A 111,038-nucleotide genomic window follows, 5' to 3' on the forward strand; every position below is an offset into this window, starting at 1 on the left:
TACGAAGAAGCAAAAAAGTCCCCAACCAGAAAAGCAAAAAGAAAAAAGAATCCAAAAATATGAAGATAGTGTAAGGAGCCTCTGGGACAACTTCATGCGCACCAACATCTGAATTATAGGGGTGCCAGAAGAAGAGAGAGAGCAAGATATTGAAAACCTATTTGAAGAAATAATGACAGAAAGCTTCCCCTACCTGGTGAAAGAAATAGACTTACAAGTCCAGGAAGCACAGAGAACCCCAAACAAAAGGAATCCAAAGAGGACCACACCAAGGCACATCATCATTGAAATGCCAAGAGCAAAAGACAAAGAGAGAATCTTAAAAGCAGTGAGAGAAAAACAGTCACCTACAAGGGAGTACCCATACGACTGTCAGCTGATTTCTCAACAGAAACTATGCAGGCCAGAAGGGAGTGGCAAGAAATATTCAAAGTGATGAATGCAAGAGCCTACAACCAAGATTACTTTATCCAGCAAAGCTATCATTCAGAATTGAAGGTCAGATAAAGAGCTTCACAGATAAGAAAAAGCTAAAGGAGTTCATCAGCACCAAACCAGTATTATATGAAAATCAGAATTAAGAAGAGGAAGAAGAAAAAGGTAAAGATAAAAATTATGAACAGCAAATACATATCTATCAACAAGTGAATCTAAAAATCAAGTGAATAAAAAGTCTGATGAACAGGGTAAACTGGTGAATATAATAGAACCAGGGACACAGAAAGGGAGTGGACTGACAATTCTTGGGGAGAAAGGGCTGTGGGGGTGCAGGAAGAGACTGGACAAAAATCATACACCTATGGATGAGGACAGTGGGAGGGGTAAGGGCAGAGGGTGGGGTGGGAACTGGGTGGAGGAGAGCTATGGGAGGAAAAAAGAGGAACAACTGTAATTATCTGAACAATAAAGATTTAATTTTAAAAAAATAAATAAAATGTCAAAAGGTACTCTTTTAAATCAGGCTCAAGAAAAACAAGTGCCCTTGTCATCTTTAGTTATGTGAGCCTCGCGGGGTGGGGGCTGTGAGCGTGGAGCTTCAGGGGCCACAGAGGTGGAGGAGTGACGGATGCTGGGTGGTGGACATGGCCCTCATTGCAGCTAGGCCTAGGGATCCTAATCGCACACAATTTAATCATGCTCTGGGCCTCTAGTATTTTATAAGCATTTGGGTCTAACAAAGTCCAAAGTAAAGTTTGCATTCATATGCAAATGAGCACTAGCCAAAATGAATGCTGTTTAAAAGTAAATTTTAAGCTTAATAAAAAGGAGAAAATTTAAAATCTCTTCCACTACTATTTACAAAGTAAACTAAACATTATTTAAACATTACATCTCACCATTAATAAGACATCATAAGTAAAAAGAGAGTTACTTTTACTTGATATGTATGCATTGCAGTATTGGCCAGCATACCTCTCTCCTATTGGTATTTCTGAAAAGCAACCAAGTTTGTTGCTCTGTTTAAAAGAAAGAAAAATGTTTTTAAAAGGAACTCCCTAAATGTGGCCTAGAAATTACTCTGGGAGAATAAAACAGATTATCAAGGAATGCCCCCCTTGCATGTTACATCTGCCTCAAGGGCCTCTAAAATCCCAACTTAAAAAAACAAAAAGGGGGAATGGTGAAGAAATCTCCTGCAAGTAAACTACATCAAGCCTTAACTACTTCAAATTTTTTCACTTGTAATGCTGATGGAAGACACCCATGGAATTACACTGGTGTCAGAATAAGCCAAAGGAAAATGGTTTGGTTAAATGGAAAGATCCAGAGTCTGGTTTATGGAAGGGTCCTTTTATTAACCTTTGGTTGAGGATATGCTTGTGTATTTCCAGAAAAGTCCTCCAAGCCCCTGTGGATTCCTGCAAGGAACATTCAACATGGATCTGAGAGAGGAACTGACTGGACTGCTCCAACGACAGATAGCAGTGGCCCCAAGCAACACGCTGATGAGACAGAGGAGAAACAGTCCAGAGATTGGGGATGGTGAAGACGCCTTGCCATGCTGGCAGTCATCAGCTGTGTGTCGGTGCAGGCTGCCCTGGACAAAGCCAAAGAAGGTCGGACCTGCATTGCCATTGCCCACCGTTAGTCCACCATCCAGAACAGGAGTATCATTGCTGTCATGTCACAGGGTACCGCGACTGGGAAGGGGACCCATAAAGAACTGATGGCCCAGAAAGGAGCCTACTGCAAACTAATTCCTTAGATGCCTGGCAGCAAATTAAAAGGATGTGAAAGAACTCAATCCTTTTCATTGAATCTGAAAGTCTTAAAAGGACCCGAGCTCTGCAAATGGCATACACCTTTCTAAATTGATTAAGATGACAAAAAGGGGGAAATGCCGGAGGCTAAGACCAGCAAGTAGCTAGCATAATTATGCAAGAAGTCCACTGGAAGGCTAATGGACTTTGATATCCAGCAAGGGCTGAAAATCAGCATAATATTGCCCCGCTTTTGGCCAAATGGCTGAAGGCAATCCCCTAACCTGATAATCCTTTTCCTGTTTACCACACTTTACCATTGATATGCCTGCTTTCACTCCTAAAGGGCAAATGTGTATTCAAGTAAATAAAAGATGATGTGTCCGGGGTTTCAGAAAACCTCTCAGCTAGATAGTAAGGTCTCCGTCTGGCTCCCCCATGCCTTCTAAATTTATATTTCTTGTCATCTGTGCATCAGCCCCTTCTCCAGACATGGAACCCCAGCTGCAAATGGATGTGGTGTTCACGTTGCCCGCTATCCAACATGCTCCAGTCCTGCTGCTGGCTGGCTTGGCCCTGAGCTGTGCAGGGCTGAGCTGCACTGTTGAATCAGAAAGGCCTCTCGTTCAGTGGTTCTCAACCTGTGGGTCACGACCCCTGAAAATACATCCTGCATATCAGATATTTACATACTAAAAAAATTACAGTTATGAAGTAGCAACAAAAATAATTTTATGGTTGGGGGTCACCACAACATGAGGAGCTGTATTAAAGGGTCACGGCATTAGGAAGGTTGAGAACCATTGGGCTAGGTGGATCTAGGTGACCTGGGACAGAAGATTTGCTCATTAATTGGCACTTGACCCAAGAGTGTCTGAAAAGACTCTGCTGTTTTTGAATGTGAGGAGGTTGTTTCTGTTTACAATGGATTTTCTAACTCAGAGACATAAGAGGCAAGGGCAGAATCAGGATGCAGAGGTTCCCTGAGGGAAACTGTGACATGAGGAGGAAACCACACAGGAACCAGCCCCGACCTCCAACTGCACCTGCTGCTGGGATGGGCCTTGTGTTCGGGAAGAAAGCATTGACCGCAATAGGCAGCCTGAACACCCTTCCAGGGACAGCTTCTGAACTGGGACACTGGCTTTGCTGGTCCTGAGCGCGCCCTGGTGTCCTGAGCGCCCCCTGCAGCCAAGACCTGCTGTCTCCTCAGGGAGGTTAGTGTTTGGGCTCACACTGACTTCCCCTCACTGTGTCTCTTGCACAGTAATACACGGCCGTGTCCTCGGCTCTCAGGCTGCTCATTTGCAGAGACAGGGTGTTTTTGGCATTGTCTCTGGAGATGGTGAAGCGGCCCTTCACAGCGTCGGTGTAGTATGTGCTACCACCACCATTACTAATAGCAGAAACCCACTCCAGCCCCTTCCCTGGAGCCTGGCGTACCCAGCTCATGTAGTAGCTACTGAAGGTGAATCCAGAGGCAGCACAGGAGAGTCTCAGAGACCCCCCAGGCTGCACCAGGCCTCCCCCAGACTCCACCAGCTGCACCTCACACTGGACACCTGCAAACACAGAGACACAAGGTGGAATGAGAATCACATGGAAGCACCAACAGGCACAGGCACAGGTCTCAGCACTCCCCATTCCTGAGAACGACCTTGAGAAATGATCAGGAGGAAAACGCAGCTTGGCACCAAGTCCATGGTGGAGCCGCTGGGGTCCTGTCTCAGGCGCTTGGGCTCTGGGTGTCTCCCCAACATGCCGGGCCAGGGCCCCCTTTTATGAGCAGGAGGAGAGCCCCATTTGCATGGAGTCTGCATATAAGGTGCAGCTGGGACCCTGGGCTGCATGTCTGACCTTGTCATCCTAGGGGCAACCCCAGATGGGAAAGGACTCAAGATGCTGGCCACAAGGGATCCCGTCCTGACCCGCTCCCTCCCTCCTTTCCTGAGACCTGTCACCCTGACCCCATATCTTTGTGGGAAGTTTTCAGGATTGAGAGTTCTTCTTTCTGGGGTTTTGATGAGGACCCAGGGGTGCTCCCCCAGAGGCGCATGGATGGGGCTTCCTCTCTCTCTCCTTTCCCCACCATGGGCCATGTCGACTTTCTGGGATTTGGGAATAAGATTTTTCTTTGATTGATGCGTTTATTTTGAGACTGAAGGATTCTCCTGGTTATATTCCTCAATCAGATCCTTTATAAAACTCGAACCTCTACTTGTGAGAAGGCAGGGGAGGCTGGGCTGGACGCTGTGGCTGCAGCCTCCATCTCAAACCTGCTGCCACTCTCACAACCACACGGCTGCCTCCTGAAACCACTCATTTCATTCAACTTCCCTGTGTTTGTGTGCAGAAGTCCTGTTACCCATACTCTCAAAGTGGGAGAATTTCTATCATTTACACATGGAGCCATGGCTGGTGGGACTCAGTTGTTGGAGCGTCATCCCCACACCAAATGGTGTGAACTCTTTAGAAGTCACTCTGTCGAGGTAGTGATGAGGAAAATAAGACATTTGTGAAAGAATGTATGAAACCAGCAGCCTGACTCTGTACCTCGTTAATCAGTATCCCTAATGCACATTCCTGCTAGCCTATAGTCTAGTCACTGCGCCTCCTTAATTATATGGTCTTGCAAGACCTGTTTACCTAAATATTCCCATTTTACAGAGGCCTCATGAACCATACACAACACCCAGAGAGGGTTATCAGCGCTGGCACCAGGCCAGGCCTTTAGGTGTAGTCACATAATCCCCATCCCAACACACAGGGCTTTTTGGAAAGCCCGCAAAAGGTCCAGAAGTCTGATCCATATTTGGGTGACAAAGATACCAAAGGACATAAAAGTAAATATTCCTCATATTGGCTTGTTCACGATTTGGAAATAGCCGCCCCTGAGTCATCTTACCAGTACCTCTAGAAATATATGGTTTCTTCCTGTATCTCCAGGCACTCCTGTGTATTTTTCCATCACCTGGTAAATTCTGTAAGAGTAGCAGGTTTTTAATAATTGTGTGAACTTCCCTCTGCACACGGAGAAAAACACGTATGAACGTATGCTATGAATGAAGTAAACAAAATATTTTTATATGAGAAATGTCCTAACATGTATAAAATTCTACCTAATAAAGAGGGAATATGCAAATTGACCATCACACCACCACAAAGATGGCAGCGCCCACAGCGGAGGTGGTTTTTCACAACACAAGATGGCTGCGTCCACAGCAGAGGCTGAGTTCCTGTAACGAGCCTTCACGAGCAATCAGCAGGGACCTGAGGCTGCGTGGTGCTGGGCTGGAGCATGGGTCCTGATGATGCACCCCCCGCCGGGTGGGCTTGGCAGGGGACCTCAGGCTGCCATCCTGCCCCAGAACCAGGCAGGGGGCCCTCAGGCCATGCCCCCCACCTGGCGAGGCTTGAGAAGGGTGGGACCAGCAGGGTCTGGATCTCTCCCAGTGGGAGTGGGGACATCTGGTTCTGGGTCTCCTGTGATTTTGAGGTGCCTCAGATGGGCAGGGACTTGACTCTGTGTCCTGTGGTGCACCCCAGACTCTGACAAGAGGAAGATTTTCATATACATTTTACTAATTTTCTTTCAGCTCTGACACTTCTATTATAGAGAAAGGAAATATATTAAAATATTTCCCCTAAATAATCCCCTTTTAATGTGCACAAATTTTGTTTACTGGGTCACTAGTATTTTATAAGATTTTTGGAGCCAAAATGATGACAACTGTGGGGGAGCAAGGCCTCCAATGCTCCAGAGAATAACCGATTGCAGCTGCCTTTGTGCATTTGAAGTTAAGGAGGGAAGGTGAGGAATGACATGGACATGGGAGAGATCAAGGTGGGACTGGATGCCAAGATAGTGAACAGGAGGTGCTCTCTCTCTCACTCTCTCTCTTTTCTAATCTTTATTGTTGAAAGTATTGCATAGGTTCCCATTTTCTACCCATTATCATCTTCCCTCTCACTCCCATTACCATGCCAGGCCCTCACCACCCCATTGTCTGTGTCCACGGGTTAGGAATATACTACAATATGCAGACAAGTTTATTGGTTGATCTCTTCCCATCCACCCGCCCCCTGCCTTCCCTCTGAGTTTCCGTAGTCTGTTCATACTTCCATGTCTCTGGGTCTATTTTTGTGCATCAGTTTATTTGGTCCATTAGCAATGCCGACTGGGTCAGCCATTATGGAAAACAGTATGGATCTTCCTAAAAAATTAAAAATGGAACTCCTATTTGACCCAGTGATCCCACTTCTAGGAATATATCCTGAGAAACCCAAAACACACACCAGAAAGAATGCATGCACCACTGTGTTCATAGCAGTTAACTTACAACAGCTAAGCTTTGGAAACAGCCTAAGTGCCCAGCAGCAGATGATTGAATAAAAAAAAGAAAACAAGAAAACTGTGGTACATCTACCCCATGGAACACTATGCAGCTGTGAAAAAGAAAGAACTCTTACCATTTGCAAGAGCAGGGGTACGTCTGATAAGGGGTTAATCTCCAAAATGTATAGGAACTCATACAACTTAACAAAAGGAAGACAACAACACAATTGAAAAATGGGCAAAGGGCCTCATAGGTAAGTCTCCAAAGTGGACACACAGATGGCCAGGACGTGCTCTCCTGAGGGTGGTCATGCTGATGTCAAAGGTGTGCTAACCCAGATGCACAGGAACCATGGACGGGGTGCTTAAGGCAAAGATGAGCCTTTTAGTAAAGAAGTCATAGGCCTGGGGCGTGCCCACCCCCAGGACTGCCCAGGTAGGAATGAGTGATCAGAGCCTCCTGTGAGGGTCCTGTCAGTCACTGAGTTTTGTCAAATTTAAGAAAGAGCCCCCTTTTGTTCACAAATACAATCCTAAAGCTAGACCTAGGAAAGGGTTTTCTGTTAGCTCTGTGGCTGAGCTTCAGATCAAAACTATTTTAAGAAGGAGCAGGAAATGGTATCTTTGCTCAACTCTCCACCTACTTCTGGTCAGGGCCCTGTGCTAGTCCTGAGGGCCCCCTGCTGGTCATGAATGCAGCCTGAAGCCCAGCCCTGCTGTCTCCTCAGGGAGGTTAGTGTCTGGGCTCACACTGACTTCCCCTCACTGTGTGTCTTGCACAGTAATACACAGCAGTGTCCTCGGCTCTCAGGCTGCTGAGCTCCATGTAGGCTGTGCTCCTGGACGTGTCTCTGGTCATGGAGACTCTGCCTTGGAACTTTTGTGCGTAGCCCGTGTTTCCATTGTAAGGGTTAACCCAACCCATCCACTCAAGCCCCTGTCCTGGGGCCTGTCGCACCCAGTGCATGTTGTTGCTGGTGAAGGTGTATCCAGAAGCCTTGCAGGAGACCTTCACGGAGGTCCCAGGATTCCTCACCTCAGCCCCAGACTGCATCAGCTGCACCTGGGAGTGGGCACCTGTGGGGAGACAGGAGTCAGTGGAATCCCCCTTGACTCTCCCTGGACCCTCGTTCACCCAGGACAGGAGCCCCTTACCCGTCACCATGGCCACCAGGAGGAGGGTTCTCCAGCTCCAGTCCATGCTGAGGGCTGTGCTGTGAGCACTTCTGTAGGGAGGGTGTGGCTGTGGGTGATGCCCTCAGGGCACAGATTACCCATATTTAACCTGGTCTCCCTCCTCTGCTTTGCATATTCATGAGGCAGAGTATTTCATAGCTGAGGTCTTGACCCCACCTGAGAGTAGATGGGTGACACAGGGACGATGTTCAGTGGGAGTCTGAGGGTCCAAGTCCTAATTCTTTTTCTTTAAACTATGCCTTTATTGTTGAAGATATTACACATGTCCCCTTTATCCCCCATTGATACCAGCTCGGTCCGGGTGCCCAGGTTGTCACCATCCTTTTGTCTGTGTCCCTGGATGATGCACATATGCACACGAGTTTGTTGGCTGATCTCTTCCCACCCTCCCACCCTCCCACGACTTCCCTCTGAGATTCCTCAGTCTGCTCCATGCTTCCAGGTCTCTGGATCCATTCTCTTCATCAGTTTATTTTGTTCATTAGATTCCACATATGAGTGAGACCCTGTGGTACTTGTATTTCTCTGACTTGCTTATTTCACTTACATGATACTGTCCAGTCTATCCAGTTCCAGAAACGTAAGAGATCCTTTTCTGTTACTGATGCGTAGTATTTGGTGGCATAAATGTACCACAGCTTTTTTATCAATTCAGCTACTCAGGGGCATTTGGGCTGTTTCCAGTCTTAGCTATTGCAAATTGTGCTGCTATGAAGAAAGGTGTGCATATTGATTCTGATTGGTGTTTGGGGTTCCCTAGCATATATTCCTAAAAGTGGGTTCACTGGGTCAAATGGCGGTTCCACCTTTAATCTTTTGAGTAAACTCCATACTTTTTCCATAATGTCCGCACCAGTTGGTATTCCCACCATCAGGGTATGAGAGTTCCCTTTGCTCCACATCCTCGCCAGCCCTTGTCATTTGTTGATTTGTTGATGGTAGCCATCAACACACTTTGCAGACACTTTTTACAATTTTTGTGAACATTTGAATGACTTAAAAGTTAAATTACAAGGAATCTGCAAGACACTTGATGTTATGTTTGGTTACATAAAGGCTTTTGAAAGGAAACTGGAAGTCTTTAAGAGGGATGTGGATGGTGAGAGATCTAGATATTTCCCAAACCTCAAGAGGCACATCCAAGACCTCCCGAAAGATGACAGGACAGACTGTCAAAACCTTCAAAAGCTGTTTTTAAACATCATCGAGTCAACTTTTGAGCAGTTTTTCCTCAAGATTTGAGAACTTCAGAGAACTGGAAGAGACAGCAAAATTCATGAGGTTTCCAGACAGCATGAACCTGGAGGAACTAAACTTACAATGTTTTCATGGATAGACATGGCTGACTTTGAAATGCAGTTGATTGAATTTCAGAGTAGCTCAATTTGGAAGCAGAAATTTATTGACCTTAGAGTTGACTTGGAAAACATTGAAAAAAAGCGATTAGAGACAGGAGTACCAGTGAGAAGTGTCGAAAACCAACTACCGAGGACTTGGACTGCCATTCCAGAAAATTTTTTCTGTTTAAAGAACTTTGCAACAGCGTTACTCTCCATGTTTTCATCCACATACGCTTGTGAATCTTTGTTCTCAGTGATGAATTTTGTTAAGTCTCGTCATAGGAGTAGCCTGACGGATGAAAGTAGTAGCTCATGCCTATCTCTGAAGGTCACGAAATAGAAACCTGATCTAAAATCTCTGTCATCAGTGATGCAGCAGCAAAAGTCCCATTGATAATATCAAATGGAGACATAAAGTTTTCTGTCGGACTATCAGTGTACAGGTATACATTAAATATGTATTTTTCATCATCATATACTGTGTTTTTGTCGCTCAAATGAATTTTATCATTTCTTCAAAGTTCTTCACATACGTACAGTGTAAGAAATATCAAGTAGGCATAACATGTTCTCAAAAAAATTAGGGTTGGTACGCAGAAGAATTTTGAGTCAGAGATTTTGCTGGTTTTGGCACGCACTCACAAAAAGGTTGCCCACCCCTGGCCTATGTTTTTTTCTAGGATGTTTATGGTTTCCTTACTTACTTACATTGAAGTTTTTTAACCATTTTGTGTTTACTCCTGTGTGTGGTGTATGTTCGTGTATTGTTTCATTTTTTTGCATGTTTATCTGTCCAATATTCCAAATAATATTTATTGAAGAGCCTGTTTTGACTCCATTGTGTGCTCTTGCATCCTCTGTCAAATATTAATGGAGTGTAATGGCTTGGGTAGATTTCTGGGATCTCTATTCTGTCCCATTGATGTATATTCCTGTTCTTGTGCCAGTAGCAGGCTGTTTTCATTACTATGGCTTTGCAATATAATTCGATGTCTGGTATTGTGATCCCTCCACCTTTGTTCTTCTTTCTCAAGATTGCTGTCTAATTGAGGTATTTTTTGGTTCCATATAAATTTTTGGAATATTTTCTGTAGATCTGTGAAATAGGCTGTTGCTATTTTAATAGAGATTACATTGAATCTGTAAGTGCTTTGGGTAATATGGACATTTTAATTATGTTAATTCTACCAAATCCATGATCACGGTATATTTTTCCACGTGTTTATATCTTCCTCTATCTCTTTATTCAATATCCTGTATTTTTGTGAGTACAAGTGTTTTACCTGCTTGGTTAAGTTGATTTTTAGGTATTATAATTTTTTGATGCACTGGTAAATGGGATTGTTGGTTTGGTTTCCGTTTCTGAGAATTCATTATTGGTACGTAAAAGTACCATCGAATTATGGGTGTTAATTTCATATCCTGCTGCATTGCTGAATTCTTTCCTTAAATCTAGTAGTTTTTAGGTTGAGTTCTTCCGGTTTTCTGTGTACAGTATCATGTTGGTGAGGAGAGTCCCCATCGCTGCCCACATGTCCTCTGCCAGCAGCGGTGCTACCCCCTCCTCTGGGGTCTGCAGTGAGAAAGCGGGAAATTAGAGCCTCAGAGAAAGAGCAGGAGCCATCCCAGGAGGCAGCTGAGAGCTTGAGAGGAAATCCCTGAGCCCAACAGGAAGGCCCTTCCCCCCTCCACCACCCTCTCCCCTGCTCCTGGGGCTGCTCTTTGTGCTGTGGGTCCTGAGCGCCCCCTGGTGTCCTGGACGCTCCCTGCAGCCTATCCCGGCTGTCTCCTCAGGAAGGTTAGTGTCTGGGCTCACACTGACTTCCCCTCACTGTGTCTCTGGCACAGTAATACACGGCCGTGTCCTCGGCTTTCAGGCTGTTCATTTGCAGATACAGCGAGGTCTTGGCGTTGTCTCTGGAGATGGTGAAGCGGCCCTTCACTGAGGCGGCGTAGTACATGGTTCTACCATCAGTACTAATGATTGCGACCCACTCCAGGCCCTTCCCTGGAGCCTGGCGGACCCAGTGCATGTTGTAGCTACTGAAGGTGAATCCAGAGGCAGCACAGGAGAGTCTCAGAGACCCCCCAGGCTGCACCAGGCCTCCCCCAGACTCCACCAGCTGCACCTCACACTGGACACCTGCAAACACAGAGACACAAGGTGGACTGAGAATCACATGGAAGCACCAACAGGCACAGGCACAGGTCTCAGCGCTCCCCACTCCTGAGAACGACCTTGAGAAATGATCAGGAGGAAAACGCAGCTTGGCACCAAGTCCATGGTGGAGCCGCTGGGGTCTTGTCTCAGGCGCTTGGGCTCTGGGTGTCTCCCCAACATGCCGGGCAAGGGCCCTCTTTTTTTTTTATTAAATCTTTATTGTTCAGATTATTACATTTGTTCCTCTTTTTTCCCCCCATAACTCCCCTCCTCCCAGTTCCCGCCCCACCATCCGCCCTCACTCCCCACCCACTGTCCTCATCCATAGGTGCACGATTTTTGTCCAGTCTCTTCCCGCATCTCCCACACCCCTTTCCCCCCCAAGAATAGTCAGTCCATTCCCTTTCTATGTCCCTGATTCTATTATGATCACCAGATTATTTGTTCACTTGGTTCTTAGATTCACTTGTTGATAGATGCATGTTTGTTGTTCATAATTTGTATCTTTACCTTTTTCTTCTTCTTCCTCTTCTTAAAGGATACCTTTCAGCATTTCATATAATACTGGTTTGGTGGTGATGAACTCCTTTTTTTTTTTATTATTATTGCTTAAAGTATTACAAAGGGTATTACATATGTATCCATTTTATCCCCCCGCCCTAGACAGTCCCCTAGCCTCCCCTATCACCCAGTGTCTTATGTCCATTGGTTATGCTTATATGCATGCATACAAGTCCTTTAGTTGATCTCTTACCCCACTACCTCCTGCCCCCCAACCCTCCCCGGCCTTCCCGCTGCAGCTCGACAATCTGTTTGAGGCAGCTCTGCCTCTGTATCTATTATTGTTCAAAAGTTTATAATGGTCTCTATTGTCCACGAATGAGTGAGATCATGTGGTATTTTTCCTTTATTGACTGGCTTATTTCACTTAGCATAATGCTCTCCAGTTCCATCCATGACGTTGCAAATGGTAAGAGTTCCTTCCTTTTTACAGCAGCATAGTATTCCATCGTGTAGATGTACCACAGTTTTCTAATCCATTCATCTACTGATGGGCACTTAGGCTGTTTCCAGATCTTAGCTATGGTGAATTGTGCTGCTATGAACATAGGGGTGCATATATCCTTTCTGATTGGTGTTTCTGGTTTCTTGGGATATATTCCTAGAAGTGGGATCACAGGGTCAAATGGGAGTTCCATTTTCAGTTTTTTAAGGAAACTCCATACTGTCTTCCATAGTGGCTGCACCAGTCTGCATTCCCACCAGCAGTGCACAAGTGTTCCTTTTTCTCCACATCCTCTCCAGCACTTGTCCTTTGTTGATTTGTTGATGATAGCCAGTCTGACAGGTGTGAGATGGTACCTCATTGCTGTTTTGATTTGCATCTCTCGGATGATTAGTGACTTTGAGCATGTTTTCATATGTCTCTTGGCTTTCTGAATGTCCTCTTTTGAAAGGTGTCTATTTAGGTCCTTTGCCCATTTTTTGATTGGATTGTTTATCTTTCTTTTGTTAAGTTGTATGAGTTCCCTATAAATTTTGGAGATTAGGCCCTTATCAGATATGTCATTGGCAAATATGTTTTCCCACACAGTGGGTTTTCTCGTTGTTTTGTTGATGGTTTCTTTTGCTGTGCAGAAGCTTTTTATTTTGATGTAGTCCCATTTGTTCATTTTTTCTTTAGTTTCAAGTGCCCTAGGAGCTGTATCAGTGAAGAAATTGCTTCGGCATATGTCTGAGATTTTCTTGCCTTTGGATTCTTCTAGAATTTTTATGGTATCCTGTCGTACATTTAAGTCCTTTATCCATTTTGAGTTTATTTTTGTGTATGGTGTAAGTTGGTGGTCTAGTTTCATTTTCTTGCATATATCTGTCCAATTTTCCCAACACCATTTATTGAAGAGACTATCTTGGCTCCATTGTATGTTCTTGCCTCCTTTGTCAAATATTAATTGAGCATATTGGTTCGGGCCGATTTCTGGGCTCTCTATTCTATTCCATTGATCTATATGCCTATTCTTGTGCCAGTACCAGGCAGTTTTGAGAACAGTGGCTTTGTAATACAACTTGATATCTGGTATTGAGATCCCACCTACTTTGTTCTTTTTCAGGATTGCTGCAGCTATTCGGGGTCTTTTTTTATTCCAGATGAATTTTTGGAAAGTTCGTTCTAGATCTCTGAAGTATGCTGTTGGTACTTTAATGGGAAGTGCGTTGAATTTATAGATTGTTTTGGGTAGTATGGACATTTTGATGATGTTGATTCTACCAATCCATGAACACGGTATGTTCTTCCATCTGTTTATGTCTTCCTCTATGTCTTTTTTCAACGTCCTGTAGTTTTCTGAGTAGAGGTCTTTTACCTCTTTAGTTAAGTTTATTCCTAGGTAGCTTAGTTTTTTCGGTGCAATGGTAAACGGGATTGTTTTTATAATCTCTCTTTCTGAAAGTTCACTATTGGTGTATAGAAATGCCTCAGATTTCTTGGGGTTAATTTTGTATCCTGCTACATTGCCAAATTCATGTATTAAGTCTAGTAGCTTTTTGATGGAATCTCTAGGGTTTTGTATGTATAATATCATGTCGTCTGCAAATAAGGACAGTTTTACTTCCTCTTTTCCAATCTGGATGCCTTTTATTTCTTCTTCTTGCCGAATTGCAATGGCTAACACTTCCAGTACTATGTTGAACAGGAGTGGTGAGAGGGGGCATCCCTGTCTTGTTCCTGTTCTTAGGGGAAATGGTGTTAGTTTTTGTCCGTTGAGTATGATGTTGGCTGTGGGCCTGTCATATATGGCTTTTATTATGTTGAGGTATGATCCTTCTACTCCCACCTTGCTGAGAGTTTTTATCAAAAATGGGTGTTGAATTTTGTCAAATGCTTTTTCTGCATCAATTGATATGACCATGTGGTTTTTTTCTTTCAATTTGTTTATGTGATGTATCACTTTTATTGATTTGCGGATATTGTACCATCCTTGCATCCCTGGGATAAATCCTACTTGGTCATGGTGTATGATCTTTCTGATGTACTGCTGGATCCGATTTGCTAAGATTTTGTTGAGGATTTTGGCATCTATGTTCATGAGGGATATTGGCCTGTAATTCTCTTTCATTGTGTTGTCTTTACCTGGTTTTGGTATTAGGGTGATGCTGGCTTCATAGAATGAGCTTGGAAGTGTTCCTTCCTCTTGAATTTTTTGTAGTAGTCTGAGGAGGATAGGTTTTAGTTCTTCCTTGAATATTTGGTAAAACTCCCCTGTGAAGCCGTCTGGTCCTGGGCTTTTGTTTGATGGAAGCTTTTTGATGACTGCTTCAATTTCTTCCATAGTTATTGGCCTGTTGAGATTTTTAGATTCTTCCTGATTGAGTTTTGGAATGTTGTATTTTTCTAGGAATTTGTCCATTTCCTCCAGGTTGTCTAGTTTGTTGGAGTAAAGCTGTCCATAGTATTTTTTAACAATCATTTGTATTTCTGTGGGGTCTGTTGTTATTTCGCCTCTATCGTTTCTGATTTTATTTATTTGGGTCCTCTCTCTCTGCTTCTTGGTGAGTCTGGCTAGAGGTTTATCAATCTTGTTTATCCTTTCAAAGAACCAGCTCTTGGTTTCATTGATTTTCTGTATTGTTTTTTTGGTCTCTATGTCATTTATTTCTGCTCTAATCTTTATTATCTCCTTCCTTCTGCTCACTCTGGGGTTTTCTTGTTGCTCTCTTTCTAATTCTTTGAGTTGTAGAGTTAGATGATTTACTACCATTTTTTCTTGTTTTTTGAGATAGGCCTGTAGAGCTATAAACTTCCCTCTCAGGACTGCTTTCAATGTGTCCCATAGGTTTTGGATTGTTGTGTTTTCATTGTCATTAGTTTCCAGGATGTTTTTAATTTCTTCTTTGATCTCATTGGTAACCCAATCAATATTTAATAGCATGCTATTCAGCTTCCAGGTGTTTGAGTATTTTGGGTTGTTTTTATTGTAGTTTATTTCTAATATTATGCCATCGTGGTCTGCAAAGACGCTTTTGATGATTTCAATCTTCTTGAATTTGGGGATACTTTGCTTGTGACCCAATATGTGGTCTATTTTTGAATATGTCCCATGAGCACCTGAGAAGAACGTATATTCTCTGGCTTTGGGGTGAAGTGTTCTGAAGATGTCTATTAAGTCCATCTGATCTAGTGAGTCATTTAGGATTGCTGTATCTTTGCTGATTGTTTGTCTATAGGACTTATCCAGTGCTGTCAATGGTGTATTAAAGTCCCCTACTATGATTGTATTGTTGTCGATCTCTCCTTTGATATCTTCCAGGAGTTTTTTTATGAATTTGGGTGCTCCTACATTGGGTGCATATATGTTTACCAGGGTTATATCTTCTTGTTGTATTGATCCCTTTAGTATTATGAAGTGGCCTTCCTTATCTCTTGTTAAGGCCTTCACTTTGAGGTCTATTTTGTCCGATATAAGTATTGCTACCCCAGCTTTCTTTTCCTTTCCATTTGCCTGAAAGATATTTTTCCATCCTTTCACTTTCAGTCTGTGTGAGTCCCTTCTAATGAGGTGGGTTTCTTGTAGACAGCAGATGTATGGGTCATGTTTTTTTATCCATTCAGCCACTCGATGTCTTTTGGTTGGAGCATTTAGTCCGTTTACGTTTAAAGTTATTATTGAAAGGTACTTGTTTGTAGCCATTTCTTTTTGTGTGTGTGTGTGGCTGTTTTCTTTCTGAGCTTTTTATTTCTTCTTTTTATACCAGTCCCTTTAGCATTCCTTGCATTGCTGGCTTGGTGGTGACAAACTCCCTTAGTCTTTTTTTGTCTGTGAAGCTTCTTATTTCCCCTTCAAGTTTGAATGATAGCCTTGCTGGATAGAGTATTCTTGGATTCAGTCCTTTGCTTTGCATCACTTTGTAAATTTCAGTCCATTCTTTTCTGGCCTGATGTGTTTCTGTTGAGAAGTCATTTGACAATCTAATGGGAGATCCCTTGTATGTAACTTTCCGTCTCTCTCTTGCAGCCTGTAAGATTCTCTCTTTGTCCTGAACATTTGCCATGGTGATTATGATGTGTCTTGGTGTGGGTCTTTTCGGGTTCACCTTGTTTGGGACTCTCTGGGCTTGTGTGACTTTTTTCTTCCCCACCTCAGGAAAGTTTTCTGATATTATTTCTTCGAGTAGGTTTTCTAATCCTTGTTCATCTTTCTGTTGTTCTGGTACTCCTATTATTCGTATGTTGTTTCGTTTCATGTTGTCCCAAAGCTCCCTTAGGCTCTCCTCCTGTCTTTTAATTTTTTTCTCCAATTGCAGTACATTTTGGGTGTGTTTTGCTTCCTTGTCTTCTAATTCACTTATTCGGTCCTCCGCTTCTCCTAGTCTACTGTTGATACTTTCAATGGAGTTTTTCATTGCAGCTATATCACTCTTCATTTCTTCTTGGGTCTTACTTAGGTTGTTGATTTTTTCATCTGTTTCTTCTAGCTTCTTCCATATGTTATCGATTTTTTCATCTGTTTCTTCTAGCTTCTTCCATATGTTATCGATTTTTTCATCTGTTTCTTCTTGCTTCTTGCAGAGGTTGTCGATTTTTTCCTCCATCCGGTTTATGCACTCTAGGATCCTTATTCTGAATTCTTTATCTGTCATGTTGCATGCCTCTGTATTACTTAGCTGCTTTTCTGGAGAGTCCTCCTTCTCTTTCCTTTGGGGGTTTCTTTGTCTACCCATGTTTGATCTCACTGACATATCTAGACGTTGAGTTGTTCAGTGGTTGCTCCCTTGGTGGCAGTGACTCCTTGGTCTGTGGTTGCTCTTCGGGCGGTTGTGGTAGCAGCTGCTCTTCAGTTGGCAGCAGCTCCTCTGGTGGGTGCTGTTCACAGCTGTGGTGGCTCTTCCGGCTGGTGGGGCGAGGTTTCACGTACAGCTGCTGTTCCTCAGCAGAGGATGAGGTGCTCAGGAGGTTGCTGTTGCTTGGATCTGCTGCGTTGATTTAAAGGCACAAAATACAACACAACAAGGCACCACGTACCAGGCACTATACACAAATATATTCACGATATTAATAACCCCAATTAAAGGTGACCACCTGAATTAAGAGAATTAGGGGATAAGAAAGAAGGAAGAGAAAAAGATAAAAGAGAAAAAGGAAAAGAAAAGTAGGGACCAAAAAAAGGGAGTGCAAAAATGAAATTGGGAAAAAGGAAGGGGGAAAATAAAAGCGAGAAAAGAAAAGAAAAAAAAAAAAGAAAAACAAACAAACAAAAAGAGCGAAAAGAGAGAATGAAGTGGAAGAGGGAAGAGACTTTTTATATGAGGAGAATACACCTATAGAACAGCCATTAATCCCAACAAATTCCAGCAACAGCTCCCTGGATATGAATGCAAACTAGAAACAACCAATAATATAACGATGAAAATAGAATGGTGAACACTAATCCCAAAATAAAATAAAGAAAAAATAAAATGGCACTTTAAAAAATGGTAAAATGGTAGCAGTAATAATACTGTTTTAAAAAAAAGAAGGTAGTAATTAAAAGGGTAAAATCAGGTGATGGAAAAAGAAGAAAAGAAAAAAAAAAGAACAGAAAAAAAAAGAATGAAAAAAAATTGGTTTCTTAGTTAAAAAGTGAAAAAAGAAAAAAAATTGCAGTAGTGAAGGTCCTTCGTTTCTTCTATTCTTCAGTGTGGCTCGCCTTAGACCTTCCAGGTATTCAGGAGAGTGTTGAGTTTCCCTGCGATATACTGTTCCTCTGTGTTGTAAACCACAGTCCTTATTTTAAAGCATGCCGCATTTATTTCCCAGACTGCCTTATTTTGTGTTTAGCAAAGAGTCAGTTTGTGGGTCAGCCTCTGGGTGGCAGTGTTCTGGGGTTGGCCTCTGAGGCTATAGGGCCTCTCTGTCCAGTGGAAGTTCACTGCCCAGAGCTGACTGCGTAATAGATAGTTACCGGCGCTATGTTGTTGCTGGGATTGAAAATCCCCCTATAGGCCAGACCCTGTTAACTCCCAGGGACTGATCAGGTTATCTTAATCCTTGATCTCGTACAGGGTGGAATCTGGGTGTGGCTGTGCTCCTTGCCTGGGGGCTGGGGGGAGGAGACTCCCTCTCAGGAGCGGGTGGCTGCCCCAGTCCCGGGCTCTGGGGTGTCTCAGCACTCAATTCACTACCACCTCTCCCGGCTCCCCCTCTTTCCCCAGTCTCTCCCCAGATTCCACTCCCCAGCACACTCTCCCTCTCTTCAGCACAGGTGAGTGTCTGTATCCGAAATGTCCCATGAACAGGATTCAGTGAAAACAAACAAACAAATGCCGGCCGCGGAAACGGGGAAGGCTTGGTTTCTGTACGCTTCTTCTCTTACCGGGACTGCATGGTCAGGTCAGCTCTTCAGGCTGCCCCCTTTAGGCTCAGTTCTCCGTGATCACAGAACCCAGCTCTCAATTTCCCTGGCGGCGCCAGGAATCCCGCGGTTCTCCTTTCCCTCCGTCAGGGGCTGTGCCTGTCCCAAGGGACGCGGCTGTCTGCCACGCGGTCTCCGACTCTCTGGGCTCAGAGGTCTGGCAAACTTTCCTGCCCAAATCCCTGGTTTTTTTTTTACCTTACCAGGGGAGTTCTGCTCTTCCCGGCTGTAAACCCTCTCACCAGCTGAGCAATTTCGCCAATTCGGTGTGAGTGTTACTAGCTCCAGCTGCTCGTTCCATTTGCTCCGGGACACGACCTGGGACACGTCTGCCTATATCGCCGCCATCTTGGTTCTCCCCACACTGGCCACATTTCAAAGGCTCCATGGCCGCATCTGTGCAGGGATCTCTCTCTTGGACAAAGTAGAACGTGTCCGTCCTGACAGAAACTTCCATTAGTGAGCACTAATGGGGAAACTTACCCGGCTTTTCCCATCTGCAAAGATGGCTCACCATTCAAAACTTAGAAAAGAAATGCAAGGGCCCTCTTTTATGAGCAGGAGGAGAGCCCCATTTGCATGGAGTCTGCATATAAGGTGCAGCTGGGACCCTGGGCTGGATGCCTGACCTTGTCATCCTAGGGGCGACCCCAGATGGGAAAGGACTCAAGATGCTGGCCACAAGGGGTCCCGTCCTGACCCCCCTCCCTCCCTCCTTTCCTGGGGCCCGTCACCCTTACCCCATTACTTTGGGCGCAGCTTCCAGGATTGAGAGTCCCCCTTCCTCGGGGTTTTGATGAGGAACCTGGGGTGCTCCCCCAGAGGCACGTGGATGAGGCTTCCTCTCGCTCACCTTTCCCTGCCGTGTTCCATGTGGCCTTTCTGGGGTTTGGGAATAAGAATGTGCATTGGCCCTAACTGGTTTGGCTCAGTGGATAGAGCATCAGCCTATGGACTGAAAGGTCCCGGGGTCAATTCTGGACAAGGGCATGCACCTTAGTTGTGGGCACATCCCCAGTGGGGGGCATGCAGGAGGCAGCTGATTGATTTTTCTCTCTCATCACTGTTTCTAAGTCTCTATTCCTCTCCCTTCCTTTCTGTAAAAAATCAATAAAATATATTTTTAAAAAGGAATGTGCATTGGATGATGCTTTTATTTTGAGACTGAAAGATTCTCCTTGTTATTTTCCTCAATCAGATCCTCCACAAAACTCGAACCTCTACATGTGAGGAGGCAGGAGAGGCTGGGCTGGGCGCTGTGGCCGCAGCCTCCTTCTCAAACCTGCTGCCGCTCTCACATGCACACAGCTGCCTCCCAATGGCACAGATTTCCCTCAACTTCCCTGCTGCTCAGGTGGAAAGTCCTATTTCCCGCCCCTCAAAGTGGGAGAATTTCCATCATTTAAAAATGGATTCCTGTTGCGTGGTAGGGGCTGACGAACTGGAGGGGATCAATGGGCAAAAGTGGGGACATATGTGATACTTTCAACAATAAAAAATGATTAAAAAGAAACAAATAAAATAATTAAGTAATTTTTTTGAAATGGGGCCCTGGCCCTGGCCAGTTTGTCTCAGTGTATAGAGTGTTGGCCTTTGCACCAAAGGGTCTCGGGTTCGATTCTGGTCAAGGGCATGTACCTTGGTTCGAGGCTCCTCCTTGGCCTTGCCCTGGTCAGAGCTTGTGCAGGAGGCAACTAATTGATGTGTTTCGTTCACATCAATGTTTCTCTCTTCCCCTCCATCCTTTCCACTCTCTCCCTGAAAAGCAATGGAAAAATATCCTTTGGTGAAGATGAAAAAAGATAAAAAAGGAATATGTTGGCTCTTGGAAGCAAAATCCTGGGGAAAGAGTTGGCGCACCACGTTGTCCTTGGGGGCAGGTGAGCACCTCCCTTCTCAGAGGAGAGCAGCCACTTGTGTTGATCCTTCCACAGCCCCAGGTGAGGACAGACGGACGCAGGAACTTGGGACAGTGGTCACTTGTTCCTCTGGGAAAGCGGCCACCACAACTTGGAGAGTGCAGTCACGCTGAGGAGGGAGGGGCATGGGCAGGTCAAACACCAGGATGCCTTACTTTTCTCTACCTTTTCAATATTTAATCTTATTTTAAAAAATATTTTGATTGATTTCAGAGAGGAAAGGAGGGGAGAGAGAGATAGAAACATCAGTGATGAGAGAGAATCATTGTTCGGTTGCCTCCTGCAGCCCCCCACTGGGGGTCCGAGCAGTATCATAGGCAAGTGCCCTGACCAGGATTCCAACCCTGACCTCTTGGTTCATATGTCGAAGCTCAACCAGTGAGCCACACCTGGTGGGATCTGGGGAGACCTCTTACCATTTCTTTCCTTCTTTCTATTTTTAAAAAAATAAGATTCCTTTATTCAGTGAATTTTGTGAATCCTCACCCGAGAATATCTCCCACTTATTTTTAGAGAAAGTGAAGGGAGGGGAGAGGGCGAACCCATAGAGACACATCAAGTTGTTGCCTCTTGCAGGAGGGATGGAGCTTGCAATGGAGGTCCGTGCCCTTGACAGGAATCAAACCCTAGGCCCCTGAGTCCGCAGGCTGATGCTCTATCCACTGAGCAACACGGGCAGGGCCCCTCCCCCAAGTCTAGTTAACACTGTGGAGGCCCCGCACCGCATGCAGCAGCCAGGGTCCTGCCGGGCGGACCAGCAGACCTGGGGGTGTCTGTGTTGCCGGGACGAGGGGAACGAGGATGGAGAGGCCCCCAGAAGGGCAGCCCCAGGAGCCAGGACACAGGGGTGCACGGGGAGCTGGGCTGGAACCTCTCTCCAGAGACTTCAAGATGAAGAACCACCCAGACCCCCTCTCCTGCAGGCGGATGCTGGGCCTCGCTGTGGGGGACCCGCCTGAGCCAGCTGGTCAGGCCCCATGAGGCTGAGTGAAACACAAACCTAAATGAGGAAAAAGCCCGTTTTCCCAGGAGCCAGGAGGAGACAGGGACTCCCTCCCTCCCTCCCTGCAACACGCATGGAGGTTTCAGTGTCAGTAAAAGCTCACTGAGGCCTCCCCAGCTTACACCCCAGCGTGTTTTCTGGGGACCTTGGAACCCACTCTGAAGTGTGACCACTAGGGGTACCCTCTCCCCGCTTCTGTGGGAGGAAGGGGGCAGCCAGGCCTCAGGGGGCTCCTGGCTCCCAGTGCAAACCTCCTTCCTGTCCTAAAGAGGAGGGAGGGTTCCTGTTCCCTGGGATCAGATCAGGGAGCAAACACGCGTGGCCCCTCCAGGCACCAGGGGATTCAGGGTGAACTCTGGTGACCAGGGTGCTGCCAGGTCCCTCCTGAGGCTGCACCTCTGTGGACAGCTGTGTTTCTGGGGACGGTTTCCCACAGGAACTCAGTTCTGTCCCCTTATCTGCTGCTTTGCCAGCCCCGCACGGGCAGCACCACTGCAGTTATGATAAGTTATCAAATAGACCCATTTCTGTGTATTCACCCGGGATTGTGAAGTAGATTCTTCTGATTTTTCTTCATAGATGAACATGTCACCTGCAGGTAGGGACACCTTGTGTGTGGGCTCACATTTGAATGTCTCTATGCATTTTCCTGTCTTATTGCTCTTGTGAACACGTCAAGGACAATGTTGAATGGAAGTGGTAAGAGTGGGCCTTTTTGACTCTGTCCCCATCTGAGGGGAATCATTAACTTCCCAAAATCGAGTGTGACATCAGCTCCAGTAGTCCCAGTATCAGAGTGAGGAAGGGCCCTTTATCCCACGTGCCCTAAGCGTTTTATCATGAATGAAGCTGTGCTTTGTGCACACTTTTCTGTATCAATTTTAATGACCATGTGACTTCTCTTCTTTACACAGCTGACCTGTTGGGTTAAATCAGATGATTTAAACATATTGACTCATCTGAATTGTTGGGATAATTCCTGCTTGGTCATGATGGAGTATGATTTTCTTATATTGCTGGTAGGATTGGCTAATCTTCTGCTGCGGATTTTAGTAAATATGTTAACAAGAGATTTCAGTCTGTAGTTTACTCTTTCTCTGTACTGACTGCACAAGGAATGTCAGTCTCATAAGAATGCAGTGGGGAATGTGTTTATTCTCGTAATTAATTTCTGATATTGGTCATTTGTCTCTTTGCCAGTCTTCTAAGCATTGGGTTAGTTTTATTGATCTTTTCAAAGATTTAGCAGTTGGCATCATTGGTGGTTTTCTATCATTTTTCTGTGTTGATTTCATTAATCTCTGCTCATCTTTATTTTTCCTTCCTTCTGCTTGACTTTGGGTGCTTTTGATCTTCCTTTTCTCATTTCTTTTCTTAAAAAATCTTTGCTGTTGAGAGTATTACTGGTGTCCCCATTTTTTACCCCCATATCCACCTTCCACCCCTTTCATGCCCCACCCCCGCCTTCACCACCCTCTTGTCTGTGTCCATAGGTCACGCATATGTGCATATGAGTTCTTTGGTTCATCCTTTTCTACTCTCTCCTCCCTCTTCCCTCTGAGTTTCGACATTCTGTTCCACGTTTCCCTGTCTCCGGTTCTATTTTATTCATCAGTTAATTTTGTCATTAGGTATTTTGTTCATTTATTTTGGTGCTTAGATTCAATTGTTGATAGATATGTATGTATTTCCAATATTTTGTTCATATTTTCTGTTTTTTATCTTTTTACTAGAGGCACGGTGGAGGAAATTCTTGCATGGGACGGGGGTTCCCTCACCTCAGCCTGCACCCTCTCCAATCCATGATCCCTTTTGACTGCTGGCTCCTAACTGCTCATATGCTTGCCAGCCTGATCCCCCTAACTGCTCTCCCCTGATTATCTGATTCCCCTAACTGCTCTCCCCTGCCTACCTGATCACCTCTAACCATCTCTGCCTCAGACCTCCTCCCCCCACCCCCCCGCACCATCGTTTTGTCTGGAAGGACGTCCAGAAGGTCATCTGGAAGATGTTCAGTCTAATTAGCATATTGCCCTTTTATTAATATAGATGCCACCTTGTCCTAAAAATGCAGGTTGTTAGCAGGTTTTCCTATCATGGAAGGGCAGCCCACAGTAGCATCATGGGTTCTGACCAGGGCTTATGCACTCATGCTTTTTCTCAGCAGATGAGATTCCTAGAAGAAGACCCTTGGATATACCTTGAACATTTTTATCAAATTTGCCAAATCATCCTACAAAAATGTTGAACCACTTTAAACTCCCACCAGCAACCATGCATGTGACCTCTGTCCTACTTCAATGTCAATAGCATTGATTTTCACCCCTTGAAGCATCCGTCCCTTCAGCTGTTACTTGAGCCAACCTCACTGTTCAGCCCGCAACTTGATTTCCCGAGGTAGAATTATGGAGGAGGAAAACTAGTTTTGCTCTACCCTTCTGAGTTCTTAGCGGAGGCCCTTGTAATGAAAGACAGATTACCAAGAGAAAAACGAAAGGTCATTAACATGTGTACCTCGTGTATATGTGGGAGATCCCAGGGAAAAATGAATAACTCCCCAAGGTGTCTTAGAATACAGATTTAAATACCTTCTCCCTAGGGAGAGTGGACGGGAGATGTAGGCCTCTTAGGAGAGAGTAAATGAATTTTCGGAAAGATGAATGGGGGTGGGGGGAGATAGTTTGTAACAAAATTTGGGTGTGATGTCAACTTCTAGTCTCCTGTCGTGTGACAGGAGTCAGTCTTCACTGGCTGATGACACTTTTCCCATCGAGGGGACCTATGACATATAAGCTCCTCTGGGGGGTCTGATCTTAGGCAGATCAGAAGACTTCAGTGAATGCCTCTCCTTGCATTTGCTGTTTTTCAAGCATCTGCAGGTCAAGATCATGAAAATAACAACATGGCATATGTTGGGGTGGCATGTTCTCTGGCCTTCTGAATAAACCAAACAAAAGCTTGTTTCCTCTCTTAGATGATTTGCCACGGTAGTGTTATTCTCTGGAGACAGTATTCTGACCAGACCTTCCTGGTAGTGGTCATAACATACCCTGTGCTTGTAGAAAGGTGAGGGCCATATCACTAAATAAATCAGGGCCAGTTTTCTCATCTTGTGGAAAGGAAGATAAAGTTATGACAGTTTATCTCCCTTTCCACAGGTTTCCTGCAGATTTGTGTCTCTGCTGCAGCCCCAGTGGACCCAGCATTGCCGTGGAGCTTGGGGCTGCTGGGTGCCAGGCCCACCTGCAGGCTTGTGTCTCTGCACCTCTGGCCCCCACAGCAGTGGTGAAGAAGCAGACCCAGAGGCCCTCCATGGGGGGGGGGGGCGGAACGCTTGCATCATTGCCATGGAGATGACACAAGCTTCCCCGACCAGCTGCCCCCATCTTTTTCACGGAGTGACAGTCAATTTGCATATTCATCCTTATTGGCTGTGGATGTCTCCATCTTTGTCCCAGAGTTGCGTTCAATTTACTTATTCCCTCTTTATTAGTTAGGATTGATTTCAGAGTGGAAGGAAGAGAGAGAGAGAGAGAGAGAGAGAGAGAGAGAGAGAGAGAGAGACATCAATGATGACAAAGAATCATTATTCAGTCACCTTGTGCACACCCACAACATGGGCATGTGCTCCTGACTATCTTCAAACCTAGAGCCCTTCAGTCAGCAGGCCAAGGCTCTATCCACTGAGCCAAACCATGGCTATGGCTTTGTTTTCTTCTTCTTCTTCTTCTTCTTCTTCTTCTTCTTCTTCTTCTTCTTCTTCTTCTTCTTCCTCCTCCTCCTCCTCCTCCTCCACCTCCTCCTCCTCCACCTCCTCCTCCTTCCCCTCCTCCCCCTCCTTCTCCTCCTCCTCCTCCTCCTCCTCCTCCTCCTCCCCCTCCTTCTCCTCCTCCTCCTCCTCCTCCTCCTTCTTCTCCTCCTACTTCTCCTTCATTTTCCTGCTTCTCCTTCTCTTCCTTTTCCCCTTTCTGAATGTGTTGAGTTGTAATCTGGTGTGGTCTGAAGCCGTTCACCAGGTGCACTGGCTCTAGGGCAGTGATGGCGAACCTAGGACACACGTGTCAGAGGTGACATGCGAACTCATTTTTTTGGTTGATTTTTCTTTGTTAAATGGCATTTAAATACATAAAATAAATATCAAAAATATAAATCCTTTTTTTACTATGGTTGCAAATATAAAAAATTTCTATATGTGACATGGCACCAGAGTTAGGGTTTTTCAAAATGCTGACATGCCGAGCTCAAAAGGTTCGCCATAACTGCTCTAGGGCCTCTTGGGTGGTGCAAAGTCAGCCACTGCCTGGGGCCACCAAGCAGGAGCTACAGGGGGGATCTGCAGATGGCTGCTACTTGTGTTGGGCATGAAAGTGCCCAGGCGAGGACAAGTTTTGAAGCAAGGCAGGCTGGTGCTAGTGCCAGGTCCGAGTCTCTTATTGATAGGTTTGGGGCACACTGATGCCAGCTGCTGCTTGTCTGAGAGATTTTAGGAGAGTCTGAATCCTGAGCCAGGACAAGCCATTCCTATGGAAAGGCTGCTGCAAACAATTTGGGTGGGGCTGCATTTTGGATGGGGTGGGTTCTCAGGGAATCACCAGGGCAGAGCAAACTGTGTGAGCCACACTAATGGAGCCTCAGATATGGCTTGGAAACAGCTATGTGATGGGGAGGTCCCAGGACAGAACAGTGACCCCTAGGAGCAGCCCTGTCTGGGAGAAAGCCACCTCTAGTTCCTGCCCAAATGATGGACGATCCAGTTCTTCCCCATATGTCCCTGGATCCCCCAATTCCCCTGCCTGCCCCCGGAGCTCAGAGGAAGCAGGACCCTGTAAGTTCCTTATGCTGGCCCCTTAAGAGGAACAGCTTGGGTCTCCAGCTGCCTCCATGTCACTCAGAGACAATCATTTCTGGTTTTTACAACCTAAGGTTATGAGGACTTCTGTTCCCAGCTCTGGAACCTTGGGTTGGGGGTCTGGTGTGAGGCTGAGACCCTTTGCTTCTCACAGGAATCCTCCAGAGCTGAGCTATCCCTGCCAATTAAACACACGCCACATGTGGGTGTTGGACTAGCCTGCTCCCCGCCTCCACCCTTCCTACCAGTCTGGGTGTGCTTTCTCTTTACCTCCCTAGTCCGGAAGGATGATTGTTCTCTATTTTATTTGTGCATTTCATGTGGTTGTGGGAGGCAGTGTGAACATGCATTTACCTCTGCCTCCACATTGGTTCTCACACTTTTCGAATTTTTTAAAGTGGTGTCTTAGATTATTGATTTAAAGATATTTATTCTTTTCCAAGATAAGTATTGAATGCTATATATTTCCCTCAAAGCACTGCTCTAGCTTCATGTCACAACATTTGATATTTTGTAATTTCATTTTCATCCAGTTTAGAATTCTACGTTGATGACTCCTCAATGTTCCTTCAGCTCTTTGAGTTGTCACTTTATTGTCTTCTGGTTTTGGTAGTTTTTCATCTAACCGTTGATGTTTTTATTAATCTTGTTCCTTGACTCATGTGTGGTTATTTCTTTACTGCTCTTAGGCATTTTATCTCTCTCGCCAGTTTGACTTCAATGTTCCTTGATTTAATGTTGTTTATTTTCATTCTTCTTATTGTCTTTGGTGTTCTTAGATCTCTATATTGTTTACATCAAATTCTGAAAAACTATTTGCCATAATCTCTTCATACATTTTTCTTGGTGCCCCTCTCTCCTCTTTTGGGATTCCAATTCCATGTATAAACTAGAGGACCAGTGCACGGACTCATGCATGGGTGTGATCCCTCAGCCTGGCCTGCACCCTCTCACAATTCGGGACCCCTTGGGGCTTGTGGGTATCGGGCTGCACCCGGCAGTCTGACACCCCGAGGAATGTAGTAGTGCACCAAGTGGCAGTTTTCCAGAACTGAACCTGAGCCTGGGCCAGATGCCCCGCGGCTCCAGCTCATCCTGGCCCTGCAGCACCTGCCTTCGCTCAGTAGTCTGCTGCCATGGAGACAGGAGAGGATTGTGCTGCCACAGCTGTGATCAACATCGGAGAACCTGGCATCTGTCAGTCAGCTGAGTTGTGCTCATGCTGTGGGAGCGCACTGACCACCGAGGGACAGCACCTGCATTGAGTGTTTGCCCCTGGTGGTCAGTGCCCATCATAGCAACCGTTCAAATGATCATTTGGTTGTTGGTTGTTTGGGCACTTAGGCTTTTATTTACAGAGATATCTGACTGCTTTATTTTCTCTTACATTCCTGACACTTGGCTATTTTGAGAGAAATTTATTCTGTGTTCCATTTTGGAGAGTTTCCTTAGACTTCTTGAAGTTCATTTATGTTTAATCTGCAATGTTAGTCTTACTCCATGTATTATTCATTTCAGATGTTGTTATTTTCTTAGGCTCTAGAAATCCAAAATACAGCTCAGTTATACCCACTCCTTTGTGTTAGAACAAAGCCCTTGTGAGTTTCTCCAACAGAAGCTCCTGACAGAAGACTGTCCTTTGTTAGCATAGCCGAGCGTATTGGTTGCTGGGGCTGCAGTAAGGTCTATCTGGCCACTGTCGAACGACGTCCCCAATGGCCTCCTTAACCTGGCAATGTCTCCTGGAGGAGGGACCAAAGGAAACATTAAGGGCTTCTGACTGATCAATGGGACAGAGGAAGTGACTACCTCCAAGGGGTGGTGTGAAAGGAAACATAAGGCATAACGGGAAGGGGCAGTGAGTCCTGGAGGAGGGTGTTACTCCTGAAGAATAAAACCACTGACCAGGTCATCAGAGACTGAATCCCCCAAGTCCCAGCTCCTGAGCTGGTCCTCATGTCTGTGGTCCTGAGTGCCCCCTGGTGTCCTGAGCGCCCCCTGCAGCCCAACCCTGCTGTCTCCTCAGGGAGGTTTGTGTCTGGGCTCACACTGACTTCCCCTCACTGTGTGTCTTGCACAGTAATACACGGCCGTGTCCTCGGTGGTCACGGAGCTCAGCTGCAGGGAGAACTGGTTCTTGGACGTGTCTATGGAGATGGAGGTTCGGCTCTTGAGGGAGGGGCTGTAGTTAGTGTCTCCATCATGCCATATGCGCCCCATCCACTCCAGCCTCTTCCCTGGGGGATGACGGATCCAGCTCCACCAGTAACTGCTAGTGACTGAGCCCCCAGACACAGTGCAGGTGAGGGAGAGGGTTGGCGAGGGCTTCACCAGTCCTGGGCCCGACTCCTGCAGCTGCACCTTGGATAGGACACCTGGGACAGAGAGAACACAGTGAGTCCTGGGCTCAGATACAGGGTCCCCATCTCCTCACGTCTAAGCCCTGAGTCACTCACATCTGGGAGCTGACAGCAGAAAGAGGAAGAGCCACATGGGAGTCATGTCTTGCAGGTGAGGTCCTGGTCCCCCAGAAAGTATTCTCCAGGGTGAGGAGGCCCTGCATTTAAGTGGACGCCAACTGTGTGTGTGTCTGGTGGCCGTGTGGGCATTTGCATATGGGAGGTGTCTGCACATACAAAGGGCAAGAAGTGAGGGAGGTCCCGGTCTGTGGGGCTTCTCCTGGAAGGAGGTGCTGACTGTGCCCTCAGAGAACCAGGCCCTCCTTGGGATCCTGGTCACTGTGCCCAGGGACCTCTCCTTGCACACCAAGGGCTATGCTGCAGGACGTGGTAAGGAAGTAGGATGTGGGAACAATCAGTGACTCCTTAGGGATAAAATCAATGTGCCTCTACTCCTATGGCTATACATAGGCAGATAGAGATATACATATTGATTTTGATATATGTATAGATAGATATAGCTATATATATTGATTTAGATACTGTTTTAAATATATGTATAGCTTAACTATAGATGTATTTTTAGATATAGATAAAAGTATAGATATAGAGATTATATTCTTTATCCTTACTTTAGGATATTTTCATTGATTTTTAGAAAAATGGGTAGGGGAGAGAGAGAGAGAGAGTGAGAAAGAGAGGGAGAGAGAGAGAGAGACATTGATGTGAGGTAGAAATATTGAACAGCCTCAGCACGCCAGTAACTTTTGCTGGCACGCGAATCCCTCTCTTATAATCTTCCATTTACAATTGTTTTCTTAATATCGACTTCTTTATTTTTCAGATAAATTGAGTGTAGGTGCATCTTAGATAAATATATAATTTTACATAACATGTATACATTAAAAATAAATGTATTTTTCATCATTATATACTGTGTTTTTTTCCCGCTCGAATGAATTTTATTATTTCTTCAAGGCTCTTCACATACGTACACCTAAAGAGATATCAAGTAGGCGTAACATGTTCTCAAAAAATTAGGGTTGGTACTCAGAAGAATTTTGAGTCAAAGATTTTGCTGGTTTTGGCACTCACTCACCAAAAGTTTTCCCACCCCTTCTCTAGACTCTGTTGTGGATCCAGTTTCATGCCTTGGGACATAGAAGGACCTCTGTCATGACCAGGTGTGTTGAGGGGAAGATTTCAGAAATGATTTAAGAATAATTAAGTTTAGGTTATGAAAATCTTGTTATTGGAAGCCTGATGTCTGCATGTGACCCTGTGACTCCTGTCCCCACAGGATGGGGGTCAACTGGAGCCTGCACCTGACCCAGTGCCACATTGGGGCAGAGCCACCTTGGAACATAATGGGTGATGTTCTTGTTTCATTAGGTTGTCATCTCCTACTTGCGTAGCCAGTTCAAGTTTTCTTCTGTCATTTTCTTCTGAAACAGCCCACATGTTTCCTAGAGTCATGAAGACACTCTGTTGAGAGGATGCAGGGGCACAAGCCATTTGTGTGTTGGTTTTGTATCATATCTTTCCTGAATTCTAGTTCTATTAGCTCCTCATACATTTTTTAGGGTTTTCTGTGTACAAGATCCTGCCATCTGCTTACAGTAAGGAGAAATATTTTAACTCATTTATTTCTGATTTAGACATTTGGAATTTCCTTTCCTTGCCTAATTATTCTGAGAAGGACTTCTCTTTTTGACAAATAGAAGTAGTCACAGGGGAGCCCTTGTCTTGGTCCTAATGTAAGAAGAAAAGCTTTGTAATTTTCTCTGTGTAGTGTGATGTCACTTGTTGGCTTTTCAAATGTGGCCTTTAGTATATTGAGGTCCATCACTTCTACACCTAATCTGCTAAGAATTTTAATTCTGAAGCGATTTTCAATTTTAAAGGCTTTATTCTGTATCTATTTATATGACCATATACTTTATCTTTCATTCTGTGGATGAGATATAGCACAGTTACTGTTTTACTTACGTTGAACCATCCTTGCATGCTAGGACAGTTTCCCACTTAATCGTGGAAAATGACCCTTTTACTGTGCAGTTTAGTTTCTTAGCATATTTTTGAGGGTTTTTTCATGTAATTTCATGAGGAATATTGACCTGTCATTTTGTATGTTTCTACTTGACTTTGATATGAGTGTAATGGTCACCTCAAGAACTCTGTTTGGAAGTGTTGTCTCTTTCCTTAATTCTTGGAAGACTTAAGAAGAGTTGATTAGAAAGTTATCAATTCCTATTTTAAGTTCTGGTAGAATTCACCCTTGAGTCCATTTGGTCCTTGACTTTTGTTTGGAAGGTTTTCACTATTACTTCAATTATATTTTAAAATTTGTAGCAATCTACCAGAGTTTGGATTAAATTCCTAATTTTAGTTCCTACTAAGGGGACTGAGAACTGTTGATCTTCACAAGTTATGGTCAGTGTTGAAGTGATAGTTTCTTGCAGACCACATATTTATTTCATATGGCCTGCAAGAAAACAAAATCTAACCCCATTTTTTCTTTTAAAAATATTAAAAAGAAATATATCTTTATTGATTTCAGAGGGGAAGGGAGAAGGAAGGAGAGATAGAAACATCAATGATGAGAGAGAATCATTGTTTGGCTTCCTCCTGCATGTCACCCACTGGGGTATGTGCCCTTGACCGGAATGAAACACAGGACCCTTCAGTTTGCAGGCCAATGCTCTACCCACTCAGGCAAATGGGCTAGAGATAACCCCATTTTCTTATATAGAATTCATAAAGTATAGTGTATAAGGACACCAACAGTTTTGTATCACTGCTCATGTGTGAATGCATGTCTTTTCCAGAAAGGAGTGTGTAACTCTGTTTGTGTGACTGCGTGTGTAACTGTGTGTGTGTAACTGTGTGTGTGTGTGTGTGTGTGTGTGACTGTGTGACTGTGTGTGTGTGTGTGTGTGTGTGTTTGTGACTATGTGTCTGTGTGACTTTGTTTCTTGGGTAAGTAGTGAGAGGACGGTATGGACGCAGGGGGTCCCATGGACGCTCCTCGGCTTCCAACATGCTCCCGATGCACATCTCACCCAGAGTGAAGCTAGAAAACCTTGGATCCAGGGGTAAAGGTGGAGGAGGAGTTCGATGATGCACATCCCAGCCTCAAGGTCACCTGTCCCCGCTGTGGGGTTAGCACTGCTTCCTGATGGACAGCAGGGTCCCTCCTGTGGATGGATGTGGGGCTCCCTGTGTTTGGTGGACTGAGCTGACAGCTCTTCTGGGGGTCAATGTGGACCCAGAGAGGATGTGCGAGGTCCACCAGCCCTGAGTGAGCTCAGGCCTTTCAGCAGAGGGAGGGCCCTGTGATCTCCCTGGAACCAGGAGGGCGAGGGCACACACAGAGTCAGACACTGAGGAGCTGTGACCCCCGGGAGGGAGGCAGAGCTGTACACACAGCCCAATCGCAGCAACCCAGCTGCAGAGTTCACACTCATCAGTGAAACATTGAAAAGACAGTGAAAAAGTCACCTGCAAACACAATGTCCCTTCTTCACTGTTGTCTGCAGGGAGGACATAAGAAGGAAGAGACATCCCTGGAGGCAGCTGAGAGCTTGAGAGGAAATCCCTGTGCCCAACAGGAAGGCCCTTCCCTCCCACCTCCCTCTGCCCCTGCTCCTGAGGCTGCTCTCTGTGCTGTGGGTCCTGAGCGCCCCCTGGTGTCCTGGACGCTCCCTGCAGCCCAGCCCTGCTGTCTCCTCAGGGAGGTTTGTGTCTGGGCTCACACTGACTTCCCCTCACTGTGTCTTGCACAGTAATACACGGCTGTGTCCTCCGTGGTCACGGAGCTCAGCTGCAGGGAGAACTGGTTCCTGGCCCTGTCAGCAGTGATGGAGATGCGGCCCTGGAATGCTGGGTTATAACTTGTGCTTCCTGTCCACCACCCCATCCACTGCAACCCTTTCCCTGGGGGCTGGTGGATCCAGTTGCACCGGTAACTGCTGGTGACTGAGCCTCCGGACACAGTGCAGGTGAGGGAGAGGGTCTGCAAGGGCTTCACCACTCCTGGGACCGACTCCTGCAGCTGCACCTGGGACAGGGCACCTGGGACAGAGAGAACACAGTGAGTCCTGGGCTCAGATGCAGGATCCCCATCTCCTCACATCTAAGCCCTGAGTCACTAACATCTGGGAGCTGACAGCAGGAAGAGGAAGAGCCACATGGGAGTCATGTCTTGCAGGTGAGGTCCTCGTCCCCCAGAAAGTATTCTCCAGGGTGAGGAGGCCCTGCATTTAAGTGGACGCCAACTGTGTGTGTGTCTGGTGGCCATGTGGTCATTTGCATATGGGAGGTGTCTGCACATACAAAGGGCAAGAGGTGAGGGAGGTTCTGGTTTCCTGGGGATTCTTCTGGAAGGAGGTGCTGACTGTGCCCTCAGAGAACCAAGCCCTTTTTGGGGTCCTAGTCACCGTGCCCAGGGACCTCTCCTTCCACAGCAGGGGCTATGCTGCAGGAGGTGGTCAGGAAGTAGGATGTGGGCACAATTATTAACTCCTTAGGGATAACATCAATGTGCCTCTTCTCCCATGGATATAAATATAGATGATATATATATATCTATATCTATATCTATAGATATAGATATAGATATAGATATAGATATAGATATAGATATAGATATAGATATAGATATAGATATAGATATAGATATAAAGATAGAGATGTAGAGGTAGATGTAGATGTATTGGTAGATGTACATATAGGTATAGATATATATGTATTGTTTACTTTATTCTCACCTGATGATGTGTTCATTGATTGTTGAGGGTAAGGAAAGGAGAAAGAGAGGAGAGAAACAACGATGTGAGAGAGACATATTGATCAGTTCCCTCACATATGTGCCCATATTGTGAATCAAAACTGCATCAATTTTATTATTTATTTATGTATTTATTTAAATATTTTTAATTGATATCATAGAAGAAGAGAGAGGGAAAGAGAGATAGAACAATAAATGATAAGAGAGAACCATTGATTGGCTGTGTTCTGCACACACAAACAGGGGATGTTGCACAAAACCTAGGTATGTGCCCTGACTGGGAATTGAACCATGACCTCCTGGTTTTTAAGTCGATGCTCAACCTCTGAGCCATGCTGGCCAGGCTGTCCCTGCACTTTCAAGGTTCACAGAGCTCCCTGTGTACCTGGGCTCTGGTGGGCAGTACGTTGACAACATTATAGGTGACCAGGCCCCAGCCCTTCCCTGACTGCCCTCTGACCCCAGTAGCCATGGGCTTGTCCACCACGATGCTCTGCAGGTCACAGGCCCCTGGAGATGCTCTGAGCTCAGTGCTCAGCTGTGTCCCCACAGACACAGGAGGGGCCCCCATGACCTGAAATCACATGTGGGCACTGCACGGGGGCTCAGCAGGACGGCTGAGTAGCCCTGGCCCTGGCATCTCAGGGAGGACCTGGCACAGGGGATGGGCATGAGGGGATGGTGTGGGGGTGCATTTAAGGCAAAACCTACCAGGAGAGAAGGAGAGGGCAGACACATACACACGGGACGTCCTGTGCAGGCCCCATGGTGTGACAGTGTAGGTGGCAGAGGACAGAGGGTGATTATGGGATGGTGAATGTGGAGCTGCAGGCACAGCAGAGGTGGGTGGGACCATGTCTCCCTTCAGCAGGTTCTCAGGATGCAGGTGGTTCCCCAGGGGAAGCCAGTCTGGTGTTGGGACAGGTCCCCTGGGACCAGGTTCTGAGACCCACGGGGAGCAGTACCCAGCAGGGCTTCCAGGCTCCCTCTGGGGCTCAGAGAGAGGTAGGTACTTCCAGAATCTCAGAGGGGCAGTGCCACAGGGTCCGACCCCACACCTCCATGTGCAGCCATGTCAGTGAGAGGCAAGCAGCTAACTTACCCCTAAGGGTTCCTCCTGGGGCAGAGCAAGGGGCTGATCACACTCAGGTGAGGTTTGGGGCCTGGACTCCATGTTCCCCTCCTAGCACTGTTTTGAGCGTGGTGGACTTAGATCTCGGTGAGGGGACCAGAATCCCTACAATGTTTGCGTTGTCAAACCAGAGAGTGACCATCAGGGACTTGGTGACAGGAAGGACCCAGATCAGAAGTCAAGCAGATCTGACAACAGTCACTTCCTGCTTCTTTCATGCAGAGAATCTAATTAAAGACACAAAGAAGGAAGAGGAACTGGCCCAGGGACACCAGGAGGGAAGAAAGCATTGACCCCAATAGGAAGCCTGCACAACCCTCCAGTGACAGCCTCTGGCTGGGACCTGGGTTTGCTGGTCCTGAGCGCCCCCTGGTGTCCTGGACGCTCCCTGCAGCCCAGCCTGCTGTCTCCTAAGGGAGGTTTGTGTCTGGGCTCACACTGTCTTCCCCTCACTGTGTGTCCTACAGTAATACACGGCCGTGTCCTCGGCTCTCAGGCTGCTCATTTGCAGATACAGCGAGTTCTTGGCGTTGTCTCTGGAGATGGTGAAGCGGCCCTTCACGGAGTTGGCGTAGTATGTGCTACCACCACTACTAATAGCAGAAACCCACTCCAGCCCCTTCCCGGGAGCCTGGCGGACCCAGTGCATCCCATAGCTACTGAAGGTGAATCCAGAGGCTGCACAGGAGAGTCTCAGAGACCCCCCAGGCTGCACCAGGCCTCCCCCAGACTCCACTAGCTGCACCTCACACTGGACACCTGCAAACACAGAGACACAAGGTAGACTGAGAATCACATGGAAGCACCAACAGGCACAGGCACAGGTCTCAGCGCTCCCCACTCCTGAGAATGACCTTGAGAAATGATCAGGAGGAAAACGCAGCTTGGCACCCAGTCCATGGTGGAGCCGCTGGGGTCTTGTCTCAGGCGCTTGGGTTCTGGGTGTCTCCCCAACATGCCGGGCAAGGGCCCCTTTTATGAGCAGGAGGAGAGCCCCATTTGCATGGAGTCTGCATATAAGGTGCAGCTGGGACCCAGGGCTGCATGTCTGACCTTGTCATCCTAGGGGCGACCCCAGATGGGAAAGGACTCAAGGATGCTGGCCACAAGGGGTCCTGTGCTGACCCCTCTCCCTCCCTCCTTTCCTGAGACCCGTCACCCTGACCCCATTCCTTTGGGGGCAGCTGCCAAGATTGAGAGTCCTCCTTCCTTGAGGTTTTAGTGAGGACCCAGAGGTTCTCCCCCAGAGGCACGTGGATGGGGCTTCCTCTCGCTCTCCTTCACCCGCCGTGGGCCATGTTGTCTTTCTGGGGTTTGGGAATAAGAATGTGCATTGGATGATGCTGTTATTTTGAGACTGAAAGATTCTCCTTGTTATTTTCCTCAATCAGATCCTCCACAAAACTCCAACCTCTACATGTGAGGAGGCAGATAGGCTGGACTGGACGCTGTGGCCGCAGCCTCTGTCCCAAACCTGCTGCCACTCCCACAAGCTCACAGCTCCCTCCTTAACCCACACATTTCTCTTAACTTTCCTGCTGTTCATGTGCAAAAGTCCTGTTTCCCAGACTCTCAATGTGGGAGAATTTCCATCATTTACACATGGAGCCCTGTTGGGTGGTGGGGGCTGGCTGGCTACTTAGGATTTATGGGGCAGTGGGAAAGGGGACATATGTGATACTTTCAATAATAAAAAAAATTATTAAATGTAAATAAATAAATAAATAAATAAATAAATAAAGTGGAGTCCTAGCCCTGGCCGGTTTTCCTTAGTGGATAGAGCGTACCCCTGGGAACCAAAGGGTCTTGGGTTTGATTTTGGTCAAGGCCACATACCTGGGTTGTAGGCTCCTCCCTGGCCCTTGCCCTGGTCAGAGCTTGTGCAGGAGGCAACCAATTGATGTGTTTCTCTCATTTCAATGTTTCTCTCTTCCCCTCCCTCCCTTCCACTCTCTCCCTGAAAAGCAATGACAAAGTGTCCTGGGGTGAGGATGAAAAAAAGAATATGTTCGCTCTGGGAAGCAAAATCCTGGGTAGAGAGTTGAGGGACCAGTTGTCCTTGGGGGCAGGTGAGCACCTCCCATCTCAGAGGACAGCAGCCACCTGTGTCCATCCTCCCACAGCACTAGGTGAGGACAGACGGACACAGGAATCTGGGACTTTGGTCACTTGTTCCTCTGGGAAGGCCACCACCACTTGGAGAGTGCAGTCATGCTGGGGAGGGTGGGGCATGGGCAGGTCAAACACCAGGATGCCTTAATTCTCTCTTCCTTTTCACATTTTATTCTTATTTTAAAATATATTTTTTTTTATTTCAAAGAAGAAAGGCGGGGCAAGAGAGATAGAAACATCAATGATGAGAGAGAATCATCGATCAGTTGCCTCCTGCAGGCCGTCCACTGCGGTCAGGCTGTAGCACAGGCAAGTGCCCTGACCAGGATTCCAACCCTGACCTCTTGGTTCATAGGTCGAAGCTCAACCAATGAGCAACACTGGGCGGCTCTGGGGTGACCTCTTACCATTTCTTCTATTTTTTTTTTTTTTTAAAATAAGATTCCTTGATTCAGTTAGTCTTGTTCATCATCACCCGAGGATATTTCCCACTTATTTTTAGAGAAAGTGGAAGGGAAGGGAGAGGGAGAACCCATAGAGACACATTGAGTAGTTGCCTCTTGCAGGCAGGGATCGAGCTTGCAATGGAGGTCCCTGCTCTTAACAGGAATCAAACCCGAGCCCCATCAGTCCCCAGGCTGACGCTCTATCCACTGAGGCACTCGGGCAGGGCCCCCCCCCCAGGTCTAGTTAACACTGTGGAGGCCCCCACATGCAGGCAGCCAGGGTCCTGCCGGGTGGACCAGCAGACCTGGGGGTGTCTGTGTTGCCGGGACGAGGGGAACTAGGATGGAGAGGCCCCCAGAAGGGGCAGCCCCAGGTGCCAGGACACAGGGGTGCACGGGGAGCTGGGCTGGAACCTCTCTCCAGAGACTTCAAGACGAAAAACCACCCAGACCCCCTCTCCTGCAGGCGGATGTGGGGCCTCGCTGTGGGGGACCCGCCTGAGCCAGCTGGTCAGGCCCCGTGAGGCTGAGGGAAACACAAACCTAAATGGGGAAAAAATCCGTGTTCCCAGTAGCCAGGAGGAGACAGGGACTCCCTCCCTCCCTCCCTGCAACACGCATGGAGGTTTCAGTGTCAGTAAAAGCTCACTGAGGCCTCCCCAGCTTACACCCCAGCGTGTTTTCTGGGGACCTTGGAACCCACTCTGAGGTGGGACCACTAGGGGGCACCCTCTCCCCGCTTCTGTGGGGGAAGGGGGCAGCCAGGCTTCAGGGGCTCCTGGCTCCCAGTGCAAACCTCCTTCCTGTCCTGAAGAGGCGGGAGGGTTCCTGTTCCCTGGGATCAGCTCAAGGAGCAAACACGCGTGGCCCCTCCAGGCACCAGGGGATTCAGGGTGAACTCTGGTGACCAGTGGTGCTGCCAAGTCCCTCCTGAGGCTGCACCTCTGTGAACAGCTGTGTTTCTGGAGACGGTTTCCCGCAAGAACTCAGTTCTGTCCCCTTATCTGCTGCTTTGTCAGCCCCGCACGGGCAGCACCACTGCAGTTATGATAAGTCTCCAAATAGACCCATTTCTGTGTATTCACCCGGGATTGTGAAGTAGATTCTTCTGAGTTTTCTTCATAGATGGACATGTCACCTGCAAGTAGGGACACCTTGTGTGCTGGCTCACATTTGAATGTCTCTATGCATTTTCCTGTCTTATTGCTCTTGTGAACACGTCAAGGACAATGTTGAATAGAAGTGGCAAGAGTGGGCCTTTTTGACTCTGTCCCCATCTGAGGGAATCATGTAACTTCCCACAATCGCGTGTGACATCAGCTCCAGGAGTACCATGGTCAGAGTGAGGAAGGGCCCCTTTATCCCATGTGCCCTAAGCATTTAATCATGAATGGAGCTGTGCTTTGTACACACTTTTCTGTATGAATTTTAATGACAATGTGTCTTCTCTTATTTACACAGTTGATTCTTTTGGTTAAATCAGATGATTTAAAAATATTGAATCAGCTTTGAATTGTTGGGATAATTCCTGCTTTGCCATGATGTAGTATGATTTTCTTATATTGTTGGTAGGATTGGCTAATCTTCTGTTGAGGATTTTAGTAAATATGTTAACAAGGGATTTCAGTCTGTAGTTTACTCTTTCTCTGTACTGACTGCACAAGGAATGCTGGTCTCATAAGAATGCAGTGGGGAATGTGTTTATTCTCCGAATTAATTTCTGATATTGGTCATTTGTCTCTTTGCCAGTCTTGTTAGCAATGGGTTAGTTTTATTGATCTTTTCAAAGATTCAGCTGTTGGAATCATTGGTTGTTTTCTGTTTTGATTTCATGAATCTCTCTTCATCTTTATTTTACCTTCCTTTTGCTTGATTTTAGATGATTTTGATCTTCCTTTTCTAATTTCTTTTTAAAATAAATCCTTGCTATTGAGAGTATAACCCCTCGGTACCCCCATATCAACCTTCCACCCCATTCCTGCCCCACCCCTGGCTTTCACCACCCCCTATCTGTGTCCATAGTTAGTGCATATTCATATGAGTTATTTGTTCACCTCTTTCTGCTCTCCCTTCCCTCTTCTTCTGTGTTTCGTCATTCTGTTCCATGTTTCCATGCCTCTGGTTCTATTTATTCATCAGATAACTTTGTAATTATATACTTTGTTCATTTATTTTAGTTCTTAAGTTCAATTGTTGATACATATGTATTTAATGCCATTATCTTGTTCATATTTTCTATTTTTTATATTTAATTGATTTCAGAGTGGAAGGATGAGAGAGAGAGAGAGAGAGAGAGAGAGAGAGAGACATCAATGATGACAGAGAATCACTGATCAGCCATCTTCTGCATGCCCGCAATCCAGCCATGTGCACCTGACCAGAACAAACCGGGAACCCTCCAGTCAGCAGGTCAATGCTCTACCCACTGAGCCAAACAGGCTATGGCTTTGTTCATATTTTCTTCTTCTTCTCTTCCTCCCCCTCCTCATCTTCCTCCTCCTCCTCCTCCTCCTCCTCCTCCTCCTCCTCCTCCTCCTCCTCCATCTCCTCCTTCTCCTACTCCTGAATGTGTGGAATTGTAATCTGGTGTGGTCTAAAGCTGTCCAACAGCTGCTGTGGCTCTAGGCCAGGGGTGGGCAAACTTTTTGACTTGAGGGCCACAATGGGTTCTTAAACTGGACCGGAGGGCCGGTACAAAAGCATGGATGGAGTGTTTGTGTGAACTAATATAAATTCAAAGTAAACATCATTACATAAAAGGGTACGGTCTTTTTTTTCAATAGTTTTATTCATTTCAAACGGGCCGGATCCGGCCCGCGGGCTGTAGTTTGCCCACGGCTGCTCTAGCGCCTCCTGGGAGGTGCAAAGTCAGCCAAAGCCTGGGTCCACCAAGCAGGAGCTACAGGGGGATCTTCAGATGGCTGCTGCTTGTGTTGGGCATGGAAGTGCACAGGCCAGGACAAGTTGTGAAACAAGGCAGGCTGGTGCTAATGCCAGGACTTGGGTCTCCTATTGGTAGGTTTGGAGCATGCTGATGCCATCTGCTGCTTGTTTGAGAGATTTTAGAAGAGTCTGAAGCCTGAGCCAGGACAAGCCATTCATATGAAAAGGCTGCTGCAGACAGCTTGGGTGGGGCTGCAATTTGGATGGGGTGGGTTCTCAGGGAATCACCAGGAAGAGCAAACTGTGTGAGCCACACTAATGGAAACTCAGATATGGCTTCAAGGCAGCTTTGTGAGAGCTGAGGTCCCAGCACAGAAGCAATGACCTCCTAGGAGCAGCCCCGTCTGGGAGCAAGACACCTGTATTTCCTGCCTCAAATACCAGACAATCCAGTTCTTCCCTGTATGTCCCTGGATCCCCTAATCCCACCGCCTGCCCCCGGAGCTCAGAGGAAGCAGGACCCTGTAAAGTTCCTGTGCTGGCCCTTTAAGAGAAACAGCCTGGGTCTCCTTCTGCCTCCATGTCACTCAGAGACAATGGTATCTGGTTTTTAAAACCTGAAGCTCGGAAGACTTCTGTTCCCAGCTCTGGAACCCTGGGTTGGGTGTCTTGTTTGGGGTTGTTACCCTTTGCTTACCCTCCCTCACAGGAGGCCTCCAAAGCTGAGATATTCCTGCCAATTAAAATCACACCACATGTGGGTGTTGGATTGGTCTGTTCCCAGCCTCCATTCTTCCTACCAGTCTCAGTGAGCTTTCTTCTTTACCTTCCTAGTCTGAAAAGATGGCTGTTCTCAATTTTAGTTGTGCATTTCACGTGGTTGTGGGAGGAGGCAGTGAAAACATTCATTTAGCTCTGCCTCTAAATTGGTTCTCACCCTTTTCCAATCTTTTAAAGTAGAGGCTTAGATTATTGATTTAAAGATTTTTATTCTTTTCTAACATAGGCATTTAGTGCTATACATTTCCCTCCAAGCACTGCTCTAGCTGTATCTCACACAATTTGATATTTTGTAATTTTTTTCATCCAGTTTTGAAATAGATTTTCTGTCAGTTTAGAATTCTACGTTGATGTTCCTTCAGCTCTGTAGAGTCGTCACTCCATTGTCTTCTGGTTTTGGTAGTTTTTCATGTGAACTTTGATGTTTTTATTAATCTTGTTCCTTGACTCATGTGTGGTTTTTTTCTTTGCTGCCCTTGGGCATTTTATCTTTCTCACCAGTTTGACTTTATTGTGCCTCGATTTAATTTTTTTTATTTTCCTTCTTATGGGAGTACTTTGGTGTTCTTAGATGTCTTTATAGTTTCCATCAAATTCTGAAAAACTATTTGCAATAATTTCTTCAAACGTTTATCTTGGCACCTTTTCTCCTCTTTCTGGGATTCCAATGACATATATATAATGAGGCCCAGTGCACAGAGTAGTGCACCATGTGGTTCCTCAGCCTGGCCTGCACCCTCTCGCAATTCGGGACCCCTTGGGGCCTGTGGGGATCAGGCCAACACTAGCAGTTCGACATCTCCTGAGGTTTGTAGAAGTGCGCCAAGCAGAAAGTGGCCTGGGAGGAACCTCAGCCCACGCCGGGTGCCACGCCGGGTGCCAAGCCACTGTAGCTGATACCGGCCCTGCTGCAACTGATGTCACTTGGTAGCATGCTGCCGTGGAGGCGGGAAAGGCTTGTGCTGCTCCAGCTCCACTCACTAGCTGTAAGCCGAGTCTCTGTCAGTCAGCTGAGCAGCGCTCCTGCTGTGAGAGCGCACTGACCTCCAGGGTGAAGCTCCTGAGTTGAGTGTTTTCCCCTTGGTGGTCAGTGTACATCATAGCGACCGGTGAAATGGTTGTTCAGTTGTTTAGGATTTTATATATATAGACTAGAGGACCAGTGCACAAAATTCATGCACGATGGCGGGGGTCCCCTCAGCTCAGTCTGTACCCTCTCCAATCCGGGACCTTTTAGAGGATGTCTGACTGCCGGTTAAAGCCTGATCACGGGGATCAGGCTTAAATCGGCAGTAGGACATCCCTCTCACATTCTCACATTCTGGGACTGCTGGCTCCTAACTGCTCACCTGCCTGATCCCCCTAAATGACCTTCTGCTGGCCTGATCGCCCCTCACTGTCCCCCCCCTGCTGGCCTGGTCGCCTCTAAATGCCCCACTCTGCTTGCCTGGTTGCTCCCAACCCCCCCATCCCTCCCACTGGTCTGGTCGCCCTTCACTGTCTCCCTCTTCCAGTCTTGCTGCCCTTCAGTGACCCCCCCTTTCTGGCCTGGTCACTGCCAACTGCCTCCCCTGCCAGTCTGGTCACCACCAACTGCCCCCCTCCCTGCCGGTCTGGTTGCCCCTCACTGCCCCCTCTGCTGGCCTGGTCACCCCACACAGCCTACTGTTCAGTTGTTTGGTCATCTCTCACTAAGCCCCCTGCCGACCTGCTCACCCCATGCAGCCTGCTGTTCGGTCATTACTGTGAGGGTATCCCAACCAATTTACATGCTACCCTTTTATTAGTATAGACTAGAGCCCAGTGCGTGAAATTCATGCATGGGAGACTGGTATCACTCAGCCAGGCCTGTGCCCTCTCTCAATCCAGGACCCCTTGGGTAGGATCCTTTTGCCTGGCCAGTGTACAGGACCTACAGGGGCTTTTCTCTCTCTGGCTCTGGCAGCTTGCCCCCCCCACCCCACTGCCACTGCTTGCCATCTCTATGGCTCTGCCCTCCTTCCCCTGCCACTGGTCACCTCCCTCTGTGGGCAACAGGCATGGGGTGTGATTGTTTGGCTGGCCTGGGCCTCCCTCTGTGGGGTGATCGATTGTGGTGCTCCCAGATCAATCACCTCGCAGAGAGAGACCCCGCTCACCTGCCACAGAACCACCAGCGGGTGGCCTGGGCCTCTGTCTGTAGGGCGATCATGTGGTGATGGCGGAGCCCCCGCCCAATTGTTGCACCCACGCTGGTTGGCCTGGTGCCAGTGCGTGTCATTGCGTGGTCATCTGGAAGGTCGTCTGGACGGTCGTTCTGCTGTTGGGCGGTTTGGTCGATTTGCACATTATGCTTTTATTATTATGGATATTAGACTGCTTTATTGTCTCTTACATTCCCGACACTTGGTTATTTTGTAGAAAATTCATCTTGTGTTCTATTTTGGGGATTTTCCTTAGACTTCCTAAAGTTCATGTATGTTTAATCTGCAGTGTTATTCTTACTCCATGTATTATTCATTTCAGATGTTATTTTCTTAGGCTCCTCAATTCCAAAATACAGACCAGTTCTACCCTCTCCTTTCTGTGAGATTAAAGCCCATGTGTGTTTCATCCAACAGAAGCTCTTGACAGAAGACTGTCCCTTTGTTAGCACAGCTGAGCTTATTGATTTCTGGGGTTGCAGTAACGTTTCTCTGGTCACTGCCCAACGACTTCCCCAATGGCCTCCTTAACATGGCAATGTCTCCTGGAGGAGGGACCAAAGGAAACATTAAGGGCTCCTTCTGACTGATCAATGGGGCAGAGGGAGTAAGTGACTTCCTCCAAGGGGTGGTGTGAAAGGAAACATAAGGCATAAAGGGGAGAGGCAGTGAGTCCTGGAGGAGGGTGTTTACTCCGGGAGAATAAAACCGCTGACCAGGTCATCAGAGACTGTATCCCCCAGGTCCCAGCTCCTGAGCTAGTCCTCATGTAGGTGGTCCTGAGTGCCCCCTGGTGGCCTGAGTGCCCCCTTCAGCCCAGCCCTGCTGTCTCCTCAGGGAGGTTAGTGTCTGGGCTCACACTGACTTCCCCTCACTGTGTGTCTCGCACAATAATATACGGCTGTGTCCTCAATGGTCACGGAACTCAGCTGCAGGGAGAACTGGTTCTCGGATGTGTCTCTGGAGACGGAGGTTCGACTCTTGAGGGAGGGGCTGTAGTAAGTGTTTCCATCATACCTTATGCGCCCTATCCACTCCAGCCCCTTCCCCAGGGGCTGACGGATCCAGTTCCAGGCGTAACCACTGGTTGTGATGGAGAATCCAGAGACAGAGCAGGTGAGGGAGAGGGTCTGTGAGGGCTTCACCAGTCCTGGACCTGACTCCTGCAGCTGCACCTGGGACAGGACACCTGGGACAAAGAGAGCACAGTGAGTCCTGGGCTCAGATGCAGGATCCCCATCTCCTCACATCTAAGCCCTGAGTCACTCACATCTGGGAGCTGACAGCAGGAAGAGGAAGAGCCACATGGGAGTCATGTCTTGCAGGTGAGGTCCTGGTCCCCCAGAAAGTATTCTCCAGGGTGAGGAGGCCCTGCATTTAAGTGGACGCCAACTGTGTGTGTGTCTGGTGGCCGTGTGGGCATTTGCATATGGGAGGTGTCTGCACATACAAAGGGCAAGATGTGAGGGAGGTCCTGGTCTGGGGCTTCTCCTGGAAGGAGGTGCTGACTGTGCCCTCAGAGAACCAGGCCCTCCTTGGGGTCCTGGTCTCCGCGCTCAGGGACCTCTCCTTCCACACCAGGGGCTATGCTGCTGGAGGTGGTCAGGAGGTAGGATGTGGGAATAATGAGTGACTCCTTCAGGATAATATCAATGTTCCTCTTCTTCCAGAGATATATAGTTATAGATATAGATATAGATATAGATATAGATAGATATAGAGATAGAGATACAAATGTAGAGATAGAGATGTAGATGTAGATGTGTTTGTGGATGTATACATAGGTATAGGTATAGATACTTTTTTCTTTGTCCTCACCTGAGGATGTGTTCATTGTTTTTAGAGGGAAAGGAAAGGAGACAGAGAAACATTGATATGAGAGAGAAGTGTTGATCAGTTGCCTTCCACATATTCCCATACTGTGAATCAAACCAGCAACATTTTCATTTATGTCTTTATTTGTTTAAATGTTTCTTAATTGATATCACAGAGGAATAGAGAGGAAGAGAGACAGAAACATCAATGATAAGAGAGAATAATTGATTGGCTGCCTCCTGCATGGCCCACACTGAAGAAATTGTTGGCAACCTGGACTTGTGCCCCGACCAGGAATAAATGTGACCTCCTGGTTAATAGTTCGGTATTCAACCGCTGAGCCATGCTGGCTGGGCTGTTCCAGCACTTTTAGGATTCATGGAGCTCCCTGTGTATCTGGGCTCTGGTCAGCGGGATGTTGGCAACATCATAGGTGACCAGGCCCCAGTTCTTCCCTGACTGACCTCTGACCCCAGTGGCCATGGGCTTGTCCACCATGGTGCTGTGCAGCTTACAGGGCCCTGGACGTTCCCTTAGCTCAGGTGTGAGCTGTTGGAAGTGCTCTGAGCTCAGTGCTCAGCTGTGTCTCCACAGACACAGGAGGGGCCCCATTGGTCTGAGATCACTGGTGGGCTCAGCAGGATGGCTGAGTGGCCCTGTGCCTGGCATCTGAGGGAAGTCCTGGCACAGGAGATGGGCATGAGGGTGTTAACGTAAAAAAACCATTGAAACCTGTAAAGAATTTTTGTGAGTTTATTTGAGCCAAACTGTCGACATATGCTGGGAAGCAGAACCTCAACGAATTGAGATAGTGCTCTGGAGAATGGCAGGGTTACATCCGTATTTATACATGAAATTCATTTATGACACATTTAAGTAGGTGGGATTAAGCGTAGTGGGGGGAACCTCTGTGATAGGATAAAAAGTAAAATGATGGACATGTACTTAGGTGGGTGCAGGAACAATTAACATGATAAATGAAGGAATCTGCTGCATCTGTCCTGGGCCCAGCACACCTGGCTGTGCCCCAGGGGTTCCATAAAAAGAGAAGTCACAAGTTACCCAGATATTCCAAGGACATGTTATCTTAGATGCAAAAAGACAGATAGGCTCAGTTACGATAAAGTGGACCTTGTCAGTGAAGATACAGGCCTAGGGCGTAACTGCCCACCATAACTGCTTTCAGTTTCAGTTTAATTTCAGACCATCCTTTGTGGTTATTTTAGGTCTCTGAGTCTGCTAGGCTGCCATGCAGGCCTCCCCTGAGCTTGTCAGGTCAGCGTGTGGCCCCTTTCGTCCACAAGGGGATGGCATGGGGGTGCATTTAAGTCAAAACCTACCAGGGCGGGAAGGAGAGGGCAGACACCTCCACATGGGACATCCTGTGCAGGCCCCATGGGGTGAGAGTGTGGGCGGCAGAGAACAGAGGGTGAGGATGGGGTGGTGTCTGCGGAGCTAGAGGCACAGCAGAGGTGGGTGGGACCATGTCTCCCTTCAGGAGGTTCTCAGGATGCAGGCGGTTCTCCAGGGCAAGCATGAGAGGAGTTGGGACAGGGCCCCTGGGACCAGGTTCTGAGACCCAAAGGGAACAGGGCCCCGGAGGGCTGTGACAGGGCCCATCACTGGGCCTCCATCCTGCTCCATCACGGGACACTCTGGGAGCTGGGTCCATTTCCAGGCTCACAGAGGGGCAGCACCCACAGTGGTCAGACACTACACCTCAATGCACAGACATGTCAGGGAGAGGCAAGTCGGTAACTGCCCCCAAAGGGATCCTCCTGGGGCAGACGGAGGGGCTGATCACCCTCAGGTGAGGTTTGGGGCCTGGACTCCATGTTTCCCGCTCAGCACTGCGTGGAGGATGGGGGCGTCACTCTCAGTGAGGGGACAGGAATCCCTACAACGTTTTCCTTGTCAACCCAGAGAGTGACCATCAGGGACATGGTGACAGGAAGTTCACAGGTCAGAGGTCAACCAGATCTGACACACAGCCACTTCCTGCTTTTTTCCTGCAGAGAATCTAATTAAAGACACAAAGAAGGAAGAGGAACTGCCCCAGGGACACTAGGAGGGAAGAAAGCATTGACCCCAATAGGAAGCCTGCACAACCCTCCAGGGACAGCCTCTGAGCTGGGACCCTGGGTTTGCTGGTCCTTACTGCCCCCTGGTGCCCTGGACGCTCCCTGCAGCCCAGCCCTGCTGTCTCCTCAGGGAGGTTAGTGTCTGGGCTCACACTGACTTCCCCTCACTGTGTCTTGCACAGTAATACACGGCCGTGTCCTCGGCTCTCAGGCTGCTCATTTGCAGATACAGCGAGTTCTTGGCGTTGTCTCTGGAGATGGTGAAGCGGCCCTTCACGGATTTGGCGTAGTATGTGCTACCACCATTCCAACTAATAGCAGAAACCCACTCCAGCCCCTTCCCTGGAGCCTGGCGGACCCAGCTCATGCCATAATCATCAAAGGTGAATCCAGAGGCTGCACAGGAGAGTCTCAGAGACCCCCCAGGCTGCACCAGGCCTCCCCCAGACTCCACCAGCTGCACCTCACACTGGACACCTGCAAACACAGAGACACAAGGTGAACTGAGAATCACATGGAAGCACCAACAGGCACAGGCACAGGTCTCAGCGCTCCCCACTCCTGAGAATGACCTTGAGAAATGATCAGGAGGAAAACGCAGCTTGGCACCAAGTCCATGGTGGAGCCGCTGGGGTCCTGTCTCAGGCGCTTGGGTTCTGGGTGTCTCCCCAACATGCCTGGAAGGGGCCCCCTTTTATGAGCAGGAGGAGAGCCCCATTTGCATGGAGTCTGCATATAAGGTGCAGCTGGGACCCTGGGCTGCATGCCTGACTTTGTCATCCTAGGGGCAACCCCAGATGGGAAAGGACTCAAGGCTGCTGGCCGCAGGGGGTCCCGTCCTGACCCCCCTCCCTCACTCCTTTCCTGGGACCCATCATCCTGACCCCATTCCTTTGGGGGCAGCTTCCAGGATTGAGAGTCCTCCTTCCTGGGGTTTTGATGAGGACCCAGAGGCACATGGATGGGGCTTCCTCTCGCTCTCCTTTCCCAGCCCTGGGCCATGTCGACTTTCTGGGGTTTGGGAATAAGATTTTTCTTTGAATTATGCTTTTACTTTGAGACTGAAAAATTATCTTTTTTTTTTACACAATCAGATCCTCCACAGAACTTGAAGAAGGGTTTGGCTCAGGTGATAGAGTGTGTGCCTATAGACTGAAGGGTCCCAGGTTGGATTCTGGTCAAGGGCACTAGCCTTGCTTGCAAGCTCTTTCCCTAGTCGGGGCTGGTCCAGGAAGCAATCAATCCATGTGTTTCTCTCACATCAATGTTCCTCTCTGTCTCTCCTTAAAAACCAATGAAAAAATATTCTCGGGTGAGGATTAACAAAAAATTAATAATAAAAATTAAATAAATAATAACAATTAAATAATTAGAAAAATGATTAAAAATGAAATATGATGGCTCTTGGAACAAAACCCTGGGTAGAGAGTTGAAGCACCGCGTCATCCTTGGGGGCAGGTGAGCACCTCCCTCTCAGAGGAGAGTGGCCCCTGTGTCCATCCTCCCACAGCCCCAGGCAGGTGAGGACATACGGACACAGGAACCTGGGACTGTGGTCACTTCTTCCTCTGGGCAGGAGGCCCCCACCCCTTCGAAAGTGCAGTCTGGGACCAGCACTGTCTCTGCCTGATTTCTCTAAAGCTGAAACGGCAGCCAGCACCCGCTCTCTGGAGGGTGTGGGGTTGCTGTTCATCACGTGGCATCTGTGAGCTGCCGTCAGTGGGCTGCTTATCTGTGGCCTGTGACGCCATTGAAGGCCAGGAGGACTGCGTTTTGCCGAATTCTTTGAGAACCAAGCTGAGGTGACGGGGGAACATGGAAAACAATTCCTAAGGGGATGTAGGAGTAAGTCTGCCTTCCGGGATGAAGAGGCCTGAGATAGATAACTGAGTAACCACATGCAGGCTCCAGAGTTGGCCCTGGAGTTGGAGAGCCAGTTACCAAGCTCCTGCCAGACCTGAGGACCACAGCCTCTGGCCACAGGGAATATGATGATTAATGGTTCGTGGGAAAGTGCCTGGATGAACTACCTGGAATGGCAGCTTGTGCATCATGAGGAATCAGAAAAGCAGGCCCAGGAGCAGGAGACCCATTGGAAACGCCTGCTGATGGGGCAGGTGAACAGACCCAGCACGTGAAGGCAACCAGGCCAGTCTCCCCATGGCAGTGGGTCCCCAATCAGCTGCGTAAGGTCCTGATCTTCTTCACTTGACAGGAGACTGCTGTCCTTTGCTGGTGGCCGTACAAACAGGCCTGTTGCTGCATTTATAAAACAGAAAAGAAAAGTGCAATCATGCCTAGAAGTGAGGGGAGGGGCATGGACAGGTCAAACACCACCAAACCTTCCTTCTCTCTTCCTTTTTTTTTAAATTTTTTTTGTAAATTGATTTTAGAGAGAGAGGTGGGGACAGTGGTAGAGAGGTGGAAACCTCAAGAGAGACAACCGTGAATGGGTTGCCTCCTGCATGAACTGTCCTGGGGATCCAGCCCACAACCCAGTAACCCCTCCTGTGACCTTGTTGTTCCTGGGTGGATGCTCAACCCCTGAGCCACACCTGGGACACCTTCCCTCTCTGAGTAGCGTGTACTTGACTCGGGGTTTGCTCAGTTGCTGCAGGTCTCTGACTGTTTTCGAGAGTCCAACAGATGCCAGTTCTGATAGTTTTGGTGGTGTTTTTTTTTTTGATGTTTTTGTGGAGGAACAAGAGTTTGGAGCTGCCTACGCCACCATTTTGCTTCAGCCCCTTCTGCTCAGTGACCCTAGACCACAGGCTTCAGGGGCAGCCGATTAGTGGGCCCCTCCCTGTGGGGGAAGCCTGAATCTGCTTGTAATAAATGCTCCACACTTTCACTTAAATCTTCTGGTCCCTGATTTCATTCTTGGACTTACTGACACCGGATCCTGGGGACAGAAAAAGCTGCGCTTTCTGTTCTGGTGATCAAGTTTGGCTCAAATCAACTTTATTTTTTTTTCTGTCTTTCTTTACACCCCTTTGCCCCCTTTTCATCTCTTTGTCTTACTGCTTTACTTTCTAGGAAATTTCCTCAACTTTATTCGAATGTTTCTATTGAATTTTCCCCAAGGGCTACAGAGAGTCCATAACCATTGAATGATATTAATAAAGGAAATGACACATTGAAATAGTGTTACAAGCGAGTTGGTGAGATCTCTATTCTTGTCTTCTTGAGGGAAAGATTTCAATCAAGAGACAATGTGTAGACAAGCTCACAAGTGTGTGTTGGGGATAGCAAACATGCCTAGGACCGTGGAACGGGAAGGGCATCGAAGGAACAGGAGAGCGGATGCTGGATGGCCTGGCTCACCGGGAGTCAGAGAAAAAGGGCCTGGAGACAGGTTCAAGGAGTTAGCCCTGGACCCATTACCCCCCTGGCTGCAAGTCCCATGAGGTACCTTGGAGTTTAGGAGAATTGTGCCTATAGGGGAAGAAGAGGGAAGGGAATGGCACAGACGGGCCCCCTGGAGGGAGAGAGCAGCTCCAATAAACTCTCAAAAAAATTCTCCACAGGTTTGGATGTTGTTATGCAAAGTGTCCCCTTGGGAGTTCGACTGGGAGACCAGGAGTTCGATTGCTCACTATGATGTGTGCTGACCATGGGGGGGTGGTGTGGAATGAAGGAAGGCCCCAGCCGGCAGGCAGAAGGCCCCGATCAGCCCTGATCACCGGCCAGGCCTAGGGACCCTACCCAGGCATGAATTTCATGCACTGGGCCGTTAGTGAATGCATAAATAAGTGGGACAACAAATTGATATTTCCCTCTTCCTCTCTCTCAAATCAATGAATAAAAATTTAAAAAATAAAATAAAATACTTCCCTAGAAATAACAACTGTGGGATTTTGTGCTATCAGACGATCATGTCTATTGACATTTTCATTTTTTTCCAGGATTGTGTTTTAGTTATTCCTACAGTTCAACTACCTCAACGTGGTTCACTTTATGCTGTGGATTTTATGCCAATTCGACAACCAACGACAACCTGCCAAAGTGTCACAGGGGTGACGGGCACAGCAGGGGAAGCCTCGTTCCGAAGGAGGGGAACCTAATGTCCTTGACAACCGTCTGCAAACGAGTTTTATCTCCAACTCACGGAACGCTGTAGACCTCATCCTCTGGAAGGGGCAGGTTTATAATAATTGTGTGCACTTTCCCCTCCTCACGGGGAGGAGACGTGTATGGACGTATGTGGTACAACATGTTGATGTAAGAAATGTCTAAACATGTAGGGAATGTTTATAAGATTTTATTGGAGCCAAACTGACTACAACTGTGGGGGAGCAAGACCTCAAATGCTCCAGAGAATAACCGTTTGCAGCTGGGTTTGTGCATTTGAAGTTCAGGAGGGAACGTGAGGAGTGACATGGAGGTGGGAGAGAGCAAGGCGGGGACTGGGTGCCAGGATAGTGAACAGGAGGTTCTCTCTCTCTCTCTCTCTCTCTCTCTCTCTCTCTCTCTCTCTCTCTCTTTTCTAATCTTTATTGTTGATGGTATTGCATAGGTCCCCTTCATCCCCGTTATCCTCTTCCCACTCACTCCCATTACCTCCCCAGGCCCTCACCACGCCATTGTCTGTGTGCACAGGTTAGGCATATATGCAGACAAGTTCATAGGTAGATCTCGTTCCACCCACCCTCCCCTGCCTTCCCTCGGAGGTTCCATAATCCGTTCATGCTTCTGTATCTCTGGGTCTATTTTTGTTCATCAGTTTATTTGGTCCATTAGCAATGCAGACTGGTGTAGCCATTATGGAAAACAGGATGGGGTTTCCTCAAAAAATTAAAAATGGAATTTTTATTTGACCCAGTGATCCCACTTCTAGGAATACATCCTAAGAAACCAAAAACACTCATCAGAAAGAATGCCTGTACCCCTATGCTCATAGAAGTGCAATTCATAATAGCTAAGCTTTTGAAACAGCCTAAGTGCCGGTCAGCAGATGATTGGATAAAAAAACCTGTGTTACATCTACACCGTGAATACTATTCAGTTGTGAAAAAGAAAGAACTCTTACCATTTGCAACAGGAGGAGTATGCCCGATAAGGGCTTAATCTCCAAAATGCGTAGGAACTCATACAACTTAACAAAAGGAAGACAACAACACAATTGAAAAATGGGCAAAGGGACTAATAGGTAAGTCTCCAAAGTGGACACACAGATGGCCAAGGAGTGCGCTCTGAGGGTGGTCATGCTGATGTCAAAGGTGTGTTAACCCAGATGCACAGGAACCATGGATGGGGTGCTTAAGGTAAAGATGAGACTTTCAGTAAAGAAGTCATAGGCCTGGGCGTGCCCACCCCCAGGACTGCCCAGGAGGATGTCTGATCAGAGCCTCCTGTGAGTGTCCTGTCAGTCACTGAGTTTTTTCAGATTTACGACAAAGCTCCCTTTTTGTTCGCAAATAAAATCCCTAAAACTAGACCTAGGAAAGGGCTTTCTGTGATGACTGTGGCTGATCCTGGGAGCAAAACTAATTTAAGAAGGAGCAGGAAATGGTATCTTTGCTCAACTCTCCAGCTGCTCCTGGTCTGGGCCCTGTGCTGGTCTTGAGCGCCCCCTGGTCTCCAAGATGCTCCCTGCAGCCCAGCCCTACTGTCTCCCTCAGGGAGGTTTGTGTCTGGGCTCACCCTGACTTCCCCTCACTGTGTCTCTTGCACAGTAATACACGGCTGTGTCCTCGGTGGTCACGGAGCTCAGCTGCAGGGAGAACTGGTTCTTGGACGTGTCTCGGGAGATGGAGGTTCGGCTCTTGAGGGAGGGGCTGTAGTAAGTGTTTCCATTATACCATATGCACCCCATCCACTCCAGCCCCTTCCCTGGAGCCTGGCGGATCCAATGCCAGTAGGAATAAGTGCTTGTGATGGAGAATCCGGAGACAGAGCAGGTGAGGGAGAGGGCCTGTGAGGGCTTCACCACTCCTGGGCCCGACTCCTGCAGCTGCACCTGGGACAGGACACCTGGGACAGAGAGAACACAGTGAGTCCTGGGCTCAGATGCAGGGTCCCCATCTCCTCACGTCTAAGCCCTGAGTCACTCACATCTGGGAGCTGACAGCAGGAAGAGGAAGAGCCACATGGGAGTCATGTCTTGCAGGTGAGGTCCTCGTCCCCCAGAAAGTATTCTCCAGGGTGAGGAGGCCCTGCATTTAAGTGGACACCAACTGAGTGTGTGTGTGGTGGCTGTGTGGGCATTTGCATGTGGGAGGTGTCTGCACATACAAAGGGCAAGAGGTGAGGGAGGTCCTGGTCTGGGGCTTCTCCTGGAAGGAGGTGCTGACTGTGCCCTCAGAGAACCAGGCCCTCCTTGGGGTCTTGGTCACCGTGCCCAGGGACCTCTCCTTCCACACCAGGGGCTATGCTGCAGGAGGTGGTCAGGAAGTAGGATGTGGGAACAATCAGTGACTCCTTAGGAATAAAAATCAATATAGATATAGATAGAGATACAGATATAGGTATAGATATAGATATATGTACAGATAGGCATATATACAGATCTTTTTAAAATATATAACTTTCATCATATTTAAAGAGAGAAGAAGGGAGAGGGATAGAGAGAAACATTCATGAGAGAGAATCATTGATTGGCTCCCTCCTGCATGGTCCCCTCTGGGGATGAGGATTGCTTCCCCATCATGTGCCTCACAAGGAATCTAACCAGTGACTTCTTGTGTCCTGGGTTGATGCTCAACCGCTGAGCTACAGGAGCCAGGCTGGATCTTCTTAACTTTGTCCTCACCTGAGGATGTGTTCATTGATTTTTATAGGAAAAGGAAAGGAGAGAGAGAAGGACAGAGAGAAACATTGATGTGAGTGAGAAACATTGATCAGTTGCCTCCCATATAAACACACATCCATACTGCAAATCAAACCTGCAACATTTTCATTTATTTTTTTATTTGTTAAATATATATTTTTATTGATGTTAGAGAGGAAGGGAGGGGGGGGGAGAGAGAGAGAGAGAGAGAGAGAGAGAGAGAGAGAGAGAGAGAGAGAGAGAGAATCTCAATGATGAGAGAAAATCACTGATTGGCAGCCTTCTTCATGCCTCACACTGTTGATGTTGTTCACATCCTGGCCATGTGTCCTGACTGGGAATCCAACAGTAAAATTCTGCTTCATTGGTCGACGCTCAACCACTGAGCAATGCTGGTCTAGCTGTCCCTGCACTTTTAGGATTCACTGAGCTCCCTGTACACCTGGGCTCTGGTCATCAGGATGTTGTCAACATCATAGGTGACCAGGCACCAGCCCATCCCTCACTGCCCTCTGACCCCAGTGGCCACAGGCTTGTCCACCACGATGCTCTGCAGCTCACAGGTCCCTGGCAGTTCCCAGGCACAGGTGTGAGCTGTTGGAGGGGCTCTGAGCTCAGTGCTCAGCTGTGTCTCCACCTGACACAGGTGGGGCCCCCAAGGTCTGACAGCCACCTGGGCTCGGCAGGACAGCTGAAGCTGGCTTCAGGCCGCCTGGGTGTCCCTGCCCTGGTGTCTCCGAGAGGGTCTGGCACAGGAGATGGACACAAGAGGATGATGGGGGTGGAGGAGTGTGCATTTAAGGCAAAACCTACCAAGTGGGAAGAAGAAGGCAGAGCACAGCCGTACAGGATGTCCTGTGCAGGCCCCATGGGGTGAGAGTGTGGGTGGCAGAGAACAGAGGGTGAGGATGGGGTGATGTCTGCAGAGCTGGAGTCACAGCAGAGGTGGGTGGGACCATGTCTCCCTTCAGCAGGTTCTCAGGATGCAGGTGGTTCTCAGGGGAAGCAGAACTGGTTTTGGGACACGTCCCCTGGGACAAGGCTCTGAGACCAGAAGGGAACAGGGCCCCACAGGGCTTCTTGCTTACATCTGGAGCACACAGAGAGGTGGGAACTTCCAGGCTCACAAACAGGCTGCGCCTGCAGGGTCCGAACTTACACTTCCATGTGCAGCCATGTCAGTGAGAGGCAAGCGGCTATCTGCCCCCAAAGGCTCCTCCTGGGGCAGAGCGAGGGGCTGATCACCCTCAGGTGAGGTTTGGGGCCTGGATTCCGTGTCCCCTCTCAGCACTGCGTCGAGGGTGGGGGACGTCGCTCTCAGTGCGGAAACAGGAATCCCTCCAATGTTTTCCTTGTCAACCCGCAGAGCAACCATCAGGGACATGGTGACAGGAAGGTCCCAGATGAGAAGTCGACCAGATCTGACACACAGCCACTTCCTGCTGTTTTCCTGCAGAGAATCTAATTAAAGACACAAAGAAGGAAGAGGACCTGCCCCAGGGACACTAGGAGGGAAGAAAGCATTGACCCCAATAGGAAGCCTGCACAGCCCCTCCAGGGACAGCCTCTGAGCTGGGACCCTGGGTTTGCTGGTCCTGAGCGCCCCCTGGTGTCCTGAGCGCCCCCTGAAGCCCAGCCCTGCTGTCTCCTCAGGGAGGTTAGTGTCTGGGCTCACACTGACTTCCCCTCACTGTGTCTCTTGCACAGTAATACAAGGCCGTGTCCTCGGCTCTCAGGCTGCTCATTTGCAGATACTGTGAGTTCTTGGCATTGTCTCTGGAGATGGTGAAGCGGCCCTTCATGCAGTTGGCGTAGTATATGCTACTACCACCACCATTAATGTATGAGAACCACTCCAGCCCCTTCTCTGGAGCCTGGCGGACCCAGCTCATCCAGTAGCTGCTGAAGGTGAATCCGGAGGCTGCACAGGAGAGTCTCAGAGACCCCCCAGGCTGCACCAGGCCTCCCCCAGACTCCACCAGCTGCACCTCACACTGGACACCTGCAAACACAGAGACACAAGGTGGACTGAGAATCACATGGAAGCACCAACAGGCACAGGCACAGGTCTCAGCGCCCCCCACTCCTGAGAACGACCTTGAGAAATGATCAGAAGGAAAAGGCAGCTTGGCACCAACTCCATTGTGGAGCCGCTGGGGTCCTGTCTCAGGCGCTTGGGTTCTAGGTGTCTCCCCAACATGCCCTGCAAGGCCCCCCTGTTATGAGCAGGAGGAGAGCCCCATTTGCATGGAGTCTGCATATAAGGGTGCAGCTGAGACCCTGGGCTGCATGCCTGACCTAGTCATCCTAGGGGCGACCCCAGATGGGAAAGGACTCAAGGATGCTGGCCACAAGGGGTCCTGTCCTGACTCCCCTCGCTCCCTCCTTTCCCGAGACCTGCCACTCTGACCCAATTCCTTTGGGGGCAGCTTCCAGGATTGAGAGTCCTCCTTCCTTGGGGTTTTGATGAGGACCCAGGGGTGCTGCACAAAGGGCAGGTGGATGGGGCTTCCTCTCGCTCTCCTTCACCGGCCGTGGGCCATGTTGCCTTTCTAGGGTTTGGGAATAAGAATGTGCATTGGATGATGCTTCTATTTTGAAGATGAAAGTTTCTACCTGTTATTTTCCTCAATCAGATCCTCCACAAAACTGGAACCTCTACATGTGAGGAGGCAGGAGAAGCTGGGCTGGACGCTGTGGCCACAGCCTCTGTCTCAAACCTGCCGCCACACTCACAGGCACACAGCTGCTTCCTGAAAGCACACATTTCCCTTAACTTCCCTGCTGTTCCTGTGCAAAAGCCATATTTCCCAGCCTCTCAAAGGGTGAAAATTTCCATTATTTACAAATGGAACCCTGGCTGGTGAGTCTCAGTGGTTGGAGCATCATCCCACACCAAAGGTGTGAACTCTTTAGTGTCACCACCACCATCATGTGGAGGCAGCAGGTTTTTAATTATTGTGTGGACCTCTGTCTCCACACGGGGAAGAAACATGAATGAACATCTGTGGTAAATGAAGTAAAGACACATGTTGATGTAAGAAATGTCCTAACATGGAGAGAATGTTTTATAAGATTTTATTCCAGGCAAAATGTTGACAACTGTTGGGAACAAGACCTCAAATGCTCTGGAGAATAACTGTTTGCAGCTGGGTTTGTGTATTCGAAGTTAAGGAGAGAAGGTGAGGGATGACATGGAGGTGGGAGAGAGCAAGGCGGGTACTGGATGCCAGGATAGTGAACAGATTTTCTCTCTCTCTCTCTCTCTCTCTCTCTCTCTCTCTCTCTCTCTCTCCTAATCTTTATTGTTGAAAGTATTACATAGTTCCCCCCTTTCTCCCCATTATCCTCTCCCCGCTGGCTCCCATTCCTTTCTTAGGCCCTCACCACTCATTGTGTCCACAGATCAGGCGTATATGCAGACAAGTTCATTGGTTGATCTCTTCCCACCCACCCTCCCCTGCCTTCCCTCTGAGGTTCCATGGTCTGTTCATGCTTCTGTGTCTCTGGTCTATTTTTGTTCATCAGTTTATTTGGTCCATTAGCAAGGCAAACTGGTGCAGCCATTATGGAAAACAGTATAGAATTTCCACCTAAAAATTAAAAATGGAACTCCTATTTGACACCGTGATCCCACTTCCCAGCCGGAGATCAAGTCCAGGCCTGGATATATGGTCGATCCTCTCTCTCTCTCTCTCTCTCTCTCTCTCTCTCTCTCTCTCTCTCTCTGTCTCTCTCTCCCTTGACCAAGGCCCGAAGTCCCAGGTGTGGTTCAGGGAGAGGACCTGCAGCGGGTCTGCTGCGCCCTCAGCAGCGCTGGGCCTCTGGGCTCCTGGGGAGTGGGCGGAAGTCAGTCCCAGATGCACGTTTTCCTCCTGACCCTTCTCTCAGGAGGGGCCTCCTCCATCTCATCGCTGAGGTCAGACCCCGCCCTTCGCCTTCTCCAGCCTTTCCTCGGCCTCCAGGGCGGTTTCCATCTCCATCTCCGCATCCTGCGTCTGAGTGACCACTGCTCCCGCGTCCATTTCCAAAACTTCAGATGAGACTTGGGGAGGCGCTTATGATTCCTGCTCGGCTTTTGGACGGAACCATGTCCTTTGGGTTCCACACTGCGCCGCCCCCAGTGTCTCCCACATGACAAGCTCCTGGGGCCCCCAGGAAACTGCGTGCGGCCTCCAGCCCGCGCCATGCTGCGCCCCCAGCGCTTCCAGTAGCTCTGGGGACCCCAGGGACCGCCCGCAGACAACATGCTCCTGCAGCAGCCAGGTCCCCTGGGGGAAACCCACCCAAACACGGTCCCACCATCTCCAAACGCCCTCTGTGCTGAGCACAGACGCTGCCCCATCATTGCGCTCACACACCTTCCGCAGGGCGTGCGGCCTCGCAGCCACGTTCTCACAGGGTTTCTGTTCTGCTCTTTCTCCTCCATGGAGGCCCCGCGTCTGAACCCACCAGCGCTGCCCTCTGGGAGCAGTGCAACCTGGGTCATGGGATCCGCAGTCACCATGTCCTCGCAAACCTCAAAGCCTCCAAAGCACTGCGATCCTTGTGGCTCTGCCTCCTCTCCCTCACCGCCAGGCGGGTGTCCAGCAGCAGCGGCCCGAGGCGGAGGGCGCAGGGGTCCAGTAGCACCAACTGCTGCTACACCAGCTGGGCCAGCCTTGGGCATACGCACTCAGGACCTGGGCGCTGGGGGCTTGAGCTTTCCCAGCAGCTCTGCCTCCTCTTGCTCAGTCCCTTTCTGTGCTGCTGCCAAATGGGCCTCACAGTCACCTGGAGGGAGAACTGAGGTCTCTTAAAGGGCTTGGTCCTGCTTTGGCCCATGACACACTGAGGACCAAGAGGGCACAGAAGGGGCGAGCCGGTGGCTGCTGCCCAACTGGTGACAGGTCCTTGAGGAGGGGGTGGTTCACTGGACAGCTCACCTGGGCCTGGGACTGTAGGGGCCACAGGGAAAGGAGTGCCCAGGCGCAAGGGACTAGACCATAGTTTTCTTTGTAGAAATAATTGGGAGATTGAAACCACACAAGTTCCTGGAGGCAGAATTCTTCCCCCTCATCCAGCACCTCGCCAAAATAAAAGCCCTGCGCCCTCTCCTTTCCAGTTTCCATCCAAGCAGGTCTGACTTGCTGAGTGATCTTTCCTGTGCTTTTCACTGGTTTCAATCAGGTGAGAATAATAACCATAATAACCACCCCACGTCCCCTTGGTGTGTGTGTGTCATGAACATCTGTACCAGCTGCTGTGCCTCTGCTTCTGCATGGTGTCCACTCCTCTGGGTGCTGTGAGCATGAGGACAAGACCAGGACTGTCACCCTGTGGGTCCTTCTTCTACAGCTTTGGGGTCACACACATGTGGGGCCCACGGTCCAGCATTCAGGGGAGCTGCACTGTTGAGTCATTAGAGCCTCTTGTTAGATTCAGGTGACGTGGGTCAGAAGATTTGAGGATAAAACTCATTATGGCCCAAGTGTGTATGAAAGAAACTCTCTGCCTTTTGTCCACAGGAGAAAGTTCTCTCTCTTTACAACAGACTTTCTCACTCAGAGACTCAGACGTCAGCGAAGAATCAGGATCCAGAGGTTCCCTGAGGGAAACTGTGACTTGAAGAGGAAAGCACACAGGTACCAGCCCAGACCTCCAACTGCACCTGCTGCTGGGATGGTCCTTGTGTTCAGGGACCCTGCGCGCCCCCTGGTGGTCAGAGACCTTCCTGCAGGGAGGTTAGTGTCTGGGCTCACACTGACTTCCCCTCACTGTGTGTCTTGCACAGTAATACACAGCCGAGTCCTCGGTGGTCACGGAGCTCAGCTGCAGGGAGAACTGGTTCTTGGATGTGTCTCTGGAGATGGAGGTACGGCTCTTGAGGGAGGGGCTGTAGTAAGTGCTACCATCATAGCGTATGTACCCCATCCACTCCAGCCCTTTTCCCGGTGGCTGGCGGATCCAGCTCCAGTCGAAACCACTGGTGATGGAGTAACCAGAGACAGAGCAGGTGAGGGAGAGGGCCTGTGAGGGCTTCACCAGTCCTGGGCCTGACTCCTGTAGCTGCACCTGGGACAGGACACCTGGGACAGAGAGAACACAGTGAGTCCTGGGCTCAGATGCAGGGTCCCCATCTCCTCACGTCTAAGCCCTGAGTCACTCACATCTGGGAGCTGACAGCAGGAAGAGGAAGATCCACATGGGAGTCAGGTCTTTCAGGTGAGGTCCTCGTCCCCCAGAAAGTGTTCTTGGAAATAGAGATAAGAAATTTATCACGGAAAAACCAAGATGGCGGCATAGGTTAACGCCGGAGATTGCTGCCCTCGAACAACCACTTCAGAGATATAACTAAAGGACAGAACGGACATCATCCAGAACCACAGCAAGGCTGGCTGAGTGGAAATTCTACAACTAGGAGGAAAGAGAATATCATACTCAGACTCAGAGGAGGCGCAGTGCTGAAGTGAAATACTCAGGTGCGGAGTGCGCGCTTGGAGCGGGCTGGCGGCGGAGGGCGCGGTTGTTGTTTTCAATCGGGAGGGAGTTTCAGACTCTGAGCTCCAGATCTGGGCGAGTCTCTGGGGACCAAGACTCAAACGGGAGAAGCGGGACTGTCTGGCTTTGGTCGGAACTCGAAGGCAGCTTTCTCTCCGAGGTTTGCAGCCATTGCTGGGACTCTGAGAGGCAGAGCCCCTGGGGAAGGAACTGAGGGCAGCCATAACTGCTCGCTCCTGCCCGCCCTGTAGATCACCGGGGACCCGCCCCGCCCAAGCCCTGCACAGAACCATTTGCTGGATAGCCTCAGGCAAACGCTAGATTAGCACCGCCCTAGAGATCCAGCACAGAAGCGCTCCCACTGCAAACACAGCGGACTCTCATAGCCAGTTAGCCTGGAGGTCAACTCACCCCCGGTATTGCCGACATCAATCAAGGCTTAAAGGCAACAAGACTGCACACAAAGACCACTAGGGGGTGTACCAAGAAAGTATAAAAAATGCGGAGACAAAGAAACAGGACAAAACTGTCAATGGAGGATATTGAGTTCAGAACCACACTTTTAAGGTCTCTTAAGAACTGTCTAGAAGCTGCCGATAAACTTAGTAAGGCCCTTGAAAAGACTGGTGAGACCGCCGATAAATGTAGTAAGATCCTCAAGAAATCTAACGAGACCCTCGATGTTGTGATAAAGAACCAACTAGAAATTAAGCATACACTGACTGAAATAAAGAATATTATACAGACACCCAACAGCAGACCAGAGGAGCACAAGAATCAAGTCAAAGATTCGAAATGCGAAGAAGCAAAAAACACCCAACTGGAAAAGCAAAATGAAAAAAGAATCCGAAAATATGAAGATAGTGTAAGGAGCCTCTGGGACAGCTTCAAGCGTACCAACATCAGAATTATAGGGGTGCCAGAAGATGAGAGAGAGCAAGATATTGAAAACCTATTTAAAGAAATAATGACAGAAAACTTCCCCCACCTGGTGAAAGAAATAGACTTACAGGTCCAGGAAGTGCAGAGAACCCCAAACAAAAGGAATCCAAAGAGGACCACACCAACACACATCATAATTAAAATGCCAAGAGCAAAAGACAAAGAGAGAATCTTAAAAGCAGCAAGAGAAAGAAACCCAGTTACCTACAAGGGAATACCCATACGACTGTCAGCTGATTTCTCAACAGAAACTTTGCAGGCCAGAAGGGAATGGCAAGAAATATTCAAAATGATGAATACCAAGAACCTACAACCAAGATTACTTTATCCAGCAAAGCTATCATTCAGAATTGAAGGTCAGATAAAGAGCTTCACAGATAAGGAAAAGCTAAAGGAGTTCATCACCACCAAACCAGGATTATATGAAAAGCTGAAAGGTATCCTTTAAGAAGAGGAAGAAGAAAAAAAAAGGTAAAGATACAAATTATGAACAACAAATATGCATCTATCAACAAGTGAATCTAAGAATCAAGTGAACAAATAATCTGGTGATCATAATAGAATCAGGGACATAGAAAGGGAATGGACTGACTATTCTTGGGGGGGAAAGGGGTGTGGGAGATGCGGAAAGAGACTGGACAAAAATCGTGCACCTATGAATGAGGACAGTGGGTGGGGAGTGAGGGCGGAGGGTGGGGCAGGAGCTGGGAGGAGGGGAATTATGGGGGGGAAAAAAAGAGGAACAAATGTAATAATCTGAACAATAAAGATTTAAAAAAAAAAAAAAAGAAAGTGTTCTCCATGATGAGGAGGCCCTGCATTTGAGTGGACGCCAACTGTGTGTGTGTCTGGTGGCCGTGTGGGCATTTGCATATGGGAGGTGTCTGCACATACAAAGAGCAAGAGGTGAGGGAGGTCCTGGTCTCTGGGGCTTCTCCTGGAAGGAGGTGCTGATTGTGCCCCAGAGAACCAGGCCCTCCTTGGGGTCCTGGTCACCGTGTCCAGGGACCTCTCCTTCCACACCAGGGGCTATGCTGCAGGAGGGGGTCAGGAAGTAGGATGTGGGCACAATCAGTGACTCTTTAGGGATAAAATCAATGTGCCTCTGATCCCATGCCTATAGATAGATAGAAATATACATATTTATTTAGATGTAGATATAGATATTGATTTAGATATTGTTTCAGATATATGTATAGTTTAACTATAGATGTATTTTTAGATATAGATAAAAGTATAGATATCGAGATTATTTTCTTTTCCTTACTTGAGGATATTTTCATTGATTTTTAGAAAAATGGATGGGAGAGAGAGAAAGAGAGAGAGAGAGGTGAGGTAGAAATATTGAACAGAGAAAGTTGGTTAGAAAGAGGGAAACATTGATGGCAGGGAACATATTTATCATTTGCCTCCCATATCTGCAGAGATGAGAATCAAATCCACTTCATCGTTATTCATTTGTTTTTATATATATTTTATAGATTTCAGAGAGGAAGGGAGAGGGAGAGACAGAGAGAAACATCAATGATGAAAGAGAATCATTGATTGGCTGCCTCATGTTTGGTTGCTACTGGGAGTCAAGCCCACACCCAGGTATGTGCCCTGACCAGGAATAGAATCATTGGTCGATGCTCAACCACTGTGCCACACTAGCATGGCTGCATTCAGTTTTGAAGTATATTTTCAGTTAGTTTAGAATTCACCCTTGATGGCTACTCAATTTTCCTTCAGCACTTAAAGTCCTCATTTGTTTCAGGAGGTTCATGTTCAGGAGACCAGAAGTCCCATGTGGCACTGTTTCCCTTACAAAGTGATCAGAGGAAAAACTAAGACCAGAGAGTGAGCCTAGAGCCAGTGGACCAAGTGTTGGGGAGAGAAGAGCGTCTGTGCGGGTCCCTGGGCACCAGAAGCATGAACTAGAGAGACACAGACAGAGCTCCTGGGTCCTATTCCTTCAGGGCAGTTTGGTGCTGGACGTTTCACTACTGCATGACCTCCTATGTGGTGTTTATTTTCTAGACCAGGGGTGGGCAACCCCTGGCATGTGTGCCAAACATGGCATACCAGTAACTTTTGCTGGCACGTGAAACCCTCTCTTATAATCTTCCATTTATATTTTTTTCTTAATATCGACTTCTTTATTTTTCAGATAAATTCAGTGTAGGTGCATCTTAGATAAATATATAATTTTACATAACATGTATACATTAAAAATAAATGTATTTTTCATCATATACTGTGTTTTTGTCGCTCAAATGAATTTTATTATTTCTTCAAGGTTCTTCACATACGACACCTAAAGAGATATCAAGTAGGTATAACATGTTTTCAAAAAATTAGGGTTGGCCCCCAGAAGAATTTTAAGTTAGAGATTTTGCAGGTTTGGGCACACACTCACAAAAAGGTTGCCCACCCCTGAACTAGACTCTGTTGTGGATCCAGTCTCATGCCTTGGGACATAGAAGGACCTCTGTCATGACCAGATGTGTTGAGGGGCCAAATAGCCACATGTGGCTCGCGAGCTGCAGTTTGCCGACCACTGTTCTAGGGACTTTGCCTGGTTTGTCTGTGCTCCAGTGGTTGGCACAGGAAATCTTTACATCAGTTGGAAGCCTGTGTCTGCGGAGCTGCAGGCACAGCAGAGGTGGGTGGGACCATGTCTCCCTTCAGCAGGTTCTCAGGATGCAGGTGGTTCCCCAGGGGAAGCCGGTCTGGTGTTGGGACATGTCCCCTGGGACCAGGTTCTGAGACCCACGGGGAGCAGCACCCAGCAGGGTTTCCGGCCTCCCTCTGGGGAACAGGGAGAGGTAGGCACTTAGAAATCTCAGAGGGGCAGTGCCACAGGGTCCAACTCCACACCTCAATGTGCAGCCATGTCAGTGAGAGGCAAGCAGCTAACTGTCCCCAAAGGGCTCCTCCTGGGGCAGAGCGAGGGGCTGATCACCCTCAGGTGAGGTTTGGGTCCTGGACTCCATATTCCTCTCCTAGCACTGTGTCGAGGGTGGTGGACATAGGTCTCAGTGAGGGGACCAGAATCCCTACAATGTTTGCCTTGTCAAACCAGAGAGCAACCATCAGGGACTTGGTGACAGGAGGGGCACAGATGAGAAGTCAACCAGATCTGACACACAGTCACTTCCTGCTTTTTTCCTGCAGAGAATCTAATTAAAGACACAAAGAAGGAAGAGGAACTGCCCCAGGGACACCAGGAGGGAAGAAAGCATTGACCCCAATAGGAAGCCTGCACAACCCTCCAGGGACAGCCTCTGGCTGGGACCTGGGTTTGCTGGTCCTGAGCGCCCCCTGGTGTCCTGGACGCTCCCTGCAGCCCAGCCCTGCTGTCTCCTCAGGGAGGTTTGTGTCTGGGCTCACATTGACTTCCCCTCACTGTGTCTCTAGCACAGTAATACACGGCCGTGTCCTCGGCTCTCAGGCTGTTCATTTGCAGATACAGCGAGTTCTTGGCGTTGTCTCTGGAGGTGGTGAAGCGGCCCTTCACGGAGTCGGCATAGTATGTGCTACCACCACTACTACTAATAGCAGAAACCCACTCCAGCCCCTTCCCGGGAGCCTGGTGGACCCAGTGCATCCCATAGCTACTGAAGGTGAATCCAGAGGCTGCACAGGAGAGTCTCAAAGACCCTCCAGGCTTCACCAGGCCTCCCCCAGACTCCACCAGCTGTTCCTCACACTGGACACCTGCAAAAACAGAGACACAAGGTGGACTGAGAATCACATGGAAGCACCAACAGGCACAGGCACAGGTCTCAGTGCTCCCCACTCCTGAGAACGACCTTGAGAAATGATCAGGAGGAAAACGCAGCTTGGCACCAAGTCCATGGTGGAGCCGCTGGGGTCCTGTCTCAGGCGCTTGTGTTCTGGGTGTCTCCCCAACATGCCGGGCAAGGGCCCCCTTTTATGAGCAGGAGGAGAGCCCCATTTGCATGGAGTCTGCATATAAGGTGCAGCTGGGACCCTGGGCTGCATGCCTGACTTTGTCATTCTAGTGGCGACCCCAGATGGGAAAGGACTCAAGGATGCTGGCCACAAGGGGTCCCGTCCTGACCCGCTCCCTCCTTCCTTTCCTGAGACCTGTCACCCTGACCCCATTCCTTTGGGGGAAGGTTCCAGGATTGAGAGTCCTCCTTCCTGGGGTTTTGTTGAGGACCCAGGGGTGCTGCCTCAGAGGTGCATGGATGGGGCTTCCTCTCACTCTCCTTCACCCGCCGTGGGCCTTGTGGCCTTTCTGGGGTTTGGGAATAGGATTTTGCATTGGATGATGCTTTTATTTTGAGACTGAAAGATTCTCTGTTATTTTCCTCAATCAGATCCTCTGCAAAACTCGAACCTCTACATGTGAGGAGGCAGCTGAGGCTGGGCTGGATGCTGTGCCTGCAGGGTCCGTCTCAAACCTGCTGCCACTCTCACAAGCACACAGCTGCCTCCCTACACCACAGATTTTCCTCTATTTTCCTGCTGTTCGTGTGCAAAAGCCCTGTTTCCCAGCCTGTCAACGTCGGAGAATATCCATCATTTATGCATGGACCCAGGCTGGTGGGGCTCAGTGGTTGGAGCGTCATCCCCACACCAAAGGGTGGGAACACTTTAGAGCAGTGGTTCTCAACCTTCCTCATGCCGCGACCCTTTCATACAGTTCCTCATGTTGTGGTGACCCCCAACCATAACATTATTTTCGTGGCTACTGCAACATTACCAGAAGGACTGCAGAACCTTTCTCAATGTGGTGAATACCTCAAGTAATCTGATAATATCATATTTTTTTCCTGGAGGCATCCTTCCAGAACCCTGCATCTACATGTATCTATACTACAGCATGGTTAAATTCCTAGGCTTTCCTTTCCCCATCATTCTGGAAATTTTCTTCATCTGTCTCTTACGTTTCACTTTCTTTCCTGGATCCTCTGTCTTTCTCTGATGACTCCCCTGTCTTGATGAGGCACATATTCCAGTGACTTCACAAGAAAAAGTTCATGTGCAGTCGATTTTTTGAGTCCTTATCCCCAGTATTCTGAAGTTTCATGACGGTACGCCACAGCATATGTCGTACAGTCATTGTATTGGATACTTAGTCAGCACTTCAATCTGGTAAGTCGTTTTCTTCAGTTGGGGAAAAACTTATTTTATTTCTTCTTTGATTATTTCTTCCATTATTTTTTTCCCCTGTTCTCTCTCTGGGAGCTCCTAATGGATAACGGTCCTCTAATTCTCCTATCTTATCTCAATTTCTCTCCTGTTTACCCTTTTGTTTTGCATCCTGGGAGATTTATTTAAATATATCTTCTAACTACTGAATTAAAAACAATTTTACTCTAATAATTTGAATTTTTAAGAACTCATTCGTGTTCTCGGAATGTTCCTTTTTTGTTTGTTTCTAGCATCAGTGGATGTTTCATGTATACAATGCTCTGTGCACTTCTATAAGAATATTAATTATAGGGTTTGTTTTCAGGGTTCTTCTGTTCCCTGCATTTTTTCTATTTATTGTTTCTTTTTACAATGTTTGTTTTAGTCTTTTTTTTGTTAAAAATTTTCAATGTTTTATTATCTCTTCTATTTTTTATATTTATTTTTAAAATCTTTATTGTTGTATTACAGATGCCCCCCCTTTTCCCCCCATTGACCCCTCCACCAGGTTCCCACCCCTCCCCAGGCCTTCACCACCCTATTGTCTGTGTCCATAGGTAATGCATATCCTATATAATAAAAGGCTAATATGCTAATGGACCAAACGGTGGAATGACCGGTCACTATGATGTGCACTGACCACCAGGGGGCAGATGATCAACACAAGAGCTGCCCCCTGGTGGTCAGTGTGCTCCCACAGGGGGAGCGCCGCTCAGCCAGAAGCCAGGTTCATGACTGGTGAGTGCAGTGCTGGTGGCAGGAGCTTCTCCCACCTCTGCAGCAGCACTAAGGATGTCAGACTGCCGGCCTAAGTCATCAACCGGACATCCCCTGAGGGCACCCAGACTGCAAGAGGGTGCAGGCCAGGCTGAGGGACCCCCCCGCCCAAGTGCAGAATTTCATGCACTTGGCCTCTAGTGTGCATATAAGATCTTTGGTTAATCTCTTCTCGTGTCCTTTCCACCCTTCTCTCTGAGATTTGTCAGCCTGTTCCATGCTTTCATGCTTCTGATTCTGTTTTATTCATCAATTTATTGTGTTCATTAAATTTCTTGTTCATTTATTTTGATGTTTTAGATTCAATTATTGTTAGATATGTATTTATTGCATTTTTTATTGTTCATATTTTTATCTTTTTCTTCTTCTTCTTCTTCTTCTTCTTTCTTCTTCTTCTTCTTCTCTTCTTCTTCAAATACCCTTCAATATTTCATGTAATACTGGTTTGGCAGTGATGAACTCCTTTAGCTTTTTCTTCTCTGTGAAGCTCTTTATCTGACCTTCAATTCTAAATGATAGCTTTTCTGGGTAGAGTCATCTTGGTTATGTATCCTTGCTATTCATTACCTTAAATATTTCTTGCCACTCCCTTCTGGCCTGCAGTTTCTGTTGAGAAATCAGCTGACAGTCATATGGGTACTCCTTTGAAGGTACCTAATTGCTTTTCTCTTGCTGCTTTTAAGATTTTATCTTTGCCTTTCATCCTTGGCATGTTAATTATGATGTGTCTTGGTGAGGGCCTCCTTGGGTTCCCCTTTTTGGGGGATTATTTGCACTTCCTGGACTTGTAAGTCTATTTTTTCACCAGGTAGGGGAAATTTTCTGTCATTATTTCTTCCAATAGGTTTTCAATATCTTGCTATATCTCTTCTCCTTCTGGCACCCCCATAATGTGAATGTTGCTACACTAAAAGTTGTCCCAGAGGCTCCTTACACTGTCTTCATATTTTTGGATTCTTTTTCCTTTTTGCTCTTCTGACTGGGTGTTTTTTGTTTTGCTTTGTTTTTGTTTGTTTGTTTTGCTTCATCATATTCCAAATCATTTATTTGATTCTCAGAATCCTCTACTCTACTGTTGAATCCTTGTAAATTATCATTTATTTCAGTTAGAGTATGCTTAATTTCTGACTGGTCCTTTCTCATGTCTTTGAAATTCTCATTAAGGTTATTGTCTCACTATGTCCCGTGAAGGTCTCATTAAGATCCTTGAGCAACCGTATAACCATTGTTTTGAACTCTGTGTCCAGTAGTTTGCTTGATTCCATTTCTTTAATTTGTGGCCTGTTTCTTTGTCTTCACATTGTGGCTGCTTCTCTGTGTTTGTTTCTATGTATTAGGCAGAGCTGCTGTGTCTCCTGGAATTGGTAGAGTGGCCTTGTGTATCAGGTATCCTGTAGGGACCAGTGGCTCAGCCTCCCCAGTCACCTGAGCTGGGCATTCTAGGTGTGCCCCTGTGGGGGCTGTGTGCACAGTCTTGTTGTAGTTGAGCTTTGATTGCTGTTGGTGTCACTGGGAGGAATTGACCTCCAGGACAATTGGCTGTGAGAACCAACTGCAATTATAGCGGAAGAGCTGCTTTGCAGGAGACAGCCCTATGGAGCAGGACTTGCTTCAGTGGGGCTTTGGTGCTCTCCGAGTCTGCCCCTTGAGTGTGTCACTTGTGGATGTGTAGAGTTGTAATCTGGTCTGGTCTGAAGCTGTCCATTGGGTGCACTGGTTTTGGGACCTTATGGGAGGTACAAAGTCAGCCACTGCCTGGGGCCACCCAGCAGGAGCTATGGAGAGATCTGCAGAAGGCTTCTATTTGCATTGGGCTTGGAAGTTCCCAGTCAAAGCCCAGCTGTGAAGCAAGGCAGGCTAGCGCTAGTGCTGGCTTTGGGGCATGCTGACACCAGCTGCTGCTTGTTTGAGAGATTTCAGAAAAGTCTGAAGCCTGAGCTTGGAGAGGCCATTCATATGAAAAATCTGCACAAACAGCTTGAGTGGAGATGCAAATTGGATGGGGTGTGGTCTCAGGGATCATCAGGGCTCAGTGAACAGTGTGGGCCACTCTCATGGAAACTCAGATATGGCTGCCAGTCAGCTCTGTGATGCGGGAGGTCCCAGCACAGGAAAAATGATACATGTGAGCACCCCCATCTGGGAGAAAGCGCCCCTGAGTTCCTGCCATGATTCCAGACAATCCAGTTAGCTTTGAGGGACCCAGTGACATACAGAGAGGAACTGCCTGGGGCTCTAGCAGCCTCCAAGTCACTCAGCCATAATCCCTGCTGGTTTTACAGCCCAAAGTTATGGGTTCCAGCTGGGACCCCTTGCTTCTCACGGGAGGCCTCTACAACCAAGATATCCCTTCCCATTGGAAAACATGCTACCCCCCTAACCACTTTGGCTCAGTGGATAGAGCGTCAGCCTGTGGACTAAAAGGTCCCAGGTTTGATTCCAGCCAAGGGCATGTACCTGGGTTGCGGGCACATCCCTAGTAGGAGGTGTGCAGGAGGCAGCTCATTGATATTTCTCTCTCATCAATGTTTCTAACCTCTATCCCTCTCCCTTCCTCTCTGCAAAAAATCAATAAAATATATTTTTTTAAAAAGAAAAACATGCTACCATGGGTGTTGGACCAGCCTCCACCCTCCTACCAGTCTCAATGTGCTTTTTTTCTTTGCTTCTCCAGTTGTAGGACTTCCATTCAGTCAGATTTCAGACGGTTCTGAAAGATGGTTGTTCTGTAGTTTAGTTGTAATTTTGATGTGGTTGTGGGAGGTGATGAGTACCAGCAGTTACCTATGCCACCATCTTGGTTCTCTTTTATTGTCTTTATTTGTAGTTAGGAGTGAGGCAACTGAAAAGTGGTGTGTGTGTGTGTGTGTGTGTGTGTGTGTGTGTGTGTGTGTGTTGGGGCAATTATTGACTGATGGGCCTTTTATCATTGGAAGGACATGGACATTTCATTGGTAGACCCAACAAATGTCAGTATTCATTTGGTCTTTTCTCTTAGGCCATCAAATTCCCCAGAGAGGCATCTTTCAATTTCCTGCATTAAGGTGTTTATGGGAAAGCGGAAGGGAAGGACTGTTTAGCACCACCCTTCCTCTGAGCTGTGCCTGGTAACCCCACTTAAAAAGCATCATTATCAGCATTATCATCATCATAATTAACATTTATTGAGGGCTTACTTAAACAGATTTATGCACAAGTGTGTTCTTTATGCCATTGTTTAATACAGTGAAAATTGGAAGTTATTTAAATATCTAAAAAGAGATTGATTACAAAAATCATTGTGTATTGATACAATAAAATGGTAGGCAGACATGAAAATAATCTAATTAGCCCCAGTTGTTGAGGCTAGCCCCCTCCCACAAAGTTAATTAATAGGGTCTTATTTCAGCTGAACTGGCCCTGTCATTATCTCCACTCCAGCTACTAACAGAGATTTGTATTGAAAGGAAAATTGAGGGCTTTTTAGGGGAAACTGTGATAATGATGAGAGACTATCCCCATCCCCAACAACTTTCTCCTCGGTGGAAAGGCGGCAATGATACTCTGGTAAATGTTTAACAACCCCCTGGAAGTATCTTCGTCATGTAAACACTACCACCATGGCCAATTTCCAGCTACCAGTGAGAAGTCAACTGGCTAACACATTTTATGAAATTTTAACAATACATTTTTTTTAAGCTGGGATGGACTGGCTCTAGCACAGCACTGGAGGGAGACCTCAGGGAACCACAAGATTAGATATGTGTTTAGTCACAAATTCTGCTTTACAGACCAGGTGTAGTGACACTAAAAAGGGATGAAGATTTTTAGAATCCTGGAGGTGATGAAACTGCCAGAAAAAGAGAGAGGAAACACCTTCTGCTTGAACTCTGGTTCTCAAGATGTATGGTAACCATGGCTTTGGAGGAGATTGGGAGCTACAGGTTTTATAGTCCCCTCAACACACATACCACACCATGGACTGAAGAGGCATGTACATCAAAGGAAGGTAGAGATAGGCCACCAGCTGAAAAATGCAGGGCATATCACTTCAGGGTGAAGGTGGGCTGGAGTTCTCAACACTGAGCTCCTCAGCAGAATCTCAACTGCAAGCTTGCTGAGGGGAGATAGTAAGTGGTAGCCTTCTCCCTTGTGGTGAACAATTTTACTTATTTCTTTTTGGTCTTTTACCAAAACCAAAAAGGTAAACAGTACAAAGGGGTCAGGGCAAGGAGCACAGAGAGGGAATGAGGAGGAGGAGCCTTTTGTATGAAATATGAGAATAAAGTTGCAAAACAAATGGAACTAAGCCTTATGAATCAGAATGGGCCTCTTTAAATCACCAGGAATTACTACAATATTATAGATCAGATAGAGATGGCATTAGGGTACTTGCTACTTCATGGGGGAAAGAAGTAATTTTGGAAAAATTAAAACCACTGTGTGGTACTTGGTGGTAATCTGGAAGTGGTGAATGTATAGCTACTTAGAATTTTCTTTACGCTTTTGTGAGTGCATCTATTTTTGTACCACTAATATTCATACAAAAATGTTGTTTGTTGTTTTTTTTTTTTAAAAAAAAACACCTTAAGGATCCACATTATTTATAAGGATAAAGGTGATGTCAAGAACAGACATGAAGTTAACAGAAATGCATTTTCAAGTGCACTTTGAGCTTCTGGTAAGGCACGGTGCTGGAAAGAAAAATTGGCTTCAAGAAGTCTTGGGGGACATTCATGAAAAGCAAGGACCCCTTCCTAGAGAGATAATTTACCGAGGTCACAAGGAAGCAGCTCCTTAATAGCTTTGATCTATAGATGGGGGTTCCTTTCTACTCATTCCTAGAGGGCTTTAGAGAGAGTGTTTCCGATACAGTAGTAGGCCATTAAATGGGCAATTGAAAGCAGCTTGTGAAGAACAAAACCCTCATGGCCTATTGACCTTATTATATCCATGCACTGGCAACATTTAGTGTGAAAAGAATAAATTTTTCTTCTGTGATTTATACATTACCCAGAAACCCATTGACTTCTTGTAATTCTTCATAAATATTCTATTTTCTTAGCAACAATATTCAGGCATTGCTTCTAACAGATTTCTGGCCCTCAGTCCCTGAAACCAACTGGTTTTGCCCTTAACAAAGGTAATGGCATTGCCTTTGGCAATAAATCTGAAGATCAAAATAAGGTTGCACTTTCAACAGGCCCCCAGCCAGTTCCTTAAGATTACCTAAAACTATCCAACCATTTTTAATGTCTCCTTTGGCTCACCTCAATTCACTCTAAAAGCTACCAGCAGGAAAGTATTCAAATTCTCCTGTTACAGCTAAAAGTTGTTACAGTGCAGTCAACTGTAAAAGGGCCTCATAAACATCCTACATTTGCATGGGGCCATTCTGAAGCTTGAGTACCATCTGGTTGGTGAATATATTGCTGGGATTATCTATGGCAGTGGTATTCAACCTTCCTAATTCCGCGACCCTTTAATACAGTTCCTCATGTTGTGGTGACCCCCAATTTCATTGTTACAAATTGAACATAATTAAAGCATAGTGATTGATCATGAAAACAATATGTAATTATATATGTGTTTTCCGATGGTCTTAGGCGATCCCTGTGAAAGGGTCGTTTGAGTAGGTAGCAGGTTTTTAACAATTGTGTGCACCACCCTCTCCACATGGGGAAGAAATGTGTATGAACCTATGTGGTAAATGAATAAACAACACATTGGTGTAGGAATTGTCCAAACATGAAGGGAATGTTTTATAAGATTTTATTGGGGCCAAACTGTTGACAACTGTTGGGGAGAAAGACCTCAAATGCTTCAGAGAATAACCTTTTGCAGCTGCGTTTGTGCATTTGAAGTTAAGGAGGGCAGGTGAGGAGTGACATGGAGGTGGGAGAGAGCAAGGTGGAGACTTGATGCCAGGATAGTGAACAGGAGGTTCTCTCTCTCTCTCTCTCTCTCTCTCTCTCTCTCTCTCTCTCTCTCTCCTCCCTCCCTCCCTCCCTCCTAAATTTTATTGTTGAACTGCCGGGGTCCAACCCCAGCAGGTCCAGGGGTTCCCAAAGGCGTAGACGGAGTCGGCGAAGAAGGAATGACACGGAGACAGCGTTCAGTTGATCAGCAGCCTAGCCAGGATCTCTAGCCTGGATCTCCAGCCAAGTTCTGGTCTGGATCTCCAGAGAGGTTCTGCTTAGGCTCTCCAGAGGTTCTGTCCAGGTACTCCAGTCAGGTTCAGTGTCCAGGTTCCAGTCAGGTTCTCCTGCCAATCTCTGTAGTCAGGTTCAGTCCAGGATCCCTTGCCATGTTCTCCCGCTAGGCTCTGTCTCTAGGCTCTGAGGCCAGTCCCTCTCCAGGATCCTCCGGCATGCTCTCTCCAGCGAAGTTCTTCTGTCTCCAGGCTCCGTGTAGGTTCTGTCTTCTTGATTCTGTTCTAAGTTCTGAGTCTTTCTGTCTTGTTACAACTGTATTTATACCAGTTGATTTAATCCTATCAATCTCTATTACAAAGGTTAGGGCGTTTCTTATCTCCATTCCAGGGAGAAAAGATTATGTAGTTTAAGCATGATTGTTCGTAGTTAAAGGGATTAATTACCCGCCTGGCACTTAGTTGAGGGGTTTTATTCCCTCCCTAACTTCAGGGGAAAATCCCTACCTGGGGATTCAACCTTTCTCGGAGAGGTGACCTTGGTTAAAACACAGCGCCAAGAAGGTGAGCAAACATATTAAGAACCGTATGCCATATATGCCAGGTCCCTTGAAACAGCAAGGATGGACCGGCTCCCGGCATTGAACTATTGCATAGGTCCCCCGTTTTACCCATTATCCTCTTCCCTCTCACTCCCATTCCCTCCCCATGCCTTCACCACCCAATTGTCTGTGTCCACAGGTTAGGCGTATATGCAGCCAAATTCATTGGTTGATCTCTTCCCACCCACCCTCCCCTGCCTTCCCTCTGAGATTCCATAGTTTGTTCATGCTTCTATGTCTCTGGGTCTATTTTTGTCCATCAGTTTATTTGGTCCATTAGCAATGTATATTGGTGAAGCCATTATGGAAAACAGTATGGAGTTCCATCTAAAAGTTAAAAATGGAACTCCCATTTGACCCAGTGATCCCACTTCTAGGAATACATCCTAAGAAACCCAAAACACTCATTAGAAAGAATATATGCCACCCTATGTTCATAGCAGCACAATTTACAAAAGCTAAGCTTTGGAAACAGCCTAAGTGCCTGTCAGCAGATGATTGAATAAAAAAACTGCGGTACATCTACCCCATGGAATGCTATGCAGCCAGAAAAAAGACAGAACTCTTACCATGTGCAACAGCAGGGGTATGTCAGATAATGGGTTATTCTCCAAAATGCATAGGAACTCATACAACTTAACAAAACGAAGACAACAACACAATTGAAAATGGGCAAAGGGCCTCATAGGTAAGTCTCCAAAGTGGACACACAGATGGCCAAGGCGTGCTCTCCTGAGGGTGGTCATGCTGATGTCAAAGGTGTGTTAACCCAGATGCACAGGAACCATGGACGGGGTGCTTAAGGCAAAGATGGGCCTTTTAGTAAAGAAGTCATAGGCCTGGGGCGTGCCCACCCCCAGGAATGCCCAGGTAGGATGTGTGATCAGAGCCTCCTGTGAGGGTCCTGTCAGTCACTGAGTTTTGTCAGATTTAGGACAGAGCCACCTTTTTGTTCAAAAATACAATCCCTATAACTAAACCTAAGACGGGGCTTTCTGGGAGCTCTGTGGCTGAGCCTCGGCGCAAAACTAATCTAAGACAGAGCAGGAAATGGTATCTTTGCTCAACTCTCCACTTGCTCCTGGTCCTGGAATGGTCCTTGTCCTGAGCGCCCCCTGGTGTCAAGGACGCTCCCTGCAGCCAAGCCCTGCTGTCTCCTCAGAGAGGTTAGTGTCTGGGCTCTCACTGACTTCCTCTCACTGTGTGTCTTGCACAGTAATACAGGGCCGTGTCCTCGGCTCTCAGGCTGCTGAGCTCCATGTAGGCTGTGCTAGTGGATGTGTCTCCGGTTATGGAGACTCTGCCTTGGAACTTCTGTGCATAGATTGTTTTTCCATCTTCAGGGTCAACCCTCCCCACCCACTCAAGCCCCTGTCCTGGGGCCTGTCGCACCCACTGCATGTAGTAGTCGGTGAAGGTGTATCCAGAAGCCTTGCAGGAGACCTTCACGGAGGATCCAGGCTTCCTCACCTCAGCCCCAGACTGCATCAGCTGCACCTGGGAGTGGACACCTATGGGGAGGAAACAGAAGTGAGTGGAATCCCCCTTGACCCTCCCTGGGCCCTCCTTAACTCAGGACAGGAGCCCCTTACCTGTCACCATGGCCACCAGGAGGAGGGTTCTCCAGCTCCAGTCCATGCTGAGGGCTGTGCTGTGAGCACTTCTGTAGGGGAGGGTGTGGCTGTGGGTGATGCCCTCAGGGCACAGACTTACCCATATTTAACCTGGTCTACCTCCACTCTTTTGTATATTCATGAGGCAGAGTATTTCATAGCTGAGGTCTTGACCTGACCTGAGAGAAGATGGGTGACACAGGGACCATGTTCAGTGGGAGACTGAGAATCCAAGTCCTAATTCTTTTTCTTTAAATTATAACTTTATTGTTGAAGGTATCACACATGTCTCCTTCATCCCCCATCGACACCTTCTAGCTCGGCCTCGGGTGCCCAGGTCTTAACCATCCTATTGTCTGTGTCCCTGGATGATGCACATATGCATACGAGGTTGTGGGTTGACCTCTTCCCACTCTCCCACCCGACCACGACTTCACACTGAGATTCCCCAGTCTGCTCCATGCTTCCAGGTCTCTGGATCCGTTCTCTTCAAGAGTTTATTTTGTTAATTAGGTTCCAGAAATGAGTGAGATCATGTGATACTTGTCTTTCTATGACTGGCTTATTTCACTTACATGATACTGTCCAGGTCCCCCTACGCTGTCCCAGTGGGAAGAGATCCTTCTCTTTTACTGCTGCATAGTATTATGTGGCATAAATGTACCACAGCTTTTTCATTCACTCAGCTCCTCATGGGCATTTGGGCTGTTTCCTGATTTCAGCTATTGCAAATTGTGCTGCTATGAAGATAGGGGTGCATACATTGTTTCTGATTGGTGTTTGGGGTCCCTTAGCATATATTCTTACATGTGGGATTATTGGGTCAATGGCAGTTCCATCTTTAATTTTTTGAGGAGACTCCATACTACATTCCATCATGGCTGCACCAGTTGGTATTCACAGCAGTAGAGTATGAGGGCTCCCTTTTCTCCACATCCTCACCAGCATTTGTCATTGTTAATTTGTTGATGGAAGCCATTCTGACAGGTGAGAGCTTCTTGCGCACACTCCTCCTTTATGCAAGCTCATGGCCTATTGCAGAGACACCAAATAGTTACATCAGAAATAGTCATGGCTCTACATGGAGACAAGACAGGAAATAAAAGCAGTGATTGCATATGTGCACAGTATAGTATCATTCATATGTTGAAGTGATGATGGAAGGAGATTGAACAGTTTTTTTAAGTCTAGTGTCGTAAGTGATGTAGGGGGTTCAGAGGGAGGCGAGTGATGAGAATTCCACCACAGAATTTCTCACAGGAAAGGGAACTTCAACCCTGACAGGAATCCCTCCCTCCCAGCCACCTTCCCCCCTTCCCCCGGGTGGTCACTGTGGTCAGATGGTGGTGGGCTCTCCCCCATAACATACAACATCCTTAATGTGTAATACACACATTCTCCCATCAGGCACATGATTCCAAAATATAATCTCATGATAAGTTTGTCAATGAATATCCTTGATGAAATTCTTGGTGGGACAAATGTTTTACATTTATTAAATTTCAATACATCTGTATTGTCTTTATTGGCACCCGTTTGGGGTGATTTTACAAAGAAATCCCTAGAAAATTGTGAGCCTCTACTCTCCATGTGGATTGGCTGCAGCAGCTTCAGGGACTGGAGCAGGTTCTGGAACCAGATGGGAGCTGGGAAACTACCCATAATGTGGATGTGACTATGGAATTGGATGAGGGGCGAAAGCTGGACTTGATTTGAGTCACATGACAGAAATGTGCCCGATGCCCATGGACAGAGAGTTACTGGACATGTGGGTTTAAAGCCTCCTCCAGTGAAGGCCCAGAAGGAAGTGCAGGGCATGATAGAGACAGCTCATGTCATCGTAGGAAATACCTGAATAATGATGAGCAGGATTTGATTGAAGTAGAAACGTTATGGATCATGCAGGCAGGGATCAAGATCAATAAGGAACCTGTCAGTGCAAACTGGTGGGAAGGGAACCCCTGTTTCCTACATGCACATTCCCACCATGTCTCTGTTCGAGAGGTTACACCTTCCCAGGTCCAAGGTATTCCCAGTTGGACTACTTTGGGGTCATTACTCACATGGTCTCACCATGAATCACCCAAGTTGCACAACTCATTGGGGCCCCATTTATGAAATCTCTCAACACTCACTGGGAATTGTGGACATTCCTCACTGGAGGAGCCAAGGTGATGGTGTGTCTGTATGAGGAGTCTTCATTCCATTAGACCAGGGCTCCTGTCTCAGTCCATCATCTTCATTGTAATCACCACCATCATCATCACTACCCCACTTTGCTTACTTATAACCATTCTTCTCATTTTCTATGGACATGGTGGTTGTCCACACACAATGATTCTTATAAGCAAACAAATCATGTGCCTCCTCCTCAGATGCCATTGGGGATTGAGACTCCCATGGACCAACTGTAAGTTGACACATGCCTTTGAAAAGCCAATGACAGATCAGAGGTAAAGGACAGATTCCCACCAAGACATTGGACCAAGATTCCTTTCCAATTTTATCATCACCATCAATATCACCACCACCATCATCATTGTCAACATCATCATCACCATCATTTTCTTACTTATGCTTATTCTTCTCACTTTCTTTACCTGTGGTTTTTGTACAGACCTAAGAACCTTTTTCTTAATTTTTGTTCCATTTCTATATTTGTTAAACAAAATGCAACTTATTTTATTTTTTGTTGGACTTCTAACAACTGATGGCTCATTGCTGCCTCTTCTCCATCTGCCCCACAACCCAGAAATTGGATAAGAAATCATACTTTTCTCTTTGGAAGTTATTGGGAGATTGAAACCACAAAGGTCCTGGATGCAGAATTCCTCCCCCTACCCCACCACCTCAACAAAGTAAAAGCCCTGCATCCGCTCCTTTCCAGTCTCCATCCAAGTAGGTCTGACTTGCTGAGTGACCTTTCCTGTGCTTCTCAGCGGTTTCAATCAGGAGCATAATAACCACCCCACGTCCCCTTGGTGTGTGTGTGTGTCATGAACACCTGTACCAGCTGCTGTGTCTCTGATTCTGCATGGTGTCCACTCCTCTGGGTGCTGTGAGCATGAGGACAAGACAAAGACTGTCACCCGGTGGGTTCTTCCTCTGCAGCTTTGGGTTCACATACATGTGGTGCCCACGGTCCGGCATTCAGGGGAGCTGCACTGTTGAGTCATTGGAGCCTCTTGTTAGATTCAGGTGACGTGGGTCAGAAGATTTGATGATAAAACTCATTATGGCCCAAGTGTGTATGAAAGAGACTCTCTGCCTTTTGTTCACAGGAGAAAGTTGTCTCTTTACAACAGACTTTCTCACTCAGAGACTCAGACGTCAGCGAAGAATCAGGATCCAGAGGTTCCCTGAGGGAAACTGTGACATGAAGAGGAAGCCACACAGGAACAGCCCAGAACTCCAACTGCACCTGCTGCTGGGATGGTCCTTGTGTTCAGGGACCCTGCGCGCCCCCTGGTGGTCAGAGACCTTCCTGCAGGGAGGTTAGTGTCTGGGCTCACAGTGACTTCCCCTCACTGTGCCTCTTGCACAGTAATACAGGGCCGTGTCCTCGGCTCTCAGGCTGCTCATTTGTAGGTACAGCATGTTCTTGGCGTTGTCTCTGGAGATGGTGAAGCGGCCCTTCACAGCGTCGGCGTAGTATGTGCTAACAGCACCATTACTAATGAATGAGATCCACTCCAGCCCCTTCCTTGGAGCCTGGCGGACCCAGTTCATGTTGTAGCTACTGAAGGTGAATCCCGAGGCCACACAGGAGAGTCTCAGAGACCCCCCAGGCTGCACAAGACCTCCCCCAGACTCCATCAGCTGCATCTCACACTGGACACCTGCAAACACAGAGACACAAGGTGGACTGAGAATCACATGGAAGCACCAACAGGCACAGGCACAGGTCTCAGTACTCCCCACTCCTGAGAATGACCTTGAGAAATGATCAGGAGGAAAATGCAGCTTGGCACCAAGTCCATGGTGGAGCCGCTGGGGTCCTGTCTCAGGCGCTTGGGCTCTGGGTGTCTCCCCAACATGCCGGGCAAGGACCCCCTTTTATGAGCAGGAGGAGAGCCCCATTTGCATGGAGTCTGCTTATAAGGTGCAGCTGGGACCCTGGGCTGCATGTCTGACCTTGTCATCTAGGGAAACCCCAGATGGGAAAGGACTCAAGGATGCTGGCCACAAGGGGTCCTGTCCTGAGCCCCCTCCCTCCCTCCTTTCCTGAGACCTGTCGCCCTGATCCCATATCTTATGGGAAGCTTTCAGGACTGAGAGTTCTTCTTTCTGGGGTTTTGATGAGGACCCAGGGGTGCTCCCCCAGAGGCGCATGGATGGGGCTTCCTCTCTCTCTCCTTTCCCCGCCATGGGCCATGTCTACTTTCTGGGGTTTGGGAATAAGATTTTTCTTTGATTGATGCGTTTATTTTGAGACTGAAGGATTCTCCTTGTTATATTCCTCAATCAGATCCTTTATAAAACTCGAACCTCTACTTGTGAGAAGGCAGGGGATCCTGGGCTGGACGCTGTGGCTGCAGCCTCCGTCTCAAACCTGCTGCCACTCTCACAACCACATGGCTGCCTCCTGAAACCACTCATTTCATTCAACTTCCCTGTGTTTGTGTGCAGAAGTCCTGTTTCCCAGACTCTAAAAGTGGGAGAATTTCTATCATTTACACATGGAGCCATGGCTGGTGGGACTCAGTGGTTGGAGCGTCATCCCCACACCAAATGGTGGGAACTCTTTAGAAGTCACTCTGTCGAGGTAGTGATGAGGAAAATAAGACATTTGTGAAAGAATGTATGAGACCAGCAGCCTGACTCTGTACCTCGTTAATCAGTATCCCTAATGCACATTCCTGCGAGCCTGTAGTCTAGTCACTGCGCCTCCTTAATTATTTGGTTTTGCAAGATCTGTTTACCTAAGTACTCCCATTTTACAGAGGCCATAAATCATGAACCATAACAACCCCCAGAGAGGGTTATCAGCACTGGCCGTACCTTCACTATGCCTTAAGCCACGCCCACCAGCCCATCAGAGCGACTATATGCAAATTAACCCAACCAAAATGGTGGCGGGCAGCCAAGGAGCTGGAGCAAGCAGGAGGCTTGGGTTGCCCCTGGTAATGGAGGAAGCCAAGCTTCTTGCCCCGCCTTGGCCGGCTTTGAGCTCCACTCAAAGCTACAAAGTTTCAATTATAAAAGGTAAATAAATCCCAGAATAAAAAAAAAGTAAAAATGAGAGGCTGGGAGCTTCTGTTGCCCGGGGGCTTGGCCAGCCTGTAAACGGCCCTCAGCCCCTCACCCAGACTGGCCAGGCAACCCAGTGGGGACCCCCACCCTGAAGGGGGTGTGACCAGCTGCAAACAGCCATCAGTCCCTCACCTAGGCTGGCCAGGAACCCCAGCAAGACACCCACCCTAATCTGGAACACCCTTCAGGGCAAACAGCTGGCCCCCACCCATGCACCAGGCCTCTATCCTATATAGTAAAAGGGTAATATGCAAACTGACCCTAATAGCAGAAAGGCTGGGAATGACTGGTCACTATGACACACACTGACCACCAGGGGGCAGATGCTCAATGCAGGAGCTGCCCTCTGGTGGTTAGTGCACTCCCACATAGGGCAGCTCTGCTCAGCCACAAGCCAGGCTGATGGCTGCCGGTACAGCGGTGGTGGTGGGAGCCTCTCCTGCCTCCTCAGCAGCACTAAGGATGTCCTGCTGCAGCTTAGGTCTGCTCCCTGCTGGCAAGTGGACATCCCCCGAAGGCTGCTGGGCTGCTAGAGGGATGTCTGACTGCCAGCTTGGGCCCGATCCCCCAGGGAACAGGCCTAAGCGAGCAGGTGGACATACTCCGAGGGGTCCCAGACTGCAAGAGGGCATAGGCTGGGCTGAGGGAAGCCCCCCCGCCCCCACCGACCTGAGTGCACAAATTTATGTGAACCGGGCTTCTAGTGTTTTATAAGATTTTACTGGAGCCAAACTGATGACAACTGTGGGGGAGCAAGACCTCCAATGGCCTGGAGAATAACCGTTTGCAACTGTGTTTATGCATTTGAAGTTCAGGAGGGAAGGTGAGGAGTGACATGGAGTTGGGAGAGAGCAAGAGGAGGACTGGATGCCAGGATAGTGAACAGGAGGTTCTCTCTCTCTCTCTCTCTCTCTCTCTCTCTCTCTCTCTCTCTCTCTCAATATTTATGCTTGAAAGTATTGCATAGGTCCCCATTTTCTCCCCATTATCCTTTTCCCTCTCACTCCTATTCCCTCCCCAGGCCCTCACCACCCAATTGCCTGTGTCCACAGGTTAGGCATATATGCAGATAAGTCCATTGGTTGATCTCTTCCCATCCACCCTCACAACTCTTCCCTCTGAGGTTCCATGGTCTGTTCATGCTTGTATGTCTCTGGGTCTATTTTTGTTCATCAGTTTATTTGGTCCATTAGCAATGCAGACTGGTGCAGCCATTATGGAAAACAAAATGGAGTTTCCTCCAAAAATAAAAAATGGAACTCCTATTTGACCCAGTGATCCCACTTCTAGGAATACATCCTAAGAAACCCAAAACACTCATCAGAAAGAATGCATGGACCACTATGTTTACACTGACTTCCCCTCACTGTGTCTCTTGCAGAGTAATACACGGCCGTGTCCTCAGTGGTCACAGAGCTCTGCTGCAGGGAGAATTGGTTCTTGGACATGTCTCTGGAGATGGAGGTTCATCTTTTGCGGGAGGGGTTGTAGTAAGTGCTCCCACAACTACCTATGTATCCCATCTACTCCAGCCCCTCCTCGGGGGCTGGCAGATCCAGTTCCAATAGTAACCACTGGTTATGGAGTAAACAGAGACAGAGCAGGTGAGGGAGAGGGTCTGCGAGGGCTTCACCAGTCCTGGGCCAGACTCCTGCAGCTGCACCTGGGACAGGACACCTGGGACAGAGAGAACACAGTGAGTCCTGGGCTCAGATGCAGGATCCCCATCTCCTCACGTCTAATCCCTGAGTCACTCACATGTGGGAGCTGACAGCAGGAAGAGGAAGAGCCACATGGGAGTCATGTCTTGCAGGCGAGGTCCTCGTCCCCCACAAAGTATTCTCCAGGGTGAGGAGGTGCTGAATTTAAGTGGACCCCTATTGTGTGTGTGTCTGATGGCCATTTGCATATGAGAGGTGTCTGCACATACAAAGGGAAAGAGGTGAGGGAGGTCCTGGTTTCTGGGGCTTCTCCTGGAAGGAGGTGCTGACTGTCCCTCAGAGAACCAGGCCCTCCTTGGGTTCCTAGTCATCGTGCCCAGGGACCTCTCCTTCCACACCAGGGGCTATGCTGCAAGAGGTGGTCAGGAAGTAGGATGTGGGCACAATCAGTGACTCCTTTGGGGATAAAAATCAATGAGGTTCTGTTTCCATGGGTATAGATATAGATATAGGTATAGATATAGATATAGGTATAGATATAGATATAGATATACTAGATGCCCGATGCACAAAATTCGTGTAAGGGGCTTGGCCCCCCACTGCCTCTGTGTCTTCATCCAGAAAGATATCTGGTCTAATTAGCATATTATGCTTTTATTATTATAGATGATTTAGACATAGATATAGATATGGAGATAGACATAGATAGATCTTATTTTCTTTATCCTCACCTAAGAATTTGTTCATTGATTCATAGATGTAGATGTAGAGATAGATATAGAGATGAAGATGTAGATGTATTTTTAGATGTACATAAAAGTATATAGATATAGATATTGTTTTCTTTATCCTCACCCGAGGATACATTCATTCATTCTTAGAGGGAAAGTAAAGGAGAGAGAGAGAAGGAAAGAGAGAAACATTGATGTGAGAGAGAAATATTGCTCAGTCGCCTCCCATATATGACTATACTACGAAACAAATCTGCAAAATTTTAGTGTATATATTTATTTATTTATTAAAATTTTTTAAAATTGAGTTTAGAGAGGAAGGGAGAGAGAAATCGAAACATCAATGATGAGAGAGAATTATTGGTTGGCTGCCTCCTGCATGCCCCCCACGGGGATGTTTCCCAAATTCTGGACATGTGCCCTGACTGGGATATGAATGGTGACCTCCTGGTTCATAAGTCAATGCTCAACCAGTGAGCCATGCTGCTTTGGCTCCTCCTGCATTTTATGATTCACAGAGCTCCCTGTGTACCTGGGCTCTGGCAAGTGAGACGTTGGCAACATCATAGGTGACCAGACCCCAGCTCTTGCCTGACTGCCCTCTGATTCCAATGGCCACGTACTTATCCACTACGATACTTTGCAGCTCATGGCACCCCTCGAGGTTCCCTCAGCACAACTGTAAGCTGTTGGAGGTGCTGTGAGGTCAATGCTCAGTTGTGTCTCCACCTGACCCAGGTGGGGCCCTCATAGCCTGACATTATATGTGGGCACTTCACATGTACTTAGCAGGGTAGGTGAGGTCACTTCAGGCCACCTGAGTGGCCCTGACACTGGCATCTCAGGGAGGGCCTGACACAGGAGATAGGCATGAGGGGATGACGTGAGGGTGCATTTAAGGCAAAACCTACAGGGGCCCAAAGGAGAGGGCAGACACAGCCACAGGGGATGTCCTGTGCAGGCCCCATGGGGTGAGAGTGTGGGCGGCAGAGGACAGAGGGTGAGGATCAGGTGCTGTCTGCGGAGATGGAGGCACAGCAGAGGTGGGTGGGACCATGTCTCCCTTCAGCAGGTTCTCAGGATGCAGGTGGATTCCAAAGGGGAAGCAGGACAGGTTTGGGACACATCCTCCCGGGACCAGGTTCTGAGACCCATGGCGAACAGGGCCCAGCAGGATAGTGACAGGGCATGTCACTGGGTCTCCTTCCTGCTTCTTTCCTGGGACACCCTGAGATCTGGGTCCACCTTCCAGGCTCACAGAGAGGCAGCTCCTGCAGGGTCTGACCCTAAACCTCCATGTACAGCAATGTCAGTGAGAGGGAAGCAGCTAACTGCCCCCAAAGGGTTCCTCCTGGGGCAGAGCAAGGGATGATGACCCTCAGGAGAAGTTTAGGGCCTGGACTCTGTGTTCCCGCTAGGCACTGCATGGAGGGTGGGGGACGTTGTTCTCAGTGAGGGGACAGGAATCTCTACATTGTTTTCCTTGTCAACACAGATAGTGACCATCAGGGACATGTTGACTGACAGACACAAAGAAGGAAGCAGGAACTGCTCCAGGGACACTAGGAGGGAAGAAAGCATTGACCCCAATAGGAAGCCTGTACAACCCTCCAGGGACAGCCTCTGAGCTGGGACCCTGGGTTTGCTCTTCCCGAGCGCCCCCTGGTTTCCTGGAAGCTCCCTGCAGCCCAGCCCTGCTGTCTCCTCAGGGAGGTTTTTGTCTGGGTTCACACTGACTTCCCCTCACTGTGTCTCTTGCACAGTAATACATGGCCGTGTCCTCGGCTCTCAGGCTGCTGAGCTCCATGTAGGCTGTGCTCGTGGATGTGTCTCTGGTTATGGAGACTCTGCCCTGGAACTTCTGTGCGTAGTTTGTGTTTCCACTTCCAGGATAAATCCTCCCCACCCACTCAAGCCCCTGTCCTGGGGCCTGTCGCACCCAGTGCATGTAGTAGCTGGTGAAGGTGTATCCAGAAGCCTTGCAGGAGACCTTCACAGAGGCCCCAGGCTTCCGCACCTCAGCCCCAGACTGCACCCACTGCAGCTGGGAGTGGACACCTGTGGGGAGGAGACAGGAGTGAGTGGAATCCCCCTTGACTCTCCCTGGTCCCTCTTTAACCCAGGGTGGGAGCGCCTTACCTGTCACCATGGCCACCAGGAGGAGGGTTCTCCAGCTCCAGTCCATGCTGAGGGCTGTGCTGTGAGCACTTCTGTAGGGGAGGGTGTGGCTGTGGGTGATGCCCTCAGGGCACAGGCTTACCCATATTTAACCTGGTCTCCCTCCTCTCTTTTGCATATTCATGAGGCAGAATATTTCATAGCTGAGGTATTGACCCCACCTGAGAGCAGATGGGTGACACAGGGACCATGTTCAGTGGGAGTCTGAGGGTCCAAGTCCTAATTCTTTTTTTCTTTATATTTTACCTTTATTGTTGAAGGTATTACACATGTCCCCTTTATTCCCCATTGACACCTTCTAGCCCGGCCCCGGGTGTCCAGGTCTTCACCATCCTATTGTCTGTGTTCCTGAATGATGCACATATGCATAGAGTTTGTTGGTTGATCTCTCCCCACCCTCCCACCCGACCATGACTTCCCTCTGCGATTCCCCAGTCTGCTCCATGCTTCCAGGTCTCTGGATCCATTCTCTTCATCAGTTTGTTTTGTTCATTAGGTTCCACATATGAGTGAGATCCTGTGATACTTGTCTTTCTCTGACTGGCTTATTTCACTTACATGATACTCTCCATGTCCCTCCATCCTGTCCCAAAGGGTAACAGATCCTCCTCTTTTACTGCTGCATAGTATTCCATGACAGAAATGTACCACAGCTTTTTTATCCACTCAGCTACTGATGGGCATTTGGGCTGTTTCCAGTCTTAGCTATTGCAAATTGTGCTGCCATGAAGATAGGGTGCATACATTGTTTCTGATTGGTGTTTGGGGTCTCTTTGCATATATCCCTAGAAGTGGGATCACTGGGTCAAATGGCAATTCCATCTTTAATTTTTTGAGGAAACTCCATACTGTGTTCCATCATGGCTGCACCAGCCTGCATCCCCCCAGCAGAGTAGGAGGGTTCCCATTGCTTCACTTCTTCACCACTGGTCATTTGTTGATTTGTTGGTGGTAGCCATTCTGACAGGTGTGAGCTAATACTCATTGTCCTTTTAATTTGCATCTCTCTGATGGTCAGTGACTTTTTTGAGCATTTTTCATATGTCTCTTGGCCATCTGTATGTTCCCTTTGAAGAAGGGTGTATTTAGGTCCTTTGCCCATTTTTTAATTGGATTGTTTGTCTTCCTTTCGTTAAGTTGTATGGGTTTCTTATACATTTTGGATATTAACCCTTTCTCACATGTTCCCTTGCCAAATATGTCCTCCCCTACTGTGGGCCCCCTTTCATTTTGTTGATGGTTTCTTGTGCTGTGCAGACACTTTTTATTTTTATGTATTCCCATTTGTTTATTTTCTCCTTAGTTTCCTGTGACCTGGGAGATGTATCTCTAAACACATTTCTATGAGAGATGTCTGAGATTTTGCTGCCTATGCTTTCTTCTAGGACTTTTATGGTTTCCATACTTACATATAAATCTTTTAACCATTTTGAGTTTACTCCTGTGTATGGCTTATGTCCGTGTATTGTTTCGCTTTTTTTGCACGTTTATCTGTCCAATTTTCCCAACAATATTTACTGAAGAGACTGTTTTGACTCCATCAAATGCTCTTGCCTCCTTTGTCAAACATTAATTGAGCGTAATGTCTTGTGTAGATATCTGGGTTCTCTGTTCTGTTCCATTGATGTATATGCCTGTTCTTGTGCTAGTACCAGGCTGTTTTGATTACTATGGCTTTGGAGTATAATTCGATATCTGGAATTGTGATTCCTCCACCTTTCTTATTCTTTATCAAGATTTCTGTTGTTAATTGGGGTCTTTTTTGGTTCCATATAAATTTTTGGAGTATTTGTTGTAGATCTGTGAAATATGGTGCTGCAATCTTAATAGGGATTACATTGAATCTGTAGAGTACTTTGGGTAATATGGACGTTTTAATGATGTTAATTCTACCAATCCATGATCATGGTATACTTTCCACTTGTTTACATCTTCCTCTATCTCTTTATTCAACATCCTGTATTTTTCTCAGTACAAGTCTTTTACCTGCTTGGTTAAGTTTATTCTTATGTATCATAATATTTTTTGATGCAATGGTAAATGTGTTTGTTGGTTTGGTTTCCATTTCCAAGAATTCATTATTGGTGTATAAAAGTACCATTGATTTCTAGGTGTTAATTTTGTATCCTTCTACATTGCTAAATTCATTTATTAAATTTAGGTGTGTGTGTTTTTGTGGAGACTGTTGGTTTTCTATGTACAATATCATGTCTTTTATGGAAAATAAGAGTTTTACTTCCTCCTTTCCAATTTGGATGCCTTTTATTTCTTCTTCTTGTCTGATTGCTGTGGCTAGGACTTCCAGTACTATGTTGAATATGAGAGGTGAAAGCAGACATTTTCTTTTTTGTTCCATTTCTAAGGGGAAATGGTATTTGTTTTTGCTCATTGAGTATGATTCTGGCTGTAGGTCTGTCATACATGTCCTTTATTATTTTGAGATATGCCGGGAACCGGTCCATCCTTGCTGTTTCAAGGGACCTGGCATATATGGCATACGGTTCTTAATATGTTTGCTCACCTTCTTGGCGCTGTGTTTTAACCAAGGTCACCTCTCCGAGAAAGGTTGAATCCCCAGGTAGGGATTTTCCCCTGAAGTTAGGGAGGGAATAAAACCCCTCAACTAAGTGCCAGGCGGGTAATTAATCACTTTAACTATGAACAATCATGCTTAAGCTACATAATCTTTACTCCCTGGAATGGAGATAAGAAACTCCCTAACCTTTGTAATAGAGATTGATAGGATTGAATCAACTGGTATAAATACAGATGTAACAAGACAACAAGACTCAGAACTTAGAACAGAATCAAGAAGACAGAACTCAGAACACAGAACTAAGGACACAGGGCTTGGAAGACAGGACCAAGAGAGACAGAGCCTAGGCACAGAACCCACACAGAACATTCTCTAGAGACAGAAGAACTTCTCTGGAGAGAGCATGCCGGAGGATCCTGGAGAGGGACTGGCCTCGGAGCCTAGAAACAGAGCCTAGCAGGAGAACATGGCAAGGGATCCTGGACTGAACCTGACTACAGAGATTGGCAGGAGAACCTGACTAGAACCTGGTGACTGAACCTGACTGGAGAACCCGGACTGAACCTGGCTGGAGATCTGAAGCAGAACCTCTCTGGAGATCCAGACCAGAACTTGGCTGGAGATCCTGGCTGGAGATCCTGGCTAGGCTGCTGATCAACTGAACGCTGTCTCTGTGTCATTCCTTCTTCGCCGACTCCGTCTACGCCTTTGGGAACCCCTGGACCTGCTGGGGTTGGACCCCGGCAGAGATATGAGCCCTCTTCTCCCACTTTGTTGAGAGTATTCATCAAAAGTGGGTGTTGCCAGAACCGGTTTGGCTCAGTGGATAGAGCGTCGGCCTGCGGACTGAAAGGTCCCAGGTTTGATTCCGGTCAAGGGCATGTACCTGGGTTGCGGGCATATTCCCAGTAGGAGATGTGCAGGAGGCAGCTGATCGATGTTTCTCTCTCATCGATGTTTCTAACTCTCTATCTCTCTCCCTTCCTCTCTGTAAAAAAATCAATAAAATATATTTTTTTTAAAAAAAGTGGGTGTTGGGTTTTGTCGAATGCTTTTTCTGAATCTAGAGATACGGTCATGTTATTTTTGTCTTTCAGTTTGTTTATGGGCTGTATCATGTTTATTGATTTGTAAATATTGTACCAGCTTTGCATCCCTAGGATGAATCCCATTTGGTCATGGTGTATGATCTTTTAAAAATATTGCTGGATCCAATTTGCTAATATTTTGTTGAGGATTTTAGCATCTGTGTTCATCAGGGATACTGGCCTGTAGTTCTCTTTCTTAGTAGTGTCATCTGGTTTTGGAATTAGGATAATGCTGGTCTCATGAAAAGAGTTTGGAAGTGTTCCTTCATCTGGATTTTTTTTTGAATAATTTGGGGAGTATAGGTCTTAGTTCTTCTTTGGATGTTTGGTAAAACTCCCCCGTGAAGGCATCCAGACCAGGACTTTTGTTTGCTGGGAGGTTTTAGATTCCTGGTTCTATTTCCTCAGTTGTTATTGGCCTATTCAGGTTTTCTGATTCTTCCTGTTTCAGTTTTGGGGTTCTGTGTTTTTATAGGAATTTGTCCATTTCAACCACTTGTACAGCTTGTTGGCATATAGTTGTTCATAGCACTTTACTACAATCCTTTTTTTTTTTTTTTCTGGGGTGTTGGTTGTTACGTCTCCACATTCCTTTCTGACTTTATTTATTTTGGTCTCCTCTCTTTGTTTCCTGAGAGTCTGCCTAATGGTTCCTCCATCTTTTTAATCTTTTCAAAGAAGCAGCTCATGGTTTCACCAAGTCCCATTCCTGATGGTGAAAGGTTCTGTAGTCACCAGAGCCATCAATTAGGAGGGGAAAAGGGGAGACATTTAGAGGTCAGGGAGCAGTGCCTGACTTGGGGATGCCCTACAGACACAGTGGGTTCTCATGGATCTTGAAAACCCACCAAAGAAGCAAGGAGGGCAGTATGGGAGGTCTCCTCCCTCCTGAAGACATGAGCAAGGTAAAGGTTTAGTCATTCCAGCACCTATGACATGGAGGCTGGGAAAATGCTGAGATAGAGCAACAACCGCACAAGCAGCCTCTACCTGGGTTTTAATTCCATCTGAGCCCTCAAAGGACTGATCCACAGAGGATCCAACACCATCATTATGAAATGTCAAACTGTAGCCCATGATTTTAAGTAAAAAATATTGGAAAATTTTAAAGCTGTCTTGTTCACCAAGAGATTTGCCAAGTCAGCTGCTTGTTAAAATGAGATGATTTCCAATGAACCTTGTTAAATGTCCCTAAGAAACTGCACAACATGGGATACGCACACTGCTGTCATCTCACCTATGGGGATGTGACACCTATGGGGAGAGAGTTGAGGTCATTTCCTGTGGCACCAGAAACAGCAAGTCCTGGCACCTGTACAGGGGAGGTGACCAGGGAGCAGCCCTCAACGGCCCTTTCACCATTCAGATGGGTCCATCCAGCTTCCACTGTCCGCGGGATGTGCACCTGTTTTATTTACTGTGGGCCTGTCAGAAGGAAGGGCCCTATGGGGACAGGTGGTCATGTGGGTCAGACACCGAGCTCAGCACCCAGGGGCCTGGGCTGTGCTGGAGTCTCTCTTGGTGGGAAAGTTCCCAACCACAGGCCGATGAGAGCACTGAGGATGGTCTCTGTGGAGAAAGAAAAGCAGGAAATACAGACACATGGTGAGGAGAGTCCCCATCACTGCCCACATGTCATCTGCTAGCAGCAGTGCTACCCCCTCCTCTGGGGTCTGCAGTGAGAAAGCGAGAAATAAGAACCTCAGAGAAAGAGCAGGAGCCATCCCTGGAGGCAGCTGAGAGCTTGAGAGGAAATCCCTGTGCCCAACAGGAAGGCCCATCCCTCCCCACCTCCCTCTACCCCTGCTCCTGGGGCTGCTCTCTGTGCTGTGGGTCCTGAGCGCCCCCTGGTGTCCTGAACGTCCCCCTGCTGCCCAGACCTGCTGTCTCCTCAGGGAGGTTTGTGTCTGGGCTCACACTGACTTCCCCTCCCTGTGTCTTGCACAGTAATACATGGCCGTGTCCTCGGCTCTCAGGCTGTTCAGTGTTAAGTAAACTTGGCTCTTGGACGTGTCCCTGGTGATGCTGAGGCGGGATTTCAGTGTTGGGTTGTAGGCTGTACTTCCATCATACCACACAACCCCGACCCACTCCAGCCCCTTTCCTGGAGCCTGGTGGATCCAGTGTACATTGTAGCTCGTCAGAGAGAATCCAGAGACAGAGCAGGTGAGGGAGAGGGTCTGCGAGGGCTTCACCAGTCCTGGGCCCGACTCCTGCAGCTGCACCTGGGACAGGACACCTGGGGACAAGGAGCATCAGTCCTGTCAGTCACCTGCAGTCACAGCCATCCCATGACCCCTGCCTGACCCCTGAGACCCTCACCTCGGGGGGCTGTCAGCAGGCACAGGAGAAGACCCAGCAGTCTCATCTTCTTCTAGACCACAGCGCTGCCTTCCCAGACACCTCAGCCCTGAGTGAGGAGAGAGCTGTGAGCTTGCACAGCCCAGGAGATGATGTACCCTGGAGCTTGAACAGAAATTTGCATGTGGGGCAGCCTTTTCCTTATAAGTAGAGGGACTGAAGTCTGTATTCACTGTGATATGGGTAACTACTACCAAAGCACAAGAAATAGGGAGACCCTTGATTCTTTTTTTAAAAATATATTATATTGATTTTTTTACAGAGAGGAAGGGAGAGAGATAGAGAGAAACATCGATGAGAGAGGCACATTGATCAGCCACCTCCTGCACCCCCCCCCCACTGGGGATGTGCCCGCAACCAAGGTACATACCCTTGACCAGAATTGAACCTGGGATCCTTCAGTCCACAGGCCAACGCTCTATCCACTGAGCCAAACCGGTTACGGCGATCCTTGATTCTTGATGTTGGAAACCTTTTGTTGTGTTACTAGAGGCCCAGTGCACTAATATGTGCACTAGTAGGGTCCCTCAGCCTGTCCTGATGGATTGAGCCAACATTGGCAGTCCGACATCCCCCAAGGGGTTCCAGATTGTGAGAGGGTGCAGGCCAGGCCAAGAAACCCCACCAGTGCATGATCGGGGCCAGGTAGTGACGTGGGAGCTTGGCCAGCTGAGGAGGGACTGTGGGAGGGCTCCGGGGCATACATGGACCATCTCTCTCAGTCCTGTCCAGCTGGACCCCAGCAGCAAGCTAACCTACTGGTTGGAGGTCTTCTCCCTGGTGGTCATTGCACATCATAGCGAGCAGTTGAGCAGCCCTAGCATATCATTAGCATATGATGGTTTGATTTATTGACTGAACAGCTGACCAGTCGACCGGACACTTAGCATATTAAGCTTTTATTATATAGGATAATGCACTGTGAAAACTCTTCCCTTATGCCAGCCCATTGCATATTGCACAGACCCCGAGCTAATCACTTCAGAGATAATCATGTTTTAACTTGGAGAAAAGATTAGAAATGAAAGCAGTGATTATGCCTGTGCACCATGTAGAATCACTTATATTTTAAACCGGAGGCCTGGTGCAGGAAAATTCATACACTGGCAGTGGAAGGGAAGGTCTCTCAGCCCGGCTTGCTCTCTCCCACAGTCTGGGAGCACTCAGGGGGTTTCCATGTGATGCCTTAGGCCTGCTCCCCTCTCCCATCACCTCGACAAATAAAATGCCTGAGTGAGTCCACTTTCCTGTCTCAGGAACTTGGGATCTGGGTGTCTCCCCAACATGCTGGGCAAGGACCCCCTTTTATGAGCAGGAGGAGATCCCCATTTGCATGGAGTCTGCATATAAGGGTGCAGCTGGGATCCTGGGCTACATGTCTGACCTTGTCAGTCTAGGGGCGACCCCAGATGGGAAAGGACTCAAGAATGCTGGCCACAGGGGTTCCCGTCCTGACTCCCCTCCCACCCTCCTTTCCTGAGACTCATCACCCTGACCCCATTCCTTTGGGCGCAGCTTCCAGGATTGAGAGTCCCCCTTCCTCGGGGTTTTGATGAGGACCCAGGGGTTCTCCCCCAGAGGCACGTGGATGAGGCTTCCTCTCGCTCTCCTTTCCCTGCCCTGGGCCATGTGGCCTTTCTGGGGTTTGGGAATAAGAATGTGCATTGGGCCCTAACTGGTTTGGCTCAGTAGATAGAGCATCAGCCTGTGGACTGAAAGGTCCTGGGGTCAATTCTGGACAAGGGCATGCACCTTGGTTGTGGGCACATCCCCAGTGGGGGGCATGCAGGAGGCAGCTGATTGATTTTTCTCTCTCATCGCTGTTTCCAAGTCTCTATTCCTCTCCCTTCCTCTCTGTAAAAAATCAATAAAATATATTTTAAAAAAGGAATGTGCATTGGATGATGCTTTTATTTTGAGACTGAAAGATTCTCCTTGTTATTTTCCTCAATCAGATCCTCCACAAAACTCGAACCTCTACACGTGAGGAGGCAGGAGAGGCTGGGCTGGACGCTGTGGCCGCAGCCTCCTTCTCAAACCTGCTGCCGCTCTCACAAGCTCACAGCTGCCTCCCAATGGCACAGATTTCCCTCAACTTCCCTGCTGCTCAGGTGCAAAAGTCCTATTTCCCGCCCCTCAAAGTGGGAGAATTTCCATCATTTAAAAATGGATTCCTGTTGCGTGGTAGGGGCTGATGAACTGGAGGGGATCAATGGGCAAAAGTGGGGACAAATGTGATATTTTCAAAACTAAAAAATTGTTAAAAAGAAACAAATAAAATAAGTAATTTTTTTGAAATGGGGCCCTGGCCCTGGCCAGTTCGACTCAGTGTATAGAGTGTTGGCCTTTGAACCAAAGGGTCTTGGGTTCGATTCTGGTCAAGGGCATGTACCTTGGTTCTAGGCTCCTCCTTGGCCTTGCCCTGGTCAGAGCTTGTGCAGGAGGCAACTAATTGATGTGTTTCTTTCACATCAATGTATCTCTCTTACCCTAGATCCTTTCCACTCTCTCCCTGAAAAGCAATGGAAAAATATCCTTGGGTGAAGATGAAAAAAGATAAAAAAAAGGAATATGTTGGCTCTTGGAAGCAAAATCCTGGGGAAAGAGTTGAGGCACCACATCGTCCTTGGGGGCAGGTGAGCTCCGCCTTCTCAGAGGAGAGCAGCCACCTGTGTCCATCCTCCCACAGCCCCAGGTGAGGACAGACCAACACAGGAATCTGGGACTGTGGTCACTTGTTCCTCTGGGAAGGCGGCCACCACCACTTGGAGAGTGCAGTCACGCTGGAGAGGGAGGGGCATGGGCAGGTCAAACACCAGGATGCCTTACTTCTCCCTACCTTTTCAATTTTTAATCTTATTTTAAAAAAAATATTTTGATTGATTCCAGAGAGGAAAGGAGGGTAAAGAGAGATAGAAACATCAGTGATGAGAGAGAATCATTGATTGGTTGCCTCCTGCAGCCCCCCACTGGGGGTCCGAGCAGTATCCCAGGCAAGTGCCCTGACCAGGATTCCAACCTTGACCTCGTGGTTCATAGGTCGAAGCTCAACCAATGAGCCATACCTGGCGGGATCTGGGGTGACCTCTTACCATTTCTTTCCTTCTTTCTATTTTTTTTTTAAATAAGATTCCTTTATTCAGTGAATTTTGTGAATCCTCACTCGAGGATATTTCCCACTTATTTTTAGAGAAAGTGAAGGGAGGGGGAGAGGGAGAGCCCATAGAGACACATCAAGTAGTTGCCTCTTGCAGGAGGGATGGAGCTTGCAATGGAGGTCCGTCCCCTTGACAGCAATCAAATCCAAGGCCCCTGAGTCACCAGGCTGATGCTCTATCCAATGAGCCACAAGGACAGGGCCCCTCCCCCATGTCTAGTTAACACTGTGGAGGCCCCACACCCCATGCAGGCAGCCAGGGTCCTGCCAGGCGGACCAGCAGACCTGGGGGTGTCTGTGTTGTCGGGACGAGGGGAACTAGGATAGAGAGGCCCCCAGAAGGGCAGCCCCAGGTGCCAGGACACAGGGGTGCACGGGGAGCTGGGCTGGAACCTCTCTCCAGAGACTTCAAGACGAAGAACCACCCAGACCCCCTCTCCCGCAGGCGGATGCTGGGCCTCGCTGTGGGGGACCCGCCTGAGCCAGCTGGTCAGGCCCCATGAGGCTGAGGGAAACACAAACCTAAATGAGGAAAAAGCCGGTCTTCCCAGGAGCCAGGAGGAGACAGGGACTCCCTCCCTCCCTCCCTGCAACACGCATGGAGGTTTCAGTGTAAGTTGAAAAGCTCACTGAGGCCTCCCCAGCTTACACCCCAGCGTGTTTTCTGGGGACCTTGGAACCCACTCTCAAGTGTGACCACTAGGGGGCACCCTCTCCCCGCTTCTGTGGGAGGAAGGGGGCAGCCAAGCCTCAGGGGGCTCCTGGCTCCCAGTGCAAACCTCCTTCCTGTCCTACAGAGGCGGGAGGGTTCCTGTTCCCTGAGATCAGCTCAAGGAGCAAACACGCGTGGCCCCTCCAGGCACCAGGGGATACAGGGTGAACTCTGGTGACCAGTGGTGCTGCCAAGTCCCTCCTGAGGCTGCACCTCTGTGGACAGCTGTGTTTCTGGGGACGGTTTCCCACAGGAACTCAGTTCCGTCCCCTTATCTTCTACTTTTCCAGGCCCGCATGGGCAGCACCACTGCAGTTATGATAAGTCTCCAAATAGACCCATTTCTGTGTATTCACCCGGGATTTTGAAGTAGATTCTTCTGAGTTTTCTTCATAGATGAACATGTCACCTGCAAGTAGTGACACCTTGTGTGCTGGCTCACATTTGAATGTCTCTATGCATTTTTCCTGTCTTATTGCTCTTGTGAACACCTCAAGGACAATGTCGAACAGAAGTGGTAAGAGTGGGCCTTTTTGACTCTGTCCCCATCTGAGGGGAATCATGTAACTTCCCACAATCGCCTGTGACATTAGGTCCAGGAGTCCCATGGTCAGAGTGAGGAAGGGCCCCTTTATCCCACCTGCCCTAAGCGTTTCATCATGAATGAAGCTGTGCTTTGTACACACTTTTCTGTATCAATTTTTTTTCTATTTTCTTTTCTTTTTTTAATATATTTTATTGATTTTTTACAGAGAGGAAGGGAGAGGGAGAGAGAGTTAGAAACATCGATTAGAAAGAAACATTGATCGCCTGCCTTATGCACACACCCCACTGAGGTTGTGCCCGCAACCAAGGTACATGCCCTTGACCGGAATCGAACCTGGGACCCTTCAGTCTGTAGGCCGACAGTCTATCCACTGAGCCAAACCGGCTAGGTCTCTGTATCAGTTTTAATGACCATGTGAATTTTCTTCTTTACACAGTGTACTTGTTGCATTAAATTAGATGATTTAAAAACGTTAAATCAGCTTTGAATTGTTGGGAAAATTCCTACTTTGTCATAATGTAGTATGATTTTCTTATACTGCTGGTAGGATTGGCTAATCTTCTGTTGAGGATTTTAGTAAATACGTAAATAAGGGACTTTGGTCTGTACTTTACTCTTTCTCTGTACTGACTGAACAAGGAATGCCAGTCTCATAAGAATGTGTTTATATCTCCTGGTTAATTTCTGATATTGGTCATTTGTCTCTTTGCCAGTCTTGTTAGCAATGAGTTAGTTTTATTGATCTTTTTAAAGATTCAGCTGTTGGAATCATTGGTTTTTTTCTATCATTTTTCTGATTTGATTTATTAATCTCTGTTCATCTTTAGTTTTCCTTCCTTCTGCTTGATTTTAAGTGATTTTAATCCTCCTTTTCTAATTTATTTTTTTTTTAAATCTTTGCTGTTGAGAGTATTACTGATGTCTCCCTTTTTACCCCCAAATCAACCTTCCATTCCATTCCTGCTCCACCCCAACCTTCACCACCATTCTGTCTGTGACCATAGGTCATGCATATGCATATGAGTTATTTCATTCATCTCTTTCTATCCTCCCTTCCCTCCTCCCTCTGAGTTTCGTCATTCTGTTCCAGGTTTCCATGCCTCCAATTCTATTTTATTCATCAGTTATTTTTGTTCATTAGATACTTTGTTCATTTATTTTGGTTCTTCGATTCAATTGTTGATAGATATGTATGTATTGCCATTATTATTTTGCTTATATTTTCCATTTTTTATATTTTATTGATTTCAGAGGGGAAGGAGAGAGAGAGAGAGAGAGAGAGAGAGAGAGAGAGAGAGAGAGATCACTGATGACAGAGAATCATTGATGAGCCACCTTATTTACGCCTGCAACCTGTGCATGTAGCCTTGACCAGCTTCAAACCTGGAACCTTTCAGTCAGCCGGCCAAAGCTCTCTCCAATGAACCTAACTGGTTATGGCTTTGTTCATATCTTCTCCTTCTCCTTCTCCTTCTCCTTCTCCTTCTCCTTCTCCTTCTCCTTCTCCTTCTCCTTCTCCTTCTCCTTCTCCTTCTCCTTCTCCCCCTTCTCCTCTCCCTCCTTCTCCTTCTCCCTCCTCCTCCTCCTCCTCCTCCTCCTCCTCCTCCACCTCCTCCTTCTCCTTCTCCTTCTCCTTCTCCTTCTCCTTCTCCTTCTCCTTCTCCTTCTCCTTCTCCTTCTCCTTCTCCTCCTCCTCCTCCTCCTCCTCCTCCTCCTCCTCCTCCTCCTCCTTCTCCTTCTCCTTCTCCTTCTCCTCCTCCTCCTCCTCCTCCTCCTCCTCCTCCTCCTCCTCCTCCATTCTTAATGTGTGGAGTTGTAATTTGACGTGGTATAAAGCTGTCCATCCAGTGCACTGGCTCTAGGGCCTCTTGGGAGGTCCAAAGTTAGGCAATGCCTTGGGCCACCAGGCACGACCTACAGGGGCATCTGCAGATGACTGCCACTTGTTTTGGGCATGAAAGTGCCCAGGTGAGGACAAGTTGTGAAGCAGGGAAGGTTGGTGCTAGTGCCAGGACTTGAGTCTGTTATTGATAGGTTTATGGCACGCTGATGCCAGCTGCTGCTTGTTTGAGAGATTATAGGAGAGTCTGAAGCCTGATCCAGGACAAGATATTCATGTGGAAAGGCTACTGAAAACACCTTGGGTGGGGCTGCAATTTGGATGGGGTGGATTCTTAGGGCATCACCATGGCAGAGCAAACTGTGTGAGCCACACTGATGGAACCTCAGATATGGCTTCGAGTCAGCTATGCGATGGGGAAGGTACCAGCTCAGAAACAATGACCCCCTAGGAGCAGCCCTGTCTGGGAGAAAGCACCCCAAGTTCCTGCCCCAAATACCAGACAACCCAGTTCTTCCCTGTAAGTCCCTAGATCCACCAATTCCATCATCTGCCCCTTGGAGCTCAGAGGAAGCGGGACCCTGTAAGTACCTGTGCTGGCCCTGTAAGGATAACAGTATCCAACTGCCTCCATGTCACTCAGCAATAATCATTTCTGGTATTTACACCCTGAAGTTATGAAGACTTCTCTTCCCAGCTCTGGAACCCTGGTTTTGGGGCCTGGTGTGGGGCTGGAACCCTTTGCTTCTCACAGGAGGCCTCCAGAGCTGAGATATCCCTGCCAATTAAAAACATGCCACATGTGGGTGTTGGACTTGCTTCTTCCCCATCTCTACCCTTCCTACCAGTCTCGGTGTGCTTTCTTCTTTACCTCCCTAGTCCGGAATGATGGCTGTTCTCTATTTTAGTTGTGCATTTCCCATGCATGTGGGAGGAGGCAGTGATAACATGTATTTACCTCTGCCTTTTAATTGGTTCTCACCCTTTTCAAATTTTTTAAAGTGGAGACTCAGATTATTGATATAAAAATATTTATTATTTTCTAACACAAGCATTTAATGCTATACATTTCACTCCAAGCACTGTTCTACCTGCATCTCACAAAATTGGATATTTTGTAATTTCATTTTCATTCAGTCTTGAAAGATATTTACTATTAGTTTAGAATTCTACATTGATGTTCCTTCAATGTTCCTTCAGCTCTTTAGAGTCGTCACTCCATTGTCTTCTGGTGTTGGTAGTTTTTCATGTTACCTTTAATGTTTTTATTAATCTTGTTCCTTGTCTCATGTGTTGTTTTTTCTTTGCTGCCCTTAGGCATTTTACCTTTTTAACCAGTTTGTCTTCAATGTGCCTTGATTTAATTTTTTTTATTTTCATTCTTCTTGGAGTTCTTTGGTGTTCTTAGATCTCTTTACAGTTTACATCAAATTCTGAAAAACTATTTGCAATGATTTCTTCAAACATTTTTCTTGGTGTTCCCTCTCTCCTCTTTCTGGGATTCCAATTACATGTATATACTAGAGGCCCAGTGCACAGATTCATTCACCAGTGGGATCCCTCAGCCTGGCCTGTGCCCTCTGGCAATTCAGGACTCTTTGGGGCCTGTGGGTATCGGGCCAACACCAGCAGTCTGACATCCTCTGAGGGATGTAGTAGTGAGCCAACTGGCAGGTGGCCCGAGTGGAGCCTGAGCCTGGGCTGGGTGCCACACTGCTGCAGCTCATCCCAGCCCTGCTGTGCCTACCGTGGCTTGGTAGCGTGCTGCCCTGGAGGCGGGAGAAGCTTGCACCCTGAAGCTGCACTCACTAGATGTATGCCCAGCATCAGTCAGTCAACTGAGCAGTGCCCGTACTTTGGGAGTGTGTTGACACCAGGAGGCAGCTCCTGAGTTGAGCGGTTTTCCCCTGGCAGTCAGTGTGCATCATAGCGACCGGTCAAATGGTTGTTCAGTCATTTGGTCTTTGTGACTTTTATATATACACTGAGTGGCAAGATTATTATGACCACCTGATGTTTAGGCAAATTAGCCAAAGGCCTGTTCGAGCACCTTTGGTCTCTGCAGTTACGAAGATAAAACGTCTCCAATTCGCACAGGAACACAAGGACTGGACAGTTGAGAATTGAAAAAAAGTCATGTGGTCCAATGAATCACGTTTCCAGTTGCAGATGGCAGAGTGAGAATTTGGCAGAAACAACATGAAAGCATGCACCCCACATGCATGAGTACAACCCTTCAAGCTGGTGGGGGCAGTGTTATGGTTTGGGGCATGTTTTCCTGGCATGATTTGGGACCTTAATTCATGTGGAACAACGTCTGAATAGCACAACATACCAAAGTATCCTTGCTGATCAAGTTCATCCTATCATGTTGATGGCATATCCCAATGGAGATGGCTTCTTCCAACAAGACAATGCACCATGCCACGGTGCTCATATTGTTCAGGAGTGATTTCAAGAACATGAGGGAGACTTTACCTTGCTTAGGTGGCCCCCACACTCACCAGATCTTAATCCAATTGAGCATTTGTGGGACGAAGTTAAAAGAGCCATCAGGAAGCTGGTTCCACAACCATCAAATCTCACAGAACTGGACAGTGTTATTCATCAGGCATGGTGTCAGATTCCTCACATCACCTTTCAACATCTCGTGGATTCAATGCCAAGAAGAATCGCCGCAGTATTGAAGACAAAAGGTGGCCCAACAAAATACTGATGGCATGGTTATAATAATCTTGCCACTCAGTGTATATACTAGAAGCCCAGTGCATGAAATTAATGCATGTGGGTGTGTCACTCAGCCCAGCTTGTGCCCTCTTGCAATTCCGGTCTCCTTGGGTAGGAGCCCTAGGCCTAGCCTGTGAACAGGGCCTATCAGGTCTTTCCTTCCTCTGGCTGTGGCAGCTGGCCCCACCCCTGCTGCTGCAATTGCTTGCCATCTGTGCAGCAGTACCCCTCTTCCCTCGCCACTGGTCGCCTCCCTCTTTGGGTGACAGGTGTGTGGTGCGATCACTTGCCTGGCTTGGCCCTTTGTTTGTGGGGGGATTGTGGGGCGATGGCGGGGCCCCTGACCAATTGCATCACACCCTCGTTAGTTGGCCTGGTGCCAGTATGTGTCATAGCGTAGTCATCCGGAAGGTAGCCTGGATGGTCTTTCTGCTGTTTGGTCGTTTGGTCGATTTGTATATTACACTTTGATTATTATAGATATTTGACTGCTTTATTGTCTCTTACATTTATGACAATGGCTATTTTATGGAAAATTTATTCTGTGTTCCATGTTGGAGAGTTTCCTTAGACTTCATTAAGTTCAAGTATGCTTAATCTGCACTGTTAATCTTACTCCATGTATTATTCATTTCAGATGTTATTTTCTTAGGCTATAGAAATCCAAAATACAGCACAGTTCTACCCACTCCTCTGTGTTAGAATAAAACCCTTGTGAGTTTCTCCAATAGAAGCTCCTGACAGAAGACTGTCCCTTTGTTAGCAAGGCCGACCTTATTGGTTGCTGGGGCTGCACTAACGTCTCTCAGGTCAGTGCCCAACGACGTCCCCAGTGGCCTCCATAACATGCAATGTCTCCTGGAGGAGGGACCAAAGGAAACATTAAGGCCTCCTTCTGACTGATCATTGGGGCAGAGGAAGTAAGTGACTTCCTTTAAAGGGTGGTGTGAAAGGAAACGTAAGGCATAAAGGGGAGAGGAAGTGAGTCCTTGAGGTGGGTGTTTACTCCTGGAGAATAAAACCACTGACCAGGTCATCAGAGATTATATCCCCCAGGTCCGACCTCCTGAGCTGGTCCTCATGTCTGTGGTCCTCAGCACCCCCTGGTGGCCTGAGTGCCCCTGCTGTCACCCTCAGGGAGATTAGTGTCTGGGCTCACACTGACTTCCCCTCACTGTGTCTCTTGCACAGTAATGCACAGCTGTGTCCTCGGAGGTCATGGAGCTCAGCTGCAGGGAGAACTGGTTCTTGGACGTGTCTCTGGTGATGGAGGTTCAGCTCTTGAGGGAGGGGCTGTAGGCAGTGCTCCCATCATAACATATAATCGCAATCAACTCCAGCCTCTTCCCTGGGGGCTGGCGAACCAGTTCCAGCAGTAACCACTGGTTGTGATGGAGAATCCAGAGACAGAGCAGGTGAGGGAGAGGGTCTGTGAGGGTGTCACCAGTCCTGGGCCCGACTCCTGCAGCTGCACCTGGGACAGGACACCTGGGACAGAGAGAACACAGTGAGGCCTGGGCTCAGATGCAGGGTCCCCATCTCCTCACGTCTAAGCCCTGAGTCACTTACATCTGGGAGCTGACAGCAGGAAGAGGAAGAGCCACATGGGAGTCATGTCTTGCAGGTGAGGTCCTCGTCCCCCAGAAAGTATTCTCCTGGGTAAGGAGGCCCTGAATTTAAGTGGACGCCAACTGTGTGTGTGTGTGTGTGTGTGTGTGTGTGTGTGTGTGTGGTGGCTGTGTGGGCATTTGCATATGGGAGGTGTCTGCACATACAAAGGGCAAGAGTTGAGGGAGGTCCTGGTCTCTGGGGCTTCTCCTGGAAGGAGGTGCTGACTGTGCCCTCAGAGAACCAGGCCCTCCGTGGGGTCCTGGTCACTGTGCTCAGGGACCTCTCCTTCTACACCAGGGGTTGGGCTGCAGGAGGGGGTCAGGAAGTAGGATGTGGGCACAATCAGTCACTCCTTAGAGATAACATCAGTGTGCCTCAGCTCCCATGGTTGTAGATTATAGATTATAAATATAGATATAGATATAGCTATTGCTATTAGTATGTATTAGATATAGATATAGATACAGATGTAGAGATAGATATAGATATAAAGATCTTGATACATTTGTAGATGTACCATATGTATAGATATAGATACCCTTTTTTTTATCCTCACCTGAGGATATGTTCATTGGTTTTTAGACAGAAAGGAAAGGAGACAGAGAGAAGGACAGAGAGAAATGAGAGAAACATTGATGTGAGAGATATATTGATCAGTTGCCTTATATATATGCCCATACTGTGAATCAAACCAGCAACTTTTTCATTTATGTATTTACTAGAGTCCCGGTTCATAAAATTCATGCAAGGGGAGGGGATCCCTCAGCCCGTACTGCGCCCTCTCCAATCCAGGACCCCTTGGGGGATTTTCGACTGCCTCTCGCAATCTGGGACCAGTGGCTCCTAACCACTCACCTGCCTGCCTGCTGATTGTCCCTACCCCTCTGCCTGCCTGCCTCATCCTCCCTAACTGCTCCCCTACTGGACTGAATGCCCCTAATCGCTTCTGCCTCACCCACCACCAGGGACCCAGTATTCCATCCTCTGGCTGGTCACAGGCACCTGGGACCTGGGCTCCCTCCCTCTGGCCGGCCGCAGGCACCAGGACCTGGGCAAGCTTCTCTGTGGCTGGTTGCAGGCACAGGCGCCCGGGACCATGGGATGGACAGCTTGTCCCTCTCCTGGGCCACAGACTGGCTGGTCCCAATTTCTCTCTCACGAGCTCATTTGTGCTTGGCTGGTCCCCACTCCTGTTTGCCAGCCTCAGGTATGGTTTTCCAGAGCTGCTGGGAATGTGAGACCTTAAAGTTTACTGAATCAAATGATACAAACTTATGTCTAGGTATTTTGAAGTGACATAATACATAATATTGATCTGAGTGTGCCTCGTACGAAATCTAGAGGGTAGAATTGAATCTGTTGGTTGATTGTGTCTTATAATTTTGAAGTTTATTCTTAAAAATGTTACTGATTAAGAAATGCTAAATATTTGACTTGCCAGCTAAAAGTTTAAGGTCGGATTGAATTGGGAGAAATGTGTAGTTGTGGTAGCTAGACGCCTAAAATGTAGAAATTTTTGAGAAAATAATAATTTTTGCTTTCTCTGAAATAATTAGGAATTCAAAATATGCTGCTTATTGGTCTGAAAAAAAAAGAAAGAAAGAGGATTAACTCTATGATCTCAACTGAAATTCTTTTTTTTTTTCTGTTCATCAGATTATTTATTCCCTTGATTCTTAGATTCACTTGATAGATGCATATTTGTTGTTCATAATTTGTATCTTTACCTTTTTCTTCCTCTTCCTCTTCTTAAAGGATACCTTTCAGCATTTCATATAATCCTGGTTTGGTGGTGATGAATTCCTTTAGCTTTTCCTTATCTGTGAAGCTCTTTATCTGACCTTCAATTCTGAATGATAGCTTTGCTGGATAAAGTAATCTTGGTTGTAGGTTCTTGGTATTCATCACTTTGAATATTTCTTGCCACTCCCTTCTGGCCTGCAAAGTTTCTGTTGAGAAATCAGCTGACAGTCGTATGGGTATTCCCTTGTAGGTAACTGAGTTTCTTTCTCTTGCTGTTTTTAAGATTCTCTCTTTGTCTTTTGCTCTTGGCATTTTAATTATGATGTGTCTTGGTGTGGTCCTCTTTGGATTCCTTTTGTTTGGGGTTCTCCGCGCTTCTTGGACCTGTAAGTCCATTTCTTTCACCAGGTGGGGGAAGTTTTCTGTCATTATTTCTTCGAATAGGTTTTCAATATCTTGCTCTCTCTCATCTTCTGGCACCCCTATAATTCTGATGTTGGTACGCTTGAAGCTGTCCCAGAGGCTCCTTACACTATCCTCGCATTTTTGGATTCTTTTTTCATTTTGCTTTTCCGGTTGGATGTTTTTTGCTTCCTCGCATTTCAAATCATTGACTTGATTCTTGCGCTCCTCTGGTCTGCTGTCGGGCGTCTGTATAATATTCGTTATTTCAGTCCGTGTGTGCTTAATTTCTAGTTGGTTCCCCAATATAAGATCGAGGGTCTTATTAGTTTTCGTGTAGATCTCATTAAGTTTATCGGCAGCTTCTAAACAGTTCTTGAGAGACCTTAAAAGTGTGGTTCTGAACTCTATTTCTTCCATTGACAATTTTGTCCTGTTTCTTTGTCTCCGCATTTTGTTATGCTTCCTTGGTGCACCCCCTAGTGGTCTTTGTTCGCAGTCTTATAGATAAATCTTGATTGTTGTAGCTAATTCCAGGGAGGGTTTGACCTCCAGGCCAAGTGGCTATGAGAATCAGCTGTGTCAGCAGTGAGAGAACTTCTGTCCTCTAGGGAGGTGCTAATCTAGCCTTTGCCTGAGGCTATCCGGCAAATGCCTCTGTGCAGGGCTTGGGCGGGGCGGGTCGCACAGGATCAACAGGGTGGGCCGGAGAGAGCAGTTATGGCGGCTCTCAGTCCTGTCCCCAGGGGCTCTGCCTCTCTGAGTCCCAGCACCCGCTGCAAAGCTGGGAGAGAAAGCTGCACTCGCTCTGACCGAAGCCAGACAGTCCCGCTTCTCCCGTTTGAGTCTGGGTCCCTAAAGACTCGCCCGGATCTGGAGCTCAGAGTCTGCGACTCCCTCCCGATTGAAAATGCCAACCGCGCCCTCCGCCGCCAGCCCGCTCCGCACACTCCGCACCTCAGAATTTGACTTCAGCACTGCGCCTCCTCTGAGTGTCGGTATGCGTTTCTCTTTCCTCCTAGTTGTAGGACTTCCACTCAGCCAGCGTTCCTGTGGTTCTGGGTGATGTCCGTTCCGTGTTTTAGTTTCACTTTTGAAGTAGTTGTTCAAAGCAGCAAACTCCGGCGTTAACCTATGCCGCCATCTTGGTTCTCCCAGGTATTTTTTAATGCAAGTGTAAATAATATTGTTTTCTTAGTTTCCTTTTCAACTGAAATTCTTAATACAAAAACCAGTTTAAATTTAATTGCAAAGAACAGTGCAGACAGCCGTCACTTTGGGCTGCATGATTTGGCAACCGCCATGATGGCCACATGGCTTGCCCTTCCCCTTGGGGCCGCCATCTTGAAACAGCAAGGCCAACCCATCCCTTTGAATTAGCCAATTGGGAGAGACCATGCGCCTGAGTTCACTGGGATGGTCACTGGGTTGTTAAGGCATCTGCATCGGAAAGAATTCACAGGGCCAGGTTCAGACTGGAGGCTCTCAATGGGGTAGGGTAGCTTGTGTCCCATTAGGGACTGGGCAGCCAAGAGTCAGGATCCCCGTGGGGGCGTCTGCCAGAGATGCTCTGGTGTTTGCTTTTCACAGATTGGGAGTTTATGAATTATTTTCAATGCTGAATACGCTGCTTGCAATAAGCCATGTGCCTCGTTTTAAAATCCTACATATTATTTATTAATTATAATGGAGTCTAAAGGTATACAAATTTTATATTCTCTATGTCATTTTACAGAGATTATTACCAAAATTGTTGTCTTGGAATCTTAAAAGCAAAGTTTTTTATCAAATCTATAACCATGCCACTTTTAAATTTTGTCATTCATTACTCTAAATTTCAGGCTTGTAAGCAAGTCATATTTTTAAACTGGATGAAGATTTATAGAACTTCAAGGAATAACTGGATTCAAAACCTACTGGCAAATAATCAAAATAAACAAAAATAACTATGGGACTAAATGAATTGAGGATAATTATTCTTATGACTGTTTAAAATATTGTTGACTTTTAAATCTTTTGTTTCCCAAATATAAGGAAAAGTAAAGAGCAGACATTCTGCATTGTAGGAACTTACACAATTGGTAACAGATTCATTTCACAGTGCACTCCCGGGCAACGAAGATTTCAAAGATCATGGCTTACAACCAGGAGATTTGGTGTGTTGGAAAAGATACCAAATAAAAGACTTTCTCCAACCTCGTTGGAGACGACCTTACCAGGTATTACTAACTAACCCATGTGCAGCTAAACTTAAAGGAGTTAGCTTTGGATTCACATTTTTCATTTGAAAAAGGCACCTGACTGTGAATGGACATCTACTTCCATCTCTGGCACCCATCTCCATTTGGAGCGGAGATCAAAGACTTTTCAAGGACGAGAAACAGCAGAGGTCTTTCAAGGATGAGAAGTTGCTGACCACGAAGGCAGACAGCTATCCCAAGATGACATCAAAAAGGCCTGTTTACTCACAAACTGATACTGCTAGCCGTGGTGATTCAAAGTTTTTGATGGGGAATGTTATCTGACTTTATTGTTTAAGTATGTGTCTTTGTTTAAAATTATTTAGCTAGTAAAATTTCTGTGTCTCTTAAGAATATATGTCTAAGAGTTCTAACTAGCTGGAAAGTATGGCTTAGGTGTGATGGAGGAAGGTAAAGAGAAATACTTAATGGAAGGTCTGAGGCATGGTTATGCATTTTTGAAGGACATAGAAAGAAGGTTTGAAGGCTAATTTGAAAGTGTGAAATTTATGAAGGTTTTGTATGTGATGAGAAGGAAAAGAGAAATGTTAAAAGAAAGTTGAATGCATGATAGGCCAGTAAGCTGGAACAAGTAGAATGGGGAAACTGAGCAGAAATCCTATCTTCCTTAAACCAAGGACACTTGGGAGTAAATGATTTGCATTTGCCTCCCTAAACAAAGGTTAAATCGTTTATGTCAATCTGATTAGTGTCATTTGCCGTCCACACCCAAGGACAAATGAAGTTAGAAAATAAGCCTTATTTTGATTAGTTCTTTTAGAATGTATGTTAAGGAATTTTAAAATTGCTCAAACCTTGCTGCCTTGGGTCCGGTTCTGCGTGTGTAAGAAGGGACAGAGTAAGGTTTTTAGTAGCAGGAGTGAAGAGGCAGGCAGGGCAGGAGCAGGCCAGAAGAAGCCGGCAAGGCCATCCAAACCACCCAGCCGCTATTGGCCAGAGGCGCCTCGGACTGGCAGCAGCTGACTCTGACTAGGACAGGCTGGGCTCTTTCCAAATGGGCCCCCATGAGCCGATGGTCGAAATGAAAATCGGACGCCAGACTGTGAACTTTATGGTTGATACAGGAGCAGAGCACTCGGTAGTTACTCAGAAGGTAGCTCCCCTCTCAGGACAGGAAGTCACCATTATTGGAGCTACCAGAACCACAGCTGCAGACTGTTCTGCCGCCCCCACTGATGTCAGTTAGGCGGCCACCAGGTGTTTCATGAATTCCTGTATTTGCCAGAATGCCTGTACCACTTTCTTGGATGTGATCTCTTACAGAAATTACAAGCCACCCATAAGCTTGTTCGAGACGCCCTGCGAGTGCCACCTCGGACTCTGTACATCCTTTCCAGCCTGGGGACTCGGTGTGGGTAAAGAAGTTCATGACCCAAGGACTCACCCCAACTTGGAAAGGACTATACACTGTCTCCCTGCTGACGCATCCAGACCAGGCTACACCACTCCCAGCTCCTGCACCAGGAAACGGCCTTGATCCCGGCAGCCAGCGGCCTCACCCATGAGAGCCAGGAGGAGGCTCAATGCCCGCAGGAGGTGAACTGGACTTCAGTGAGGACAGTACTAATGGGGACCGTGGCACTAGGGCACTTGGTAACTGTAAGAACATTTTTCTAGCCAGTGAGAAAGTCCAGGGACAAGTGGGGCTAGGTGCACAAGGGGACAGAAGAGCAGGAACAGAATAGAGAATGCCCCTAAAAGAAGTGGGGTGAGTAAATGAAAATTAAATGTGCCAAACTGGCAGTTTAGAAAAATTAATTTGGTCAAACTACTTGTAGTTAGGGGGCAGTACAATCCCCTAACTAGTAAAGATGAGTCCATGATTTGACTCATGTACATAAAACCAGTGGGGAATGAAGTATGGTACCTATTTGCTTTGCTTAACAGTGGAAAAGTTATTTTGATTTTCTGAATTATATACATCATCCCATTCGATTGAATGACTATACCATTGATTGTTATCTTACTGGCTTTGGAAAGCACATTCTTCTGTACCTGGGAAACAGGACAACACAATTATCCTAGGTCATTTTAGTGACCACAGATAATGCATTCCAGTTGACTCAGTGGTCCCAAGGCCAGGGCAGCACAATTACTCTAAATTTAATAAATTCCTGGCAACTCAGTGGTCTCAAGACCCGAGGGCTCTGGATAAGGTGTTTCTGTAAATTCAGTAACCCGGAGACCCAGGACTATAATTGACATGCTTGGTTCTGCTTCTGTAAACTGTTCTTTTGTGAACCAGGTTCCTCATTTCAAACCCTGGGATGTAATCAATACCTTTGTGACTTTTGTGTTCATGATATGTAAATGTTATACTAGATGCAGAAAAGCAAAATTTAAGACAAATAGCAAAAAGACTCGGATCATGATGGCTCAAAAATTAGAAATGATCCAGAATACTTTTTAACAAGGACATATAGGACCTGACTGCGTTCCATTTACCTGCCCTTTTTAAAATAATAATAATTCGACCTTAAATGCCATCCAAGGTTATGGTCTTGCCCCATCCCCAGTGGTCCACCTGTTCAGCAAGACATGCTGACACTGAGACATCCTAGGAATGAGCCTTCCTAGCACCGTGGGACTCCATTATCCAACCAAAAGGTTGGTCATCAATGCATCCTTTGGATTGATTTATGACCAAAAGGGGGATGTGTGGACGAAAGGGGCCACATGCTGACCTGACAAGCTCAGGAGAGGCCTGCATGGCAGTTTTGCAGACTTGGAGACCTAAAGTAACCACAAAGGATGGTCTAAAATTAAACCTTAACTAAAAGCAGTTATGGTGGGCAGTTACGTCCTAAGCCGATATCTTCACTGAAAAGGTCAACCTTTACTGTAGCTGAGCCTATCTGTCTTTTTGCATCTATGATAACATACCCTTGAAATGTCTGGGTAACTTGTGATTTCCCTGTATCTGGAGCCCCTGGGGCAGGGCCAGGTGTGCTGGGCCCAGGACAGATGCAGCAGATTCCTTCATTTATCATGTTAATTGTTCCTGCACCCACCTAAGTACATGTCCATCATTTTACTTTTTATCCTATCACAGAGGTTTCCCCACTTCGCTTAATCCCACCTCCTTAAATCTGTCACCAATGAATTTCATGTATAAATACGGATATAACCCTGCCATTCTCCGGATCACTATCTCACTTCGTTGACGTTCTGCTTCCCGGCATATGTCGACAGTTTTGCTCAAATAAACTCACAAAAATTCTTTACAGGTTTCAATGGTTTTTTTTACGTTAACATATGTAATACCCTTTGTAATACTTTAAGCAATAAAAAAAGAGAAAGATATGGGAAGGAAAGGGTGAGGGAGTACCATTAAAAGGGTCTTATTGATACTTAGATGACTGGACTAGAGGTAACATTTAAGTTTCTATCACGGTCCTACTTCATCCAAATATGTCAAGATTATTCTATTTTAGTGATGACTCAGTAGTAATTTGCTTCTTCCCTCCTCCCCATTTAAAAAAAAAAAGAAAACAAAATCTAACCCCATTTTTTTGTTTTAAAAATATTAAAAAGAAATATTTATTTATTGATTTCAGAGACGAAGGGAGAGGGAGGGAGAGACAGAAACATCAATGATGAGAGAGAATCATTGTTTGGCTGCCTCCTGCATGCCACCCACTGGGGTATGTGCCCTTGACCAGAATCAAACACAGGACCCTTCAGTCTGCAGGCTGACGCTCTATCCACTCAGGCAAATGGGCTAGAGATAACCCTATTTTCTTATATAGAATTCGTAAAGTACAGTGTATAAGGACACCAACAGTTTTGTATCACTGCTCATGTGTGAATGCATGTTTTTTCCAGAAATGAGTGTGTAACTCTGTTTGTGTGACTGTGTGTGTGTGTGTGTGTGTGTGTGTGTGTGTGTGTGTGTGTGTGTGTGTGATTATGTGTCTGTGTGACTGTGTTTCCTGGGCAAATATTAAGAGGACAGTATGGACGCAGGGGGTCCCATGGATGCTCCTCGGCTTCCAACGTGCTCCGGATGCACATCTCACCCAGAGTGAAGCTAGAAAACCTTGGATCCAGGGGGAAAGGTGGAGGAGGAGTTCGATGATGCACATCCCAGCCTCAAGGTCACCTGTCCCCGCTGTGGGGTTAGCACTGCTTCCTGATGGACAGCAGGGTCCCCTCCTGTGGGTGGATGTGGGGCTCCCTGTGTTTGGCTCACTGAGCTGACAGCTCTTCTGGGGGTCAATGTGGACCCAGAGAGGTTGGGTGAGGTCCACCAGCCCTGAGTGAGCTCAGGCCTTTCAGCAGAGGGAGGGCCCTGTGATCTCCCTTTAACCAGGAGGGGGAGGGCACAGGGAGAGACAGACACTGAGGGAGCTGTGACCCCCAGGGAGGGAGGCAGAGCTGTGCACAGCCCAATCCCAGCAACCCACCCGTGGAGCTCACACTCATCATAGTGTGGATGAAAGGGGCCACACGCTGACCTGACAAGCTCAGGGAAGGCCTGCGTGGCAGCCTAGCAGACTCAGAGACCTAAAATAACCACAAAGGATGGTCTGAAATTAAACCTTAACTAAAAGCAGTTATGGTGGGCAGTTATGTCCTAGGCCGGTATCTTCACTGACAAGATCAACTCTGATCCTTACTGAGCCCATTTGCCTTTTTGCCTCTAAGATAACATTCCTTTGAAATGTCTGGGTAACTTGTAACTTCCCTTTTTCTGGAACCCCTGGGGCACAACCAAATGTTCTGGGCACCAGGGAAGATACTACAAATTCCTTCATT

At 47.5% G+C, this 111,038-nt stretch overlaps 8 gene segments (V, D, J or C); all 8 read right to left on the bottom strand.

Moving 5' to 3' along the window:
• Positions 1-3,443: 3,443 nt before the first annotated feature.
• LOC132225735 (immunoglobulin heavy variable 3-23-like) lies at positions 3,444-3,945 on the bottom strand (the record flags this gene model as incomplete). The annotated part of the segment is given in 2 exon segments: positions 3,444-3,763; positions 3,859-3,945. Coding segments are annotated over 2 exon segments (366 nt in total), but the record flags the coding sequence as incomplete, so codon positions are not given.
• A 1,602-nt stretch (positions 3,946-5,547) lies between these two features.
• Positions 5,548-7,738, bottom strand: LOC132225695 (immunoglobulin heavy variable 1-3-like). The segment is given in 3 exon segments: positions 5,548-5,560; positions 7,314-7,614; positions 7,693-7,738. Coding segments are annotated over 3 exon segments (360 nt in total).
• Positions 7,739-24,685: 16,947 nt separating this feature from the next.
• Positions 24,686-28,896, bottom strand: LOC132225738 (immunoglobulin heavy variable 4-4-like). The segment is given in 3 exon segments: positions 24,686-24,727; positions 28,459-28,769; positions 28,851-28,896. Coding segments are annotated over 3 exon segments (399 nt in total).
• Positions 28,897-36,799: 7,903 nt separating this feature from the next.
• Positions 36,800-47,673, bottom strand: LOC132225696 (immunoglobulin heavy variable 3-20-like). The segment is given in 4 exon segments: positions 36,800-36,928; positions 44,018-44,201; positions 47,185-47,491; positions 47,587-47,673. Coding segments are annotated over 4 exon segments (666 nt in total).
• A 4,991-nt stretch (positions 47,674-52,664) lies between these two features.
• LOC132225743 (immunoglobulin heavy variable 4-38-2-like) lies at positions 52,665-53,143 on the bottom strand (the record flags this gene model as incomplete). The annotated part of the segment is given in 2 exon segments: positions 52,665-52,987; positions 53,069-53,143. Coding segments are annotated over 2 exon segments (369 nt in total), but the record flags the coding sequence as incomplete, so codon positions are not given.
• Positions 53,144-55,468: 2,325 nt separating this feature from the next.
• LOC132225697 (immunoglobulin heavy variable 3-48-like) lies at positions 55,469-79,509 on the bottom strand (the record flags this gene model as incomplete). The annotated part of the segment is given in 2 exon segments: positions 55,469-55,785; positions 79,407-79,509. Coding segments are annotated over 2 exon segments (420 nt in total), but the record flags the coding sequence as incomplete, so codon positions are not given.
• Positions 79,510-84,822: 5,313 nt separating this feature from the next.
• On the bottom strand, positions 84,823-85,342 carry LOC132225698 (immunoglobulin heavy variable 1-46-like). The segment is given in 2 exon segments: positions 84,823-85,175; positions 85,257-85,342. Coding segments are annotated over 2 exon segments (399 nt in total).
• Positions 85,343-90,850: 5,508 nt separating this feature from the next.
• Positions 90,851-91,340, bottom strand: LOC132225740 (Ig heavy chain V region MC101-like; the record flags this gene model as incomplete). The annotated part of the segment is given in 2 exon segments: positions 90,851-91,158; positions 91,242-91,340. Coding segments are annotated over 2 exon segments (354 nt in total), but the record flags the coding sequence as incomplete, so codon positions are not given.
• Positions 91,341-111,038: the final 19,698 nt, after the last annotated feature.

Source organism: Myotis daubentonii, assembly GCF_963259705.1.
Source record: "Myotis daubentonii chromosome 1 unlocalized genomic scaffold, mMyoDau2.1 SUPER_1_unloc_1, whole genome shotgun sequence".
Classification (NCBI taxonomy): Eukaryota; Metazoa; Chordata; class Mammalia; order Chiroptera; family Vespertilionidae; genus Myotis; species Myotis daubentonii.